The following is a 121896-nucleotide window of genomic DNA, read 5'->3' as shown; positions in this document are numbered from 1 at the left end:
CTCCTAGATTTAAATCTAGGGAAGTTTCATTATACTCCTTGGTGTTCAATTTTTAAATTTTGATCAAAATTAAATAAGCCAATATAATTTATTTATTTATGTTAATAGAAAGTTTTTTATTTAACTTACTTTTTTCTCAAAATCTATATTTTTCCCAATGTCTTAGTTTGACCTTTAAATGCTCTTGAACCAAAAATGATTTACTAGATAGATAGGTTCCTAAAGATATCGAGCATAACAAATAGTTACTCTCATCAATCCTCAAAGAAGTCTTCAAATTTGAGGTTCCCCAATTTTCAATTAATCAACTTTACTTTCCCTCACCACTGATTGGTTGAAGGAAATAAGCAGTAATATTTATTTGGAGATAATAATAACAACAATAGTAATAAGAAAGCATCCAAATTGTGGAATTATTAAGACATGATTAAATGCATTGAGGTTCAAACACTATATCAGAGGTGTTGAAAAAAAATTGAGCATTACTCGTAGAATATATTTTTAGGAATAATGTTTATTAAGTTCAAGATCTTGATAATGATAATGAAATTAAATCAACTAGCTTTAGAAAACATAAATAAAATTACCTGAAACTCCAATTTACTTGATAATGAAAACCATTTATAAGGTATGAAGTATACATATTTATAACACTAATAAAATGTAACAATAATTTTTTTATGGATAAAAGATTGTGTTGTTTCACTTAATGTTAGTTGAGGCTTAAGATGAATCATAAACATCTAAAACTGATAAATGAAGAGTCATTGAAGAGGTTAAAATCATATATTCCCAACTAAGGGGTAAAGGACTAAGAAAATAATGGTGAAAATTGGTTATCCCCTCAATGATTTGACAAAGCACTAGAGGTAACTTAAGAGACCAAAGTTAATGGTTTATTTTATGATAATCATTATTCATTACACGGGCTAATTAGCATTAAAAAATGCATCCTGATCAGTTCGAAAGCCATGCCAGCTCACTTCTAAACAAATTAAAGTATATGAATATTTGATTCATAAATAAGTACAATGATCCCTGTCAAATGCATTACTGTATCATAATATTCAATCCATGATAATAATTGTATGGAGCTCAAATAAAATTATAGATTCTGAATTAGCTGCATGCCATGAAGTGAAGTGCTGAAAGACCAAATTATGGATATTTTGGGCGCTGTTTTAAATCATAATAAAAAAATTATTATGTTTTACCAATAGATAAAAAATATAGGGAAAGTAAGGGTTGATCCACTAGGAGATTTGAAATTTATCTATTGATGTCTTTATTTAGAATAATAAATATAAAATAAAGATTTTAGGGGGGCAATGTCAACCAGGGTGCAAACTGGTGCAGTGTAGCACTAAAAAATAATAAGCGCTAGAACAAATCAGAGGTGCTCACAAAAAAACAAGACTGGAGTGATGGCAGTGGCACACTGGCATGGTGATATACAACGCATGTAAAAAACAGATGTGGGAATTGCCACAGAAGATGAATATGCAATATTATGGGGTAAGTGAGATGTGTCAAGAAGAAGAATGTTGTGAAGTAGGTGGATCAACTGCTGAGCTGGACAGGCCTTGAAATCAAGGTTTACTAAAGGGAAATTAGGGTATATACATAATTTATAGAAGTAAAATTTTCCCTTTATTCCAAACTTAGAAAGACATTATATAAATATTCCATCGGGGATTTCATGGGAACCTCATGAATGAAAAAACCCTCATATTCCTTTATTTAATGGGACGGAACTTCTTGCTTACTGATGTTGATCTAGCCCCTTCTTCAATATTTTGGGGACATTCATATTAGAAAAGATGAATCATATTTTCATTTGTTGATTATGGTAATTGATTGTTCAATCTTTGCTTTTTGAAGACCTACAGGAATGAGAGTACACAAGTATCATCTACATATCTTGACATGGTGCTAGAGAAATATTGGTTTGAATTTCTTTGCTTTCACTTTTTTATTTTCATGTTTTATTGATTTACACAGTTTATCCTGGATCACATGACCAATTTTTGGCTTCAGTGTAAATTCTTGTTGCATGGAATAACTGGCTATAAGTAGTAGTGTTCTTGGAAATATGCAGATCAATAGAAAATAGTTATAACCCTTTGGGTGTTAGAATAACCAAAAAATGTGTTTAGTGTGAAGTATCAAAGCCAAAGCTACTTGAATAATAACTTCCTCAGAGAGTGGTGTTATGCCTAGGAGATCGATAATTTCTAATGAATGAGGAGATAATCAAAATTCAGACAGCCAGAATACTGAAGTGAACATTAGTCCTGATTAAAGTCTTTATTCACTTCCATCATCTCAAAGAGAAGAAAGATAATTTGAAAATATATGCTCTGGTAGCAAAGATGAATACTGAGGATAATTATCTCTCTATCATCCAGTTGACATGTATTTGCTTCAATTTGATGTAAAGAATGAATTTTTACATGGACAACTAGAGGAAGGAATATATCTAGATATGCCACCTGTTTATGATAAAAATCTAGTGATAAACTTTCCAAATTGCAGAAGACAATCTATGATTTGAAACAATTACCAAGAGATTGGTTTGGAAAACTTACTAGATTAATGAAAATAATTAAATTATAAACTGAGTAATTGTGATCATAAAAAATTACTTATATTATTTTTAAACACAATAGGGTGATGAAAGTTACCATCATATTAGTTTATGTAGATGGCATAATTGTGGCTGGTTTTGATAATATAATTAGTTTATGTAGATGACATAATTACAGTCTATCATTTATGTATTCATTAGTGGAAAACTTCTAACTAAAGTAATGAAAATTCACACTACACAAGGATAAAATATAACTATGACATAAAGAAATCTAAATGATATTTTAGAAAATATAATCCCCCTTATTAGACTTAGGTCTCTAGATAAGGGAAATCAACAAATATTTAGATTCTAATGAAATTTTATTCGAAAAAATTACATATATTCAAGAGACAGTTTGATTATATAATTAAAATATGGTACCCATATGTGTTATCCTTCGAAGAAAAGTTTTCTATGTCCCATACCATTAGACGATAATGTAAGTGGTAAACTTTTAGATGCTTGAATGATCCAATAAAACATGTGCATTATGGTTCTATGGAGAAATTATTCATATTGGATACATTTATTTTCACTAAATTAATACAATAACCACAAGTAATCATTTACATATTTATTTCTTGAAAATGTAAAATATGATAAAACCTAACTAATTAAATTAGAAACATAGTAATGGTCAGATGAAAAGAGTCATTGTTTATGCACACACATTGAATACTTTAAAGTAACCTAATATAATACTTAATAGATTTTTTATAATGTGCATTTCTTATTTACCAGAATATAATATAACAGGAAGTGATTTCCTTTTTATTTTATTAAATTTTATTTCATATTTAAAAATTATTTGACCATCCATTTTTTGGATGGTGATTCAGTGAGACTCCATGATTATTTGGTTAACTGCAATGGTTATTTTTAGTATAAAAGATCAATTTAATATGTTTGTGTATTCATCTTTGATCATATAGGGAATATTATATATAAAAATGACACGCTAAGATACCTGATTCATAGGATTAGCCCCTCTTGATTTCTTTGGGCCAAGTGGAAGAATTTTCACATTTTATTTAGTTAATTTGACATACATGACTTATTCTAATTGATTTTTAGTTAATTGATGAAAATTGGAGAAGTGGGAGACTGATGAACTCAAAATTACGGTAAAAATTATTTTTTTGTGAAATTGAGTTTAATCAATAATATTTATAAACCTACACTCGTAAATAATTTATTTAGCTAGTGATGAGTATGGATCGTCTCCAAAGAGAACATATGTTCGGGGAGGAACCTTCTCGATTGGGTGAACTTGAGAAGACGAGAAGAGTTACGTATAGCGTATACCATATCAAATGGGTGGGCAATAGTGGGGAAAATCGAGGTAAGAGGAATTTAAGAATATAGATGAGTATCGTGTTAGTTCTAGTAATGGATTGTTGAGTAAGACAAGATAATTGAGGTGGATGTGAATGGTGGTGTGAGACATGAGGAGAGTGATGATAAGAGGCGGCTAATTAGAGTTTTACAAGTTAGGGTTTATGATAGATATGTCAATGGTGGTTGTAGTGACATGTATGGTAGTGGATGTGGTGATGGAGGAAGTGAGAAGGATGGTAGAAATGAAGAGATGGTGATTCATGTTTTCTTAAAAGGTAAATAGAAAGATAGATGGTGAGATCGTAATGGTGTAGGTGGAGAAGTGAAGTGGCTGATATTGGATGTCAGATAGGGGTGATAATGGATGATGAAGGTTGATGAGGGATGATGATAGGTATAGGTGATGGATGATGATTATGAATGCATTACCTAAGTGTGATGGAGAAGACTTAATGTGAGGTAAGAGGCTAACCTAAGATCCCCATATTCCACCAGATCAAGGCATCTTCCTAATGTAGATCATTATCCCAACTTCTCTGTCAAACCTCTCTAACCACTAGAGACACCAAGAAACACTTGGCGGATCTTAAAAACTTCACTTTCTTTCAATCTGCATCTCTAGAAAGAAGTGAGCTTAAAGATGCTTTTTACAAGTATAGGGGGCTCAATTTATAGATCTAACCGTACGGATAGATTTAAGGCAAAAGAGGAAGTTTCCCTTAAAATTTCAGCTTAATCAGAGATTTGGATTGTTGAATATCAAGCCTGGAGGTTGGACACTTCCTAGACGTTGATTTAATCAAAATATTTCTCTCTCCTCACTCTCGTCAGCATCATCATGTCACTCGGTTAGGATTTTGTCTCCTACTGGCATTTAATGCAATGGTTGGCTGAGGTTCTTCCTTGTCATCCATGATTGATAGCTCTCATCATGCCACGTGTCACCCTACATGCCACAATAGTTGACCAGTTTGAGGAGAGAGAGAGAGCGAGAAAAAAAATATATTTTTAATCATCTATGCCCAGTCCATGGAACACATTTATTGGAAAAAATGCACCTTTTTTTATTGGGCTATGTCACCCTGCGCAATAAAAAGTTAAAAAGCTATTTTGTTATCCATTAAATTCCATTATGGCATCGCTAATCACGATGCCATAATGGTTTAGGAGCCTGATTGGCTGTTGCCAATCATTATCCTAAGTATTTGATGGTTGTGGTTTGGCAAATCAAACAGCGACTCATGGTGTTGTGAAAACAAAGGGATTAAAATATAATTTTAAATTCCTATTTAATAAAATAAAGACTGAAATATATATAAATATATATTTCAACTTAGAAAATAATATCAGTACAAATTTAATGTCGAAAGATTCCAGAAAAATTATATTCTGACTCAAAAAATTACATTCTTTCACAATTTCATGTCAGAAAAATCCCACAAATACACTAAAATGCATAAAATTCAGAGTATGATTCTGAAAATAAAATTAATTATTTTAAGCTTTAAAACATGCATTTATAATTAAGTTAATTCAAATAAACATGTAAATATGATCATATTAAGCTATTAAAAATGCATGGGCTTAAATAGAAGACTTATTTTATTTAAAATTATATTTCCCCTCTTTGTAAAAAAGCTTCAGATCTATGCCCCAAAAGAGGCTGGCTGAGTGGAAACACATTTTTCTTAAGCCCCATTCTTGTTCCCTGAGGCTGTAGTGTAGACATTTCGGAATGTGTAATCAAGGATTTGAAGATGCATCAAATCAGCAGTAATTTGATGCCGGACGTCGTCAGGACGTCGTCCGGTCGGTACCGAAATGATACTCGGATACCTAAATGATGATGTCGGATGTCATCACAGACGTCGTCTGATGGGAAATTCCCTACGGGAATGTAACTTCATAATGATGTGCCCTGCGTGGAAGCACTTGCACCTCCCGACTCGTGCAGGTTCGCCGAACTCTGAGCTCCAAAGTGGGTGACGGGTGACGGCGATGGTGACCTTGTGACCCTCGTCGGAGCGACGACGGCGGCAGCTACGACGCCGAACAGAATAGCTCTGTAGGGGATCACACATAACGGACGGGCTCAACCCGTACCAGTAGAGACACTCAATTTTGTAGTTTTCTCAATAACCTCTCACCTATCTCTAGCCCGAGCGCGGTGGAGTGCAATCTAAAGTATACTGTATAAGATAATGTAACAAGCCAGTGAGAGGACGACGTACCTCATTAGTGAACTTCTTGTCGTCAAGACCTTCATCGATGCAGCAGCCGATGGGGGTCATGAGCAGAGGTGGGCCAGAGAGGGACCAGGCGTAGCTCGACCGATAGTGGGGTGTAGGAGCGGGTTGGCGGAGTTTGGAGACGAAGAGTCAAGAGAGAGAGGGGTACGGCTCAACTGAGCATCCGGGCTTAGCGAGCGCGTCTCTTTCGGTAGAGTGGCGCGAGCAGCGACCGTCAGCGGTGGTGAGCGGTGACAACAGTAGAGAGCTACTGGCCCGGTGGATTGCGTGGATGGCGCTCACTGCCACTAAGCATGATCGAGGATCAACACAGTGGAGCGGTGGAGACGAACGGTAGTAGCGGCACGAGTGCAGCAGCCTTGGTCCCTGACCAGGCACTGGTTGGCGAGTGATGGCACGATCGGCGTCAAACGACGTCTCAGACCCACCCGCTGACAGTTAGATGGGACCCCAATCGGTACTCACGGCGTCCGGGTTTCCAGATCGCACGTATCACCAACCCTGCCCAATGCTGAGGGGCGAGGAGTTTGTGACAAACACCTGACAGTCCACCGCGGTTGGTCAATAGCCGGGGGATGACTTGGCCTATAGGTGCAAGCGTCGGTGGCTTATGTGGGCAAGAGACTGGTCATCGTAGCGGGTGCAGCTAGGGCCCTCGGTCTTGTCCGGCGAGAGATTTTGCAGGACCCGGAATTGAGGACAAGACGTGCTCAAGAGGCACGTACCACCCGATGTTGGGGCGGCTTCAAAGTGACGGACGGTTGTTCATAAACCATGCACTATCTTACCACTATAGAGTCGTGATCCCCTTGACTGTGGCAGGGTACTCTTCCCGCTGATAGCCGACGGTGCAAGTACCTCACGCACGATCGTGTGGGTGGCTTCGGGACGGGCAGCGATGCGGAAAAGGAGGGGAAAGGATCTCGACCCTCGGGCAGTGTCCACGACCCTGATCCCCTATCGTATCCCTTCTTCTCCTCTTTGATCTCCCTCTTTCTTGTTCTCCTTTTCTTCCTCCTTGTTGAGACCAAATTCTGAACAAGAAATACTCAGTACGATGATCTGGTCTGACCAACCTAGGGCGCCTCTTCTCCCCTTATATAGGAAGGTCAAGATGGGCCCGAGGGAGGTTCATTAACGAGGGGGGGGGGGTCCATATACATAGGACCCCCTTATAAAATCAAGGACAAAATATGAGAATTCAAAGAAGCAAAAGAAAGGCACGAAAACAGTCGATAACGCGATGAACAAAACAACGCATGACACACGAACATGACTCGACGATCATGGACACGATGATGACGTGAATGACGCGACATGCGACGATATGAACACGACAGAACGAACACACAAATGGGATAAAACAAAGAATCGAACGAGCATGGACATGCTTTCACTTGGGGTATTTGAACCGGGCGACTTCACGGTCGACTTGGCATGCTGGTAGGTCTGAACGCGAACCGGCGGAGGCGTTGATGATGGTGATGGCATCTCCGAAGACGTCTCCTGGGACTCTGGCTGGTGCGCTCCATCATAATTGGGAGTGGCAATGATGTTGGTGTCTTTTTTATTGATTATGTGTTTTATCCATCATTTTGCTAAGTTTCCACACTGGAATATAGCCAAAATCCAGAGATTTCTAAAATCAACAAAGCACCAAAATTGACATGTGTCATAAGTTACGTGAGATTTAGCCACAGTCTCTGTTGAAGTATTCTCACATTGCCAGCTGCCTCCATCTGTAGAATCTACGCCATGTGTGCCACCCGATTGTGAAACCAACAATGCGTGATCCACATTCTAGGATATTTGACTAATTCTACTCAGCTTTACTGTGGGAACTCGGTCAAAATTATCTCCTCCGCATTCTGGTCCTACCCCACATCACAGTCACGTGCCAGGGTACCTTCCACACTTCCACATGCTCATCTGCATGCGCTACCATCACCATCCATCATTCACCACTATTAAAGAACTAGGAAAAAAAGATAATTAGTTTTAATTTTTAAAGACCTAAAAGAATTCCAAAAATCCTTAAGATTTAGAGAATTCATTTTGAAACCCAAAATATTGTTTTGAATTTTTTTTAAAATGTTTTTAGTTAGGTATCATTTTAACTCACATAATTCCTAATATATAAGTTTAAAATACAATAAAATATATATATTTACCAATAGATTATTTATTCATTACCTGATATCTATCGATAGAATCTTGTCTATTACTATATCGAATTATTTAATTTGATTTTTGTTACATAACATGGAATCAGTCTATTAATGCAACAAATGGGGGTGTATTTGAGGCAGAAATGATATATTACTGAACAAATGACATGATATTATTCCATTGTACTTGTCAAAATTAATTATGTCATGCGAATACGGCTGCTTACATCAAGTGTTTAATCTGAAATATAGGGATGCATTTATTTTGAAAAATTTATTTAATATTTAAGCACTCTACATATTCCCATATATCATATATGTATTACTTTGGCATTGTGCATATAACTAAACTTTTAAGTTCAAAAAATATTCATACGTAAATCAACTACAAGTTAAAATATTGCTCTCATATTTGAAATAAACTAGCATCTTCACCTTGGAAAAAGTCCATGCTGTAATGAGAACGTTGTATTCAACCAATGTATTGTTTGAGGTTGTTTTTTAGGAAATAAACGATTACGCCGTTATGATGCAACTGGTATAAACGATTAAGCCGTTATGATGCTTAAAATTTAAAACTTCAACCATTTGATTAAAATATAATTATAATCTATATATTTATAATTTGTGAAGATTTTATTTGAACAAAACATAATATACTTTATTTAAGTGAACATAACAAAATTAGTATCCTTATGGATTTTTTATGGTTGAAAGAATTCGGTGACACATGACATCAATGGGGTACTTAGAAAATGATCCCGTGGGATAAAATCTTGACAGTACACGTTAGATGAAGATGAATGAGCTGAAGTTATCTCAATGTTCATGGCTACCTTGACCAATGGAATATTCCAATACACGGGTGCCCAAAAGTGGCTTCCAAGGGGAGTTTCAATTGATTAGGTGTAAAGATAAAGTTATTTTGGAGGTCTTTTATAGATTATCGCCTGGGGAACATAAAAAAATAGGGATAACCAAAGAGAAGGGTCGTTCCTCATACCCTTTGGCCATCCAACCTAGGAATGATAAAAGATGAATATTTACTAGAACTTATAGTCTTGTGAAACATCATTGAGGAATTTCTCCTGTGGTGTAGATTTGTTAGGAGTGTTGTTGGGAAAGTGTATTTGTGGCTAAGAGACATTGGAAGAATCATTTGGCTCAAGGATAATTCCTCAAAACCTTGAGCCAGCAGGGACCCAAGTTTTATACGTTCCGTTATTAAATATCACATTATATCTCACCTTAATTTTGATATGACATTTCATATTATTTTTATTTATTATACTTAATAGTTTCTAATATCCATTTTACCTCACCTATTTCATCAAACTTTCACACCACCATCTTTCTCCTCATCTCACCACACCATCAATATCCAATTCGTATATCTATTTCTTCGTGCTGAATATATGTTCTCGTTTCATATCCAACGACGATATCACCTTGCATGTCACCTATGTCTATATATTTATATCGTTCTTTTTGTGTCCTCAACTTCTACCTTATGCTTTCCATTTAATATTATCTTTATCATTCTATTGTCGTACTTTTATGAAATGCTTTCAAAGTAATACTTATTTCCTTGAGGTCACGTCCTTGAATTCCACATACATATTCAGGTGATAAATGTTTTGCATCAATGAGTCAGGTCATAAAACCAATCTTATATAAGTTCCTTATGATGGATCAGGGCACTTGACATTTATCTGCGAGGTTTATGGAGGAATTCACATTTAAACCCATGGATTATTAAAATATCGAGGATAGTACCGGAGTTACTCTCATTCCGAACGATATTTTCGTATGATTTGAAATGTCATATTATAATATTTTATTATGAGCAATATAATACTTCGGGAGAAATGATAACGATATAATGCTTTTCGGGGAGTTCGGATGGGAGAAATGAGAAAAAAGGTGGGAATGAACAAGCGATGATTTATTTAATGTCTTTTTCTCAAGTGTGCTGTTTCTCCCTGGGGTCTCTAAAACCCGTAGATGCGTTTTAGATCTCCCTGAAGAGCTTTACCTATGTATCATTTCTTTTACCCTTTGTGTCAACAGAACTACGGGTAAGAGAGCATAATTGAAGGAAAAAATGAGTTCGGTTGTCAGGCAAAAGAACTGATTCCTTTGGGTCCAGTGTGGTAGGATTGATTGAGAATTTCCCGAGACGAGTGTGCTTCCCTGAACATTCCTTAATCTCAATGACTGTACAGCGTATTCATTTTTCAGTTACCTTTGTTGACCCGCTTTCATTATAGAAAAATGTATAAGAAATTATTCATTTTATTTGAGAATTTGATGTTGGAAAATTTTAGTTTTTTGTGTTGTAGGGCCAAAGACTTGACTTTTGACTAGTCCATTTATGTTTCTATTTTTTTTCGTCAAGGAGATCCTGACATAGTTTCGTGAGTACTAAGCGTTTTATCCTTTATTGTATTCAACAGAGTTCAAGGTTGTCTTTTGGGATCGTCAATCTACGATTTATATCTGAAATAAATCTTTTCAACAGAGTTGAAGGTTGTCTTTTGGGATCTTTCACGCAGATGCTTCCTCCAATATTCCGATTCAAAGGGATCGTCAATCTACGATTTATATCTGAAATAAATATCCTAATTCATATAAATAAATCCATAATTAAAGTTGTAAATCAATCGAAAGATACTTTCTTCCTACTTTCGGTTCGATAAAGGGGATTTTCCCCATCCGTTTTTGAGGGCCAATGATAGTATTTTTCCATGGCCAAGCTACGATACTATTTAGTTCGGCGTCCAACGGTGCTTTAAAAGAAACATTCAGGGGAAGACGAGTACAGGGAAAATAACTCACCCCAACACAATCAAGCGCGTTCACAGCTAAATTTGGAAACGTCATAACGCCTCAATATTAAGCTGTGATCATTACCTTGTGATACAGGCTAGAAAGAGATAGTGGATAACCCGATTCAGAGACTGAACGTGCATCAATTATTTCGATAGACCTCTCGATAAGGAGCGCAGCTTCTCTGCATTTGCAATCTCTACGAGGAGAACTTGTAAGGCCACTCGCCTTCCCAGTTACCAGGGGGGTCATAACTGCAAACAATGATATAGTCCCCAGAATCACACTGGACGCGTCCACAGCCGACCCTCTCGGTGTTCCACCACACCACCTGAGTGTAGTGGCCACACATTTGATCTGGTTGGCACGAGTTACTGTTATAGTCGTAGTACTCTTTCTCATCTACCCACAGCTTTACGGCATCTTCTGCGTTGTAGACTTTGCCAGATCCCCAGAACAAGTTCTCTCCGTATGGCCCCTGGGAGTGCACTAGCTCGCAGTCGCCTGCCCTCTCGTTGGCGTAGTTCTGCGCGTACGCTTCAAGATTGTAGTCCCAAGTCAGTGGCTCAACGCCTACTTCAGCTCGGGCATCGTTGTGCGGGGCGAGATAGTCGTCTGGTGAGTTCTGGGCAAAGGCAAAGTCAGAGAGAAGAGAGAAGGCAAAGGCAGCCATGACCAGAGCCATGGACGTCGGCTTACAGGATGCCATCTTTCACCTCTACCTTCTGTGAAGATCCCTTGTCCTTGATATGGGTTTAATAGAAGTTGATCTACCTACCGTCTCTCTCTCGGCCACAAGTATGCTGATAATGTAGAAATAAACTAGTGTATCGATTAAGTTTCGTAAACTGTTTTAAATAGTTCGGTCATCAATCTGCGTCTTGAATGGCTTTTTCGTGTAGACTAAACTGATCGTCGTCCATATCGGAGTTGTCCTCTTAACAATTTAGCTGGACGAATCTTGACACAACACAGCCTGTTGGTTTTTGTTGACTCGTCTTTCGCCGCCACCAGGCCCACCTTCTTGACTTCTCATTGAATAGTTCTGAAGAGATGTGACATTGGAAACCGTCACCACCATCGTCGCCTTGTAACCTACTAAAGAAGGCACATGCCTTAGAATATGCACCAGACATCTCTTGCGCGCGCATCATGTGGGGTAAGTATCGTTTTGTGGGGTAAATACGTTATTAAACTTTTGGACTTTTATTTCTTCTTCCTTTGAATAATATCAAGTCTAGTAAAATTACTTAAACAGTATTCAATCAAGTGGAACAGGTTGACATAGTCGGAGAAATGCCAAATTTCAATTGGGCTATTTGTTTGCCTGGTCCAGTATAAAGGATATACAACTGTAAGTCCGGGTTAAGTAATTCAACCGTAAGCCTGAGATATTCCAGAAGCAAATTTTTTTTTCTTTTTCTTCAACATCCGATATCTTGATATCGGATTTGATATCTGGTATGGGATCCTCCATGTCCCAAATCCTACGATATCAATTTCGATATCTGATATCGAGCAGATACTTGATATGCGTCCCATATCTGATATCCATTATCTGAAATCGTCTTGATTTCATCTGGATATCAGATGCTGGTTGTCCAATAGTGGATACCAAGTGGATATCGGAGGGCAAATACTAGCTCTGAGGAAAGCCTACGCCCCCCTGCCTATTCTCATTTTTCTGATCTATGGATGCCTCTGTGTTGACAACGATGCTTAGATGGATATACCACATGCAGAAGAAAAGTCAAAAATATTCTGTATCTGAAATTCTAGAATTTTCTCTCTCTATTTTCTAGGTATTTTTTCTTCTTGTTTAGGGGAATGAACAAACTGGTTCTGTTTTTCCAAATGTGCGTGAAAACTCCCGAGCCCTATTTTTCCTCTTCTCCAGCTCCCTTCTCTGTTGCTATTTCTGCTCCAAAATAGGTGATATTGAAGATTCCTGAAGCTAGCGGAATTCTCCAACAATTCTTCTCTAACCAACACTTTCATTGGACCCAACCCAATGGGTAAGAAGCTTCCTAAAAGGGATTTATCTTCGGAACCGTATCCTCAGGTTGCCATGTGGCCTTCTTGATCAACTTCTTTTGCCAAGATGACGACTATTGGTATATGAAGCTAATATATAATAAAAGAGTTGAGGGAGGGTAAAGTGGGGTCTCTAAAATGTTAATTAACTCTAATCTAGTCGACTAAGTGAGCTATGATGTTGCTACTTAACGAAGGAGGTAGATGAAAAGGGTCTAACACTTGTGTTTAACATATGTTGGGGGAGTAACTCAACTCCCTGTCTGCAGTCTCAACGCTGTAAATTTAGGTTTTGTCACGCACCTTTGGTATCTTAAAACGTTAAACAAATTGGTCGATTAACTGTCTCACAGTCCAATCACTCCAACCTTGTTCATGGTTAGGTGATCAGGTACAAGTCTTCACATAGCTGTGGCACTTAATCCTCTAGCCTTCCTAGCTGATATCATTTTCACCACCACTGCTCAAGCTTCCACAGTTGGGGACAAACGTAGGACGACGAACGTAGGATGGTGACCTACAGCAGTCATACCGTAAGGTAAGGTAGTTTTGTGCCTTAACGATAGATAATTCACGTCATATTTCTTAACGGTAGTTATGTGCATTAACGATTGTTATTTGCGTTTATGTCAGCAAAAAATAGCTCTTCATATTTCTTTAAAGATCCAGGTTCCTCTCTCGCTTGTGGGAGTGCAATTTTCTCACAGAGAGAGAAGTGGCAATTAGGGAAAACATATTTATCTTGATGCAGAAAAAGAACGCATCGTTCCAATAATATTAATTAAAAGTAAAGGAGAGAGAAAAATGTAGGAGTAATTTTACCTTAACGTCATGAGTTATAAAATATACAGCCATTGACTACAGTTTAATCAGGACTTAAACATAGAAATATTCATGAGAAAATATGATAAAAATTGATTTAATATATAACTCAAAATATTAAAGGGTTAAACTTTATTCATCTATATAATTCTGAAAATATCTAAGGTAAATAAATCAGCGTGGACTATCATATATGAAATGACGCTTTATCAGCATTATTTTTTTCTCAGACGACCCAGGATCTTTGTTTGTATGTCATCCAAATCACGATTTCTGAAAAATGATTTTAGAAGTTGACTGGATGGGCAAACATAATGAAGATAGTCATCCAATGCATTTGTGACTTATGTGATTTAAATAATATGAGTTGACTTTCTTCATATGCTTGCTTCCTGGTAGTGTTTTCCCATTCTGTACCCAAGCTCATATACCAATATCAGGACATAAGCTGAACCAGATCGGAAAGGGCATTTCTAATATCTGTCTTAACTGATATACAAATACTGGACGATGATATCAGATGTCAGTTTCTGTAATACTGATATCCAATATCATCATCATCCTGATATCCACATGTCTTTGTGCCAGGGGATGAATGACAATTCCAGATATCGATGTTGGATATTGGTTTTTCTGATATCCAACATGATATTGGATAAGATAGTAAGAAATTAAGATACTTTATATCGGATGTTACATATTTTGATAATTTTATATTATCTTTAGATATTTTATTGATATTTTACTTTATGATATAGTATTATAATAATTTGACTTATTTCTTCCCAAGAAGGCATCTGTACAGAGGCAAGCCCACAGCCAAAGTCAACATCAATATGGGGACTCCCATACCGAACGGCAACATTTACTTTAGTCAGATGCTGCTCAAGGCTTCCAACATTTACTTTAACATGTTACTTTATGTTACCACATGATATATACATGTATTTGTTTTCTTCCATATGGAACATCACATTGTTAGAGAAATAAAATGATATCCATGTACCTAAAATTTAAGGATTTCAATATCTGGTACTGGTATCCTCCATGTCATGTGCACTACAATTTGTATCCCTATATCTGATATCTGTCATCCTGATATAATATATTGGTAGTCTTATATCATGAGCAAGCACTACTTGGTGATATGGGCAAGCACTACTTGGTGGTATGGCTGACACATATTATCTGTTGTCAAACCCCTTGATTGACGATTGACGTGATATCTGTTGGGAATTAATTAAATAAATAATTAATGATTTGGATGAATTGAGAAAATATAAAATACTAATCATGTGATGAATAATGAGTCAAATTGATATAAACTCATTTAATATTCATGAATACAAACTTTAAGTAAAATGATGTAACTTGAAAAAAATTCTTTTACATTTTAAAAATGAAACAGAAACATTTTTTTGGAACTTGAAATGGCATTGGAACCCTAAACAAAAATATCTGATCTGATTATATTTCTGTATAAAAATATTTACATAATTATGTTCTTTGACTAATAGTCTATTATTGGTTCTCTTGAATGGCGCTTTCTGAACCAGAGATGAATTATAGGGTACACATTTTGATTTCGCATCATATGTTTGCACCAAAAAATTATTTGTAAGTCCATGTAAAGGGATAAATTTTCTCATAATTCCATGCATATGTTATGAGTTCAAGAATAGAAATACTGAACTTATCAAGCTATCATTTAAATTTATTAAATATTTTTGAATTTCATATAAATATCATTTTATGCATATTTAGGATATTTTTAATGAAACCTAATTTAATACTGTGTCAATAGGTTTTATTAATCATTAATATTTCCTGTTCCATAAGTGTATAATTTTTTCAAATTTTAATGGGATGATTATTAATGGGTGGTAGTGTTTCATGTGATTTATATGGATATTTGGCTTGGCTATCTGGCCACATCAGAGCATTTTTGTTTTGGTCTACAAAGGATAAGTTAGAAGAGTGTGGACAATGCCTGGATCTCTCCATGAATCCATCTTATTTTCATCTTGACGAGAAGCATGAAATTGAATTGATGGAGCTCTCCTCCAATCAGAAAAGAGGAAATAACATAAAGACAAACATGGAAAAATATAATGACATTTTAATAATCATGCCCATTAGAAATGATCAATTCTTCAATCCCTTTTCCTCATTCTCAATGTGCTCTAGCAAGCCTAGCCACCAGGACATGGCTCTACAGTATCCAGGTTGTTCAACATGGTCGATATAAGTATTTTAATTCATTTTTCCTTTCAAATTTTATATTTTTTCTCATTTTGCTGCTGCTACTATTTACCGAAACTGATAGGTGGAATGTAATGTTTTTAGTTTTCATATTTTTTGTTGAATAAATAGATGAAAATACCTAAAAAATATTTTTCATTTCAAATTGTTTTAGTTTACATTTATTGGACAAATATCTCAAATATATAAAATGAAAACACAATATTTTAAAAATCTGTAAACAAATAGTTTTTCTTACATATTGAAGGTTAAATAAAAATAGGAAATTATAAAAATATTTTGAATCATTTTTTTGTGCAAATATACATTAAGGCAAGTCATATAAAACTTTAAAGAATGTTGCAGAATTTTCTTCACCTTTAAATTATTTCTTTTATGTTCGAGATAGGGAAATTTTCAAAAATCGAATTTGGTGTCCTTCTGGATTCACCCGTTTCTCTTTATTATTTATAGTATATTTAAATGGAAAATACTCTAAGCATTTTTTGTATGCTAAATTGAAACGACAATATAAAATTGCTAAACTTTTACAATGTAAGGTTTAGAAGCTCTGTCCTTCCTATTTGTCTGTATGATCTTCTATAATAACAATTTAAGGTCTCTATTACTCCATTAGACCTGTTAATTGAATTAAAGGTGATAAGGGGTAATCATCATATGATGGACACCTTCGCCATCAAATTCTTGAATTGGAAATGATTGAAATGACTAGCTTTAAACCTTCTGATGATGTTCTGCAGAAAATCTTTGTAACACTTTATTGTCATTTGATCTAGTAGGAGTGGCATGCATATATTTAGAAATATAATTAAAGTCCATTAATATATATTTATATGCATCGTTAATACGGAAAGGGCCCATGAAGGTCTTATCCTTAGAGATAAAATACATCTACATCTATGATTGGTTGCACTGGCAGAAAATCTTTCTCGCGCAAATTTACTACAGGAAAGAAATTTAAAGAACATTTTCATAATTCAAAAAACTATATATGAAATGTGTATAATTCTAAAAAAGTTTGCGAGATCCTGCAAGTTTTACATATAGGAGAGAAATAAACCCCATATGGAGAGGAGTGGTGATGCAGAACGACAGGTCGGAATAGAACAACTGTCACAGCGTCAAATGCTCGGGTGAAATCCAAGTGTATGTCTTTGATAATGACACGAGCTAAGTAATGAGAAGTACATACCGACGTCGACAAGCGTTAACGACCAGAAAATCACTGTAAGAGGGATCTGGAATGTGACTAGGCTCCCAATGACCCAATCGTCAGGTTGAAGACTGATGATGTGAGCACGACTACTATTGTTAGTGTGTGCAACCTCGACAAGCCCAACCACGGACATACCGATAGAAATCCTAGCTCTCAGAGCAATATCCCTATCTATCTCTAACCTAACCAGGTGGTGGAGAAGAGTTCAAGAGGCATTAAAGGAAATAACGAATGCGCATATAGGGAGAGGTGCGAGCATACCAGAATTGATGCTACCTGGTCGTTCGTGACAGTGACAACGAGAGCCAGCGTGAGACCTGTCGGTGACACGGATGACAGTGACAACGTGGAGTGACGGCGTGGATGGTGTGCATCAGCACTGTGGGTGACGCAAGCAAAGCTAGCGGCGATGGTGCGGATGATGGTACAGGTATTGGTGCGCACGGTTGCATAGGTGATGGTGTTGGTAGTGGTATGGCCAATGGCTCTTGTGGGAGCTGGATGATGGCTAAGATGATGGTGGAAAGAGTGATGAGTCAGCGGAGTGGGCGGCGGTTATCGCAAGAATGTGGAGATGGTGGAAAGGCACGGTCGGAAGGGGTGGCGACGCAGGAGTTCACACCAGCAGTGCTGTGGTGGCACTGACCAAGCAGCGAGAGGATGCACGACAACGTTTGAGGGAAGTCTGTGATGCCAACAGTGACAACAAGCAACGACGGTGCGTACAGCGTGTGGGTGGACAAGCGCGACCGTTAGGACGACATAGCTGGCATGGGTGGCAACCAAGAACAAGGAACAACAGTAGCATTAGCGGTGGAGGCACGACGATAAGGCGAAACATCGGTTGTGGGGTGGGAGAGGGGAGGCACGTGGGTGGTGCATGGGTGGTGTGGGTGTGCTGTAGGCGCACGGGCAGTGGGCGGGTGCGCGGGCAGCATGCAGGCGTGCGGGTAGGAGTGGGTAGTGACCAAGACCGTAGTGGCAGTCACGATGGTGGTGGTGGTGGATGCGGTGGCAGTGGTGGTGGCTGCGGTGACAATAGCGGTGGTGGTGACGGGTGTAGTGGGAAAGGCATGGCGAGTTGGCAGAACGATGGTCGCTGTGCGCCGGTGTGCTGGTGAGTGCGCATGATGGCTAGGATGGTGTGGCTAGCGTTGACGATGGCAATGGTGGCAGTTGCTGATGACTCTCAATATTTCATCAAATATTAAGAGTTTCTTGAGCATAAAAGCATCAAGTGCATCCATTTAATCCATATTGGTTATCGGTCATATGCATTATTTTTCCAACGTACTAACCCCACTTGATTCTTTGAATCAAGTGGATTAGAGCTCACGTATTTGATTAATAAGTTCAGATATGGATTAAGCATCCAAAGAGAAATGAAGTTGATCAAGAGGAGCTGGCGAAAATCAAGAAGAAGAAAAGCCCTAATTTCTCCATTAAGCATGTTTAAGAGAAACCTATAAATAGCCTCTTAAGGGCTCATTGTAGGTTGTCCAGAATTTCTCTCCAAAGAGGCCAGGGCTTGGAGAAGAAGGTGTTCTGCAAACCCTCCAGGAGCTGATGAGCTTTGGAGTTGGAGAGAAGGAACGAGCTGAAGATTAGCTTGGGATTGAAGACCTCCGCCTCGCCGCAAGGACGTGACACGTGGTTGTAGCGATTTCTCAAGCTTCAGTGGTGTGATTCTCTCCAACTCCAAAGCTCATCAGCTCCTGGAGGGTCTGCAGAACACCTTTGGGGTAGTTTTTACTGGTTATTTACCAGTTAAACCGTGTGAGGATTGAGCTTATGCAACAATACTTATAACCTCACAGCCTTAGGGCAAGTAAGGGTCGATCCTCAGAGAGCAGATAAAACAGCAGAGACAAGCCACCTACCCAAGTCCACACGCAAAGACAAGCCCAAGCACGTAGGCCCACAAAACGAGAAAACATGCCAAAAAAAGTATGAACGAGGATAATGTCAACCTCCTTGGCCCGTTGATTTGGCCGAATACTTGAAGGCTGGGTCTTTCACCTCCGCACTGGCTCCTCGAGCTGGTGGAGCCTGGGTCTTCCATGCCGGATGGTCCCCATCAAGTGGCATTATTCTAAAATCTTACATTATTCTTCAATGGGTGCATATCTCTTGATAAATTATATTTTTAATGCATGCTTGGTGAAGGAAGCCGCTAAGTTGTTTGACATTGGTGTGTGGAGGTAGGCCATTTATCACTTTGATTTTTGCCTTGTTTGTTGGGTTCTAGAGGCCTAGATCTGGATGAACAAATCAAAACGATGCGCAGCGAAAGACTCTTTTTGCGAATCGAATGACATCAACACAAACATTGAAACGAGGTACCTTTGCACGAATCTCATTCGTGATTTCTTTGATCCCGGAGCGAGACGAGTCGAGCTGCTCAAGTGTGCAGCCTCTAGACGTATCCATGCGGTCCTCGGCGCGTCGGATCTCCTCCTTCTCGTTGACCAGCCACGTTCTTTCTCCGTCGGCATCGTTACGTCATCCTGATCATATCAGGGATGGAGAGAGGGTGTGGGGAGAGTGGAGAAGAAGGGGAAAGGCCCCTGAACAATTCTGGCCTGGGTGAATTTCGTTCAGGGCCTTCCCCTATTTATACTAAGTGGGTATTTCTCATAAAAACCCCCAAAACTTAAGCATATCTTCCAACGTCCAAAAGACCATTTGCGTGTGACCCTCTAGGCCCATGTATGAGTCTAGTTAATGACTCTAGTGGCCCAATAACCTTTATTGGCCTTCCAAATTAATTAACTATATCATCATATAGATTAATTAACATCGGATCGATTTAACCCAATCGATAGGTCGAGACTCCGACACGTGGGGCCCCAAGCTACACCTCGTGTCCTAGAAGATACAAAGGAGTGTGTATCGACTCACTCATGGAACCTGTTCATCATCAGTTACCGTGTATGTATAATCCCTCATCCACTTGACGCTCCTTGGATGACTTAGGGTATGGTCAACTGTCAAACCCTAATCGGTCATCCGAGTTAGTACTAATGCATTCGGAAATCATCGGAGAACTCTTCTCTGATATTTCACTGCCTTGGCCAAGGACTTCGTTGCATCGTCTTCCTTGAGCTGTCACCTCTTATACCGAGGGTGGACGATCCCATCTTGATCACTTAATCGTCTTCGTGTACTTCTTGATACACCCGAACTAAGACCGTTTAGAATCCCATGATTAGAGACTCGTTGGCCATAGCCAAAGTACAACCGTCCGTCCATAAGACGTCTTTGGTGTCTCAGGTCTAAGGACCACTTACACAACCGTGACGTGAATCAACCTGATTGACAGTTCGGTATAATACCATTCAGGGATTCGTACGGATCAATTCAGTGAACTCTTTCCACTAAAGAGCACCCACTATCTATCCTTAGTGTCGCCACACTAATGGCTACGGGACCGGCCATACTTATCATATGAGTGAGGCTAGATAGTGCTATTCTATTAGGATACTTCGATGTCCTTCTCGCGTATCCTTTGAATAGGAATGTTTAGACACATGCTTAAAGACTAGTGATCTCCGTATTACGATCTCATCATAATTCACTAAGTCTGATCATGTATTCATGGACTTCATTATAGGCATCACACGTGCACTATAATGAATATGTTCTATTAATGAACATGGAACGAGATGTGGAATGTGTGATTGGCTTGCCGGCCACATATATTTCCATCATTGTTAACCTCCAGCCCACCCTCGAAGACATGATGCTTCAAACTATTCCAAATCTCAACTTTAGAATTATCATTAATATCTTTATGCACATTTACACTAGCTCCATAATATAAAAGAGATATACTAAAAATCATGGCTCTTATTTCACACTTAGCTATAAGAAATCCAGGATTCCTTTTTCCTTGTGGGAATCTAATTAAATAAAATTGAACTCATACACTTAATGGAGTAAACAGTTTTTGTTTCCAAGAAGTTGTACATAGCTCTTTCAAAATTTTGAAGAAGAATATTATTGAATATGATCCACGAAAAGGATAGTAATAATAGATTATTGACAAATTTTCAATGACTCATACTTTTCAGTTTTTTGGATTAGTTCAAGGCACTAGGATAATGGATAAGTTCTGCATCATGCCATTTTTATTTTTTTCATCATTTTCATGGCAGTCATCTTCTGTCCGATTATTTTGTACCTCTGCGTTATTATTTTCTTTTACTTAAGAATTATAGGAATCATGTTAAAATTGAATACTAATTTAATTAAAACTTACACGCATGATTTCAATGTCACAAATATCTTTACTAGAAGGAAAAATCATAAATAGAGTTTTCACTAGTTTAATCATGATTTTACGCAACATTATGCTCTGCTATATGTAAATTTATACGATTAATAACAGGAGGGGTTGATAGTTTATCTGCTTTGTGTTCCTTAGGAACACATCCATTAATCTTAACTTTCACCCTGATGATTCTCTGGTTAGATTGGTGATCTTTTACTTTGACCCTTTTTTTTGGCAAAAAACACGGTGTCGGGTACGGCCAACCTTGCAGTTGTGCCCGTAGACTGATCCAGCCGTGCCCTGGTAGCCACCCAAGGGGATTTTATAGATAAGTGGAGTGTTTTTAAGTGTTTATAGGCGTGGAACGAGTATAAATATCCCAATTACACTCGGATACCACTCGTCCACGCCCATGCTCAGAAAATGAAAAGATACATAATTGATACCTTGTAGGTGCTCAGTGAAGTGCACACATGGATGTCCCACCAGTGCCCCCCGCGATGACAATGATGGAGCGGTGTTGGAGCTGTCCTCGCCGCCGTCATATGGCATCGATGAAGTGCGTGGCGAGGACCTCCTTCGAGGTGGGTGCAGTCCACCCCTTTGGCTTGAGACGTCATCAGTTAGGCGGGAGAGTGAGCGCTCAATCTCCATCCTCTAAATCAACCTCTCAATCTCCATCCTCACGTCTTTCATGTAGCTTTGGTGTTACTCAAGCATCCTATAATAGCCCTAATTTTCTTCATGTAGTTTCTTAGAATGCCAAATCAAGTCATTATCAGTTTTATCTCTAGAAGCAAAAAATCCTAAATAAAATGTTTAGGGAAGAAAACATTATTACAATTCTGGCCTCGATATGAAGCCTTAGTGCTCCAAGGGGTGTGTGCTTCATCCGTCATACCAAAGGCATTTACTAGATCATTTATAGGACAAGAGTCATCAGAATGTTTTTTAATTGAACATAAACAAGTAATTCTAAACAAAATTAATTTATGTAAATTCGAAATTATAACCATAAAGAGATTTTTTAAGTTGTAATACACACACACATATATATATATATATATATCTGTGTGTGTGTGTATTTTCTGGCTTTATATGTCGTATTATATGAATTATAAAGGTGGGTTAGAAATTTGTCATGCCACGTGTCATTGTTCAATTTTTTGAATGGAGACCAGTAGACTATTCCAATTAACAATTAGTGTCAGGCAGTTATTAAGTCTCTTTAATCATAGGCATCCACCAATCATCCAAATGATACTGTTATGACATTGTTATTAGCAATGTCATAATGGAATTTAATGACTAAGAAGCTATTATTATTATTTTTAGTGCAGTGATGATGTGGTCTAATAAAAAAGGAGTGATTTCTTTTGAAATTAATGTGATGTAGAGACTGGGTATATCTAATTTAAAATATTTAGTATTTTATTATTACTCTCTGATGATGTTTGATGAGGCATGTGGTGCATAGTGTACACAATGCATCAAAATGTACATCATTAATTGGAGGTTTATAAAAAGCACACTAATGTGCCCCCACACCACACAACCCCCTTATTTGTTATTATTGTTCTTATATAAGAATACCATTATTCCCTATTTGTCTTTTTATGCACTAACACATGGTGCGATATGAGCCATCCATCGAGGATGACGCAGAAAAATCCGGGCCAATCATTACAATGAATGCAATGCAAAAAAAAACCCCTATAAGCAACATGATGGCGCTGAGAAGGATGATGATAGAAATCCTTGGATTAAATCACGATAAATTGTCCAACTGCAGGTCTTGATATCTTATGATCTAGAAAGTTGATCAAGCTGAAAATTTGAAGGTAGCATCATGTTTGTCTCATCTATCCATCATTATGGTTGTATCTATGAACCAACCCCTAATATTTGTTAAAATATCTTTAAACTCAGTTCCCCCTAGCGAGGCAGATTGAAGGAGAGTGAGGTCTTGAAGGTGCATCAAGGGTTTTCTTGGTGTCTTGAGTGCTTGAAGGTTAATACAGAAGAGGAGAGGCTAATCTGCATCAGTAAATCACGCTGATCCCGGTGAAATACAGGGATCTTAGGTTAGCGTTTTGTGTTGCTTTAGCTTTTATCCATCACATACACTAGTTAGATTCATCATCATATGCATTCATCCATTACCACCCACCTTCATCCATCATCATCTATATTCTAGGTCACACATCATATATGCTGCCTCGATGTCGTGCTCTTCACTCTGCTCCATTTATATCATAAACCCTCAATCAGTCCTCCATCTATGTCCTCACTCCTCTCCTACGACCACCATCTTACCTTTGCATCTTCACCTCTTTTATTCCCTCATCTCCACTTATCATAATCAGTCATTTCACCTACGTCTCTTCTTACGTGTTGTCACATCCTAATATAGAACTTAATACCTCCCCCCTCAACTCATCATTTCCATCATGTTACTACATCTACCGCTACATGTATCCCTTCTCATCCTACTCGAATCACTATCTAAAGATAATTAAATCACTAAGATCCATTCCCTATGGACATGACCCATTCGTACCCACTAGCTCAAATTATTGGTTTATAAATTCTATAATTAAACTCAAATAAAAAAATCCACATTTTAACCCTAAATTTTAGTTTCACAGGAATTTCTCCATATCTATTTAGGGGATTTCATGACCTGGAGAAATATGGTGGACATAGATATTGGGGATGATTTTGTGGAAAATTATGTTCCACAAAATCTTCAAAATTCTCTACTTCTGTCCATCATTGAAAATTTTCCCAAATGATTTTAAACAGTTTTTGACTTTACCTTTCACAGAAAAAGAGAATAGTTTCATCTTCAATACTTCCTTTAAAACTCTTAAATAGATGTATATAGATGAAATATCAGCAAAATCTTCAATATTTGTTTTCATTAAAAAATAAAAGGGGCATAATCAGCATAATATTAGTCTTTGAGAAAAGGGTGTCAAACCTATAATGTTAACTGGACCATCAAATGGGTGAAAATTCTCCCTAATCTTGATTTTTATTCCTTCTTGGTGTTCTGGTTTATTTTGAGGTTGATTTCTGATTTTTATTCATCTTTTCTACAAATAAAAATTTTTATGCCTTTAAATTTTTATGAACACTGTCGTTTGTTTAGAATCTTTGTTATCAACTTTAGCCAAATCGATCACGATGTAAAGGTATCTTATTATTCATAAAAATATTTAGCTGAAGAAAATGGTCAGAAACCCCCTCCTCAAAATATAATATGAGAACATAATTTTAAAGAAAGTTTGGACTTCACATAGTGTGACTTTTCTTTTTTTTTCAGAAATTTTCCTTGACTTTCGTAGTCAGATAAAACATTGAGATTATGAAAAGAAGGAATTCCCAAACCTAAAAATAGAAACTAAAAGTAACCTAGGCCTCCCCATAAATGATTCTATTTGAAGTCCAATTTAGGTTACCATTTTTTATTAATAATTTTTCAAAAATACTTACAAGTGTTTTTATACTTCAGTATTATTTCATGATATAGGATAAGGAGTCTATTAGTTGAGTGGCATCAATCAAACTTCATGCTTGGTCTTTAAGCTAGGAGTGTAAGAAATAAATTTTGTATGTGAAAATTAATTTTTTGAAATTTTTTATGGGTTACCATAGGTCACCAACCTTTTTGACCTTTCTGGTAATGAAGTATGGTCATAGTTCATGGTAGCACCCAATTGAGATTCCTGAATCCCCAGAAAGTCAGGTACAAGATGCAAAAGGTCCAATATTAAATATTAATTTTATAATTTATAATAAACTGAGGATTACGGGTTTTTCACTTTTAGGTAAAACATCTAACTATTCATTTTGATAAATGTTAACTGGACGTTTTCCCATTGATTGAACTCTGTTGAGATAAATATAATTTATGTGTTAGCTTGCGCTCAATACAGATGTACAATAATGATCTATATCCTGGCATCCACGGTCAAATACTAAAATTTATACTCATAATTTATGTGGGTTAATTTAATTCATGCTAAATAGCAATGATGAAATATTCAGATGAATAGAGCTTCATTTAGCTAGTAAAATTTATACTCATAATTTATGCGTGTGCACACCTGATGTTTTTATCTGAATCCATTGTTTTTTAGTGGTAGGTAAATATGGAATAATACATTATTAAGTAATGTCTACTATTGACTTTATCTTTTCAGGTTCTTTGAATAAAAGAGTAACACTGTGAATAATGAAGCCCAAAATTAATTGGGATGCAACTTAAGCACATTGTCTGTAATATTTAATTGATTTGACCATTTGATACTTAATAAACTTTGACTAGTCCCTTTAATTTTTGAAGTTTGTATAGACATATTAACCCCTAAATCTTTTATTTGGTGAACATTGCATTGTAAATAGCAATCAAGAGGTCTTACAATCTGAAGAAATACACAGCGTAATGTTCTAAAAATAGTATTTATCATGTTTGTTGATAAAATCATTAAAAATCCCTAGAATTTGTAACCTTTTTCTTTGATGCACGTTTCATGAATTTACAAAGACAAATTGGTTAGAAAGAATTTCCACCATTAGTGACCATGGCCTAATGATCATCATTTGAAATTTTTTAAACATATTTATTGAGAAAATGTTTTTGTAACGCCCATACAAATCCATATCATCTAGAAGACAGTAGTGTAATTTGTGTGGTGGAAGCAATTTTGGCATGATGTGCGGTTCGATTTTTATTTTAAATGACACATGAAATACCCCCACAGGAACTTTAGCTCATATCGCACAGAGCCCAGTATTTTTTATAAAAAAAGGACAGGCTTCTGGCATTCAGACTGAGTTCGTGAGATTCTTGTAGGACTTCTGGCATCCCTGTGGTAGAGAAGCAGAACTTCCGCTCAGCTGAATCCAGGTTCCAAAGACATGTGCTTCTGGTATTCTGAGAGGCTTCCCTAGCTTCAGGCATAATTACAAACCCTTAGAGCTTCCGGCCTTTTATTTGCCAATTACTTGATTACCAATATTGAACAGAACCCTTCAGAATTCCCAGGTCTAATCTAACGGTTGTCTATCAATATTCTTGAGTTTTATTATCTCACACAAGTCAAAGTACATTCTTCCATGTGTATCTTTATAGCCTTCTGGTTTTCTTCAGATTTTTCCATCACTTCTTGTAGTTTGTAGATACGACGGAAGAAAATGAATAATTTTTCCAAAAAAAATCAATTATACCAGCATCACTTGAAATGGCTGAGTTTAAAATTTTGGGATCATATGTCCATATCCTGGCCTTTATGGTCTCATGCCATCAAGTCGAACCAAAGTCTACTCTTCCGTGAAGCATCTTGGTAGATTTGTCATTTCATAAATTCATAGAATGTATGATCAAGGTTCAGACCAAGCTCCCATTGACTTGGCCTGATAGAAGGTCAACCCTTAAAGAACTGGAACAAGAAGAATTCAGCTTTTATATTTTTTCTATAAAAAAGGTCACCGACGTCAGCCAGCTATGTTTTGTCATAAATCTGCAGAATATAAAACATTTACAATGATTTAAGGATTTATAATGCAAACCCGTTTCTGTGATTTTGATGTAAAATATCTCTCTTTCTCTCAGTCCTGTCAAAGCGCTGTCCCCTTATCTACTCGTCTTCTTTCTTTCTTTTTAGATTAATCTCTCTATACATACGTATCCATTTATCTTGTCTCAGTTTGACCCCTTCTCTATGCAATACTAATCCTCTCTCTCTCTCTCTCTCTTTATATATATATACACGCATATATATATATATATGTATATACATATATGCATATATGGATCTATCTTGTCTCTCATTGATCCCTTTTGGGTTCATATTATTTATCTCTCTATACATACGTATCCATTTATCTTGTCTCAGTTTGACCCCTTCTCTATTCAATACTAATACTCTCTCTCTCTCTATATCTATATACACACACACACACACACATATATATATATATATATATGTATATACATATATACATATATGGATCTATCTTGTCTCTCATTGATCCCTTTTGGGTTCATATTATTTATCTCTTTCTAACATTATATATCTTTATATATATAAATACATATTTTTCTATCTCGTCTCAGTTCGACCCCTTATAAACCTAATACTTGTCTTCTATCTGTTTGTTTGTCTATCATGTCTTCATGTCTTCCATTGACCACTTTTGTACTCATATTGTTTTATCTCTTTTTAGCATTCTCTCTCTCTCTCTCTCTCTCTCTCTCTTGCTCTACCTATCTACATATTGATATATCTTGTCTTAGTTTGACCCCGTATCTACTCAATATTCATTTCATCAAACTAAAAATTGTTCGGATGGAACACATCACATCTTCACATGGACTGGATTTTGTAGAAATATCTATGGAAGATGAATCAAATGATAATTTCGCAAATATCAAACAGAAAAAAACTTGCCTTAGTACATGCGTTAGGGTACTATACATTCATTGGACAACAAAAAGTTCAAGACAGACAAGAAATTCGGAAGAAACATTTTAAACCATGCTTTGATAAATGGTGACACTATGTGCATGTAATAAATTCTGCATAAACGATATGACCTCATCCTGATAGTCACAGTCAACTAACCATAGCTTCATGGAGATATACTTGTTCATCTTTGTCTGCATCACACAATAAACATTGTAGATAGATGTCTGATGTTGTGTAGATATGACACGATTGAATTGAAACATGGCCCTATCCTTAATACCTCACATGAGAATATCCAAATTTCTTGTCATTTTTCTGATGATAACAATCCTTCAATTGCCCTTGGCACCTTTGATTGGCAAGTGAGGGTGGTAAGCATCGTGAGAGGTAGCAGCATATCTGCAAAGTTAATACTCATTTCCATTCCGCATTGACCAATGATGATTTCTTTAGAACATTCAATGTCATTATGTCATTATGTCTTTATATCAAGATGTCACTCTTCTCAACAATGGCTACCAGCATACAATTCAGAGAATTCCACCTAGTTGGGCAGGCTAAGAAAGCCATTTTTCCTTTTTGGTAGGCCAAACTTGCTTGCATCATGCAATGATTTGAGCCACAATATGTTATCATCCAAGGTAGATACATTAAAGTCATCAAATGCATTATGTTGTTCCTATTCATTTTGAGAATATCATTCTTATCAATAATGACTATTCAAATGGTGCTTCAAATATACGTTGAGTGCTCAACATGGCTTGAGCTACAAGGTTGATGATGTGTGAAATACAAAGCACATTTTCTATTGCACTAAGTAGAAGTTTCGCTGACTTAAATTTGTCTTCCATAATAATCATCATTTATTGTTATTAATGAAGAAAAAGCCTATGATTCCTATTGAAGTCACAGAGATCTTCAAGTTCAACTCAAACTCTGCCAGAATGTGATAGATACTCATGCTTAAGGTTTCCCTAGTGTAGAGGTTTTTAAAAAGATGTATGCTGAGAAATCACTCAATTAGTTTCCATTGTGTGTCTACCCGATGTATTGGGTTTTGAGGCCTTGACATGGATGAAGAAATCAAAAAGATCTACAATGAAAGACTTAAGCGAAATCGTATGGTATCCATAAAGCAATGAAACGAAGTACCTTTGCACGGATCGCATCTGTGATTTCTTGGATCCAGGAGCAAGAAGAGTCGAGCTGCTAAAGTGTGCAGCCTCTAGATGTATCCACGTGGTCCTGGGCAAGTCAGATCTCCTCCTTCTCGTTGACGAGCCCCGTTCAACCTCCGTCGTCGTCGATACGCTGTGATGATCACATTGAGAGTGGAGAGAAGTTATGTGGAGAGGAGAGAAGAAGGAGAAGGCCCGTGAACAATTCTGGCCTAGGTGAATTTTGTTCGAGGCCCTCCCCTATTTATATTAAGTGAGTATTTTTCATAAAAACCCTTAAAACAAGTATATCTTCCAACGTCTGAAAGACCATTTATGTGTTACCCTCTAGGCCCATGTATTAGTCTAGCTAATAACTCGAGTAGCCAAATAACCTTTATTGGCCTTCAAAATTAATTAAATATATCAATATATTGATTAATTAACGCCGAATAGATTTAACCCAATCAATAGGTTGAGTTTCCAACACGTGGGGTGCCAAGATACACCTCGTACTCTAGAAGATACAAAGGAGTGTGTATCGACTCACTCGCAGAACCTGTTCGTCATCAGTTATCGTGTACGTATAGTTCCTCATCCAATTGACACTCCTAGAATGACTTAGGGTATTGTCAACTGTCAACACTAATCGATCATCCAAGTAGGTATTGATGCATTTGGAAATCATCAGAGAACTCTTCTCCAATATTTCACTGCCTTGGCAAGGACTTCATTGCATCGTCTTCCTTAAGCTATCACCTCTTATACCGAGGGTGGACGATCCCATCTTAACCGCTCAATCATATTCGTGGACTTCTTAATGCACCCAAACTAAGACTTTTTAGAATCTCATGATTAGAGACTCGTTGGCCATAGTCAAAGTACTAACGTCTGTCCACAAGACATCTTTGGTAACTTAGGTTTAAGGACCACTTACACAACTGGAACTTGAATCAACTTGATTGACAGTTTGGTATAATACTATTCAGGGATTCATACGGATGTATTCAGTAAACACTTTCCAATAAAAATCACCCACTATCTATCCTTAGTGTCTCCACACTCATGGCTACGGGACCGGCCATACTCATCATATGAAAGAGGCTAGATAGTACTATTCTATCCGAATACTTTGATGTCCTTCTCGTGTATCCTTCAAATAGGAATGCTTATAACACATGCTTAAAGAATAGTGATCTTCGTATTACGATCTCATCATAATTCACTAAGTCTGATCATGTATTCATGGACTTCATTATAAATATCACATGTGCACTATAACGAATATGTTCTATTAATGAACATGGAACGAGATGTGCAATGTGTGATTGGCTTACCTGCCACATATATTTCCATCACAATGCATAGTTGCCCCTAAGGAGGCAGTGTTGTTATCCAAAGTCAAGACATCAAGTGTTAATAACAATCAGGTAGTGTCATCCAATATTCTTTGTATACTCTTCTTCATATCTTGATTTAATAATTACCCTCTTGCCTTGATAGCCCTCAATGATGGGGTAGAGATCTCTTCTTCTGTAATATAATTGAGAAGTTTTATGAATTTGTTCTTTGTACGATAACCATGAGGAATTAGAAAGATGTATGAAACATACCAGTTCTCCTAGCCTTTATAATAACATAAAAACATGCATGAATTTTTTTGTCACCTCACATCTCCTTATTGTTACAAAGAAATTGTATTTCTCATTCTGTGAATGGTCCACACAACATAAAATAATCTTCATGACCTTGGATTTGACTGACATCATTTTCATCGACCTTACCATGGTCACGTCCCAGTCCATCAGGCTATTTCCTTAAATGCAACATTAATTTCCTTAATAAATATTTCCATCATGCTCTTCCATTATCATAATTTATTCTCGTCACAAGTAGGAGGCTTATAATCACTTTCCTTGGCTGTTGGATCTGCTCTTGGATATCATTTATGCATGTAAGTCTAGATAGGATATGATTTTGCCTGTTAGGTTAAGTTAGGATCCAAGAGAGGGATGAATTAGCATTGTTAAATTTTATTTACTTTCATATAGAAAAACTATGTGACATATGGTCTATGTATCTAGGGAAAAACTATTTAAAACTTTTATTTCTACAGGTTAGGCTAGTCATGAATGATATTCAGGGAATCTTGCTAATAGTGATAATCAGACCTATTTAAATTTCTGTCATCCTCCAATCAGAGTCAATAATGCCCCCACAGGAAAACAACTTCAAAATAAGGCATAATAAGGACGCAAAGTAAAAAATGTCCTCTACCCCATGGTCTTCCACAGAACAATGATTCTTGACCTCCTTCACCCCAGCCCTCGAAATCTTCTTCAGTTCACCCTGAAATTCTTCACCTAGTTGTCTTTCAAAGCCTAATAGAATCCCATTAAAGTTTGGTTATTTATGTAATCATAAACAGTCACAGATGTTCAGATAATTTTATATAGTTAGATATTTAAGAATATTCCTTGTGAAAATTTCACATAAAAATATTATGTGTCCCTCGATGGTTCAATATACCTTCTTTTTACCTATATCCAGATTTCTACATGTTTGTTCTTCCCTTATTTTTATCTCTGTCATCTTCTACGCCGATGCAGATTTAATTCTTTTCACAATCAAAGCCACCACCAGTTCAGCCACGTACAAGTCAAGGTTCCTCAACTAAAATCTCTTCAAAGAGACATTAGATGTTTCCTCATCTTTCTTTTAACCTTTTAAAATAATGCACTCGTAAATGTGAATAAGGTATCTCTAGACTCAAGATAACTTGAAGAATAAGAATGAGTTGACCTTGATGATATATCATTGAATAAATACTTTGGAAACTCTCCTTCTGGTTTGTTCTTTCTTTTTTTTCGTATTTTTTTACTGCTCACCTTTTTTGCACTGTAACTTCTTAAATCTTGGGACAAATGGCACTAATCTAGATTATAAAAAGGCATGCAGCGTGGTGCAAATTTTGGCACCACATGTGCAAAAAATTAGTTTCACCAAACCCTCAGTGTGAAGTGCACTGCAAATTTCTACATAAATTCCCGTTGCATATCGCAAACAAATCCCAAATGATTCAAAAGTTGATCGTTAAATTTGATATTTTAAAATAAAAATGAAATAATACAAAATATATTTAAACAATATAAACTAAATAATATTTTACCATCATCAGATCTCACATGAACATTTATTTTTAGTAAAATCTTTACAAGTTTGGAATTAACTTTATAATTATTCCCATTCACCACTATGCAGATAATGTAATTATATTACGTATACTGATTAATTTTTCTAACTACAAATTATTACGTTGGCATGTAGTATTTTATAATAACATTATAAGTTTGAAATTAACATTATTATTGATATCCAATGCTATGTGGATAATAACTATTCTATTCTATAAACATAGAAGCATTCTAAGTAACATTGTACAACCTTTTCACGTATCCATCTAGTAATATAAAATACTAATAAAATAGATACAATATTAATAAAATATTCAGAATATTAAATAAATACACAAATTAAGATGAATATATATATATATATTTCTAGAATGAAAGATGATTTTTTTCGGCATGTCTCTCATCATAACAAAAACAAGTGTGTAAATAGTTCATCAACTCTTAGAAAAAAAAGTACAACCTAATCAACCATGGGTCCTCACCTCCATCTTTTCTATTCTGCTTGGTATCATTGTTGACATTTTTTTCTGCTCCCCACCAATACTTCAATGTCCTGAGTAGCTCAATTCTCTTTGCAGTTAGCATGGATTGCTTGTCATCAATGACGACACGATCGACATAGAAGAATTTATTTGAAGCCATACTCATTGCCAATACCAACATGAATTCCTTAGTGTTCACTTGTTATCCTCCACCAGTGCAATGAGTCTATTCCCTTGATAGGAGGTGAGCTAATTTACACATCTAGCTGGTGCCCCATAGCAATGGGGGGGCGTCTGCTCCTTGTGTGGCAACAACTCGTTCGAAACTTCACTAAAACATGTGGTTGCTGTTACAGTAGTATATACTTGGTCCAGTGCATGTGCTTTAATGTCTCAGCCCAACAAGAGAGACATCTATTTGCCATATATAACCCCTCTTATTTTTTAACAGCTATTATTTTTTTCTAGTTTTAAGATGTAGGACTGATAGGTATGTTTTCAGGATAATAGATTGTGGGCTGATATACAGGATAGAAGGTCAGACTGTGAGATGATGGAGAATATTTGAGGTGTAGGGTGCTCAGAAGGTGTGTGGGAAAATTAAAGGAAATGTGACCAACTCAAATGCCCACACATGCCATGGCCCCTTTTCTCAGCAGATTGTGTTCCGTCAGGTCATACACAAGGCTAGGCCTGAGTGCTAAGGACCCAATGTGGTATGTGTTGACTAATAACTCACGAACTCATAACCATGTCCATCCAATCTTCATCAGGTTCCATGTGTTTCAGATTGTATGAAGAATCTATCTTGGTACAGAATGTGATGTGGGAATCATCGAAAAGCTGGTATCTAGACACTTCTGCTCAGATTAAAATAGTACAAATTGAGGGCTGATTCAAGTAGAAAGAGATGCCTGAAACAAGGATGCATTGACCAGTGTAAAAAGTTAAGCCATTTTTGCTTTTGTGAACAACCTTGTTAGTTTTATGTTTCCATAAATCATTAATAAAGAGCTAGTCACATTGATTGTTATTTCATTCTTCTGTTATCTCAGGCTTGCAGCAATTCAAATACCTTCAATTTCCTATTCAAACCTGATGTATAGGTTTTGTTATGTTCATAAGACCTAAATAAACATTACCTAGCCCAAATGCAATTTTTTTTTTTGAAATTTAGGGGAAGTTATTGGACTTTTACCTCCAAGAACTGGAGACTTGAATTGGCAATGAATTTTCAGAGGGAATTGGCAATGAATTGGCAATGAATTTCAACAATTAGTGAGAAAACTTGATTTGTTTAGTTTCTAAAATAAATGCTATACACATTTGATCCCCTTCACAAAAAAATGGGCTTAAATTGTTATTATTTGGTTGAAGTTGAAAATCAAAACACAAGTGTTTGACTTGTGTTTCTAACAACCCAATTGTCAAAAAGACAATTTTTAATAGTTGAATTTTAATTATTAATCAAGAATCTTTTAGAAGTAAAATAATTTAACGACTTAAAAAGGATTCTCCAAATACTTGGCAGAATATTGTACTAAAATCATTAAAATTTGAATTCAACATTAAATTTATGGAATTTTTTTAGAGATAGTTCTGAAACAAAATTCATACAAAAAAAATGAAGGGCACTCTTAAATTCAAACAAAATGGATTTGTAGGTTAGAATCTATCAATATGAATTAATTTCCATTTATTTTAAGAATTGTGGTAAACCCAATCTGAACACCCAATGTTTCATGGAAGCAAGATAATTGGTAGAGGAGCAGGTCAAGGGAGCAGAAAATTGAAGTTTAATCCGATGGATCAGCCAGGTTAATTCAGTTTGGAGTGAGTTAACCCAGACTTGAAGCCATCAAGGTACATCCATGTTTTCGGTTATTGCACAAGAGCATGTAAGACCTGGACGATTCAGTAATGAACAAACAAAATATTTTTTCCCCTAAATAAGGTCACCCCGTCCCAGATTTCTTATCATTTCGTGGACCGCCAATTTAAGTAGATATGCCCTGAGGAGAATCTATCCTTCAGTCTGCTATACAAGTTCGAGAACATAAAGAGATCTTAATCAGACAATCAGATATTAATCCAATCGCATATGAATGCAAGAGGGGCCATCCTTTACTCCTAACCTTACTTCTAAGCATATGAATCCAACGAAAAAACTAAAATCATGTGGACTCGGTTCCAATCCCCAAATCTTAGGGTCAAAATGAGTCCATAATGAAGGCAAGAAAATCACCAAAGAAAGCTCCATATTATAGCCCAGACTGAATTTTCTCAGAATTTCAGTATTATTCCGATTTTATTGTGGAGATATCTTGCATTTGGGCGTTGAGTGAGGTCAACTGTTCAATAAGAGATAAACCTGGGTGTATCAGTAAACCCGCGCTTTGGGCGGGAAGGACTCGATTTCATCATCCAATGTGTTCATGTGGACTGGCCTATAGTCCAGTCGGACCTTCTCATTTTCCCAGTACCTGCAACATCCAAAACTTGTTCATAAGGGCATTTTACTGTAAAGAGTACTCGGCAGGGGCAAATGATCACTGGTTAAAATTTAAGTTGTCCAGAAATAACGTTCAGATTATTAAAGCCTAAGAAAATTGCTCCCAGTAAAGTCTTAAAGAGCTGTACACTTACCCCAGAGAGTGCTTCATCCATTTTTCATCATCCCTTTTCTGTGAGGCAGACAATATGGGTGAGTTAAGTTATATTTAGTTCAGAAAAAAGGTTTTTTTTTTCTCACTGTGAAATCTTCACGGGCATGAGCTCCTCTGCTCTCCTTCCTTGCCTCCGCAGAGTGCATAGTGATAGCCGCATTGATCAGAAGGTTTTCCAATTCCAGAGTTTCAATCAGGTCGGAATTCCTGTGTCAACATAAATTATAAATACTCTTTAAAAAAGTATCCAGTTAAAAAAACCTTACCATATGAGACTACGATCACGGATTTGGACATCGTGGAAACCCTGCCACGTCTGATCAATTAACTGACAACCTTTAAGAAAAAATACAGGAAACATTTAATCAGACAGCGACAGGAGAACATGATAGTAGACTTCCATGTATGTTACCTTCTTCTAGGGTCTCCTGACTGCGGAAAACTGCAGCGTTATTTTGCATCACTCGTTGCATGTTAAGCCTAATTTTTGAAGTAGGTAGAGAGCCATTCGCATTCCTCAGCTTATCCAGCCAAGCAATGGTTTTCTGTCCAGCATTCTTTTCAAGAGGGGCCAGCTTCTCCCCTATGTAATTCAATAAATTATAAATTAAATATCTGTTAGTGATGAGGTACAAAAGTCAATAACTTGCCTGGCTTGGAAATCTCCGCAACTCTGTTGGCACAGGCTCGACCAAAGACGACAATATCCAACAAAGAGTTAGCACCCAGTCGATTGGCGCCATGAACAGATGCACAAGCCGCCTCGCCTGCTGCCATTAGGCCAGGCACAATGGCGTCTGTGTCATCTCCTTTGATGTGAACAACCTAAATAATGAAAAAAGATATCAATTTACGAATAATAAACAAAAATGTTTGAATAGGAAAGAACTTCTGGTTTACCTCCCCATGATGATTTGTAGGTATACCGCCCATATTGTAGTGTACGGTTGGTAGAACAGGGATGGGCTCCTTGGTGACATCAACTCCTGCGAATATGGCGGCGGTTTCTGATATGCCGGGTAGCCTCTCCTTCAGTACTTCTGGGGGCAAGTGATTGAGATGAAGGTATATATGATCTTTCAGAGGTCCTGAACAAAACAGAGAATTTATAAAGTACATCAGACTAATAAGAAAAAGAGTTGATAAAAGAATTACATAATCAATGAGGTATGTTCAATTTTCATTTGAAAAATATGAATTCCATGAGCTGCACAGCGACATACCTACGCCACGGCCTTCTCTTATTTCCATGGTCATGGATCTCGAAACCACATCTCTTGACGCTAGATCTTTTGCTGTAGGTGCATACCTTTCCATAAAACGCTCACCTTCGCTATTTCTAAGAATGCCACCCTCACCACGAGATCCTAAAGATTGCATTGGTCCAAGCGTGAATTAAAAAAAATTCATAAAATAAGATAACTAATAAATAAGGTCGTAGCCAATATAAATACTTCTAGACAATAAAAGAACATAAAAATCACGGAAGATTACCTTCGGTAATCAGGCATCCTGCTCCATATATACCTGTCGGGTGGAATTGAACAAACTCAAGATCCTGCAAAGTGCGTTGTATTCAGTGGTCGATTGATCCAAGCAAAAGGTACTCTAACAAAGGGCATTGTGAAACCTGAAGCGGCAGACCAGCACGTGCAACCATGGCATTGCCATCCCCAGTGCACGTGTGAGCAGAAGTTGCAGAGAAATAGGCTCTCCCGTAGCCCTGAAATTATATAAAAAATATCATAAGTTTGTAAAGCTACAGAAACTCCGAAGATACAGGAGAGAATTTTTACACGTCATACCCCAGTGGCTAGGATGGTATTGGCAGCACGGAACCTATGAAGGGTCCCATCTTCCATGTTGAGAGCAATCACGCCAACACACGTTCCTGAGAATTATAAAATTAAACTGATCAGAAATTTAACACATCTTTCAGAAATTTATGAAGAAGAAAGGTACAAGTTCCATAGGGGCTTCGCAGGGCACCCATAAGAGAAGGGAAAAATCGTAATACGGAGAATCGGGGTAAACCTTCTTGATAAACCGAGAAGTCTTAAAAGAAAATTCATGGAAAGGTAGATGAAGAGATTGTCCAGTACACTGTTAAGATACCTTGGATTATGTATAAAAGAAAGAAGAAAGGAGGTGGACAGAGAGACGATAATGTGAATGAATCTGCACGTGGGACCGCACTTGGGTCCCTACATGTGGAGTCAATTTAGTCCAAGATTGTGACTGCCCGGTTAGGAGCAAGGACTTCTTGCTTCTATAAAAAGAAGCCTCCTCTGGAAAGGAGGGAATTGGTTATTTAGGGAAGATCTTGGAGATCAGGAGGCACTGCTGAGCTCAAGCTGCATCCAGCTGGAGAGTTCCGGACGCAGTACTGATCTGAAGATTTTCCTCTGTCTGAAGAATTGTCATTTCTGCAACTCTCATTGTGAGTAAATTCTTTCTTCTTCAAAAATTCGTTTCTTGAGTTAGTTGGAACTCTATCATACACCAGACCAAAGGTATCACACACAAACTCTGTTATCCAGGATATGGAAAAAATATACTCCGTCGATTAGAGGTCGAAAAAAACCAGTTGAAGAAGCTAAGATTTACTAGCATAAGATAATATTTTCGAGGGCAAGATCAATACAGCTTTCCACAAATGAAATACATGGGATAATTATTTTTGAGAACAACAGAGCCTCAAGATCCAATACAATCTCTCATTTCAATTGTCCAGCCAAACTATATGAGGAACATGCATACATGAAGAATAAATAGCCTAGTAGGTTTATATCATGTGAACCATAGTTATTCTTGTCTACGTAGTCATTACAAACTAATCTTTAATGGTTAAAATAGAAAATTTCTCAACCACAGATTTCTGAGAACACCGGGCTATAGCTTCCTCAGATTTTCCTAGAATATAGTAAGATCCCCTTTCATATCTAAGAGTAGATAGGTCATGTCAGTCACCGCTGGATATAAGTCGTTTCCTTAAAAGGGATTTAGTCTCAGCCCTCGAGGTTCCCTTCTTTAGATTGTGTCTAGGTCTCCGGATCTCCAGGCATCCTATCCCAGTTGCAGATCCAAACATTAATGTTTGCCTCAGTTATCACTCATCATCAGTGTTTCCGGAAAACTCGGGAAGAAATCTGACAACCACCAATCACTGAATAGTAAAGTTTGGACTCGAGCTTTTAAGTCACACAAAATTAAATGTTTGGGTCCAACTCTAATGTTGAGGAAAAAGAAAGACAATATCTATCCAAACCAGTTTGAACGCGGAACGAGAAAGAAAGAGAGTATCCCCAAGAGAAAAGGACACTATATGAAAAAAGCAAATTCAACGTCTGTGTCTAAAGTTGAAGTTGGACACGCACTAGTTCCCAGGGTCAATCGGCCAGAATAAAGCAGTAAGTCCATAAATAAGGTAAAACACAGAATTCTTCAGAAAAAATGTATAAAAAAAGAAAGCAAAAAGGCAGAGCACAAACGTCCTCCCGTCTGGCATACCATCATTGTCCATTAGAAGATCCAGCGCAAAATATTCTACGAAAAATTGGGTGTTGTGCTTCATTGCTTGTCCATAAAGTGTGTGCAAAAGAGCATGCCCGGTTCGATCAGCAGCACATGCACAACGATATGCCTGCCCACCTATAAGAATTGACATTATCAGGCACTTTTAATAGAAAGTTACAAATAAAAACACTTAACTTATACAGAAATACAATTGAAGATAGCACCTTTTCCGAAGTTTAGACTTTGACCACCAAATGCACGCTGATAGATTCTCCCATCATCTGTTCGAGAAAATGGCAAGCCATAGTGTTCTAACTCAATCACAGCCTTTGGCGCCTCTCTGCACATATACTGGATGGCATCTTGATCGCCTAAAACAATCCAATGGACGGGTCAAAAAGGAAAAGACTACAAACAGAGAAATGTATTCATGAGTGGAAAATGAAGTAGGATAGTTATATTAAAGGTTCTTAACGCAACGCAGACCCAATCAAAGCTTCAGACCTATCAGCCAACAGCATTTCCTCAGAGCTCTGACGCAGCAAATATAGAAAAATAGGTACGCGGGAACAAAAAGAGTGATGCAAAATCCATGGAAACAGCCAGTGCTGAGAAGTTACCAAGCCAATCACTTCCTTTGACAGTATCGTACATATGCCACCTCCAGTCATCTTCTGTCATATTGCCCAAAGCTGCATTTATGCCACCCTGCATAGAACCTACCAAACTTAGCAAGATTATGAATGAAACGAATTATAAAACTTCAACGAGATCAACGAAGATCTACAGAGGACAATGAACTTTTTTTTCATTTTACATCATTCATGAAAGCCTTTAAAAAAAAATTGAATTTTTCCTTTCACATGGTCTACCCCACTGCAGTCATTGATTTTCTAGCTTTACTGTGAAGGAATCTGCACGACATAAATATTGCTAATATCTGCATAAATCTCTTCCTCCAAATTGTCATAAATAAATATTATTTTATATCCAACGACCTCCTCTAAATAGCAGCTAGGGAGATAAAGTCCTCATTTTGCTGCTGGGGCAAAAGTCAGAGCTTTTTTTTTGCATCTAGTCTAGCTTTTTATACATCTCAGTAGAGTCACTAGATTCTGTTTCATTGTATACGTTCTTACGCTGAGTGTTTTTCTTTGAATCTTGGGATCAGTTCCCAAGTCTCTGTTTTGGCGAATTCTGTAATTTCCTCTGGCATTGCCAGATCCCGTACCCTGATGGCTAGGGCTGTTTTAAGTGTATAGGAGCAGAAGTTAATACCTTGTTTACCTTCTTACGATTAGTTTTTTTCCTTTGTATCTTTCAAGTAACTAATTTCCCACCTGGGAATGAGTTAATTGAAAAATGAACAGATCCCTGATATGGCAACATACATTGGGTACAAGAGGGGATGCAAACAAGGGGTCAACAATGATCAAGGATCAAAACAGCTAAACAAAATACATCAAGTCACAGGAAAATGCACAGATGTCTGATATGGACATACAGAGATTGGGTATCAGAGGAGACATAAACAAGGTGTTCAACAGTGTCTAAGGTTCAAAGCAGCTAAATTTAACGAGTGCCAAAAGGGGTTCAAACGATGGATGGTCCCAGCTTGAAGATTTAGAGAAGGGAAGAAGAACCATCATTTGTGGTTTGACAGTCCCGGTTCGGTCTGGATTTTTAGCAAAGACATAAACCTTACCAAAAGTTTGGTTCAGTTCCAGTCTTTCATGTTCGGTCCCAGTACGGACCAGTCCAGTCCTGGTCTGGTCAGGTTGAAAATTTAGACCAGCATAATGAAGCTTTAGAACTACCGGTAATGAATGCCCCATCGTTTCTTCCCTTCTAAATTTAAAAATACATATTCAATAAATATTTAATAATTTACTTCCGGTTTCAGTCTGGTTTGACCCTTCACTGCTTATGCTCATTGTACACTCGGCGGAGGCTTTTGGAGTCATGTCTTCCTGACAGCCCTCATCAATAGTCTTCTTTCACAGAGTAGCCAACAGAAAAACCTCATCTTAAGGAGGATTTTTTGTTTCGTATGATGAAAAAATCACAGATGATCCTTGATTCTTCCCCTGACTCTGTGGCTGAGCCTTGCGTAAGCATCTCCGACAGAGAAGGATGTGCCTACCAACGTCCTGTGTCCCTCCCAATAGACATCGGTGGATCAGGGTCTGCTGCATCCTCATATTTTCCTCCACTCTTCGGTTGGATAGGGTGTTGACCAAGCATGGAATCCACAGGCCATCACAGCTCTCCCGAACTGTGGCATGAGGGGTCCATGTGTTAGATAGGACAAGAAGCTCCAGCCAGGGGCGGAGCCTTAGAGAGGACAAGGAAAACAGAGACTTCATAAGCCTTTGCGGCTAGGGTTGTTTGGCGCCCTTTAAAGGGCCCCTACATATTGCTCCCACGTGTGAGCTACTTAAGAAGGCTCTCACGTGGGAGGTTCATAAGAGGGTGGGTCCCACGTGTGACCATTAAGAGGGAGATCACACGTGGGAATCGCGATGTTGGAAGCGCCTTCATGAAGATATCAGCTTTCTGGTCGATCGATGGCACAAACACGGGTTGAATAACCCCTCTGTCGATGTTCTCAGCCAGGTAGTGCCGATTCAAGGCCATATGCTTCGTCCTGTCGTGCTGAACCGGATTCTTGACGATTGCCAACGCCGATTGGTTGTCACAATACAGCCGGATGCTCTGATCTCCATAGAGACACAAATCTTCAAGTAAGTGCTTCAACCACCGACACTCTGACACACCTCTCTTCAAGGCACGGAGCTCTGCCTCAGCACTGGACAGTGACACTTCTTTCTGTTTCTTGCTCCGCCACGTAATCAGACTTCCACCCAAGAACGTGCAGTAGCCTGATGTTGATCTCCGGTCAACTATGGATCCTGCCCAATCTGAGTCGGTATATGCTTCTAGTGCGAGTCCCCCTTCCCGAGTAAAGAGAAGGCCCTGTCCAACAGTATACTTTAGGTAAGCCAAGATTCGGAAGGCCACCTGTAGATGGATTTCATGTGGAGTGCTCATGAACTGGCTGAGTAGAGACACAGCAAACGCAATATCAGGTCTTGTACGGTTTAGGTAGATCAACTTCCCAACCAGTCTCTGATAGAAACTCTTGTCCACCGCAGCTCTATCATCCCCTGTCCCAATTTTGACGTTCGGGTCGAGTGGAGTTGCGGCGGGCTTGCACCCCAACTGTCCAGTTTCCTTCAATAGGTCCAGCGTATACTTGTGTTGGCTCAGTGAAATGCCATCCCGGGAATGGGCAACTTCGATGCCCAAAAAATACTTCAACAGGCCCAACTTCTTTAGGTCAAATTGTCTTGCTAGAGCTTCACTCAGCTGCTGTGCTGCAACTACATCGCTGCCGGTGATGAGAATGTCGTCTACATAGACGATAAGTAGGGAGACTGTCCCATCTTTTCCGTGTTTGATAAACAATGTGTGGTCTCCTCTTGCTTGATGATAGCCTAAGTTCAGCATTGTCTTTGTGAATCTCCCAAACCATGCTCTAGGGAACTGCTTGAGTCCATAGAGCGCCTTTTTCAATTTACATACGAGATGCCCCGAACCCGGTGGTTGGTATCCCGGTGGATATTGCATGTAAACTTCCTCTTCCAGTTCCCCATGGAGGAACGCATTCTTGACGTCCAATTGAAGAATTTCCCAGTCACTCTACGCAGCTATAGCAATCAGTACTCGTACTGTATTGAACTTCGCGACAGGAGCAAATGTCTCGCCATAGTCAATACCTTGCATCTGAGTATATCCCTTCGCCACAAGTCGGGCCTTCAACCTCTCAAGTGCCCCGCTGCAGTGAAACTTTGGGGTAAATACCCACTTGTAGCCCACTGTTCACTTCCCATTGGGAAGTGGAACAATGTCCTATGTGTCATTTCTTTCTAGGGCAGACATCTCTTCGTCCATTGCAGCTCTCCAGCCCGGATGTCGGAGAGCCTCCTCGACCCGGGTGGGAATGACGATATCTCCTAGAGCTGTTAAGAAACTCTTATAACTTTCTCCCAGTTTTTCATACCGCACGTACTGGCCTATAGGATACTTGACAGTTGATCGGCAGGATCGTACACCCTTCCTTTACGCAATCGGCCATCCCAAATCATCCTGGACCAGTTCAGGTGGTTGACTAACCTCCACTGGTTCCGACGGGACTTCTTCAACATTTTCCTCAGGTGGACTCGAGGTCTGAATTTCATCATCAGCCTGCTCTTCTATCACAATCTCAGGTTCCTCGGTTCCACAATACTCTTCATTCAGTTCACTGGGACTGGCACTCTCGTCTGACTGTTCACCACTGGCCAATACATCGGATCTCACTGCTGGGATGGACAGAAACTCCAGTCCACTTGCATCAACTTCTGCCACTTCTGCCATGGATCTGGGCGGCTCTGCAGACGCATAGAACGGTTCAGATTCATGAAAAACCACATCTGCAGAAACGAAGAACTTCCGGGATGTGGGGTGATAACATCGATATCCTTTTTGAGTACCCGAGTATCCCACGAAGACACACTTCAGTGCCCGGGGATGAAGTTTTCCCCCACTTTGATGCACGTACACAGTGCATCCAAAAATGCGCGCAGGCAACCCGGAGAACAATTTCAGACGGGGGAACTCAGCACTTAGCAGGCCCAGAGGTGACTGATATCCCAATACTCTCATCGGTGTCCGATTAATCAAATAAGTAGACGTAAGGACTGCCTCACCCCAGTAGTGCTTCGGCAGATTAGTTTGGAACAGTAACGAGCGAGTCATAGCCAGAGTGTACCCGAGGCGACGTTCTGCAAAACCATTCTGTTGAGGAGTATTGATACACGAGGATTCATGCAGAATTCCCCGGTCTGAGAGGTAGGTCTTAGTAGTCCCGTTAAAAAATTCAGAGCCGTTGTCTGTTCTGAACTTCTTCACAGTCCTTCCAAACTGTGTGGAAATCAACTCGCAGGATTGAATCATAACCTGCGGAACCTCTGCCTTCGACCTAAGCAGATATGTCCACATTGTCCTTGTACAATCATCAATGAACACCACAAAATACCGGCACCCTGTAAGGCTCATCGTGGGACAAGGTCACCATTCATCACTATGGATGCACTCAAACGGTGTGAGACAGCGTTCATCAACCGATTTAAACCTTGACCGACGATGTTTGGCCAAGTGACAGGCCTCACAAAACAACTTATCATCCAAAACACCACAAAATAGAGTAGGATAACAGTTTTTCATCAAGTCAAAAGGTGGGTGCCCCATTTGCCGATGTAGGTGTATCGCCCGCTCCTCCCCGGTCTGATTTCGCTGCGTCACCAAGCACTGTTGCAGAGGCAGATCGAGGAGGAGAAGTCTGCCTTCACGTCTAAAGGATGAAATCTTCTTCCCGGAGACCTTGTCACAGAGAAAGCAGCTGTCACTGTCGAGAATAAACCGCCATCCATAATCATCTACTATTCTTTGAATAGAAATTAGATTGGCCCTGAGATCTTGGACGTGTAATACCCTCTTGAGAATCCCAAGGTTGTCTACTGAGATGTCCCCCACTCCCTTGACCAACAAGGAACCTCCACCCGCAGTCTGAACTTTGTGAGGGGTCCCAGCTTGAACATAGGTTTGAAACAACGACCCCTCTGGGAACATATGATCTGTTGCCCCGGTATCAGCTACCCATTCAGGAGGAGAAGAATTACATGACTTCACAAGGGCTGTGGAGCTCAGGCGTTCCTGGACTTCATCGACTTCTGGGCTTGGGACAGCAGCACTTGAGTTTTGCGGCTGTGACGCCACCACCATAGCTTTCTTCTCCGAGGTGGAGTTCTGGTTCTTCCAAGCCAACTTCCAGCAGTTCTCCTTGGTGTGACGGCGCTTCTTGCAATAATTGCAGAAAAGTGCATCACGGCCGTCCTCTCTTTCGCCACTAGCTGCTGGGATTGGTTGTGTCTGTCGTGCTGTCCAGTTCCCCGTTGGGTTCGCCTGACTCTCAGGTTTCCTGGTGAGCAGCGCAGCGGAATTTTGTCCCTGAGAGTCGGGTGTCACCCCAAATCTGCTCTCGGCCTGCAGTACAGCACTTATAGCTTCCTCCAGGGTAGGTAGTTTTTCCCGGTGGAGGAGCTGGCTCCTCACTGACTCATATACTTGGTTAAGTCCCATTAAGAAGGTAAAGATCCGCTGCTTCAGAATATACTGGCGCTCCACGGACAGCGGATTTTGTGTAGGCCATAGGTGATCAATCTCCCTCCAGATTGCCTTCAGACGTGAAGAGTATTGACGTATATTCTCTGCCCCTTGACGAGCCGTGGACTCCTGCACTTTCAATTCGTAAATGCGCCAGTCGTGGGACTGTTCTGCAGTGTATCGCTGGATCTCGTCCCACAACTCCTTGACAGTATCGCAGTAAAGAAAGTCTCGGCGCATCTCTGGCGTCATTGACCTCAACATCCAGCTCAGGATGAGAGATTCTTCTGCCTTCCACTTCTTAAAGTCTGAATCTGCCGCAGTCCTAGGCAGATCAGTCAAATGGTCTCCCAGCAAACATCCATAGACGGTTAGGGTAACCATCTTGGACCATTCAAACATGTTTCCCCCATCAAACTTCACTTCTGAAGGGGGAAACACCACAGCTGGTCTCCCTAGCTCCTGTACTTGGGTCGAAGAGCTACTCTGGACAGCACTTTCATCTTCAAGAGCCACATTGTCATCTCCTCGACTTGCCATTGTATAAGTAGACACCACAAGTGCCTAAACCGCAGCTGGGAGCTAACTGAAATGAAGATTCAGATCCCTGAGAAAGGTTTGAAGACAGAGAGACCTTGATAAGGAAGATCCAAAGGTCTCACTGAGAGAGTAATCAGAGGATCAGAGCTCTGATACCATGTTAGATAGGACAAGAAGCTCCAGCCAGGGGCAGAGCCTTAGAGAGGACAAGGAAAACAGAGACTTCATAAGCCTTTGCGGCTAGGGTTGTTTGGCGCCATTTTGGCTTTTTACATATTGCTCCCACGTGTGAGCTACTTAAGAAGGCTCTCACGTGGGAGGTTCATAAGAGGGTGGGTCCCACGTGTGACCATTAAGAGGGAGATCACACGTGGGAACCCTGTAAGTGACGATTTTTAGAATATCAGAGGCTCCCATGTGGGCCACTTATAAGGTGTGACCCACTCACAATGGAGTTCCAAGGATAAGAGAGAGAGAGAGAGAGAGAGAGAGAGAGAGAGAGATTTGGTAGTTCCAGTTCAACACCATGCAAGGGCGAACAGGTGTGACAATTCTGACTTGAGATTGCCCAGAGCCAACCATGCATCTAGCCAAAATCGGAGTGCTGTGTTGTCCCCCAGCTTAGCCTTGACGAATTCCTGACTTGATGAAATACTTGCCTCAGCCCGAGCCATAACGCAGAGGATGCGCAGACTGGAGTTTCATTACTCTCTCTGTCGAAGCTAGATCCATAGATGCCCTTCAAGACCCATGTAGTCATATCTGTATCTGGTCCCATAAGTCTGCTCGCCCATTTAGCCAATAATGCTATGTTCAAATCTCGCATTTTCAATACTCCTAGCCCCCCAAAACAGACTGGTTCACACACTCTGTCCCACAATACAAGAGTCATACCCCACCCCTCCTTCGACCCTGAGCTTTTCCATAGGAATCTTCTCAACATACCTTCAATGTGCTTGTCAAACCCACCGGCAATTTCCACTCTGAGAGGTAGGAGATGGGTATTGCTGAGCACGTGTGTCACAGCAACAGCCATTGTCCCCCCTCAACAGCACTCTTGCCATCTCTCTAACTTCCACTCTACCTTCTCCAATACTGGCCGCCAATCTATGTTCTTGATTTACAGCTAAAGGTTTTTTTTTTATTTCAAAAAAAAAATCTATGTTCTTGATACAACGCCCCATCAATAGCATACCCAAATATTTCAAGAGTAGCATACCACTCCGTGTCCCCACGGCTTTGGAACATAGGGAAGTATTTTTCTCTCTTTTTGGATGTAGACCAATTTCTTCCCCATACAACAACATCGGAAGGTTGCTTACAAAGCCATTCTGGTTTAGGAGACCAAGCGCACGAGGCTTAACAATTACAATGCGAATTAATCCATCGAAAGAACCAACTCAATTATCATCTAGCAATGCCAATGATTCATTTGCCCCTGAGGTAGAAAAAAACCTTTTTGACCTTTTTAGAAAAAAAGCCAAAATATGGGAGTCAATATGCGTGAATTTTTGTCAACCTATAAACTCAAGAGAACTTCGCAAAACCAGGAGTCTTGTTTAGATCAGTCCCACAAGTCATACCTCTAGGTGATTCAAAAGTATTTTGATGTTATAATAAGAGTGTTGGTCCCCAAACTTTCAATTTCTTATTGGTACTCAAAAACTGATCCCTCCTGCTGGTGACGGAATAAGATCTAGCAGTAAGCAACCCTGGTGGCTATATTGGCAAGAATTCAGCGATCTTGTTGGGTTTTCCGGTATTTTTGAAGAATGTTTAAGATTCAGCAGTTTGCCGAATCTATCTTAGGAGTCTGCAAATATTGTCTAATTAGCCAATTTTCCTCTCTTTCTCTCGAGCTGTTAGAGTCAACATGTGTATGTCTTGCATGCTCCCTCCTTGGGTATTCTCATGGTAGGTTTGTACCATAGACTAAAACGTAATGAGTGGAGTTGGAAATTCTCGAATATTAATCAACGCAAATGTCAGAAAGGGCTTAAATCTTGATAGACAAAAGAGAAGTATAAGGACCAAAAAAATCTCAGAATAGGGAAGTGACACATGTAAAATAAAATAGAAGTTTAACCATCCCGGCCAGGCAGTAAATTTGACAGTTCGAAGCGCAGATTCAAAATTTTGAGAATTCTGGAAGGATCCATGAACACAAAGAGTATATGATCCTTAAATTTATTGCGGTTATCATTTGGTTGCCTACATCCAAGTTGCCTCTACAAAGCGATCCAGAATATGTCTCCTTTTTTTACATTTCATCGAAAAAGAGAGATATCATATTCACATAAATGGAGCGACATTATTCTAAAGGGATCATGAACTAGACTATATTATAAAATCCGTATAAATTCAAACGAATGGAAGGTAAACAGGACAGGTCATCAAAGTCCTTTAATTGATGTAAACATGAAACGCCAGCTTCTAACTACAACGGCTGGTGGAATACAGCCTTCTTCATTTCCACGGAAATAATGTCCTGTATGTGTCAATTTACATTTTTCTTTCATCCAAAGAAAATAAAGATACTGATATTTTTTTCAGAAATGGAAATGATAGTAATTACCCCAATGTTCCGAGAGGCAAAAATACAAATATTTTTTAAAATGAAGATATTTTTTTGAAAGATGAAATAAAGATATAGATAGTTTTAATATCACGAAGAGCCAAAAACCCTAAAGTTGTATCTGATACCTGAGCTGCGACAGTGTGGGAGCGGGTGGGGAATAGCTTGGTAATGCACGCGGTGTTGAAACCATGTTCCGAGAGCCCAATCGCAGCTCTGAGCCCAGCCCCGCCAGCTCCTACCACCACTGCATCATAAGTATGATCCACAACGGTGTAGGTCCCGATCTGCAACATAAGTCATCCCGGAAAAAGATTATAGTCATTTCTCCAATGATGCACTCATCCAAAGAGGTCTCTGGCGCAAAGGAAAACCATTTAAAGAAATTACCGACAAATCCAGAAAAGAGGAGACAATCAATCGCCGAAATATAAAACATGAGACCGCTTCTGCGGGTCGAATTCTCGCTTCGGAGAGCCCAAATCCTAGCTATTTCAGACACACAACTAGGCATAATGTCCAGAAAATCCATTCCATGATCATACCGAATCTGACGATAGAAATCTCTGGAAAAGCGGTTTGGGAGATCCGCCGTCCGAGATCGAGCGGCGCTGCCTGGAGGCTAGTCGAAGGCCTCGAGATACGCACCGCCACATCTCTCTAGACCTTCAAGAACACCTTCAGAGCGATGATCGAGATGCCGAGGAAGGTGATGGTCGAGACCGAAACAGGCTTCCACGGAACTATCGGATTTCGTATCTGTCCGACGATTTATGAAAGTATCGTGGGGGCCACGAGGAGACACGTGTCTTTTCTTTGCCCGTAGAACTTGAAATCGACGGGGATAAACATAGCCACGTCGGCAGATGGATGGACGGTCAGAATTACCAGCGATATTGGGCTTGTTTTCATTTCCGGCTGTTCACATGGCTCATTTGACTAATGGATAGCCCAAAATAAGGCGTCTTGTAGTACAACAAATACAATTAAAAGCTTCGCTGGACCCCTCGTACGTGCCCAATTCGGGGCATATCCACCTCAGAATTGTCGCTTCCTTCGGCGGTTGCATGAGCTTCTCTCTCTCTCTCTCTCTCTCGCTCCGTGCCTACCTTTTTCTCCCTATGTCTCTTTCTCCCTCTCTCCGTGTCTACCTCTTTCTCCCCCCCCCCCTCTCTCTCTCTCCCTCTCTCTCTCTCTCTCTCTCTCTCTCTCTCTCTCTCTCTCTCTCTCTCTCTCTCTCTCTCTCCGTGTCTACCTCTTTCTCCCTAGGTCTCTCTCTAACTCTCTTTGCAGATATCTCTCCCCTATGTCTCTCTCTAGTTCACTTTGTATATTTCTCTCCCTCTATGTCTCTCTCTAATTCACTTTATATATCTCTCTCGTAATACGACTCTCTAAATCTCTTTGTATTTATCTCTCCCGCTCTGTCTCCCTCTAACCCTGTTTGTATAATTGTATACATGTCTCCCTCAACGTGACTCTCTTACTACATATATATATATCCTCTATGTCTCTCTCTAACGCCCTTTACATATATCTCTCCCTCTATGTCTCTCTCTAACTCTCTTTGTATATATCTCTCCCTCAATGTGGCTCTCTAGCTCTCTTTGTATATATGTCTCCCTCAGTGTGACTCTCTAACTCTCTTTGTATATCTCTCCCAAAATGTCTCTCTCTAACTCTCTTTGTAAATATGCCTCCCTCTATGTGTCTCTAACTTTCTTCGTATATCTCACCCTCTATGTGTCTCTCTCGAACTCTCTTTGTATCTATCTCCTATGTCTCTATATCTAACTCTCTTAGTATACCTCTCCCGCTGTCTCTCAATCTAACTCTTTTTGTATATATGTCTCCCTCTATGTCTCTGTATTACTCTCGTTTTATATATCTCTACCTCTATGTCCTTCTATCTAACTCTCTTTTTATATATATCTCCCTGTATGTCTCTCTCTTTAACTCTATTTTTATATATCTCTCCCTCTATATCTCTCTATTTAACTCTCTCTGCATCCCGCTATCATTATGTCTCTTTCTTTGTATATATATCACTCAATGTCTCTCTATATAACTCTATGCATCCGCTCTCCCTCGATGTCTCTCTCTTTATATCTGTCTATCTATAACTCCCAGTCTATCTCTCTCCCTGTGTCTCTCGCTGTCTCTGACTCTATCTGCACATCCTATCCCCCTACATTTCTCTAATTCTACATTTCTATCCCTGTATGACTGTATCTCTCCTCTCTCAACGTTCAATTAGCGTTCTCTCTCTCTCTCCCTCAACTCGTCGATATACCCACTCCATCATTCTCTCTCCTTCTCTCTCTCTCTCTCCCTCTAAAATTCTTTCCCTCTCTGACGCACGTCTTACGTATTACATATTACGTTTTACGGTTCCACCGCGTCACAGAAGGTTACTCCGAGTGGTGTAAAATTGTAAATGATGAGATGTAAAGAGAGAAAAAGAGAGTCGGATTTACTGGAGACAAGCCTTCTTCGGCTACCCGCAACGGACTAAGGAAAGAGATTCTATCTTTCTACTCTTTCTTCTGCCAGCGATGCTTCCCCGAGATACCGAAAGGGAAAAATCAAGCTACTTCGAATCAGGAAATCTTGTATACCCGAATGGGGAGCCCTTTGGGAAAATCAACAAAGGGGAAGACGAGAGGCTGGTCCTTCTCTGCTATCTCCCAGCTGTAATTAAGCACCAAATGATGAAGAAACACCGCCATCTCAACCTTCGCCAGCTCGTACCCCGCGCACATTCGCGAACCTCCCCCGAAAGGCATGAAGTTCATCCCGCCCGCTAAATTGCCGCTCTCCTGCCCAAATTTAATCCGTTAATCGTAGAAAATTAACGATCAATTAAACCATCTACGATAGCCTTCTACTCTAGCACTGCGAGAGCTCGTGCCGGAGGAGTCACGGCACTCACCTACCAGGAAAAGAGAGGACGGGGAGGATTCCAAACGGGGTGGAGGACAATTATAATTAAAATAATAGCGGCAACAGAGAGGGGGACCCGACGATCGAAACGTCGTTTTCCGGTCAAAGCTCGATGGAGTTGACGGACAGAGAAGACTGGCCCCCCTTCAATGGGAAAATCGGCATAAACTTGGAAATTCTGGACTGTGTTACGTGGGTCGCGGGGATTCTGAGGCAGAGTTATTTTAAATCGGAATTTGGATCGTACCACATTTTCTGTCTTTATACGAGAAGGAATCAAGGAACGAGAGGCGGGATCCACACCTGCCATCTCCAAGGATTGAACTTCTGCGGATCGGCGTAAAGGGAGGGGTCGAGGTGGACGGCGTCGAACACGGGCAGGACCTTCCATCCGGCTGGTATATCGTACCCTGTTGGATGACGTGTTGGTTCACTTCCGACGACGAGATGACGACGAAGAAGTAAGAGAAAGACGATAGTTTTCACCTTTATACTTCACGTCGCAGAGCGCCTTTCTATGGACGAAGCGGACGACATTGCCCAGACGAAGAGTCTCGTGAATGACCTTCAATGAAGGAAGCAGACTCAGCCAATCGCGTAAATGAGGAGTCTATGATGTGGTGGTAGACTTACGCATCGTGTGAAGTGCATTTGCTTGTAATCCTCCCAATTCAGCCGGGAATCTTCTCCTCTGCCTGCTTTATCTTGGACGAGCCGCCGGTGTTCGGACTGAGGAGAGATGGGTTCAGAGAGAGTTGAGATCTCAGAAGAAATAGGAGCGTCGTACCTTCAGTTCTTCGACTACGTCGGGGCAAGCTTCTAGGAAATAAATGGCAAGAGCAATTGCCACGGACGTGGTCTCATGGCCGGCGAATAGCATGCTCAAGATCAGATCAAGAATTTGTTCCAGTGACAGGTCGGAGTGCTTCAAGACCCAGGACAGGAGATCGTCCTTCTCTTCTGTAATCTTACTAAGCCGCTCTTCCATCTTCCCCTTGATAAATCTGAGAATACTCGCCCTCGACTGAAGACGAAGAATAAGACGTTTATGCTGATTTCGACACGATATCGAGAAGGGCGAAAAAGGGGTACTTAGTCATTACCTTCTTTGCCCTCCAGTACGCAGTCCCGGGGAAATTGAGCGGAGCGGAGACCACTCCCTTCATGAAGGTGACATACTCTCTCTTCAAGCTCTCCGTCTCGGGCTCGCCGGGGGCCATGCTCAGAATATGCTTTCCTATGAGATTGAACGTGAACTGGACGCCGAAAACCAAAACCCAAGTCAATAAAAACCTCGTAAGAAGCGCCAAAATAGGGACGCGGCGGGCTAAACCTACTCTCTTCGCTTCGTCCAGGGCCAGGAAGCTCGAGCCGTCCCGCCATGACTGCAAGATGAACAACGCGTGCTGCTCGATATCGGGTAAAAGCCTCGCGCGCAGCTGAGCGCTGCTCATGAAGTTCAAAGCTATGCTCCTCATGTTCTTGTGCATGTCCCCGAGCAAAACGAGCATCGACCATTTTCCAAGTATTTCCTCTATATTCCTCGGATAACAACACTCGAAGAGGCGGCCTTCGTTCTGCAGGATGAACCGGTTCAACCCGGGGTCGGCCGACACGATCGCCGGTCCGCCGAAGACATTGGACCGGAAGACCTTCCCGAACCTGTGAATCAGCTCTTCTAAGGCAAGGAAGAGTGATAACGATAACGATAACGACAGCGAAGGAAGATGTACCGGGATATGCGGTTCTCCATGAACTCTCCCATAGAGGTAGCCGGATGGGGCTTGAGATAGGCTATAGTCTCGCCGATGAGTGGGTAGCCGCTGAGCCCCGGCGGAAGCCCGCTGTATTTTCTCCTCCTCTGCCCCCATTTTAATAACAATGCCACCGCCACTGCGACGGCGAAAAGAACGGCGAGGAAGAGGAGAAGTTTCTCTTCTGCCACCTCTTCCATTGCCGCAACTTTACGCCAGAATCAGCTTCCGGTGAGGGAAGCAGAGCAGAGGAGAAACGATCCCTGCCGATGGAAGGAGAGGATGGGAGAGCGGGGGATTCCCAGACTTATATGCAGCGTGGAGAGAGAGAAGGGGGGGGGGGGGGGTTGCCTTGTCTTCGCCTTTAAGCGGAGTTATGGGCCGGAGCTGAAATATAACTCATCCAACACATGGGCGTTTTATTCCTGTATCTTCTCCGTTCCTGATGATGTTGGTACACAGAAAATTTCAGAATACGAGCACGTTGCACGCGCATTGCGAGAGGACGCTGACGCCGGGCGAGAGATTTTGGGGGCTGTTCAAGATCCGTTCTGGCTCGATAACACGCCCCTACTGACTACGTCTTCGCGTTATTACCCATTTAAGAGAATTACGAGTAGCTGTTCAAGATCTGCGTCCGACGAACTGACGTTTCATTTCTTGTGCCACAGTTAAAGTGGGGGAGTCACACGTGTGCGTGGATCGTGACCGCGGTCTTCGTCTGACGCACATCACAGTCGCGGAAATGGCAGCTTTCGATCCGCGATGCGTCGAAGGGGGGGAAGCGACAGAGATGCCACGCGGCGGATTCTGATTGGGGAACAAGCGCTGCGGGCTTGATTCCGATAATCCCTGAGCGGACAATTGGCATGGTGAACTCCGACGGCGGCGCGCCCGTGCGGGTCGCCGGAACCCGTTGCTACGTGGACGTTTTTCATTTGCTGGTTGGCGCTCTCGGCCGGAGCTTTGATTGCAATTGAAGCGGCCTGCCGACGGGCTTTGCGGCCAAAGATGGAATTTTTTTCTGGGGAAAGAGAAGCGACCTTCTGAAAAGACGCCAACGTTCGCTTGAAGAAACGCTCGTGGGGCGACCGATCGGGCTTCAGAAGGGTACGGCGGCCCGGACGGGGCGCGTCGTCCGGCGCCGAGGGCGCAGGTTGATAGGGGACCGGGCTGTTGGGTTAAGAGAAAGAACGATAGAGCGACAGCGAGAGAGAGATATCGGAAGAGATAGCGAGAAAGATTTCAAGAGAGCGACAGCGACAATTAGCAAGAGGGCGAGGGAGATAGATGGGGAAAGAATGGGAGAGAGAGGGAGAGAGTGCTAGATAAAGAGGAAGAGAGAGAAACGAGAGAGAGCGATAGAGAGAGATAGCGAGAGAACGCTCGAGAGTATGTCATTTGAAGAACGTTGCAGTGCTTGATTTACCAGCGAGGAGTTAAAGCCGGGGGGGCCTTCAGGACAACGCTCCTAAGGCGTCACCGGGGCCGCGTCATCCCCGCCCCACGATCCGGTAGCTCTCCGTAAAACACGGATCAATCAGCGCAATTCTAGGAAAATATAATGGCGTAAGTTTACAGATATAGAAAGAACGGAATTCCAGACTTCCTGAAAAGTTTTCTTCCCCACCCCGTAATCCTTCTGAACTGGTGAACTCGCCGGACCAGGATAGCCAGAGATCAAGATTCCTGCTCCCTGAGATCGCCCTGCAATTTATTTTTAGCCGGTATGATACGTTTGGATTTGTCTGGAAGAATTGAGGGCAGACTGATCGGTGGCTAAACTAATATAATATATAAGAGAGAGATAGCCCAGGATATCCTGTTATGTTGCAGGACCACGTCGCGTTATTGGGGTTGCAGAGCTGCACGATACAAATCAAGTTGTAACCATTAAATATTTGATTATTTTGTCTTGCCTTTCCTCGTTGTTCACTAAAATAGTTATTCATTGAGGCGTGTATTCTGTAGAGAGATGCACACTTGCGGAAGCGAGTTTGGACTTATATGAATCCAGAAAATATTTAGAATCACGGCCAGTGAGGAGAACACCCCGGGGCAGTGGACCACCTCCACTGCCTCTCCATGTCCCTTCTCACATGCTCAGCACTCAGCAGCATGAGCAAAATCTGATCCGATATCCACTCGCTGGGTAATGTAGGAGAGTAGATCGTCCGGCGGCAGAGACGGCTTACCAGTTGACATAGTACGGATGTTGCTTACCAGGAGGCAGCTTACCTTCAGGTAACGCATGCCTTATCAATAGGTAAGGCACGTCCTGTCCCACTTTATTGTATTTTCTCTTTTTTCTTCTTCCTTGAGTGGGTTAAATACATGTCCCTAAGGAAAGAAGAATAGTTTTTGGTAAAATCAGAATATTATTCTCTTTCACTCTGGATCTGCCTCCTTTTTTCTCTACCCACTTGCGATCCAACTTTCCTCTTCCTCCCTCGATCTCTCTCTCTCTCCCTCCCCAGCCGATGTCTGCCTCTTAATCATCCGCAGCCTGTGGTGGATCCCAACCGAGCAGCACCGCTCACAAAGAGGTTGCTTCCTTTGACTACGGATTCTTCTTTGATTACGTGGAGTTAGCTTGCCCCCCCCCCCAAGTTTTTTCTTGACTTAGTCCCCGTTTATCCAATGTGAGTTCATGTCCCAATTATTCACTCCGTGTTGAAAATGTTTAACCCCCCAGCCCTAAGTTTCAGGATTGTGGGGTTAACTTCGTACATCCTAATTTTTAGGGGGCATTTAGGCAATGGGTTGTGCCTATAAAAGGCCCCACATTTCTCTTGTTTTTAACACCGCCCAAAAATGCTTCATCCTTGAACCCTCTACACCACTTAACCTTTGATGTATTATCTTTTCTCCGTTTGAGTTAACTGGAGTTTCTTGAAAGTTCATTTGAACTAGAAGTCTCTCTCTCTCTCTCTCTCTCTCTCTCTCTCTCTCTCTCTCTCTCTCTCTCTCTCTCTCTCTCTCTCTCTCTCTCTCTCTCTCTCTCTCTCTCTCTCTCTCTCTCTCTCTCTCTCTCTCTCTCTCTCTCTCTCTCTCTCTCTCTCTCTCTCTCCCTCTCTCTCTCTCCCTCTCTCTCTCTCCCTATCTCTCTCTCCCTCTCTCTCTTTCTCTCCCTCTCTCTCTCCTGGAGTTGGTGCTCTCATGATAGTGATAACGCGAGGATGTGACCAGACTAACGACTATGCCTTGGCATTTCTCCTTGTATCATCTTGGGATCATCCTTGCCATCTTCTGTAGTTGTTCACGCCCAAGTACGCTTCCATGAGTATTTGTGCCCAACACTTTGTCTATGGATCATCTACATCGATATTCAAACTATCACACTTAGGCACTCACCATACGTCACTTCGTATCATATCCCAGGATTCTCTTCAAGATGATGCCATCTCAAAAGTCTAATGAGATACATGGCATCTTGTTGCTAACTCTTAGATAAGGTAGGTCATACCTGTCGATAGAGTCAGGTAACAATCCTGATGGAGGACCATTCAACAGAGAGTATCCAAACTCATCATCAACTACGTTGGGGAGCCCGAGCCAAAGTGAAGAACCCGAGTTTTTGCTATCAGGTTTGACGACATCAGAGTTTTTGCGTTTTCACGTTCTCGCGTCATTCTGGTTATTTCGGTCTTATGAAGGACCATATGAGTTTTCGCATCATTTTAGTTTTATCTTGTTCATTACCTTGGACTATAGGGAGGCCCCCTCATGCGCCTGCCATAGCCATCGATAGTCCATACGCTGTGAGCGCTTGGCCGAAGGCCGCAGGTTACAACATCCCCCTCCGTCTTTACAGTATTATTACATCTTTCAATGCCGATCTTCGACTGCTCCATCGCCCCGAGAGAATTTATACGTGTTATAGGACTAGCCACCATTACATGGGAGGTCTTTTCTCTCCATGGTGTCAGACCCAATCCGCTCATGACTATCGTCGGGACGCTCACGGTGGTGATCATCCCTCACTTCATCGGCCTTTGAGCCCTCCATCTGGGTCATTGGGAGTGCATCCGTGACACAATACCTTGTGTCGACTTTCTGCTCCATCACCCCGGATCTGTCAATTTCCATCGTGCTTCTCACTAGACTTACAACTTTTGCATCACTTATTTCGTTGCATCTCACATTCTCGCCCAATTCCATGTGGTGTAACATGAGCTGCACGATCCCGGCACACGTTGTGTTACATCAGATCCAATGATGGTACCTCTTGAGGAAGCTCTATCCATTTGGAACGATGTCCATTCAGGAAGTTATGACTAGATTATGCCACGTGGAATATTTGTTGGATGTTGACCTGGTTGGCAAGCCCCATGTTAGGGTATTATCTTCTTTTCCATGGGAGATGATTATACATTAGGGTTAAACCTGTTAAGGGGATTATGGTTTGTCCCTACAAAAGGAGAACACATTAGGGCTACCATCATCTTGTCATCCTGTTTTCGAGCTGCTTACCTGGCTTCCAAGTCCCTGAACTATAGAGGGAGTCACATGCTTCTTGGAGCAATTCCATTGCCACTAGAGAAGATCCAAGGAGCTAAGGTGACCATATTCAGCTGTCATGGCACCTATAGTTATGCTCCTATGTTCGATTAATGGCATCAAGGCTAGGTTGATCTGGTGGCATTTTTGATAATTCATACAGGCTGTCATTGTCGATCCCACGACTAAATTCTAGTTTTAATATTTCCTCGAACACCTATAGGGTTCACACTCGAGCATAGCCCATTAAGGCTACCTCTTGAGCTTGGCCTGCTAATAGAACGCCAGAGCTTTGGTGGCCCAGCTAGGTCCCCCTTGGTGTGACCCCTAAGCTTAAATTTTTATCTATTGAAAGGCCATGTTGTCTCAACATCAAACCGGGGACAATTTGGGCAATCACCCACGTGGCACCAGATGAGAGTGGTTATTTGTTGAGTTACATAAGTTGATTTTAATTTATTTCAGTGGATTTCAACATTGTGTAGTAATAATTGAGATTAATATGCACTCACCTACTTGGGATTATGATGCTCATTTTAAGATGGCTGAAATGTTGAGCATGTGCATTAAATATAAAGTATTAAGTACCCTACAATACCATGCTTTATAATTTCTTGTGCATGATTCAATAGGTCTATATTAAGTTTAACAATTAGTTATTACTTTTATGCACCTACGTGGAACTGCAATTTATCATATTGAACTTTTTTTCTTATTGCTCACTTTATTCATAGCACATCTGTATTTGAGTTCCCCTGTTGAGTGCAGCCAATTTACCCAAGTGGAAGAGAGTATTGTTCTTCCAGCTAGGGTACATGGACTTTTTTTTGTACTGATGTTGCAATGAAACCAAGCCAAGAGATCCGACTAAGGCGTGCGTTGTAGACTCATGGCACATCATACCAAATGAGACAAGTCCAACGAATTTTCTCTATCTTATATGTTTTAACATGTTCCAAAGGGTATTTAGGGCCATGTTTCTAATGATTTTCTAGCTTCTACATATCTAGACACTATTGAACAACAATTTGTTTGAATAAATGATAAATCTATGGTTGAAGCCCTGATTCAAAGGTTCAGCGACACTCTATACTGAGGTTTGGGAATTGTTCATGAGTACATCATGCAAATGTGTGACATTCTTGATCAAGTGGTTAAGCTTGGTAGACACATGTTGGAGAAATATATGGTTCACTACATCTTACAATACTAACAACAGCACTTGACATTTTCAAGGTCGCTGACAATGCAATCAAGGAGCTATGGTCACATTAAGTGTTAAATACTTCCAAGAGGATGAGCGTCAGGCAAGTAGTATGCTTAAGTCTAAGAGGAACAACGTGAACTTATCAATTAAGAATGATAGGAACCAGTAGTCCAGAAATTTTAAGACAAAGAACCATGCATTAAAGTGACACACCAAGGTCATGAAGTCGGCCCATAAAATGAAATGTCACTTCTATAGAAAGGTCTGTCACACAAAGGACTATAGTAAGAGGAAGGCATGGTTGGCCAAGTTTTAGTGAGGTAATATTACCTATGTAAGGACACATGAATTAAATCTAGTATTTCTTCCTCAATCGAGTTGGTGGATTGACTCTGGCTCCACCATGCCCATTTCAACCACCTTTTAGAGATTCAGACGAGGTGACCTCCAACTGAAAATGAATCACTCATCGTTTGTGGGAATAGGATGTAGTCGCTCATCAAATTTGTGGGAGACTATTGCCTCGTCTTGGACACTAGAGAAGTGTTGATTTTGAAGGATTATTATTTATTTCATCTTTTCATAGAAACTTAATCTATGTAACCAAACTGATTAAATATATCTATAAACTATCTTCTGATTAATCTGGAATGTCTTCAATAAGGGGAAATACTTCAATTTTTATAATTAAAATAGATGGATTATTCAAACTTAGCATTGATTCAATCAAATCATCCACTTCTCTGGTTAGCTTAATTAATAGGACAAGAGTTGCTTATGATTTAGGTTTTATATGGCATAGAAAGCTAGGACATATATTCCAAGGAAGAGTGGAAAGACCAGTCAAGCAGGGGCTATTGGGTTTCCTAAACTTCAACAACTTCCACAATTGTATTAATTGTATCAATGTCTTCGAGAAATATGCTAAGAAGCTACATAATCTACTATATTTGATTCACATTGATGTGTACCGACCCTCTAACCCTTGCTTCATCAGCCAAAATCACTTTGTTACCTTCATAGATGATTACTCCAGATATATGTATGTTTACCTCATCTGTGAGAAATCTGAAATCGCTGAAATGTTAAAGGATTTCAAATTGAAGGTAGAAAAATAATTAGGTAAATGAATCAAATCATTTTTCTCAGATATAAGAGGTGAGCACTATGGTTTATACACTAATAAGGGACTAATGCCCGGAGCTTTTGGTATAGTTCCACAATACACCACGCCAAGCAGGGCCAACATGAATGGGGTAACTAGATGCAGAAAAAGTACACTTAAGAAAATGTTTAGAGCTATGATAAGTCACACGACCCTACTTGTCTGATTGTGGGTGAAGCGTTGAAAACAGTCACGTGTATACTAAATAAGATTCCTACTAAGTCTTTAGGGTAAATTTCTTATGAGTTATGGACGAGTAAAAGACATTTTGGTTACACGCATATATGAGTTGTATGGCTGAAGTCAAGCTTTACAATCCAAATGTGATGTCAATGATAGTCAATGCTTTCTTTATTGACTATGTAGAGATGTCAAGGGGCTACAAGTTCTATTGTCATACTAATACCACTAGAGTTATTGAGTTTTGTTAGGTTAAGTGGCTAAGGAATAACCTAAGAGGGAGGGGGAATTAGGTTCTCTAACTAAATTAGTTTTATTTTATAATTTACTTAGGAATTTTCTACCTAGGAAAAGAGGCAGAGGAAATGGGAGACAGAATTATGTTTTTAGACAATTTAAGCTAATCCTTAATGTTGATCAGGGGTATTCCTTCCGGTGTGATGATGTGCCCTAACCGTGTTTCTGTGAATGCCCCACAGCAAATCAATAATAAATAGGCCTGAACAAGGATAGCAAAAATATAATCATTCAATTAAGCTCTATCAAACTCAACCCCGAAGTCTTCCATGGAATGACTTCGCTTGAACTACTTCTACTTGACGCCTAGAGCCTTCTTCTTATGCCCCCCAAAGCCTTAACCTGACTAACCACAAAGATCTAATCTGAACAATATCTTATCCTCAAAAACACTTAGTATAACAACCCATTAAGTAGTATTCAACTCAAGGCATAATCTCATGTATTTCAACATGAACATTTTTAGATCAGAAATTTATTACTTCCGACAAAAAAAGTTACATATATAATTATGACTTCACTGGTTGTGGTCGTCTATTCCTCCTCCTCCTCCTCCACGTTTGCCTTTGGATGAAATTCTTTGATTCATGTTTGAATGTGGTTCTTAAAGCTAAAATACATTTTTCATTCCTACACAAAATAAGATGACTTTACATGGAATGGTTTCATACAAAAATCACAAAAATATTATCTCAGACAAAATATTCAAAATAAAATCAAATAAATCTCTAGAGATCAATCTTTTCACGTCTTCCTTGTCCAAAAGATGCAATTCTATTTTCTACAGATTTGTATGGATGTTAGAAAATATTCATTAGTTTTACAACATATCAAAATCAATATGAAAGTTATGTTAAATATGTGAAATTTATCACAAGGTCGATAATATGTGAAAACCATGATTCCAAGTTCTATAGACATAGACTGATATAAGGAAAAAATGTTATTTGAATGAATGCTGAAAAACTGGTAGAAAATTGCTTTAGGGATTGAAAGATGTCTTTAGCTTTTGGACTACAATTTTTAAAGGGAAAAGAGAAGGCAAGTTTTAAATTACAGCTCACAACTTTATATACAGATATATAAATTTGAAAGTGCATATTGATAATTTGTGAAAAGTCTAATAGTCATATGTATTGATCATGCTTAGACAATATGAATTATCAATCTTCTTAATTTTTAATATTTATGTTTACCATTATGCCATAAGTTCAAAATACCTCCCTTGTGTTATGAGTGTAAACTAGTCGTTATGCCAACGATTTCACCTTTAAAATAATGTAAAAACTTTCAGATATGTGAAAGACACATTTTACTCAAGATATTCCCATTGGATAGTAATATCTTCATGTAATTAATATTCAGTAAATCATCTATAATTCAGACTTAAATATCCAAAGGTAGTAAGTAAGAATTTGACTAAGTTATAAGCTTAATCAAATAAGGTAAAATTTAGAAAACTATTAGAAAATTTTAAGAAAGTATGTTTATCTTCATGTCATAGAAAATACAAGTCCTAATTCAGTTATTTGACTAGTTCATCAAGTTGTCAAACTAAGTAGCATTTTTGCATAACTATGGATGGCTATTTGATCTTCACTTACAATCAGTCAGCTATTTTAATGATGAACTATTGAGCTTGATCACAAACCCTATTAGGGCATGCATTACTTTGAACATTATTCAAAACACATATTAAATAATTTTACTAAAATGTGCGTAAAGCTTAATCTTCAAGTTTGATCGAACCATCTCCTTAGAGGAAGGTTGTGTTAGTGGGAGTAATTGAGAAACTTTGTTTTTAAGGAGTCAATTGAAGATACAATGACAATCATCAGAATAAAGAGGATATTTATTGCTTCTCTACTCAAGTGACTTGCACATACTTACCAATTATTGTTCTAGCAACGGATGATACTGTACGGGTGAGCATGTCAATCAAAGAACAACCTCAAACACAGACATCAGAGGAACCGCAAGTGGACGAAAATCTACAGTAAAGTCAAGAGGTTATCCTAAGAATGTCTCCTAGAAAAAGAAGGCCAGAAATTCCATCAGATTAGGCGGCATACTTGTTAGGTGAAGATATGGGTCAAAGGAAAAATGGCCCTAGTACATTTCCACAAGCCATGACATCTGCAAAATCTAGTCATTGGGTTCAAGCAGTGGAGGAACTGGAATCAGTGGACTATAATCAAGTATGGTAAATTGTAGACTTATGATTAGGGAAGAAACTAATTGGTTGTAAGTGAGTCTACAAGAGTGAGCCTAATCCTCATGGAACTGTTAAGCAGTACAAGGCTAGACTTGTTGTGAAAGGGTGTAGATAGATGAAAGGCATTGATAATTACAAGATATTTTCTCCTATATCATCAAAAGACTCATTCCTAACTGTAATGGCCTTATTAGGTCAATTAAATTTAGAGCTATATCAAATGGACGTGAAAATGGCTTTCCTAAACGTCGAGTTAAAGGTGGAAGTGTGCATGTAGCAACGTCAAGATTTTGAGGTCAGTGAAAAAGAAGGTATGGTTTGAAAGATGAATAGATCTATATACGGACTAAAGCAATATTCCAAACAATGTTAGTTCAAATTTCATGAAGTCAAAACCACTTTTCGGCTTATGGAAAAATTATTGAGCAAGACCAAAATGTGGGATTTGATGGATTTTGATGAAGCTCTATGTTGATGACACACTGCTTGCTATTTAAAGTTTTGATTTGTTGGAGGATACCAAAGATTTCCTATCCTACCATTTTAATGTAAAAGACATAGGAGAAGTCCACTTTGTTAATGGAATTGAGATACATCGAGATAGAACCCAAACACTCTAGGATTATCACAAAGATCCTATATATCCTATGTGTTGTAGAGGTTTTCGATAGACAATTATTCTTTGAGAAAGGCCCCTCTTGATAAGAGCGATGAACTAAGAAAACTAGAACGTCCTCATGCTGATTAGGAATGACTTGATATAAAGAGAAAACCATATGCTCAATTGTTGGGTATCTCAACTATGCACAAATGTGTACACAATCTGACCCTGCTTTTATCACCAGATCTCTTAGTAGATACCAAAGTGACCCATAATCATGCACTGATGCCAAGTATATTCTATGTCATTTTCAAGGAACAAAAGATTTGATGCTTACATGCAAGGGAACAGATCATTTCAAAATGATAGGATTCTCGGACTCAAACTTTGTCGGATGCTCAGGTATGAGAAGATCTAGACCTAATTATATTTTGGTCTTGCTCAAGGAGCTGTCGCATGGTCTAATACCAAATATAAGATGATCATGACATCTATAATGGAAGCTCAGTATGTGGCTTGTTTCTATGCATCTTTACAAGCCATATAGTTACAGATTCTCATGGCAAATGTTGGAGCTGTTTGCTCTATAAAGAACCCCATATGAATATATTGTGACAATGAATTTTTTTAAAGTTCTCCAATAACAACAAGAGCAAAAGTGCTTGTATACACATGCAGGTAAAGTAAAGGATCAAAGATCGATCAGTCTCTATAGAGCACATAGGGATTAGTTTAAGGGGTTGCCACTTGGTAGATATTGTGGACATGTCCTATGTATGCGTCTTACCAATTTCCCTTGACTTGTGCAGTGAGAGTTCTCACTCAAGATACTCATGTATTCCCATGGTATATTTTTGTATAATTGGTTAATTCTATGTGAATTGTGATTTGGTTTTGACAAATTGTTGGAATGAAACTCGAACCACTGCCGTGACTACATGAGTTTTTTCTAATATCTTGCATATTCATATTTAATGTCCTACGTAAGTACTTGGTGCATAGTTGGGAATTAAACCTTGAACGCATATTACAGCTATGATTGGTATTTACAAGAGCTCTTATGATCATATGATGTGTGCACTAATGATCCCTGAATTTTGATTGCAATATCCAATACAGCGGCACATCAAACAGTTCAAATGGGAGATTGTTGGCTGTTGATCTGGTTGACTAGCGATTATCATCTTTTACATGGGAAACGATTACACATTAGGGTTAAATGTGTTACGGGGCATTATCATCCCTATAAATGTAGAGCACATTAGGGCTACTAGCACCCTGTTTTAGAGCTGCTTACCTGGGCTTCTAGGACCCTGAACCATTGAGGGAGGCACAACACTGTCGGAGACATTCCATTGCCATGAGAGAAGATCCAAGGAGCTAAGGAAACCCTATTTTGCTGTCGTGGTACCTACAGGTATGCTCCTTTTTTCCATTAAGATTGACTTCAAGCTTTGGAGGACAACCATCTTGGATATCCTATATATTCAGATTAGGATGAAAATCAGGATACCATGCATCTAACACGACCCCCTCCTTTTTAGAATTGTAGCCATCGACCACTAACAGGTTGAGAAGACCGATAGGATGGTAGTGGAATAGATTATTGAAGTGTTTATTTCATTTTATTTAATTTTTATAATTAAGGCACACTAATGTGTTTTTCTTGCATTCATCAATCCAAAAAAATTCAGCACATAGAGGCACATTATAAGCTGTGACTGTGATCAATCTTAAGAATGAGAATATAATAATATTTATGAAATAATCTAAATATAATCTAATGTGCACAACTATAGAGTTCTTTGAGTTAGTAAAAGCTCCACTTTTATTGCATATAATATACAATAAATAATAAGTTAGAATAAGAGTATAGCTTTGATTTAATATCATTTAATAAACTATAAAGCATGGTCACCTGCTCATATGCTACATGCACATGTCATGTAGATAATGTGTGACACACAAATGTAAACAAGCGTATAATATATTCACACATGGGGCATGTGCATATGACCATGTGTGTGGATGTGAGCGATACCTTGACTCCAGATTGAGGCTCTCGATAAAATACATCAATAAATGTCATCATGAGTTCCCTTAATGTGAATTTTTTAATAATTTCCTTCAATAACATAAAGTAGAACAAATTAAAGATACAGATTAAAAAATTGGCCATCCTCAAGCCTCTATGTGACATTTGAGTCATGGGGGATGGTTAAATCAGGTGGTCAAATGAACTAGGACTGTGTTCCATAGCCAGAAAATTCAAGAGGCCTCTAGTAAATGATGGAGGACCATCGAGAAGCTCCTATTCAAGCTCGACATCAACCGTGACGTGACTCCCGAGCTGATGCGAAGAACGCTACCTTCAAGTACACGGCTTGACGACTAATTGGGTAAATTACACAGCTTATTTCAAGTACTTCCTTATGTGTAAGGACTTTCAAAGGGGGCCACCTGTTTAGGCCTATTTTTTATTCTGATGTAATTTTCTTTGATTGGTCCATTAGGGGAAGGTCTCTCACTTGGACCTTTCCCCTAATGGCCCATTAAGGCATGCACCTATTTAAAGAGGGGAATGACGTAATGGAGGGCAGATTGGCATTTGGAAAAATCAAAGATCGTGTTGTTGTGTTTTTTTTTGTTCTTTTACCTTTTCTATCAAGTGGGTCCCACCATAGATCTGGCCCAAAACAGAGCGGTTACAGCCAAAGTTTGACGGTAAAAATTTGCCTGCACCAAAGCTCCCCGGTGGATTGATCGACCTTGAAATTCTATCCCCGGTGGATTGTTCGAAGCATTGGGAGCCTCATTGATGAATCTACGTTGAAATCTCCCGATCGCGCATCCAAAGAGAGCCATCACGCACGTTCTTTCTTCCTGGAACTGTCACAAGAAAGAAGGAGAGTTTCGATTTGTGACCACCTGTGTTGTCGCGTGGATCAATCTCACGATCAACAGCCAGTGGTTCAGTCCAATATGTAAAGGATGAAGGATGAAGCCGGAGGAGTCAGCGAAGCAAACTCGGCGACCGTTAGGACTTAAATGACATTAGATAGTAAAATGAAATATTATACTCGTTAGAGGATAGCCGTTAGGATCAAATATAAGTTTCAAGATAGATTAGGATTCAATATAGACGGCTAGGATTAAACAGAAGATAGTTATAAGGGCTAGGATTAAATCATAGAGATATCCGTTATAAGAGAGGACCACGGTAACCGATCGACGGTCACGATCGGTGTACCCGTCGAATTATAACGGACTGGATCAAATGTTGGGGTAGACGTTATAACAAGGGGTATACCACACCGATCAACGGTCACGATCGGTGCACCCAGCTTGTTATAACGGATCAGATTAAACATACACTTTGAACTGATATATCCGTTGTAATCAGTTACAACGGATATATTCTCCAACGGAAACTTACTTCTATTAAACTATCTACGTATACTATAAATACTCAACCAATGTCATCCCTTTAATTTGCGGAATAACAACGATCTTCTCATACGTCTTCTTCTCCTCTTTCTCACTCTCTCTCTATCTCTCTCTCTCTCTCTCTCTCTCTCTTTCTCTCTCGTCTCCCTCCACTCCTCGAGTTCTTGGGTTTCCGAGAGGCAAATCTCAACACAATACTCACTGAAGGTAACACTGATCTTTCTCAACATTCACGGTCTCCCGGTGTTCTGTCCGCTCATCTGTTGAACATCAAAAGATTAATCGTCATCGTGCGGGGTGCACACGACTGCAAATCGTCCACTGGACATTGACCGAACTGACCGTGATTTATTTGTAACTGCATATTGTATTTTCTTCTACACGATCGGTGTTTGCAGCTCCTCACCGTTGACACCAGCGCCGGAAATCCTGATTTGCTAACCGTTCACAGAGAAGGGAAAGAAAAGTAGAGCATCCCTCCTGATTAATCTTCGAATCTGTTGTCCTTTCTTTCTGTATATTCCCTTTGTCCCTGTGACAAACGGAAGCTTTTGACCAGGTCTGTCTTTCTTTCCCGTCACCCATTTATTTTTCAGCTTAATTACCTGTTTTAGTGCTGATGACAATGTACCTCTGCCTGAGAGAGTGAATATATATAGGATTAGCCCCTATTATTTGTGCGATAGGAATCTTCTTTCTAAGGTGTTGATTTAGACTCGTCAACGATGGAGGTTGGGACGCCTCAGAGCAGTGATTACTAGAGCTGGAGGACGGAAGACGATGATCACGGTCCGATGACCTAGGACAGACTGTACTACCCTTGGCATCACTATTGGAACATGGTGCTCACCATGCTCCAACACGAGTGGACGATTTCGTCCAGCAACCTGGTAAAGTGCCAGCCAGGGATAGCTCGAAGTCCTAGCCGCCTCCCAACGTGCCGCCTCAACCATACGAGCCACCGACGCGCCGCTTTCCACTACAACTAACGCCATGGTGACAGCAACAACAACGACAACCTTCGACCGATCGATGTCATCCTTTGCGACACAATAAAGACCGATACTACTATCAGGAACTGCCACAAATCTACCAGAACTGGGATTCCCGCCCCGATAGGATTCATCTGCCGCGATTGGATATCGGATATGATTAGTACCGCCATGTCATGATTTGTAGGGCCGACCTTACGAGCCAGCCCCGGCTTAGTACCAGTTGCACGATGACTATGTACCGCCGTACATGCATGACCACCCACCGGCAAAAAAGGAGCCATATTATCCGATGGTGCCACAAGCAGACCTGAAACCATATGATGTAGGATGACTAGATGTGACGGAGCTAGGTGATGACGGGAAGTGGATCCTAGGACGACTAGGGGTGATGGGACAAAACAGACCACAAATCACACGGTCGAGTTTGAAAATTAAGTCTGGCAAAAATACTGATAGTGCAGCCCCTTTCCTCGTCGAGGGCGGGAGAACTGTCTTACAACCATCGTGGTGATGCAAAAGCACCAAAATCAATAACTTCAAATGGGCGATTCACTAAGAAGACTCAAAATTCAAATCTAATCCGACTACGATGGATGAACACTCGAAGAAGAACACATCACCAAACAGTGTACGAGTACCTCGGCACTTAATAGTGCGTGAAGAGGTTGCGGGGAATTCTTGATGCGTCCTTGGTGAGACGATTGACATGTGGTTCGACAGGGTGTCGTGGATCCAATTGCGCGGTCAGTTTGGCGGGGGGTCAAGGGGTAGTCGCCCGCTTGTAGGGTGTGGGGCAGTGCCCGACACCTAAACGGTATGCACGACGACTAGTGGCTGCGAGGGCGTCCGGGGGCACGGCGGGCGCACGCTGGCAGCCAGGGACGCTGTGGGCACAAGCGGACAGGGCGCGGCGAGCGCGGGCGGCCGGGCGCGCGGCGCGTGCGGGTGGCCTGCGCAGGGCGGGCGCTTGCACGGGCCAAGTGCCTGTGCAGGCTGGCGCCTAGGGCACAAGACAGCCAGAATGCAGGGCAGTGGCCAAGGAACAGGGAGAGGGCGGCCAGGGCACTAGGCGCAGGCGGCGGGGGTGTAGGGTGGTGGCCAAGGGTGCAGCGCGCGGCGGCGATCAGCGGCGGTGGTGATCGGTGGCGCCTACGACCGGAACGGGATGGGGAAGATAAGGCGAACCTTTCAAGGAGGGAAAAACTCAACTCTTGAAATAAACTCGTTAAGTGTTCTTTTGCAACATGGGCCTACATATAGGCCTTGGAGGAAAGAGAAAATAAGAAATAAAATAACCGTCAAGGACGAGGTGACGTGTCAACTCGTCACGTCACCAATGGTTCTGTATTTGTCATTGGGCGACGTGTCGTGGCGTGGGATATGTCCTGCGTAAGTGGAGGCACGTTTGTCGTCGGTGCGTTGATGTGGTCGTCATCATGGTGGTTCTTCAGTTGACGTTGATGATGGGTTAGGATGCGAGGCATCTCAGATGACAGTGGCAGTGCGTTTGAAGATGGTGCGTTGACGTCGTCACCACCACCATATGGTCAGGCACCAACTCATCCACCTCCATACGGTGCCTAGGGCTATTACAAGGAAACTAGTGTGCCCACGGCAAGGATACAACCGACTTATGCCCTGGCGTCGACCTACGTGCCAGCACCGACCTACGCACTAGTGCCAACCTACGCGTCGACGCCGACCTACGCGCCACTGCCAACCTATGCACCGCATGAGCCCTATCCTACTCCAACACCATCCACTGCACCGCCCGCTGCTCCTGCAACCTACGTACCATACGCGGCTCCCACCCTGCATGGCCAATATACGCAGAAGGTGCCACTGTCCCCCGGGACCGTTGACGTGCCACCAGGACCTCCTACACAACAGGTTTATCGTCTGGCCTATCATGTTCCCAGCTCTCGTCCTCATGTTAGAACCCTTAGATCTGTACGGACCACAAGACGTTTGTGGACATCAGCCAGCCTGTCACCAATACGACGATGATGATAGAGACCACAAACGAGAGGCCCATCGAGCCATGATTGAAAAGAGTATCCAAATCAAAGTTCCCGTCTACGAGGGCATGCAGCATCCGAAGGATTATACGGACTGGGAGTCCGATTTAGAGAGTTACTTCTAGGGGTACAACATGGACGACAACCTTTTCTTCGCATTTGCCGAGGCCAAGCTTGGTGGCCAGGCCAAGATATTTTAGAAGATTGAGAAGGATGCCGTGAGGCGACAAGGAGATCCACCCATCACTTGGGAAGTCATGTTGAGAAAGCTTTAGGATAAATATAATCCTAAGCTCTACATTACACGTCTCCTCCTAAAGTAGATGGATCTCAAGCACGGCAGGCACAAGGTTAGTGATTACATTGAGGACTTTGAGGAGTACCATATGCGCTGCCGCTTCGTTGATAGCCCTCATGTCCATATTGCACTCTTCCTGCACAGACTTCGTCTAGAGCTAGGAGCTAAGGTGGTGGAACATAATCAAACATCAGTAGATCAAGCATATAGTACCATGGAGATCAAGGAGTTCTCCATCATGGATACATCTTTGGCGGCGGCCCCGACGACCCCATACTCTGTCTGCCACCACAACTCCAACTACTAGGTCATCCTTGGCCACTGGAATACCGAGAGGGGTCCCACTCCCCACTATGAGCACTGCTCCTCTACCGACGATGGTTACCACAATCCCAACTACCTCATCCGTCATCTCGACCGCTTGCGCCTCGATAGCAGATCGAGAGAAACTATAGTGTTTTAAGTGCAAGGGATTTGGACACCGATGGTCCGACTGTCCATCCCTACTTTTCAAGGACATTAGTGGAAACCCTATCGACCCATCGCCCGAAGATGGGTCGATAGAGGTAGATGTCTATCCAGGCAAGTTCCCCGAAGATGAGGCCCATGAGTAACTGTTAGAGTACATCCAAATTATTGCCACAGTTCTAGCACCCATTTCATCGGTAGTGAACTCCAGAATTCCGCAGACTACTGCATATCGAGATGTCTCTAGAGCAACGAGACCTGCTTCTGTTGCATCCCTAGCACCGCCAGTTAGGACTTCGTCGATGTCAGCATCGACACCCCCATTGCTCCATGCTCGACCACTGTCAGTTGCAGCCCAGCGTTACACCAACATAAACTTTTAATCCGGCGGTCATTTGACCACCCCCCTGGCCACAATCATCGTCTAACTATGACGAACTTGTGCAGCGCATGTCGGTCTTTTACATCTACGTAAAGAGCAATGGGCGTACATGCAAGTTGATTAGCGATAGTGGGAGTTGCATCAGTGCAGTCTCTGAAGATATCGCGGCCTTACTTTGACGCCACTCCCTGTTCCTTATAACGTATCATGGATAAACGCCTCAATCCTTCTTGTACAATCACAGTGCCACATACCGTTGAAGATGAGCACCTATGATGAATAGGTGCTATGCGACATCCTACTTATGAAGGTCAGGAATATTGTATTCAGACGTCCCGGGTTGTTTGACAATGACGTCCAACTGTCAGGCCGAGTGAACACATGTTCATTTATGTATGGTGGACGTAGATTGATATCGTACCTAGTAGTACGTACACCTACTCAGCTAGTGCCAACCGTACCGACACCAGCTCCCCAACCGAAGACGCCACTGATCACCAACGGATGTATATCTGACGAGAGCTTGAACAGGAACGAGAAGACTTACCCATATGTTTCGCTCTTGCGCGAGATGTTTCTTTAGAGAAACCATCACACATGCCCGACGTACCAAAGGTGCCTGAGTTGACTGAGCTCATGGCTGATTTTGGGGATGTTTTTTCCAGAAGAACTCCCCAACAAGCTCCCACCTATGCGTAGCATACAATACACCATTGATCTCGTTCATGGAGCTTCGCCCCCGAACTTAGCGCATTATCGAATGGACTGGATAAAATATGAGGAATTGTATCGCCAAGTAAAGGAACTCCTAACTAAGGGCCTAATACGAGAGAGCCTTAGTCCATGCATCGTCCCTGCACTACTCGCATCGACAAAAGATAGGATGTGGCGTATGTGTTGTGATTCCCGTGCCATCAACAAGATAATGGTGAAATACTGTTTTCCCATTCCCAAGGTGGATGATCTATTCAATCAGATGGCCAGAGCGACCATCTTTTTGAAAATTGACTTACTTAGTGGATACCACCAGGTCCCCGTCCGACCAGGAGATGAGTGGAAGATGACCTTCAAGATTAAAGATGGCCTATTTGAGTGGAACGTTATGCCATTCGGGCTCCCCAACGCCCAGAGCATGTTCCAATGTTTGATGAACTAGGTCTTACGCCCCTTCATTGGTAGGTTTTTCGTCGTATATATTGATGATATACTGATTTTTAGTGGGACCTGTAAAGACCATCTAGGACACCTTCGAGAGGTGTGTGTCGCGCTTTAGAGAGAGAAGCTCTACACCCACCCGAAGAAATGTAGTTTCTTCATACCCGAGGTTTCCTTAGCTTCATCATAGCAGCTCACGGAGTTTTCACAGACCCAGCCATGATCGAGGCAATTATGACATGGCCCAAGCCCAAGGACGTTCATGACATACGTAGTTTCATGGGCTTAGCAACTTTCTACCAATGATTTGTTCCAGGATTTAGCGGGGTTACCGCCCCTATCACCGATCTTGTCAGACTCGATAAGTTTGAATGGAAGAAGACGATCGACAAGGCCTTTGAAGAGATCAAGCGTAGCATGACCAAGGCACCCGTCCTACAACTCCCTGACTTCAACAAAGTGTTTGAAGTCGCTTGAGACACTTCAGGTGTGGGTATTGGTGGTGTCCTTAGCCAGGACGGACATCCAATTGAAGACTTTAGCAAGAAATGGAACGATACAAGCCATGATATGATAACTACGATCGGGAATTTCACGCCCTAGTTTACTCGCTTCGACATTGGTGACATTATTTACTAAGAAAAGAATTTGTGCTCTACTTAGACCATAGTGCCCTCCGACACTTGCATGACTAGAAGAAAGTCAGCGATTGGCACACCCGTTGGATCACTTACTTGCAGGACTACATGTTCGTGATACTGCACAAGAAAGGGAAGGATAATGCCGCTGATACTCTCAGCTAAAGACCTGCCATCCTACACGTGATAAAGACCCGAGTTTTGGGATTTGATCAAATCCCACAAGACTACGATGATTGTGCTGACTTGGGGAAAATTAGACATGTCATTAGTGATGGCGCTAAGTTGGAATACTGAGATCATTATATCTCCGACGGTTACCTCTTCCATAGGAAGAGGTTATGCATACCTTGTACATCGCTACAAGATCTCCTTATTTTGGAAACACACGCTGGTGGTCTGAGCGGACACTTCGGTGTCAACGAGACCATACGCTCGTTAGAATATCAGTTCTACTAGCCGTCGCTGAAGAGGGATGTCGGGAATATTGTCTCCCATTGTTTGATTTTCTTGAAGGCCAAGATGACGAAGCAGAACGCTGGGCTCTATACGCCCTTACCTGTACGGACGCGTGCCTGGGATGACGTTAGTATTGACTTTGTTCTCATCCTATCGAAGACAGCCTGACGACACGACTCTATTATGGTGGTAGTCGATCGATTCTCTAAAATGACCCACTTTATACCATGCTCAAAGGCCGCCAATGCATTGTGTGTAGCGTTCTTATTTTTTGACCAGATCGTCCGCTTGCACGGAGTACCACAATCGATCGTGTCGGATCATAATGTGCAATTCACTAGCTATTTCTAGAAGACCCTATGGGTCTTGATGGGGACGAAGCTTAAATTTTCCACTACCTATTACTCGTAGATGGATGGGTAGATGGAGCTAGTGAACTGTAGTCTAGGAAACTTACTTCATACGATTGTGGGGGACAACCTCTCCATCGAGGATCATCTCCTATCCCATGCTGAATTTGCATTTAATTCTTCGGTGAACCGTACGACCGATCGCACTCCATTTGAGATCATTTATGGCCAGATATCTCGTAAGCCTTTAGACCATACCCCTATAGATGAGCATTCTAGAGCTTCCGAGGATGACATTGCACTTGCACAACATATTATGGGCATGCATCATGACATTCATGCACTCATTGCATCGCAGAACGAAAAGTACAAAGTTACCACCAATATAGGACGTAGGCCAGTCAGATACACCAAGGGAAATCTAGTAATGGTCAGGTTAAGGCGTGAGTGGTACTCTCAGGGGTCACTATGAAGCTCCATGCTTGTAGTGCCGGGGCTTTCCCGATTGCCCGTGTGATCGGTGAGAATACCTACGCCGTGGGTATTCCCTCTGAATGGGAGATCTGTTCCACCATCAATGTTAGCGATCTAGTTTGATACCAACCTATGCCAACTATCATCGAGCCTCACAGCCGCTCGAGCCTTGGTAGTAAAGAGAGTGAGGGACACAACCCATATGCTCGTATCTTGACCCCTTTGAGGCATGAGCATATCGAGTCGGTACTGGAGGAGGTAATTAATGCTACAAGGGAGTGGTGGGACCACAAGTTCCTGGTTTAATGGCAAAACGACCATTGTCAAACAACACGTGGATTTCAAAAGCAGATCTTCAGCTAGTAAAACCAAATATCATCCAACCTTTGGACGATATCCTCGGATCCAACTCGTCGGAGTCGAGTTCCATCCACTCCGGGAGGATGATGGAGGGCCATCGAGAAGCTCCTATTCAAGCTCGACATCAACCGTGACGTGACTCCCGAGCTGATGCGAAGAACGCTACCTTCAAGTACACGGCTAGACGACTAATTGGGTAAATTACACAGCTTATTTCAAGTACTTCCTTATGTGTAAGGACTTTCAAAGGGGGCCACCTGTTTAGGCCTTTGTTTTTATTCTGATGTAATTTTCTTTGATTGGTCCATTAGGGGAAGGTCTCTCACTTGGACCTTTCCCCTAATGGCCCATTAAGGCATGCACCTATTTAAAGAGGGGAATGCCGTAATGGAGGGCAGATTGGCATTTGGAAAAATCAAAGATCGTGTTGTTGTGTTTTTTTTTGTTCTTTTACCTCTTCTATTGGGTGGATCCCGCCATAGTTTCAAGCTTTGTTTTCATCCATTTATTGCGGTGTAAACCAATTTGATGACACTTTCGTATTGTTTTACATCAGTAAATTTCTTAGAATATGTTCCTTATAGTATCTATAGTTTTATTAACTAATTTAGAATTGTTGGACTCCATTTCCGAAGATGGTTTCTAAAGTAAATGGCCAGAAGGCTTTGAGATTTATTAATGAAAGAAGAGAAATAAAATTATGTGGCTGACAAGACAATTACATGCATCATGTATTTTTAACATTTATTAATACAATGTATTGAATAAAGTGCAATATGAGGCGTATATGGAAGCCCATGAATACTTGGTCTAAATTAATGAATACTATTGAGATCATAATACATAGACCATGACGTTTTTAACCATGTGATATAAGTATTCATATTCAAAGGACATTGAAGTTCCAAGTAGAATAGCACCATCTAGTTCCACTCAAATTATTAGGATGGTAGATCTTGTATCCTTAGTAGTGTGATGTTAAAGATATATAGTGGATGCTCTTTAGTGGAGAGGGCTCAGAAAATTGATCTATATGAATCTCAAAATGATAAATACCAAGGTTTCAATTAGATTCATTCACTTCATAATTTGTGTAAGTTATCAATAGACTTCACACCAAAGATGTCTTATGGAGGGTTGACTAATTTGATTGTGACGTATGAGCTCCTGTTCTTGGAAAAATGATATTTTTATGAATATCTAGGGCTCCTATACAAATAGCCTTAAGTCAGTTACAGGCCTCCACCTCCACCATCCCCCCCACCTTGCTCCCCACCATCCTCTCCACTGCGCTCCCTTCCACCTCGCTCATCCTCTCCTTCTCCCCTTGCGTCACCCACCCCTCGCTCACCACCCCTCCCCATCCCTAGCCTACTGCCCCACCCTAGCCACACTCCCCCCCCATCTGATATACTCACCTCTCTTCCTGACCTCCATCCATCACATATTCCTTTTGAGCAAGAGGACTGCTTGACTAATTGTCAAGCCCCCCTTACTCGCCCTGAGGATATATGTGGGGATACTAGCGGTCACACTCACACAAAAGAAGAGGACGATGATGCTTCCATCTCCGAGGAGTCAGACTTGGACACCCCCCCCTGCTCCAGGACACCACTCGGACACTCAGCATACACGTCGCATCTATAACACCCGAGCGAGGGTGTGCCACATGAGTCTATAACTTTATGATTCCAAGTCTTGTTTGGAATTGTACAGGGATTGACAACCGTCTAACCCAATCACACCTCCTCTCCCTAATCAATAAGTACAAACTAGGAATAGGAATAGTGAGCCGATGACTACATCGGATCACTCCCATTCCATTGCGAGGAAACTCGCAATGGATCATGTTTATTGCCATCCATCGAATAAGCTCTGGCTTTTTTGGAAGCAAGATTATTCGCTGGAATTGGTGGTCGAAGGGACCTAGTACGCCACTTTTGATGTGTTGTACTCCCCGAAGCCTGACATGCTTACCATAGTCTACGCCTCACATAGACACATCATGCGGGAGTCCCTCTGGGAGGAACTCGCCTTACACATCCATTCTCACTCACAACTTGTTGATCTCCCTTAGTTTCTAGCTGGGGACTTCAACTGCATACAGGCAGGCAGAGAACGCTAGGGAGGTCGTTCCCCTAGGTCGCAATCTATGCAAGCATTCAATGACTTTATTCACGAGACATCACTTGTGGAGCCTCCTACCATCAGAGAGAAGTGGACTTGGTGTAATGAACGTCAAGCAAATGCGCGTATGTACGAACGGATCGATCGTTATTTCACAAATAGCACTGCACTGATGCATTGCAACATCATGATTGCGATCCTACTGAGATATTACTCGGACCACTCACCGATCCTCCTTCTCCAAGACTCGAGTAATCGAGTCCGCTGTCCTCCATTACGCTTCCAAGCCATGTCCGCAGCCACTAGCATGGAACAATATTGACATCACCTATGGAAAATTTCAGTTATCGACTGAGGAATCTCAAGTTCCACCTGAAATGGTGGAATCGACATGTCTTTGGAGACATACACACGCCGGTCGAAGCAATCAAGATAGAACTAGCTACTGTCGAGCGCTAGTTGCAAGATGTTTGGACGGACGAAGTGGGAGAGCGGCAGCTTCGGTTTAGGGAGCAGCTTGAGGATGCTATGCGGCGTTAGGAGATTTTTTATCTCCAAAAATCACATGTCCAATGACTGCGAGAAGCTGATATAAACACATGTTTCTTTCACGCCTCAATTCGTCACAGGGCCCTCCCTAATTATACGACCCTATTAGAGACATATGGCCAGGACCCTGCCTAGCTCGCAAGTGCAGGAGTGGAGTTCTATCGTTCCCTCCTCTCCTCACAACCCACTGTTTGAGCAAGGACCTTCTCGCCTCTATCCCTCACTTGGTGACCAACCAAGAAAGCGCCCTCCTCATAACCCTTCCTACTCGAGTAGAGATTAAGGATGTTGCATTTTCGTTGGCTATGAACAAGGCTCCGGGCCCGGATGGATTCTCAGCAGAATTCTATACCGCGCGTTGGGATATCGTAGGCACAGATTTGGTGCTTGCTATCAAGGAGGTGTTCACGCGCAAAGTCTTCCCTCGAAATTGGAAATCCATATTTTTGGCGCTCATTCCAAAAGTGGACACTCCAACTACCTTCAGAGACTTTTGCCCAATTAGTCTTTGTAATGTATGCTACAAAGTTGCATCCAAAATCATTACAAATAGACTAGGCAACTTCCTTGATCGACTTATCTTGCTTGAACAGTGTGGTTTTGTCAAGGGTTGACAGATCTATGACAATATCATGCTTGTTCACGAGCTAGCCCAGTCCATAGACGCTCATATTTGGGGCTCAAATGTCATCATCAAACTGGATATGAAGAAGGCCTTTGATCGGGTCGAGTGGAATTTCCTCACCCAAGTGTTGAGTCGCTCTGGGTTCACTAGTGGGTTCATCGACTTCGTCAATGCTTGCATCAGAGATAATCATTTCTCTCTCCAGATGGATGGAAACTCCACTGGATTCTTCACGGCCATGAGAGGTCTACGGCAAGGTGATCCTATCTCACCTACCCTTTTTATACTGATGGAGGAGGTCTTTAGCCGTTCGCTCACACGTGCGATCGACCATGGCCTCATCTAACCGTATTTTATGAAAAGGGGCTGCCCCATCCTCTCGCATTCTCTATTTGCCGATGATCCCATCATCTTCCTCAATTTATCCAAAAAATCCATTATGGAATTTATGAGCGTCCTCACAGCATATGAGCAAGCCTCGGGCCAGCTCGTCAATGCCTCAAAGAGCAGCTTCATAGTTGGTTCTTCCACCATTATAAAGCTCTCTGACATACTCCAGCACTATACCTGCTACTCACGAGGCTGCCTTCCGTTCGACTATCTTGGATGCCCTATCTTTCTAGGACCCGCTAAGCATCATTACTTTGATGCTTTGTTGGGCAAACTTAGGAAGAAACCAGAGGGATGGAAACTTTGTTTCCTATCCCCTGGGGACGTATCCAACTTATTCGGCATGTCCTCATGAGTATCCCACTACACACCCTCGCGGTCCACTCACTATCTCTTACAGTCCTACGCTCGGTGGAACGATAATGCGCATGTTTCCTATGGTCTGATCACCTTGAGGGAGAGAGCCGCCATCATTGGGTCTCTTGGCCAAAGCATGTAGGGGGGTCTAGGGATCAGATGCCTCACGGACATCTAGGACATGCTACAAAAGAAGCTCGTATGGTGCATGCGCACCACACAATCCCCATTGGGAAGTTTTATCTCCGCCAAATATGGCGAGTGTTCTCGACGAGAGATGGATATCCGAGGCCATCAGAGATGGCAAACATGGCAGCGACACTGGCTTGAGATGGCCACAGTCACACGCTGACATATTAGCCATGGTGAGATCAGTGCCTGGTTTGATACTTGGCACGCTAATGCGCTGTTCGCCAGCCATCCCCTCTTCATACCACATAGAGTGCGATTCACAGTGGCCCAACTGCTTATGGACAACACGCAGCACCTATGGGAGCAGCATTGCCTCCCCTTTCACACGTTATTCTAGATCTTGAGTACTCCAATAGGGTCCAATCACGATCATGCCATTTGGACACTTACACTCGATGGAGCGTACTCAAGCAGTTCTTCCTGGGAGCATTTTCGTGAGAAAGCCCCCAACCAGCACTAGGGACGCCGCATCTGGCACCCGACGATCCTAACTCGTGTCTCCTTTTTCATTTGGAGACTTTTACATCGTGGCCTCTCGACGGATGAATGACTGATCCTTCTTGGTCATTCTATCAGTTCCTGCTGCCATCGTTGTCCAGCATCCCCCCATATTGAAACTATGGAACATCTGTTCTTCCATAGTGAGATAGCCTTAGACTGTTGGCGCCAAATTACACACCTTTGGCAGCCACTCTCTCATAGTCCACTAACTCCGTTATAGTATTTTGGCAAGCTCTTCCTCTCGCCAACATGCTCCAAACGGAGCCTCATCCTACACATCACTATATCTTACTTACAAGGGGAGATATGGAAGGGGCAAAATTCTTCTCTTTTTGCAGGTACACCCATGCAAGCTGTGGATATCATGCGCCGAGTCAAGATGTGGCTTAGACGCACCCATCATCTCACCCGCCCTAGCGTGTGCAGCTCACCACTTGCACGAGACCTCCTCTGCTCCTGGGGCATTTTGGTGGCCCTTGCTTCCATCCGTACCCAACTACGGGTTATCTATTGGCTCCCACCGCCAATCGGCATCCTTAAACTGAATGTGGATGGTGTGTCCAATGGGAACTCGGGTCCAGCAGGGGGAGGGGTTATGCTCCGCGATCATACAGGGAGTATTCTTTTCGCTTTCTCCTCTTTCTATGGTGTACAAACTAACACAGTAGCCGAAGCTACGATGATACGGGATGGTTTACTCCTCTGTGAGGAACGTAACCTTCACAATATCGTCATAGAATCGGACTCACAAGTGTTAGTTGACATGCTACGTGCAGGTACATGCTCCTAGTGGAGACTACACCGTGTTTGGTAGGATATCGTGCAGTGCCGACCTCGCACAACCAGCGTTCGTCATCAGCTGCGAGAAGGCAGCCAGACAGCAGATGCCCTCGCCAACCACGAGGTACACACACAAACCCCTTCTTCTCTTTTTCTTTCTTGGCAGGCGCTCCCTCCGACAGCTAGGGCTGCTATCACCTCGACCGTCTTGGCTTGCTGACAATCCGCACGCATTGCATACTCTCGTTGGCAGGCCCGTGGGATTAGCGGATTGCGCGGAGCACTCGAGGTGTAAGCGCTCACCCTTCCGCCTAATTCGAAGCCGCATCATCTCAAGCTAGCGGGGTGGACTACGCCTACCTCTAATGGAGCCTTGCCACGTGCTTCATAGGGGCCATGTACTCCATCGGAGGCGAGGATAACTCCAACACTACTTCACCATCGTCACTAGGGGGCTTCGGCGAGATGTCAACGCAAGCACTTCTCCGAGCACCTGCCAGATATCACTTATGTATCTTTTCCTTTTCTGCACATGGGCGTGGACGAGTGGGATCCGAGTGTAGTTGGGATATTTAAACTCGCTCCACACCTATAAACATTGATAAACACTTCACTTTATAATAAAATCCCCCTAGGTGGCATCCAGAGCACAGATGGATTGGTCTACGAGCACAACCCCAGGGTTGGCCGTACCCGCACCGTGTATTTTGCTTAAAAAAAAGTCAATTACAGAAAGAAGTTTACAAAGGTGGGATCGATCACCCTTGATATGAGAAGACGATAAATTGATGATACATTATCTGATGGGATATCAAATAAGAGTTATCTGATGATTTCTAAATGCATCAGTGCTAACTTGGATGATAAATAAGCACTTGATAATTGATGATACCCTAAGTTTTCCTAGAAGGATCCAGCAGAAGAGTAATTATGTACATTATAACCTATGACAAAAAGATCCATGAGTGAGTCTGTACAATCATGTGTATTCTCTAGAGCACGAGGTGTAGTGATGCGAAACGCCGACGGCCGGGATCGAGCGGCGCGTTTCGCGTCACAGGAATAATGATGATATGATGCAAACACAATGAGATTTTATGATCGAGCAGTTAAGACACAAGGAGATAACGCGATGGACGGTGACGATCACCAAATAGATTGATCCGAAAGTCAGACTCCCAATGACCCTCAAGACCACTAGACGTCTAGACGAGAGGGGCGTCTAACGGCCTTGATAAGTTCGGAATTTAAAGATCAAGTGACAGACCGTTTACCTCAAGAAAGTCCTGCTCCCACAACAGTGGCTGTTCTTAATCCATCGTCGAGTGATGAGTGGCGGTAGAGGATGCAATAGCGGAGGACGGCACTGGAACATGTAATAATACTGGTTAAGGAGGGAGAGGAGACGAGCTGACCTTAAAATATGTAGTCCACGGCGTATCGAAGACGGGCGTAGAGATAGCATTCCGGGGACGGATTCGTCTTGTCGTAGGCCGGAATGCCGGGAGGGATCAACGTGGCTTGGCGCAAGTGACGGGGCGGCACCGGTCGCAACTGGCAGTGGCGGTGGCGCAAAGCCATGGTATAGGGCAGAACGCCGGCGCAGGGGGGTTGATGATGCGGGGTGAAGCCTCGGCGCGGCGTGGAGCCACAAAGTGCGGCAGAACCGTGGCGATTGGCGGACCCGCGGCGGGGCGCGAACTCGCGGCGCACGGTCGGATCACGGCTGGGCGCGAGTCCGCGGCACTGGCAAAGCCGCGGCGCGGCGCGGGAGTCGCGGCGCAGAATGGGTCCACGGCGCGGCGTGGGATCTCGGCACAGAGCGGGTTCCCGTCGCGGGCGGTGATGCGGGGTGGTCGGGAATCGGGGTTCGGGGTGGGGCGGCAATGGGAGAAGTGGCGGTCGAATCAAGAAAGGGGGGGGGGAAGCCAAAGGGTGATGCAAGAATGGGGTGGTTATGGTCAAGAACGATGGAAGATGGTGGGGAATGGTCAAGAACGATGAGGGTGAAGAGGAAGATTCAAGAAACGATGGAAAGTGGTGGAAGATGGTCAAGAACGATGAGGGTGAAGAGGAAGATTCAAGAAACGATGGAAAGTGGTGGAAGATGGTCAAGAACGATGAGGGTGAAGAGGAAGATTCAAGAAACGATGGAAAGTGGTGGAAGATGGTCAAGAACGATGAGGGTGAAGAGGAAGATTCAAGAAACGATGGGGAAAGGTGGGTGGGCGATCAAGAAAGGCAAGAGGAGGCGGTTGGGAATCAAGAAACGATGGGGAAAAGAGGGTGGGCGATCAAGAGATGCAAGAGGAGGCGGTTGGGAATCAAGAAACGAAGGGGAAAGGAGGGTGGGCGATCAAGAAAGGCAGGGGTAGGGGGAGGGCGATCAAGAAAGGCAAGAAGAGGTGGTTGGGCGATCAAGAAGGGCAGGGGAAGGGGAAAGGGCAATCAAGAAAGGGTAGGGGAAGCGGTTGGGCGATCAAGAATTTCAAGAAAATGGGGGATGAGAATGGGTGGCGTTCAAGAATCGGCGGGAAAGATCAAGAAATGGGGTTAGATGATCAAGAAGCGAGGGTGAAGGGGTGGCGTCCAAGGAAATGTGGGCGAGATGGGCTGGATGAAGGAGAAGGGGGGGGGGTGGATGGGTAGAGCCAAGAACCTGGCGTGGTGAGTTCTTGGTGGGTCGCGGGTGGTTCTCCACGTTGGAGATGATTTCCCGAATGCAGCGCGGCGCCGTAGTTGTCGCGAACCTTCGAGGATGCCCAGAGTGATCTCGATGGGTGCTCTCTCGATTCTTGATTTCAACAGCTTCTTGAAAATCTTTAACGTACCGGAGTGATCTCGACGGTACGGTTGAACACGTCACGCCCGGAGTGATCTCGACGGACAGGATGTGGGCTCTACTCCTCGGAGTGGTCTCGACGAAGAGGTGGGGCTAGCCAAACCCCCTACGCTACAACTACGATAGGGGGAAGATTCTTGAAACAATTTCAATTCAAAAACTTCCAAGTAGTCCCTTGGGCATGCCCTCCCCTTATATAGGGAGGAGGGGTGCCAAGGAGACGTGGGGAGAGGTTGAACCGTCATGAGACTCGGTTCGACCTCTCCTTACAAAATCAAAATACAATCTTAAAATGAAAATAAAGACGAGGATGGGCCCTACGATACTGGCCCAATCCATAATTCGAAATCCAAAGAAAATACACATAGAAAAAACATAAATTGTTCAAACCTACCCGGAGTACTTAAACCCCGGGTTGCGGACGTCGGCACGAGCTGTCTGACGTGGCTGCTGGCGAGTCGTCGTCGGTCGTCCGGCTGATGTCGTCGTCGTCATCAGGTCGTCGTCGGCACGATGGTCCTCCATCATGTAGCTTGGTACATGATAGGCTGAAAACTGAACCTATTTGTTGGGTTATAACAATGTGTAATTAATTAATCTGTATGCTGATATAAATAAATAATAAGGAAGCAAATAGGGTTTATTGGTGCACTAGAGATATCAACTAGACAGATATATGGGCCTAGAGAGTCACAAGCAACTGTTATTTTGGAAGGTAATGAAAAAAAATCACCTTAGATAGAGTCGTATTGTGCCCCACCCTTATTCTCTTTTCTCCCTTACCACCCCATGATGAAGCAAGATTAAGTGTATAGATTTGTCATTGTAATTGACTTGACTCCAAAAAATAATATTTATAAAATTTGAATTTCACTCAAGGACGTAGAACAAAGAGTGAGATTGTATCCTCATGGATTGGAATAAACATATATAATAAATTAAAAATTTGTAAGATATATTATGACAATAATACTAGCAAGGTTAGATAGATAGATAGATTGATAGATAGATAGAAAGAATGTCGTGAGGTACTTAGAGAAAGGAAAAATTGTTAGGAAAGAGAGAACAAAGTGAAAATTAAAGTAAATTAGGAGGGAACTACATGCGTTTGGAAACACTAAAATGAGATAAAATGTTTCTATAATATTCTTAATAAATACATAAATAAATTTAATTTTACAACCAGACAACTGGTACAATGAGAGAATTCAAAAATTCAACAATTTATATAAATTTTATTCATTTTTATGGAATTACAAATCTGGAGACAAATCCAAGAAAATGAATTTAAAAAGGGATACTTGCAAAGTGTTCGCTAAATTCTGAAAGAGAGAAAATATTTTTATGTGATTTATGTTAATAAGTTTAGGTATTATGGTTATCTATTCCTGAAAGTATGACCTACATGAATGTTATTAATGACAATTACCAGATTTGACCACCATGTGGGGTTGCCATCAGTGTTGATCTCTATAGCTGGCAACATCCTCCTTCAAGTTTGTCTTTACATCTCCTCATTCTCATATACATTCCACGCCCTTTACTCATGAATAAGGGCTGTCACCCCCTAATTCTGAAAGGATTGAAATGATCTCATTTCATCTTCAGTCTATATGGAGTCATTCCTAGCTTGATTCTGATTGTGTGTTGGAGAAAGTTTCTATGTTTCATTGCTGGAACAAAACATCCTTGTGATGGGGATGAAGACTAGGGCAGAAACAAATGGCTTTGCATCTAGACATTTCATTTCCTTTACAAAGGGTTTGAGGCGCTAAATCCATCTCAGATCCTGTGGACCCTGATTTCATTGTCAGCATTCTGATATCATCTGTTTCTGTCAACTGCCTTTATCATGTATATGATTTAGAGCCTACCATTGCTAATCACTGTTTGAAAGCAAAAAGCTGAGTTAGAAGAGGCAGTAATAAATCTTGATTGATCCATCATCTTAAAGAAGATTGAGGGTCAATATTAAAAATTTTCAATTGAAAGAAAACCCATTTTGATACCAGCTTCAGATCGGGTTAGGTCAAAGATCAAAAATTAGTTTCTTCATTTATGTCATTCACATAGTAGCTCAAGGGCCTTAAATTCTTTTATACACTTTTGGCCCAGCCCAGAATTGGGTCGAAAGTTCCAAGGCATCACTACCATATCGAGATGTTTGAAAAAAAGCACTATATAAATTTCAAAATTATTCAATATTGGAATATTAGATGACAACCTCGCCTATACATACACCCACTATAATCTAAGCATTTTTTACCTTTGGGGTAGTGGCTTGTGGATGGAGTTAGCACGTGTGCCTGTGTCCTATGGGTGCCTTAGTACCACTACTACTCTTGTGGCTTGTCGATGCACATATCAACCATGACTCCTCTTGTGGCTTGTCGATGCACATAGCACCCACAACTACTCTTGTGGCTTGCAGATGCACATAACACCCACAGCTACTCGTGTGGCTTGCCAATGCACATAGCACCCCCGACTGAAGGCTACATATATGCTTAGTTGTGGTTTGTGGCTACCCCTAGCCCTTGAGGCTGAAGCCGTGGCCTGTCGATGCAGTGCTCATGGTTACTGATGTTGCCTCAAAAAAACACCTCTATTTCTTTTTGTGAATGTTTCTTTCTAGAAACTTGAGTAATGACAACCATATTACATGAACCAACATTATAGTTTGTTTTTAAGTGTTTAGGTTATATTGGTGATCCTGTTCATACATAAATCATGTAAATAAAAAATGAAATATTGTATCAGATGTGAATTAATGCATGTAATGGAGTTATTGATCAAACACAAAGACATGCATCATAATTAAATGGTTTAGACATTATATACCCTTTAAAATCTTAAAATGCATACTTGAATTTGGATATGTCACCTCTGCACACTAATGCTAGAAGAGCAGTGTGCTAACGTGAAGTATGATATTCAACATTCAAGGGATTACAATAACATCCTGCTCGAGGAACTAAGAAATCATGTGACTGATTTAAGGAACCATGATTTGGTTATCAAGTTTGGAATGCCACTGGGATCACGTTCACAATCATCTATTTCATGAATTAGTTAAGTTTCATCTCAATGTCCCCACTTTCCAACAAAATATTGGGTTTGACAATATTGCATGATAATCTAGTCATTGTGAAACCTCAAGAGTTCCGGTGAACGAGGACCATGATCCATTATCTTACATGCTAGGATGGTTGGTGACCTAGCAAAGATCACACCATAAAGTAAGTTTCATTTTAAGAAGGAAAACTAGTGGCTTTCTTGGAATAGTTTTACAATGGTACTTCAGATAATTGTTTAGTTAATTTAGAAATTATGTGTCCCATTTGGATTGGGGTTTCCTAAACACAACAACATGATGTCTTTATACAATTCTAAATCCCAGGCAGTGGAGCAAGCGATAAATGCACTGAAGGAAACAGCTATACTCAAAGGGGTTAGAGAGGTGTGAGCTGCAGGCCAAGGCCCAAGAGAGCGCAGAGCGACATGGGCTCTTGTCCATAGATGGAGTCGTTGAGGCCTGATTGGTCATGGTGGTGTGCGTGCGGTGAGTCAATGACTTATCCATGGGATACTCGTGACGTCCATGGCAGCTGTAGGTGGTAGTAACAAAGCATGCAAAGTGCGCCATCTAAGTCCTGTGCAGGTGTCGAACAGTCGTGACGAACGGTAGGGCATAGTAGCTTGGAGGGTCGCAGACAACTAGACAAGTGCGAGCCTAACGACTGTAAACTGGAAAGGAAAATGAGAGAGGGCAGCGGCCGAGATCTGATGCAGTCGCTGACGACGGTACGTTTGAATGGCGGCTGTGAACAGGTGGAGGTTACGACGGTGGGTGACTGCGGTAGAAAGGGTTAATGGTGATCGTGGGCAGCAATAGATGGCAGATGCTGCGGCGGTAGTGGCGGTCGTCTGGATGAAGGCGACTAGATGAGATAGACTGCACTATTGTTGCAGAAGGATAGAGGTCAGCAGTGAGCATCATCATTTTTCTTCCTATAGTGGCAACTACTTCAGTGGTGGTGAACGGGCTGGCAGTGAGTCTTTTGATGACCGTCTTCCTTGTAAGTACTCTCAAAAGTGATAAGATGGTTCTTCCTGGAAATGGAGAAGGGTGGGAACCCCAAAGGAGAACAGAGGTTTCTAAACTCAAATTTTCATGTATGGAATTCCTTATATTAGGTAGGTTGCCCTAATGGGCAAAACTAGGGGAAATATCCAAAGTGGCAAGAACATACCCCTAATAGGCCAAATCCATAAAATAAAACACGTAACCATAGGGAGCCCAAAACATGGGGGTCCCTCCCTAAATCCATAAAACACACTCACAAAAAAGAAAACAAGCCATCGAGGCCCGCTTTCAAGTTTAATACTTTAAATCTGGTTATTGATGTCGGCTTGGGCTTCACGATGTGGTTGTTCATGAACTTGGGCTTGGGCTTCGAGATAGTTCCCCATCATCCTCCTAGGGTGGAAGGAACTCAACTCCGAGGAGTTAGAGCAAATGATATCATTCAAGGGCTTGATCAGCTCCAGACATAATCACCAAAGATCTGCCTCAGGGATCCACGTGTCGTCTGATGATGGTCAACCCTGCCAACATGCAAGAAACTTGCGGTCCACCTGCTCCCCTACAACGTTAATAACTTCCTCCAGTACAGACTTGACATGCTTATGCCTCAATGATGATAAAACTAGTGGGGTTGGGTGGGGTCCTTTAATCATCTCACTACTATGGCTCGAGGGGTTCTGAGGCTCAACAATCGACAACATAGGTCAGTAGAGGACTAGTTCCTTAACGTTGAAGGTGGAACATATCCTCGAGTCTAATGGCATACCCACAATGTTGGCATTCTCACTAATCACACAGACTAGGGGGAAAAGCCTGACATTACGAGCATGAAGCTCCCTAGCAACCCCAAGAGAAGGACCTCTTGAGCCTCAACCTGACCATAACTAGATCACCCTCGGTGTAGCTAATATTAGGATGTCCTACATCAGCTGAAACCTTGTACTTTTTATTTTTCAAAACAATGCAACCATTAATGTCATGATGTATGTCCCTAATGTGTTGTGCAAATGCAAGGCCGTCCTTGAAAGTCTTAGTATGCGGGTCTATGAGTACGAGATCTAAAGGCCTACGAGGTATCTTACCATAAATGATTTCAAACCCCGTACAACTGGTGGTACAGTTTTCTGATGAGTTAAATGCAAACTCTGTCCGTGGGATCACAAGACATCAAAGTCCATAGGGTCTTTCAGAAGTAACTAGTGAATTGTACATCACATTCTGATACGATTGATTGAGGCCCTATGTGCAAATGAACGATCTTGTTGAAGAACATATGCTTTACTCGTGATGCATCGGCCATCTTTTAACATTGCACGAAGTGGGCCATCTTTAAGAATCTATCGACAACGACCATTATAGAGTCTTGTCGTTGGGAGGTCTTAGGGAGATTGAGGCCAAAGTCGACGCAAACGTCGTCCCAAGGGCGCGTTTGTACCAGAAGGGGAATGTAAAGACCAGCGTTATGATTTGTCTTCTTGGCCTTAGACCAGGTCAATCAGCGGTGATAACATGATAAATGCATGGGTATTTACACATATTTTAGATGATTTTGGTACTATCAATTCAGACTTTATAATGTTATTATTGAAATTTACTAAGTATTTATGCATTAACTATAAATTCCAATTTTCCACATTATGGCTATTTTTAACTAACCTCCATGATTTCCCTAAGGTCAAGAAGTTTGATTGATGATGAGTATTTTATACTTTGACATTTGCAGAAATTTACAGGAATGAGAAGATAAGATTCTTAAGGAGTTAGATACTTTTTGGGAGTTTAGTCATTCTCAAAAGGGGCTTGAAAGGAACCAATAGTGTTTTGAACTTTCAAGAGAGAAATCAGATGGAAATGGGTCATGACCTGACCTGCCCATTGGGCTCTCAAAAGCCATACAACGGAATAAGATGAAGAGTACGAAGGGAAGCTCTCAACCCATGGAGAAAAGGAGGCTAAATGGAAAGAAAATAGAATATAAAATGCTGCAGAGGTGTTTTAGTAGTTCTTCCTATGTAAAATACTCTTTTTCTCCCTCATTTCTCCTCATTTTGGACATGCTCCAGCAAGTGGCTGGCCAGCAGGATGTGGCATTTTTAGAATCCAGGTTGTTCAACCTGCTTGATGTAAGTTTGTTGAAGTTTTCATTCAATATCTTCTCTTGTTTGCATTGAAAAATGCCTGATCCTGGAAAAATATAATGATTCAGACTTGGAAGGAAGCAGTGAGGGCTCATCAGACTTGCATTAAGGTTTTAGGAACCCAGATTTCTATTTTTCCATCATATCTATCCATTCCCCCTTTACATCCATCACTTTCCCACTCTATACATTTTTTTTCCCGCTTCCTCTCCCCAGAATCAACTCTTTCTCTCTCTATAACTTCATCCACATCCCTAGTTTATTCCCTAAAAATTTCATAAAAAATCTCCTCGATATGCACCTTTAATCCATCGCAAACTCCCTCTACACCATCTCTTTAGTTTCTCTCTTTATCTCCTCATTTTGAAATTTTCTCTCTCTAGAAAATGTTATTTCTCTCTCTAACTTATGTCAATATCTCCCTCTCTATATTCTCCATCATCTTAAATTTGGAATTCCAAAAAAATCACTCTGAGATTTCATCTATTAGGGCAAAAAAAGTTGGATTTTTGCACTTGCACATTTGCTATGTGTTGTTGTGCGTTGTCATGTGGCGCGTGTGCAGCAGGTGTGCTCTTCCACCCGCTGGTCATTGGGCTGACAGCTCCCCTGTCTGGAAGGGAAGAAGGCACCCTCTCTCATGTCTTAACCAAAATTGGCCAAGTCATGACCGACAAATCTGGCTAGCCTACAACGGCCCTAATTTAGGCAGCCGACCTAAAGGCCCAAAACGAAGTCGCTGCCGTCAGCGTCACGGATCACTGAAAAAGGTAATTTTTATATTTGTAGCAATTAAAAATTGCAGAAAAATTTGAAAAACCACCTAAAAAATATTTTTCTGCTTTTAAAATTTGTAAAAATTTAGAAACAATTCATTAAATTAATCTAATCAACTTCTTCTCATTTTAACGTTTAAAAAAAGTTTAAAAAAAGTTTAAAAATTTATAACTCTTGTTTTCATTATTTCAAGTGGTTTTAACTGTGAATTTAATTCCATAAAAATCTAAAAACAATTATGAATAATTTTTGGTGTTAATTAAAATTCAGACAATTAGTATTAAATATTCAATTTAAAGCATAAGAAATTATATAAATAAATTAAAAATTAAAAAAAATCATAGAAATTATATCTCTCATCTTTAAACTTATTTCCTTGATTTTAAGCTTTAGAGAAATCCTGAAATTAAGTTTCTGCCTCTCTGTGGATTGATCCCTTGCCCTAAATTTATCGTAGACTATTTAGGTGGAAAATTTCCATGTATATTGTTGGTTAAGTCAAAATTTAAAAAATGACATAAAACCCCTAAATTTGGAATTATCAAGCGAGAAAAAATCTTCCCGATATCCATATTTAGAGCTGTTGGAGGTAAACGCATGATGATCATGAACGAGCGAAAGGGGACTGAATGAACTTCTGTTAAGTTAACCTTCTAGGGCATTTTGGTTTTTCCGATTCTTCATTCATCCGGGTTTTTTCATGTCACAAGTTTGTCATCTGTCCCATTCCATTATCCATCTGTTACAAGAAAATAGAATGGGTAACAGACGAATGGATGATGACGTACAATAAGAGGGCAGAGAGAGAGAGGGACAGATTGAGAGAAAAAGAAAGGGAGAGAGGCAAAGGGAGTGATCGAGAGATAGAGAGTGATGTCAGACGTTGTCACTTACGTTGTCTGGTTGGATATCGAGATGGTACTCTTGTACCAATATGATGTTGGACGTCATTGATGATGTCGTCTAGTCGGGTATCAAGACGATGCTCTGATACCAATATGATGTTCCACATCATCAATGACGTCATTCGACGGATAAATTCCCTAAGGGGAATGGACCTACGTGATGTGATGAATCCTAGGTGGATGTATCTGCAGGCTGTGACTCATGGGGTTCGCCGAGCTCCAAGCTCCGAGCTTCGAGGTGGATGACCGATGGCGATGACCAGTATAGGGTACGGCGTTAGCGACGCAGACTCCTTGTGGTAACACTAGCGAGGATCGATGACAGATGCACCTTACATGGCACGACGTTCAATGGTCCTCGGGCGGTTGACCATTACACCACAGGAGCGAGGCTCTGGATCTGGATCGCTGGTGGCACTTGCACCACGTACACGTTGGTCGGTCTGAAGCGTGGGCACGAGCCACATTGGATGCACGAAGTATGTGGCCTTGAAGTAGAGGTCGTAGCAACCTGGGATGGTGCACTGTCTTGCGGCGCTCAGCCGACCAGCTCATAGCCAGACGGTCAGCATAGCACGTACAAGCGCTTGGTTGCCACTCTTTGGTGCAGGGGCATGGGTCGCGACACCATTCAGAACACAATGTCATGGGCTACTTTTTTTTACCGAAGTTCATAACTAGGAGTTGGCTTCTCTTTGAACGAAGTCTGCCGCCATGTAAACGAGGTGTTGACGGCCTGCCAAGTCATCCTGCATCGTAAGACGTGATCGTGTGGCAATCAACAGGTCAATTGCGAGTTGTTTAGGGCACGCAATGGAGGTCGTGCGCGATAGTGCAAGAAGGCGGGTCACGGGATCCTGCTTGAGCACAACGGGTCATCTAGTGGAGATCCACTAGCCAATCGGGTTATGATGATGCAAAATGACACCACAAGCAAGGACACAAACATGAACATGACACAATGGATACAGACACGACATGAACACAAACGTGAGAAACACAAACACGTGAACGTGATAAAATGACAAGGGTGATGTGAAATAAAAAATATATGGACGTGCTTTCACCCGAGATATTTGAACCAGGGTGTCCTCACGGATACCTTGGCGTGCCGGTGGGACTGGACGAGAACTGACATGGTTGTCAGTAATGATCTAGTGTCTCTAAAAATGTCTCTAGGGAACGACACGTCTGGGACGTGACGAGATAGATGACGGGTTGTGATAGATAGTGACGTGACGAAATGTTCATCACATCACCATCACATCACTCGTCCGAGGATTTTCCAAAAATCTATCACGTACTCGTCACTCATCCTCGCATCCTCGTTTCGTCACGCCACCATCACGGTGACGGCATCACCGTTACTAGTGACGGGAATTTTTTTTATTTTTATATCTTATGTATATGTATTTGTTATTGTTTTATGTCACCGTCCCTCTCCCTCTCTCTCAACTCCTCCCCTTACGATCGCTCCCTCTCCTTCTCCCCTTACGATCTCTTTCCCTCTCTCTGTCTCTCTCTGGATCGCTCCCTCTTTCTCTTATCTCTAGATCGCTCCATCTCCTTCTCCATATATATATATATCTCTGTCTCTCTCCCGATCCCTCCCTTTCCTTCTCCTTCTCGTTCTCCCTTTCTAGATCACTCCCTCTTCCTTATTTCGTTCGTTCCCACTCCTTCTCCCTCTCTATCTATAATAGAAGTTGATTTTTCTTCTCCCAAGCGGTTTGGGATTTCCACGTAGTCGTAGATTATTCCTATACATCTGGTTTTGATCTTAACAGGAAGAATTCAACTGAAAATTTCATCATATCGTGACATTCAATTGATCTTTCATTTGGACATTTCGTTTGACCATTTTGTCGACCACCTAAAGTGTTCGATAAATACATGTGATTTGCCTAAGTTCCACCTTATGAAAAAATACGAATAACCAATTATCGAATCTCTTTCAGGCATTCTGTCGAACACCCTACGGTCGTTCGACAGATGTACCCCTCTTTTTTTATACTAAAACAAAAACACAAAAAAATCAACTAGTTGATAATTACCACCTATTTAATAATAAATTATAATTGTATTAAAATTCTGTCACGAACGTCATCTGTGATGGATTATTCATCACGCCACTCGTTCGGACCACCCCATCACCGTCACGGACCCTCTGATTCGTCACCGTCAACGTCACATCATCCGTCACGTGACCGTCACGGTGACGCATGACGTGACGAATGACGGTTGCCGATCCCTAGACGTCTCTGGTGGAGTGGATGGGCCGCTCCATTAATCCTCTTGGGGTCAGGAAAATGCGCCTCTAACGAGTTGGGAGTAGTGAAGGACAGTGCTTGAAGAAGATCTGACTGCAGGCGCAGTAACTCATCCATGCCACCGCACCAAGAGCCTTCGCGATACCTCGTTTGCTGCATAGTTAATTACCTAATGTAGTATATAATTGACTGACTCATGCCAATCAAGTAAAATCATCAAGTGAGTGGTCGCGACAAACTTACTCACACTAAAGAGGTCTAGAAGGCATGGGTTAGAGGAGAGAGACAGGGCTCGGTACGCAGCCAAGTCCACAATGTAAAAAATGGAGCTGATCCCCCATGAAGGAGGAATTTTGATGATGTAGGCGTTATCGCCTGCTCATTGGAGGATTGATAATGGGCCAGCCCTACAAACATCTAGCGGTTTAGCCAACCTAGGAGAATATTTCTTCGGTCTAAGTGTCGTCTAAGTGTCACCATTATACGGTCTCCCACGTCGAACACTCGGGATAGGCAATGCAAGTTGCTAGCCTGCTTGTACAATGCATTAAGCCTCATGGATCTAGCATGGCGATGCTGATGCAAGGACGTAACATGCTGGGCGAATACAAGACGATGGCGATCTATAGGTGCTAACGCGCGGGGTTGAGAAGGAATGTGGACATAGCCAATCTCAAAAGGACTCGACTCGACGATGCAATTCACTTGGAGTTACGCGCATGCTCCACGCATGGATTGGGACAAAGGTGCTTGACCATTGTCCCATGGGTGGCACGGTGATCTCATTGCATGCGCGTCGTGCCATCCCTTTCTAGGGCAAAGAGTGGGGGATCATAATGGGGTCTAAAGCTCACCTAGATGAAGCATGCCGGCGTGAGTGGCGATGGCAGTGCTGTGAGCAGCTTGACGTGTGACGCAGGTGGCCTAACAGATGGTGATAACATGATAACTTAATGGATATTTAGATACATTTTAAATGATTATGGTATTATTCATTCAGAGTTTATCATGATATTTTTTGAATCAACTAAATATTTATGCATAAGCTATAAACTCTATTTTTTCACATTATGGTTATTTTTGACTAAAACCCTTGATTTCTTTGAAGTCAAGCAGTTTTAGAACTGATGAGTATTCTATAATTTCACATGTGCAGAAATTCACAGGAATGAGACGACATAATTCTTCAAGAGTTGGAGAATTTTTTAGAGTTTAGTGATTCTCAAAAGGGGGCTTAAAAGGAGAAAAAGTGTGCTTGGGACCGTCAAATGAGAAATCAGAATAAGATGGGCCACTACCTGACCTGTCCATTGGGCTCTCAAAAGCCTTCTAAAGAAATAAGTTGAAGATTACAAGGGGAAACTATCAACCCATGGAGAAAAAGAGGAAAAATGGCAAGAAAAGAAAATAGAAAATACCCAAAGGGGTATTTTAATAATTCCTCCAATCTATAAATACTCTTTTCTCCTTCATTTCCCCTCTTTATGGACATGCTCTAGCAAGTGGCTGGCCAGTAGGACAAGGCATATTTCAGGATTGAGGTTGTTCAACCTGCTTAATGTAAGTTTGTTGAAGTTTTCATTCAATCTCATCTTTTGTTTGCATTCAAAAACACATGATCCTAGCAAAATATAAGGATACAAACTTGAGAGGAAGCATTCAGGACTCACCAGGCTTGGATTGAGGTTTTAGGAACTTAGGTTTCCATTTTCACATCATCATCCATCATTTACCCTTAAAATCCATCATTTTCTCACTCTAAACATTCAACTTTCCCTAATTTCTCTCTCTAGAATTGTTTCATTTTCTCTATAGATCTTGATACGCATCTCTAGTTCATCCTCTCAAAATTTTATCATAAGTATCTTTCATTTTCACCTTCGAATTCCATCTAAAACTTCTTCTACACTGTCTCTTCATTTTCCCTCTCTATCTCATCATTTCAGTCATTTTCTCTCTAAATCCATTTTTTCTCTCTCTAAAATCCATTCCAGTCTCTCTCTAGATCATCCTTCAATCTTCCTTTCAAAATTTTAAAATAAATTTGTATTTGAATTCCATCATTTAGGGCAAAAAAACTGGAGAGTGGAGGACTTAGTGAAATGGACTAAGTCCTAACCATATTGGGTCAAGCCCATTAGGGCTAAGCCCATTTGGCAAAGTCTTGACTTAGCCAAATTGGGCTGAACCTTAGTGGGTCAGCCCACTAAGGCCAGTCCTATAAGAGCAACACAAGGACCACTGACTCATCCACTCCTCCGCCGCTGCCATTGCTCCGCCACCACCAATAGCCGAAAAGGTATTTTCTTATTTTATATATTTAAAAATAAAAAAATCAGAAAAATTGCCTAAAATTAATATAATCAATATTCAATATTTTTAAGATTAAAAAATTCAAAAAAATATTTTTAGTGTTTTTCTTTGTAATTATGATTTAATTTTTATCATAGGAATTTATATAAATTGACTAAATGACCATAAAAATTTCAAAAATTATATTTCACTTTTAAACTCATTTCCTTCATTCCAAGCTTGAGAAAAATTCTGAAATTAAATTTCTGCCTCTTTGTGGATCGACCCATTACTTGCCCTATATTAATTATTAAGTATTTAAGTGGATAATTTTCATAATTTTTTTTGTTTAAGTCTAAATCAAAACAACGACATAAAACCCCTAACTTTGGATTGATCAATGGCGCATGCGGCCAGGCGGACAGTGCAGTCTGCTGATCGTAACGGCACATCTCTGATATCGTGTCCCAACTTTTGGTGTGCATGGGGCGACTAACCACCACTAATCCAATCGGGTTGGTCAGCGCACTCTTCTTTGCCGACTTTATGGTATAAGGGACTATGTAACCCATCATCATCGATACAGGAACAAACACTTGTTCATCCTGCCAGCTATGGTGACACCATGGTCATAGATCCAAGGACGACCTAAGATTATACTTCCTAGCTTCATAGGAAGGACGTCACAAAGGACGGTCTCATCATATGTGCTCACCATTAATGGGACGTGGCGCGGACGGTTCATTGACAATGATGAAGCATCAATCTACGTCACATCATAGGGAGTCGGATGAGGTATGCCGGCCAATGCTTGTCTGGCAACCATCGTGTTAGAGATGGCGTTGATAGAACTTCCGCTGTCCACGATCAACTTACACACTTTGTCGTTGATCTTGACACAAGTATAGAAGATTGAGGACCAGATGGCCATTAGGTCTGTCCTCTATGGGACATGTGTAGGGTTAACTTGTAGGGTCTCTCATGGTGGGACTGGTGTCCCACTAGTGCTGGGGCAGTCAACCGTTGTGCTGGAGAGTCGTCTGCAAATAGGGCGTGGAATGGGTGCTGGGGTCATTCGAGCGTCCATGATCTGAATATACCCAACTCAGGTGTCGGGTGATTCCTACTTGTTCGCAAACTCCTCGTCTACATGGTAGTCATCATTGTGTAGAGACTCCATCTCTCCTATCTGGTCATGCTCTGTATCTTCTATATCCATCAAGAGCCAAAGACAGACACTAACTAGCTTGGTGCCCTTTCCCGTGGCACTTGAAACATGTAATCTGTGGTTGGTTCATGATCATGCTGCGGGGCGTGGTGTTAGTAGTGGTGGCCCAAGCTGGTGGGGCCGAGCCCACTGAAGTGGCCAAGGCGTTCACTTGCCCTCCGGTGATGTGTGAGGTCCATGCAGTCACGGATGGGGTAGTTTGAGCGGGTGTAGCTCAAGGGGTAGTTGAAGTAGTGTGAACAATGACCTCCTCGCTTGGATGCTTCATGTGCTACACTATGTGGTAGGCTTCGTCGACCTTGGCAAGATTGCATTTAAGCACCTCACTGTGCAAGGTCAGTTGATGCCCGTGGGCAAACAAGCCGATGATGATCCGCGGGTCCTCAACGAACCGGTATCGCATCTGGCATTCCTCGAAGGCCTTGATGTATTCCGTCATGGACTTTCGGCCTTGTCGAAGGTCGAGCTACGTCAGGAATAGTGTCATCTGGTACTACCGAGGCATGTATTCGCTCCTCAGTTTCTGAATTGTCTCAGTCCATGATGTGATGGGCCATCCTCGTCGCTCTGGTGCAACTTGCTCGTTCTCCCAAAAAATCTTGTCCTATCCACCAAGTCTCATCTCTGCATATTTGACGCACAAGTCATCGTTCATGCGATACCATTAGAAATAGGAGTTCATGTTTGAGACCTAGTCGATGAATTTCTTCAGCTTCCTCGACCAAATTTGTGGGGTTTCCTAAGCTCTAAGCTCTAAGGTGGACGATCGATGACGGTGACGATGACCTTCTGACCTTCGTTAGAGCAACAATGGTGACTACGACATCAAATAGAATGATTCCATGAATCCTTGCGCGTAACGGACCGGCTCGACCCGTATCTAAGAATTCACTCATTTTGTAGTTTTCAAGATATATACTCTCACCTAATCTAACCCGAGCACGGTGGAACACAACCATCAATATACTGAAGATGGTAATATAACTCACGAGCAAAGGGAGCAACGTACCTCGTTGGTGTTGTGGTTCATTGTTAGTGTATGTGTTGGTGCAACAACCAGTGTGAGCAGACTTGGCGGAGGCGTGTGTAAGGTGGGCAGGGCATCACTCGACAGGTGGCGAAGGCACGACATTAGAGCATGATGCGGAGGCCAAAGGCGAGGACCACAAGAGGGGGCGACGGGTGCCACAAGCAAGTGACCAGGCTTGGCGAGCGCGACCGTAATAGTAGGTCGACACTGGAGGAGCACATTAGAGGCATCACCTGTATAGGGGACGATGTTAGTGACGCAGACCCCTCGTGGTACCACGTGCAAGGATTGATGGTGGATGGACCGTCCACGACGTTCAACAGCCTTGGGGCGGTCGGCCATTACACTTGACAAGCGAGACTTTGGATCTGAATCGTGGGTGGCACTTGCACCATGTACTCGTTGGTTAGTCCAAAGTGTAGGCAGGAGCGGCGCTGGATGTGTGAAGTCTATGGCCTTGACGCAGAGGTTGTAGTAACCAGGGATGTTGCTTGGTATCTTGTGGCACTCGACCGACCAGCTCACAACCAGACAGTCAGCGAAGGCGCGTAGAAGTTCTTGGTCGCCGCTCATTGGTGCAGGGGTATGGGTTGCGACACCATTCATAACAAAGTGTCACGGGCTGCTTTTTTTTTACTGGAGTTCACAATGACCAGGACTTGGCTTCTCCGATCGGGCAAAGTCCATGGCCTCGTAAACGCGATTGTTCGGGGTTCAACCAGTCAATTGGGCATTGATTAGGGTTTAAGTATTTGAAAAGGAGATATACTAGAACAACATTTTAAAGGCCATGTTTGGAAAGGTTCATGTAGTTATCTCTCTATTTGTAAAATTGAATGTGAGAAGAATATATTTCAGGTCTCCATAGTTTATTTCTTTAGCAATAGACTATGATTGTTATTTTAAATAATATAAAATGCATTTTATCTCTATAATTGAGAAGATTCTTATCCTAATGACCTTTTTATTGAGGACAGTCAAAAAACATTGATCAGATACTAAAAAGCCTAAAATTGATATGTAAATACGTCGTTGATTGGTCGTTTAGACTTATACAATAAAATTTAGAAATACCCTTAATCACTAAATATAGTGTATAAAGAAAGCAAGGGGTCGAACCACAGGGGGGCAGCGAGCAAGAATTTTTATCCAATTTTTAATAAAATTAATTCAAGAATGAATTAACTTTGCAATTAATAAACCTTAATTATTCTTAATGATGCTTTTAGTTATTCAAAATTAAGTAAAAAATTAATTTTGATATTAAATATTTTCGGTCAAAAAGCTCAAGATAGGATAATTTTAATTATTAGATCAGATTAATTTGAATTATTAATTTCCCAATCATTATACAATTTTAAGACAATTTTTATGAATTAAAACTGGGAATTTAATAATCAAAAAAGGGGTTTTGAAATTAGACTTCAAGATGGACGAATTTTTGGATGAAATTTTATATTTAGATCTTTTTTATATTGAATTAAATTTCAAAAGAATGAATTTGGAAATCTAGAGTGATAAAATTGACAAATTAACGTAGAGAGAGAAAGTGAAGAATTTTGGGAAAAGGTGAAATCCGACCCTACTTTAAAACTCTAAAAATGCATTATTATTCCAAATCCATTTAAAACTAAAGATTAAAAATCAGATCTCAAATTAGACGGAAACTGCAATGCTAATTTCATTCCAAATATTTTCTAAGGCATGTACATTTCGCCCATGCCAAGGCATTTTAGAATCTCTCAAGAAGAAGCTCAAAATACAAATCAGAAACTTACAACTTTGAATGCAGAAACAAGATATGTTGACTTCCAAAGCAACTTCTATGTCCTTCCTGGCCAAATCCTTGGGGAGAGCTTCAAAAAGTGAATTTTGCCTTTTTCCAGACCTCTATTTAAACATCCAACTATAGGGATTGTAGAGGGGAAAAAGGTTAACATGCCCTTGAAATTTCAGCCCGATCAGACGGCTAGAGCTCAAGATATCGTCGTTTTACTGAGGATTAATCCTAGCCATTGGATTAATTTATCTCTCCTCCAAAAAGCTAGAAAATGGGATTTCCTGATTGGTTGCCATATTTTTTCTCATTTTCCCCCTTCTCGGATCGCGTTCTGACACGTCGTTGTCCGCGTCCGTAGTGCGCAATCATTGGATAATGATCGCTATGTTTAAATGGCCAGAAACGCTCCACGTCACCCCATTAGCGCTACAATTTAAAAAAATAAAAAAAAATCAAACGCTTTTCATTAATCATTAGTGCATGTTTTGGCCGCGGCCTACATTAAATGCACGCGGTGAATCGATTGCGCATGCCAAATAAAAGCATTTTAAAATTGTACATGTTGGTAGCCGCGTGCGTTTAGTGCACGGGGCTTACCATCTCAGATATGAGGTAGATAACCATTTAATAAATGCACGTGGAGTTCAATTCTCTGCATGCATTTATTGTACAAAAAGTAACTAAAAAAGCATTGAATCTTACCTTTACCTTGCCTTCCGCGCAATGTAGTTCCACAATATCTAATGATTTGCTCATTATGGCATCACGATTTGCTATGCCATAATGAGACAATAACTCTCTCTATCTCTCTATCATTATTATTTGAATAATATGCATCCACTTATTCGCCCAAAATTTTGGGCAAATGACGTGGATGCCACTTGATATATATATATATATATTAAAAATGTTTTCTAAAATGCGAAATAAATAAAATATGTGTTATTTAAATATGAAAAGATCATTTCTTGGCTATAGAATGGTCAGAAAATTATATAAAAATATGGTAAAATTTCAAGAAAAATAGGAAAACCATGACCAACCTCTGGCCAAGTTTTTAATGCCCTGTAAAAATTACTTCTTCAATGAAATGAGGTTAAATACCATATAAAAAATATTCTAACTTTAGAAATAGCAGTAAAATCAAAATTTATATCATTTATCTCCATTTATATATGATAACATGCAACTATGGTCATTAAAACACATGAATATAATGTAAAATTTATCAATTAATCATATTAATTTGCAAGTTATCATACCCCCCACTTAAATCATTGCTAGTCCCTTAGCAATGTACCATTATTACTTTAGATGTCTTCCTCATCCATCAATCCTAATTCATCTGCATGAAGTGTTACAATTATCAATAACATGCTCAAATTAAACTCCCCTCGACAATTTGGATTCCACCTTGTTGATAAACTCAATTTTTTACTGGTTGTTTAGCAGTTAATACGTGTGAGGATTGAGCTTATACAACAAAATTTATAACCTCACAGCTTAGGGTGAGTGAGGGTCGATCCACAGGGAGACGACAAAAAACAGCAGAAGAATTCTTTCTATCAAATCAGTTCTTTTGGATCTCAATACTCAAGTATAAACTCTGGTAAACGATCTTCGGTACAAACGACAGAGCTTTCTTTCAAAGTCTCGGTGCAGCAAATCTTCAGTAAGGCTTTCCTTACGAGGATTTGCCTTTTGCCTTGGGGCAATTTCACAAACACCAGCGGTGTTTGTGCCTGAGCGCAGCGCGCAGCGAGCCTGCTCGCGGCGCTGCCGCGCATGGCGACCCTGCTCCCGGCGCTGCGCGCGCTGGCAACCCTGCTCCCGGCGCTGCCGTGCGCGGCGACCCTACTCGCGGCGCTGCCGCGCTGGCGACCCTGCTCGCGGCGCTGCCGCTGGCGACCCTGCTCGCGCTGCGCGCGCAGCGAAGCTTGCTGCACGCAGCGCTGCTGCGTGCGGCGTTGTTCCCCGCGGCTTGGATTGCTGGCAACCTAGGCTGTTGCCTGGGTTGCTAGCAGTTGGGAAGTTCTGCAGGGATGGATTTCACGATCTGATGCGAGAACAATGGAATTTTTGCTAGAACGGAATGGGAAACGATTCAATCAACTATGAAATTCGAAATCAGGCATAACCAAAAGAACAACAGAAATTGGAAATGCTGAAGACACAGCTTGTGATCTTCAACCCAACTCTGATTGTCTTAGAAGGGAGAAGAAGATTGTACTGAAACTGAAACGCTCACGCCTCCTTGTGTCACTCCTTCCGGGCAAGGCGACGATCATCGTGCTCCAGCTACTCCTCAGCTTGCTTCTCTCCCAGCTCCAATGCTCATCAGCCTTGGAGGGTCTACAGAAATCCTTTCTCTCCAAGCCCTAGCTTCCTTGAGAGAAATTCTGGACAACCTAAAATCAACTCTCAAGAGGGTATTTATAGGTTTCTCTTAAGTCATGCCCAGGGGCATTTTCATAATTTTTGCGTCTTTGAATTTTCGCCCTCTCCTCTTGATCCTCGTCTCTTTCCTTGATCTTCTTAACCTGTCTCTGAATGTTTACTAACCATAAAATGTCAAATATATTCCACTTGATTCAAAGGATCAAGTGGGGTTAGTAATTTCATAAAATGATGCATATGCATGATATTAGCATGAATTAACATTATAATTTTGACGAATGAAAGCTAAAAAGTTTAAATATTTGATGACATATTTGAGAGTCATCACTTGTCAGGAATATGGGTGCCATCTCTCTTGGTTTTAGGTAGAGCTAATGAAATGTGATAGAAATATGTACTTCTCTCCAGATATTACACTATGATCTAAAAGGTTCCTCACTGCACTCTTCAAGTGGTGGACCTCCCTTCTCATATGAAGGTCACTCTCATCCGGGTAGCAGCTACTTTATGTTAAAATTCTCCTCTAAGTTTTCTCCTACTATAAGATAAAAGCTAGACATTTTCCGCCTCCTAGTTAGCACAGAATATCAAATATTGTGATGGCATTGGTAAGAGAATAAGAACGAACGAAAGATAGAATGCTCAAAAGGGGAAGAGATGGATTTGGAATGAAATGTTTCATCAAGGATATATCACTTCAGCTTTCCTTCTCCCAAGACTTAGACGAATGAGAAAGAAATAGAAAGAAAAGAAATCATGTGTGACGCCCTCACTAGATTCAATAAGTTGTATCAAGATTGATGTACTAAAAATGCCTACAACAATACAATCCCCCTTGTTTTTTTTTGCATTCCTCATATTTTTCTTGAAGTTGAGGACTTTTCTTCTTCTTTTTTTTAATGGGGTAAAGAACATACTAAAACATTTTGAAAGAAAAAAGAGAATAGAATTATCATTGACTCTAATGAGGGCATTATTGAAAATCATTGAAGAAAAGAAGAGGTAATAAGAAATTAAAGAGCGAAATTAGACACAAATGGTGATAGATGGATATAGGTGATCCCAGGGAAAGGGAGATAGAATGGCTTGGGAGATAGAATGGCTACCATCCATGAAAAGCATTTAGTTAGAGAAAGGTTCAAAGAAATGAAAAGGTATATGGCATACGGTATAACAAGTGGAAATGAAAATGGAATGACATCGTGGAATGGCAAAGTAGATGGAGAATCAAGAAAAGGAAATTCTGTGCTTAAAGACTTGGAGAAATGCCTATCTTTCACCCTAAAGTAATATTGACTAAATGAAAGAATAAAAACGTTCAAGTAGGATCGACTCAGTGAATGGTGGCGCGGTGGGGGTCCTCAATTCACTTAGCTCTCTACCTTTTTGAGCCATAGTGCTTCAATCCTATCCCCTACACACCCACTAGATACCCTGGCCATTTGGAAATTGACTCCCACATTATCCAAAATCAAGGTTTGTTTTATTTTTGCATGATCATGATCCGCTATATAAAGCCAAAATTCCCTACACATGTAATTTGAATTCATGGATGAAGAAGGTCTTTTAAAGGTTGGTTTTCAATTATAAATGCAATTTATATGACAAAAACCAAATAAAAGATTGCAATTCTAAGCACATGAAATGTTCTCTTCTCCCCCCCCTTCCCCCCCCACTAAATTATGCAATGTCCTCAATGCATGGAAATGAATCATAAATATAATTCAGAAGTTCAGAATTGTAAACCTGCTTAGGAGTGATCTTTGAATTTCTTTGAAGAACTTACTAATGATGAGCCAACATCTCGTTGTGTGTACGAATTGTACTTCTTCTTCTTCTTTATTCTTGGAAAAACTAACAACTAAAAACAAAACAAACAAAAATGAAAGCTAGGGGATTATGTTAATTCCCATTATTTGCAAAATGAAAATGCAACAAAGAGAGAAAAAATATAGAATCCAAATCCTAAGTTGGTGCTTCTTGTTCGGTGTGTGCAATCGGGTTTACCAATATTGTTGTTGTGGGTTGTGGTATATTTTCTGCTTCCAAATATGGTTTAATCGCATGCCATGTATTGTGAACTCCTTTCTTGTTTTAGGATAAAAAATCAAAACTGCTCCATTATCATATATGTCAGTAATTATAAATGGTCCATCCCATCTTGATTTTAACTTCCCCGGAAAAAGTTTCAACTTTGAATTATATGGCCATACCTTTTGATGTTTCTGAAAATTTTTGCGGTTAATGTTCTTGTCATGAAAATGCTTCATCGTGGCTTTATAAATTCTTGATTTTTCATTAGCTTCATTCCTCAGCTCCTAGAATTTGTGCATCTGCAATAAACGCTATTTTCCTGCTGCATCTAAAGAGTGATTAAGTTTTTGATAGCCCAATAAGCTATATGTTTTATTTCCACCGGAAGATGACATGCCTTACTCAAAACAACCCTATAAGGAGACATCCATTAGGGTGTTTTGTAGCAGTTCTATATGCACGAAGAGCATCATATAACCTACTTGACCAATCTTTCCCATCAGGTCGAATAATCTTTTTAATAATTTTCTTTATCACTCTATTTGAATTCTTAATCTGACCATTGGCTTGTGGATGATATGGGGTAGTGATTGTATGTTTAACCCCTTATTTCTTTAACATGGTCCTGAATTGAGAATTATTGAAATGACTTCCTCCATCGCTAATAATTGCTCTAGGACAACCAAACCTGCAAAATATATGTTGTTGAATGAATTTAAGGACTACTTTATGATCATTTGACCTAGTGGGGATTGCTTCAACCCATCTGGAGAGATAATCTACTCCCATCAAGATGTACTCATGTCCATCTGAATTTGGGAATGGTCACATAAAATCAATCCCCCATAGGTCAAAGATTTCCACTTCAATTATGGGCTGTAGTGGCATTCTATCTTTCTTTTTGATATTTACAACAGCCTGACACTTTAAACAACTAGAGAAAAACTTAAAAGCATCTGAAAATAAGCTTGGCCAAAAGAATCCACAATTTAAAACTTTAAATGCAGTTAATTTTGGAGCATAATGTCCACCACATAAAGAAGAATGACAAGGATCTAATATGCTCCATTGTTCTTCCTCGGGTACACATCTTCTAAACACATGGTGAACACCTAATTTAAAAAGTTCAGATTCATCATAGTAATAATGATTAATATCTTTATAAAACTTCTTTCTATCATTAATATCCCAATCATTAGGTAATAATCTTGTGACAAGAAAATTTACAATATGAGCATACCATGGAAGCTTTTTACTTTGAATTTCTAAAATATATTCATCAGGAAAATCATCGTAGATAGGCATAGATAATTCTGTAGACAATCTAGAACGATGATCTACAACTGTATTATCTATTCCACGTTTGTCCTTGATTTCTAAATCAAACACTTGTAAAAGTAAAATCCACCGTATTAATCTAGGCTTGGTTTCTTTTTCATTTGATAAAAACTTTAAAGCTGTATGATCTGAAAACACAATTATTTTACTACCTAACTGATAAGAACAAAATTTTTATAAGGCAATAATAATAGGAAGCAATTCTTTTTCAGTTGTTGAGTAGTTTACCTGTGCTCCTCCTAAAGTTTTGCTTGCGTAGTAGACGACAACTGGCTTCATGTCAATTCTTTGTCCTAAAATAGCTCCCACTACATTGTCTGAGGCATCGCACATGATTTCAAAAGGTTTACTCCAATCTGGAGCTTGTAAGATTGGTGCTTGATTTAAAGCCTCTTTAATCTGCAAGAAGGATGCTTTAGCATTTTCATTAAAAACAAACAATGTATCTTTAGAAAGTAAATTAGATAAAGGTTTAGAGATTTTAGCAAAATTTTTATAAGCCAGCATGCCCTAGAAATCCCGTAAGTTGTTTTAGGGTGGTGGGCAGGGGGAGGTTCTTGATGACCTAGACCTTGGCCCTGTCCACCCTTAGTCCATCCTTGCTGATATGGTGCCCTAGGACAATTCCCTCCTCCACCATGAAGTGAGACTTCTCCCAACTTAGCACTAGATCGTTCTGTACACATATCTGTAACACCTTGGTTAAATTAGATAAACAACTATCAAATGATGAACCAAAGACTTAAAAATCATCCATAAAAATTTCTAAGCAATCCCCCACTAAATCATAAAAATAGCAGTCATACATCTTTGAAAAGTAGCTGGTGCATTGCATAACTCAAAAGGCATCCTTTTAAATGAAAAAGAACCTACTGGACATGTAAACATTGTTTTTTTCCTGATCACTTTTGTTAATTTCAATTTGGTTATACCCTGAATATCCATCTAGAAAACAATAAAAGTTTTCACCTGAAAATCTTTCAAGAATCTGATCAATGAATGGTAATGGATAATGATCTTTCTTTGTTACCGAGTCAAGCTTCCTGTAATCTATGCATACTCTCCAACTAGAAGCCACTCTAGTTTGAACTTCATTTCCATTTTCATCCTTCGTCACTGTTATTCCTGTTTTCTTAGGTACTACATGTATAGGACTTACTGATGGCGACGTGCAGCGCGACCCCCCAAAAAATGTCTTCGGAGATGTCACCATCGCCATCGACATCGCCGCTGGTTTGTGTTCAGCCCACTCGGCAAGCCAAGGCGAGGGTACGCACGCCCCGATTCAAGTATTCTGGGTAATGGGCACTCTATCTTCATTTTACTTTGTCGTTTCTTTTTTTGTCGCTTTCATTTTAACTCGTCGTTTGTCATTTTGATTCCCCTACGATCACGTTATAACAAGGGGAGCTCCAATCTATAAGGATCTTCCCCTCCACTTTCCATGGATGAACCTTCCCTTCCCCCCCCCCCCCCTATTTGTGTTGACTTTGTTTTTAAGGGGTTCATCCATGCTCCCCTATAAAAGGGAACGAGGGATGCCCTAAGAAGGCACCCTTTGTTTTTGTTGAAGAAGAATTTTCTCATGAGAGAAGAAGGGTCACACTCCAAGGAGGAAGGAGGAGGAGGAAGGAAAGGAAGGAGAAAAAGGAAGAAGGAGGAGGGCGCTGCCCGCCACTGCCACCCGAGCTACCAGCCAGTCGCGCCGCCCAAGGCTGTAGTCACCCGCGCTGCCCCTGGATGCCATCGTCGCGCCCCGTGAATCACCAGCGCGCCTAGCCGTCTGAGGCGCTGGTCGCCACTCGCGGCCACCGCTTGCCGCTCCACGCACCCTCGCCTTTGCCCGCGGACGCCCGGGCTGCCTGAGCCACCCGCAGCCATCAGCGATCGCCGTCCCGCGCCTCCGCGCTCCACCTATCGTGCTCGCGACCGCAGCCCTCGTCTGCGCGTCTGTTCGTAGGCCGTGCTGTGCATAGAGTTGTGGCGCTCGTTAGTGGCTGCCGCCCGCCGCCGGCTCCCGTGTATTGTGCAGCTACGACCGCCCGCGTACGCGCCTGTGACGCTGTCTGCCGTTGGTGCCCACTTGGCGTGATCGATGCCACCCAGTGTGCCTACCCGCACATTGGCCCGCCATCCTCACGCCACCGCCCCTCGTCGCTGACGACGCTGCACGAGGCCAACGCACGACACTGAGACGACCATCCTCAGACGTTGATCAGGTACGTCGTTTCGTCCCTATCTCTTATCTTTTTCAGTGCACTATTGATCTGCCTCCACCGTGCTCGGGTTAGACGTAGGTGAGCAAGATAGGTTGAGTGAATTACAACAAAAACAAGAGCGTCTTACCTTTTTGGTATGAGTCGGGTTTGCCCATCCCGTGATAGCAACGCCCGATAGGGTTACCCCATTTGGCACCGTAGCCATCTTCACCCTTTTCGACGAGGTTTGAAGGGTCCACCCTACCTCACCGGGCGACTCCGTCGACTTCCCAGACGTCGAACATCACCGCGAGTCGGCACTTGCACGTACCACAGTTTATTGCTTTTACATTCCATCATTTTTTGCTCGTTCGCATACACCGTCGGACGACGTCCGCCGTGGTCCGACTATTCCCATCTATTATCGGCATTGATTCTTCGCATTCGGTGTCGATCGGACGACGTCCCGACGACGTCCAGCATCACTTACCCATGGGCTATCTGAAATGGCATATATGAAATCAGCTTTTAGCCATTTCATGATTTCTTTCTTAACAACCTCTAACATGTGCGGATTGAGTCGCGTTTGAGGTTGTCTTGTTGCTTTAGAATTTTCTTCTAAGAAAATTCTATGCTCACAAGTGTTTGGACTAATGCCCTTAATATCATCTATTGTCCATCCTATAGCAGACTTGTGAGTAGATAAAACATCTAATAGCATTAATTCTTGTTCAGAGGATAACAATGATGATATAATTACGGGAAAATAATAACATCGTCCTAAATAAGCATACTTCAATGACGAAGGTAAAGGTTTAAGCTCAATTTCAGAATGCAATGAAAAATTTGCAGGCATAGATGATTTTTCATTTAAATACTCATTAGATTCACATGAAAACAAATCATAAGAGCACGGATCAAAATCAAAATTGTCATCTTCTAACAACCCTACAAAACAAACATCCTCATTAGTGTTTTTTGGATATTTCATTAATTTTGAGATGGATAGTTCAATTTTTTCAGCTCCTACTTTGAGTTCCACAGTACCCTTATCCCAATCCGTTGTGGCTTTCGCCGTAACTAGAAATGGTCTACCTAAAATAATAGGTGCATGACTAAGATTTCCTGTTATTTTCATATCTGTAACTATGAAATAAACATGAAATTTACCGTTCTCTAATTTTCCACAAGGTTGCCAAATTGATCCATCGGCTAATTGTAATTCAAGAAAAATAGGTTCAAGTTCACCAAATTTAAATTTGTCATATAAAGCTTTAGGCATTATGTTAACACTAGTACCTGAATCAAGAAGTGATTTGTCAAAAACCATTCCTCATATTTCACATTTAATTAGCAGAGCCCCTGGATCTCTTCTTTTTCTAGGAATATCATTCAATAGAATTGAACTAATATTTTCAGAAAGTTGTACTCTTTTCTGTTTCCTAGAAGGGATGCACAATTCCTTAACATATTTTGCATAAGAAGGAATGTTTTGTATTGCCTCAGTAAGGGGAATAGTTATGGTTGTATTTTTAAATATTTCAAGCAAATGAGAATTTCTGGTTTTTGCTTGGTCAAATTTAATGCTCTAGGAAATGGAATGGATGGTCTATAATCAACTGGATTAGGGTCTACCCTTTTTGGATGTCTTTCTTCATCCTGGAAACCCTCATTTTTTATCATTTTCCATCTCTCCATTTTCTTTCTCTTTAGCTTCATGCATTTCTACACCTTTTTCATGAGGATCTGGTAGAATTTTTCCACTTCTAAGTTTTGAAATTGCATGCACTTGCTCATCATCATTTTTTTTATTCACATCTTCTTCACAATTACACAAAAAATTATTCATAAAACTAGTGCATGATGCAACATTATTATTTTCACTAATGCAAAATTCATTTATATTTTCAGAAGATACAAAACATGATGATTCTAAATTCCTATCTGCACACAACATGATACTCTTCGGATTAATATTAGGCTGAGTATGGAGTTGACCTGGATGGCCTTCTCTTAGAAGGATTTCTTCCAATTTACCTTTCATTCTGAGGGCAGGTTGTTGTGCTTGAGCGCCTTGTCCTCACTTGAGCATTTCAATCTCTCTCTTGTGCTCTTCTAAGGTCTGCATCAACATCTTCCTTTCTTCATGCATGCTCTTTCTCTCTTCCTGCATTTCCCTGATAAAATCCATTAAAGTTGAGTTAGGGTTTTCATTATTTTTGTTAGGATGAGAGTAAAAAGGCTTAGAGAAATGTTGAAAATTTTGCGGATATTGCTGTGGAGCAAACTGCTTTGATGCAAAGTGATTGTTTCCTCTGCTCCAATTCTGATTGGCAAAATTGGGTCTTGCATTCAATTGAGCATGTCCTGCATCTTGTCTCCCAAATGCATTAACCTGTTCAACCATAGGACAAGATTCATCAGAATATTCTTCACTAGAACAAAAATAACAAGGGGTGTTAGAAGATTTGTTGCCAACATATGCATTCGCCTTTCCCTTAGTTTCCCGTAAAAAAGATTTAAAATTATTATTCATATCTTTCATTTTTTTACCAATCTTTCTCATGTCTCTTTCCAATTTATCCATTCTGATTTCTGGTTCAAGTGCTTTGACGTCAATGATTCCTCCATGCTTTGAACCTACATTTCGGTTAGTGTACGAAAACGTTTGTCGATATGTCCAATCTTCCACTAACGTTTCCATAAGTTTCATGGATTCATTTGCATGAGTGTCAAGGAACATTCCTCCACTAGATATATCTACTAGGTGTTGTTCCTGATCATTCAATCCCCAATAAAAAATTTGAACTAATTCACCAGATGGAATTCCATGATGTGGGCACTTCCTAGTAAGTGACATGAATCTTTCCCATGCTTCTCTTAGGGTGTCAGTTCCTTGATAGACATCTCTTATAGCATTCCTAATTGACCTACTCCTTTAAACCACTCTTTGGCCCTATCTTTCAAATTTAATTGAAATAGCCTAAGTTTGAGAATTTCCAGAGGCACACCTGCATAGCTATAAGCAGAACATATCTGGTTATACTCTTCTAAAAACTTATAAGGCTCCTCATTGAATCGTCCATAAAATGTATGTAGTTTATTGATCATATTTGGGCCCATTCTAAAGTTAACATTTTTAGGTAAAGGACCAAAAATTTTAGTGTAAGTTTCACTCTCTACAGTATTAAAATACTCTCTCAATCTCATTCTTCTCATTCCTTGTTCACTCTACAATTCTGGTTATCCTCCATTCTCTCACAAATTTGTTGATTTTCCCCTTTGGAGCTCTCAAAAATATTATCAAGGCTAGGACTTCTACTGATCGTCTCAAGGTTCACTAAATAGGGATTTATGGATCTCCTACCATTCATGTAATGTCAATCACACAAATAATAAGACAATCAAATTAGATGAACAAGAAAAATCAAATATAAGTTAGAGAGAGATGACAATTTTGCAATTTCACTATGCAATTACAATTCCTAAAATAAATGCAAAATTAAATTCAATTCAAGAATGTATAAAGCTGGTTTATCACTCTAGCACAGAATATTCCTGATGAATAATTTAAATTCTAACCGTGCCTCCCCAGCAATGGCGCCAATTGATAAGCCTAAAATTGATGTGTAAATACGTCGTTGATTGGTCATTTAGACTTATACAATAAAATTTATAAATTCCCTTAATCAGTAAATACAATGTATAAAGAAAGAAAGGGGTCGAACCATAGGGATGCAGGAAGCAAGAATTTTTATCCAATTTTTAATAAAATTAATTCAAGAATGAATTTGATGCAAGACAGCTAGGGAAGAAAAGGGGCGACTGAGGAGGTGGATAAGATAACGACGGTAGAAGGGTACTGACGGGTTTGGTAGGGTGGATAAAACAGACCACAAAAATCCACACTATCGAATTCGGAGCTTAAAAACCCATGAAATGCTGGTGGTGCAGCCTCGTTCCTCGTCGAGGGCCAGAGTACTGTCTTCAACCACTACGACGATGCCGAAGCACCCATAATCAATACTCGAATTCACGTCATGAGGAAACTCACGAAAGAGAGAGATTTTGGGAATTCCAAATCAAATCAAATCTGTTAGGGGTGGAGAATTCTCGCGGAATACTGGACAGAGAACACATCGACCCTAAGGAGTTCAGGCATACCTCGGCACTGTAGTGCGTGAAGAGGCTGCGGGGAATTCTGATCATGACAAGACTGGGTGGATCCAGGCGTTGAATGGCCCACTAGACGAGAGAGTCTAGGCATTATGGGCATTTTATGGCCATGGCAGAGAGCGCGACGAACGAGTAATTACAGATAGGGCAGGTGTGCGTAGGCACTAGTGCGGATGGCGGCCTTGGGCGGCCCTGGGGCGGTAGCCTTGGGTGGCCAAGGGTTGGCTGCCCTATGCGGCCTGGGGTGGCTGCCCTGGGAGGCGTGTGGTGGCGCCTTGGGTGGGCTAGGGCGGCGGCCTTGGGCGGCTTGGGGTGGCTGCCCTAGGCTGCTTGGGTGGTGGCCTTGGGCGGCCTAGGGCGGGCTGCCCTAGGCGGCGTGGGGCGTAGCCTTGGATAGCCTGGGGTGGCTGCCCTGGGTGGCCTGGGCGGCCTAGGGCGGGCTGCCCTGGGCGGCCTTGATCGCCGTCCTTGGGCGGCCTGGGGTGGCTACTTTGGGCGGCCTGGGGTGGCCGCCTTGGGTGGCCAAGGCGAGGGAAGAGAAGGGGAGGGAGAAGAGAGAGAGAAGAGGGAAGGAGAGAAAGAGAGGAATGGAGAGGGGGAAAGAGGATGGGGAGGAGGATGACCAGCGACGGGAGGCGACGGCAGCGGCGGCAGCGGGTTGGAGAAGGGATAGGGGAGGATGGGCATTTCTCTAAGAATAGTTAAAAATAAACTCAATTCTTGAATAATGACTGCCTAACTGTTTCTTGAAACAATGGCCTATACATATAGGCCTTAGAGGAAAGAGAAAATACAACTTAACGACGAGAAATTAAAGATGAGAAATTAAAGGCAAGAGACGTGATTCATGTCACGTCAAGGGGCAGTTGTTGATGTGCCATTGGCGACGTGTCATGATGTGTCAAGGAGCGTGCGTGCGTGGAGACGTGCGTGATGCCGGTGTGTTGACTTTGTCCGATGACGGTGGTGGCATGTCTGTAGCGGCGGCATTAACATCGGTTGACGGTGGTAGAGTGTTTGTAGTGGTGGCGTTGACTTTGGTTGACGGTGGTGATGCTTCCAATGTCGATGCGTTGGCGTCCTCGCCATCAGAATTAATTTTGTAATTAATAAACCTTAATTATTCTTATGATGTTTTTAATTAATCAAAATTAAATAAAAAATTAATTTTGATTTTAAATATTTTCTGTCAAACCACTCAAAATAGGATAATTTCAATTATAAGATCAGATTCATTCGAATTATTAATTTCCCAATTATTATAAAATTTTAAGACAATTGTTATGAATTAAAATTGCGAATTTAATAATCAGGAGAGGGATTTTGAAATTGGACTTCAAGATGGACGAATTTATATATTAACTTAAATTTCCAAACACTCAATTTTGAAATCTTGAGAGAGAAACTAGACGAATTAACCTAGAGAGAGAAAGTGAAGAGTTTCGGTAAAAGGTAAAATCTGACCCTAATTTAAAACTCTAAAAATGCAGAATTGTTCCAGACATATTTAAAACTAAAGATTAAAAATCAGATCTCGAATCAGACTCAAAATGAAATGCTAATTTCATTCAAAACAACTTCTATGGCATGTACATTTCGCCCATGCCAAGGAGTTTTAGAATCGCTCAAGAAAAAGTTTAAACTACAAATCAGAAACTTACAACTTTGAATCCAGGATCAAGATCTGTCGACTTCCAAAGCAACTCCTGTGTCCTTTCTGGCCAAATCCTTGGAGAGAGCATCAAAAAGTGAATTTCGCCTTTTTCCAAACCTCTATTTAAAGATCCAACCGTGTGGATTGTAGAGGGAGAAAAGATAAACATGCCCTCAAATTTTCAGCCCAATCGAACGTCTAGATCTCAAGATATCAAGGTTTTACTGAGGATTAATCATGGCCATTGGATCGTTTATCTCTCTTCAAAATATCTCAAAAAATGCCCTTTTCTGATTGATTGCCGCCTTTGTTTTCATTTTTCCCCCTTCTCGGATCACGTTATGACATGTGTTGTTCGCTTCCACATGCAAAACATGATTGAAGAATAATTCCTGTGTTTAAATGGCTAAAAAAATGCCATGTCACCCGTCAGCGCCACTAAAAAATAAAATAAAAAAAGAACACAGTCAGCTTACCGCATTTTTAATGCAAGCAGCTTTGATTACCGCGTGCATTATATGCACACGGTGAATTGACGACTGCGTGCGTTAAATATTACGCATGTGGTGTCAGTTGCCGCGTGCATTAAATGCACACGGCTAACTGAATGAACGCATTAGGGATCTTTTTATTTTTTCTTTAATGCACCCGGTGTCGGTGGCTGCGTGCAATCAATGCATGTGGCGAATCGACACGACACAAATCATTGGTGCCAATGATTTGTTCATTTTGCGCTTCCAATCATTTGCTCGAATTTTCGGGCAAATGACGTGGACGCCATAATTAAATAAAAAAACATATTTTAAATACTATATAAATAAAATATATTCTTTAAATTCGTAAAAATCATTTCTTGGCTATAGAATGGTCAGAAAATTATATAAAAATATGGAAAAAATTCAAGAAAAATTAGGAAAACCCTTACCAACCTTTAGCCAAGTATTTTAAGCACTGTAAAAAATATTTCCTCAATGAAATGAGGTTAAATACCATGTAAAAAAATAATAAAAATTAGAAATAATAATAAAATCAAAGTGTATGTCATTTATCTTCATTTTTATATGATAACATGCAAATATGATCATTAAAAAACATAAATATAATGTAAAATTCATAAATTAATCATATTTATTTGCAAGTTATCATAGTACTGACACGTTCTCCGCCAAAAGTCGCAAAAATTTATAGGTGAAAATTCCACGTCCAACGGAGAAGAAGCATTCAGCTGGTGCACTGGACTCGCAAATAGGAAGAAACTATCGTGCCAAAACAGAGAACCTAGGGAATTGCTTGCAACCATCGCCTTGCCTCCATGGGAGAGAATTAGTCGACAAATGAGACATCTTTAGGTAACTCTGTAACTCGTCGTCCAAAAGTGGAGTGACATATTCTTGTCATGGGAACACGTGCCAGCCTCATCTTGATGGACAGTATGTAGCTATCATTTGTCCTAGCTTCCTCATCATAATTCATGCACTGCTGTCAACTCACTCCAACGCCTCCAATGTTGTCGTCATCCCTCAAATTGAGACTTCCTCATCACTAACGTCATTAAGAAGTCTTTGCCTATATGCCACCAAGTTGTCACGGTCTTTTGGAGCAATGGAGTCTAACTTAATATGTGGGTGTAGAACTGATGCAACTGAGAAGGCAGTATTTTTTGAGCGCAAGCCTCATACTTAGACAGTTTTGCTCTCATGGTTCTACACATGATTTGGATGGAGGCACGTTGTTCCACCATGAGGACAACACCATTTGGGAAAAGGTGTCCTTGGTCTATGGGATCAATATGTTCATTAAGATGTTTGTCAAGGAATTGGAGCAATGATAAAACTGTTGCCCCCATCACACATTTAGAGCTGCAAACAATTTCTGATGCTTCACGGAAAGGCTTTAAAATTCGAGCAATGTGTGCCACCATTTGCCACTCATGGTCATCTATCACAAAGTTTTTTCCCCGCTGTGATCTCTAGCTCAAAAATTGCCATCTTGTACAACACTTTTCTCTTTTGATGTGCAACTTGCAAGATTTCATGCATGGAGTTCCACCTAGTCTTCACATCCAACACCAATTTTCTACTATTAGGCATCTTTAATTGCGTATGCCATTGGACAAAACTCCCCGTCCACTAGCACCGTTGCCTCGTCAGCTGTAAGTGGAGGTGGAATTACCAATGCCTTCAACCCATCCTACTCTGCAAGGTTTATGACATGCGCAATACAAGGCATGTGTCAGCTTCAATCAATGTTGGGGTTCACTCTTTGTACTGCATTAGTCAATGATGTAATCATCGATCTATTGTTACTTGTGTTGTTCGAGTAATAGCAATTACTTTCCTCCCAAAGCCAAAGTCAACCGAAACCTCTAGGAGAAGTTGGGCGAGGTAACTCCTGCTATGTGGACCATCAATTTTCTTTACTACTAAAACACATTCTTTAAGTCTCTATTTTTTTGTGACCAAATGAACAGCGATTGCCAATAAGGGAATCATATTTTCACTTGTCCACGCATCTACTATTAGGAAAACACATCTAACATGTGATAGTGAGTGTACCAGCTTTTGCTTCTCCGGCCTTCGCGTATTCACGAATGGTCTTCAAGTATGGTATTCTAATCTTATGTTGTGCACAATAAAGCAATACCTCTCGGAAAATGATGGACCACACTTGGTCAGTGACACATAAATCTTGTGAGCATCTCCTTTGTTCTCTCAAATGTGGTACCCAGTAAGAAGGTGTTCTGCCCTATTGGCAATCCCAACATTCCAACAATAGATCATTGACCTCTTGAAGTTGGCTCCTCCTCTAACCTTGGGACTTGTTTACCTTTCAGTCAATCATGGAGCTCCGTATGGCTCTTCTCTAAGTGCCTCCAAAACATAGTTGTGGTCTTGTCTTTGGTTCTCTCAATAGTTAAAATTCTTGGAGGGTTGTTCTCCTAGCACACAATACATAAATACTGGTTTGGGCCAAACTCTTCAAAATATTGTGTAGCCTCTGATTCTCGTCTACGACGCTTTCTTTGTGAGGTTACCGGAGTAGTTGTGCATGGTTCTCATTTGTGGATACAATCTTGTGCTATTTCAACATTTACATCCATCTAATTTGAATTTTTACCCATCTGAGCTTCGTCAACGTTCGTAGAGGAAAAGCTTTTCCTAAACGTCTCCTTTAAGAATAAAGAACAACGCAATTGTTCATGTATTGCATCACTTCTCATTATCATTATGCAACTGGTCATAGACACATACATTGATATAAATAGGCGTATAGATAAGCAATTTAAGATATGACCACCCGTTACATGCACACAACTCAAGGATCAAACATGTAGATGTTTCTGCATGTGACCATTTGTTACAGCGTACCAATCAATAAATCAGTGTATCATTTGGAATATGCACTAGAATCAGAAAAAAAAATAGCAACACAAAGAAATACATAAATCATAAAGTAAATTAGAATCAAACCATGTCCACAATCAAGTACCTTATTGTGGTTAGTCGAAGGAGGATGTCTTGCGTAAGGGTGTGAATGTAGACCAGAAGCTGTCGATAGGGGCTTGCCGGACGCAAGAGAAAGAGAATGAGAGAATGAGAGGGATGAGTTGGAGATGTTGGATGGAGGGGGAGAAGGAAGCTGGAGGGAAAAGGGACATGGGGTCTGATGGCCTGGGGGTGGGAGAAAAGGAGAATGGAGAGGGATGAGTTGGGGACTATGTAGAGAAGGGAGAGAAGGGAGCTGGAGGGAGAGGGAGAAGGGGCAGGCAGAGGTCTGACAAGGGAGAAGGGAGGAAAGGAAAGGGATGAGTTGGGAATGATGGAGAGAAGGGAGCTGGAAGGAGAAGGGAGCCGCTAAAGAGGGAGCTGTGGAGAAAAGACTGCCGTCTGTCAAAGAGTGAGCTGCCAGATTGGTGGGAGGGGTGGGGAAAATGGACAATCTTCGGGAGAGGGGGGACAGAACATGGCGAGATGCATTGGGAAGCTAACATGTTCCCAAACAGTTCTCCTGTTTGTGAACCATTCGTGAACATGTTGGTGTTCAATTTTTTACATTTGCCTTTGTGTTCAGGTTCGTTCGTTCGCATGTTCGGGAATGAATGAAATTTTTTTTCCCACCTTTATCCGGTCAAAGCTCCCAACGGTGGTGGGAGTGCGGTGCAAACTCTCCATATCCATCTTCTCTTGCCCCTTCTCCTTCCTCTTCTTCCCCTTCTCTTTCTCTCCAAGAGACCAGCCAAAACATGATAAAAAAAACTTACAAATAATAACTGGTCTGTCTTTCTAGGGCACCATCGTGCCCCCTTTATAGGATCACGATGGACCTTACTAAGGGCAGGGGAGCCCATAGTATGGAAACAAGTGCCCTTAGAAAGAGGGGGGGGGTGTTCTTTACATAGGACCCCGCGGTAACACAAAATTAAATATACATTCAACCGATGTTTGATGATGCAAAATGACACTACATGCAACGACACAAACATAAACATGATGCGATGGATACGGACATGACATAATGAACAGGAATGCGAGAAACGCGACCACATGAATGTGATAGAACAATGAAATAAAAATACGAGACAGATACGGACTCGCTTTCACCTGGGATATTTGAACCCCGGTGGCTTCACTGGCGCCTTGGCATGTCGTTCATGCTGGATGTGAACTGACGGGGCTGTTGATGACAACGATGGTGGCTTCGAAGACATCTCCGGTGGAGAGGGCTGGCGCGCTCCATCAGAGAGGGAGAAGGAGAGGGAGTGATCAAAAGAGAGAGAAGAGAGAAGAGAGAAAGAGAGAGAGAGAGAGAGAGAGAGAGCGAGAGAGATAGAGAGAAAGAGGGAGTGATTGAGAGAGAGAGAGAGTTTAGAAGGAGAGACAGTGATCGAGAGAGAGGAAGAGGGAGTGATTGAGAGAGAGAGAGAGTTTAGAAGGAGAGACAGTGATCAAGAGAGAGGAAGAGGGAGTGATCGAGAGAGAGAGAGCAATAGAAAGAGAGGGAGAAGGATAGGGAGTGATCAAGAGAGAGTAAGAGGGAGTGATCGAGAGAGTGGAAGAGGGAGTGATTGAGAGAGAGAGAGAGTGAGAGAGAGAGGGAGAAGGAGAGGGAGAAATCGAGAGAGAGAAAGAGAGGACCAGGGAGTGATCGAGAGAAAGAGAATGAGGGAATAATTGATAGAGAGAGAGACAGGATGAGGGAGTGATCAATTGAGAGAGAGGGAGAGGGAGCGATTAGAGAGAGAGTGAGAGAGAGAGGGAGAAGGAGAGGGAGAAATCGAGAGAGAGAAAGAGAGGACCAGGGAGTGATCGAGAGAAAGAGAATGAGGGAATAATTGATAGAGAGAGAGACAGGATGAGGGAGTGATCAATTGAGAGAGAGGGAGAGGGAGCGATTAGAGAGAGAGAGAGGGAGAGGGAGCAATCAAGAGAAAAATAAAGAGAGAGGGGAAGAGGGAGCAATTGAGAGAGAGAGAGAGAGAGGACAAGGGAATAAACGAGAGAGAGGGAGAAGGAAAGGGAGCAATTGAGAGAGAGAGGGAGGGAGGAGTGATCGAGAGAAAGAGAGAGAGGGAGAGGGAGTGATAGAGAGAGAGAGAGGGAGAGGAAGCAAGTGAGAGAGAGAAATATTTCCATCACCACCCAACGTTATCTGTCCGTTCTGTCATCCATTCGGCATTTTCATCATCTATCACCCATCACAGATGACGGATACTAATGACGGATGACTAAAAGCTCTCTGTTCAGTCATCCTTTCAACGCTCTAGATGTTGATGGATGACTTTTTTTGACGGACAGATGACTTTCGACATCCATCCTCCAGATCTATTACTATTCATGGAGGACAAATAGAACTGGTACTCTATCACTTGGACAGTCTTATTCACAGCGAAGTGTCCATTCAGACCACCTACATGCATCTTCCAAATTAGAGAAGTTGTCTACAACTTCTTTGGCAAGCTATCTACAAGTTGTAATGTAGGACGTCACACTTAGCCCTTTAGTGAAGAAATACACAAGTTGACCATAGAGGCCACATATGATGTGGAAATAAGTTCTGTGATAATAGGGTGACGAATCACATGATAGTCAATTTTGATATGCTCAGTACGCATGGAAAAGGCTTTGTTGTTGGCAATGAACATGGCCGCTTGGTTGTCGCACATCATTGGCATAGACTCTTTAACTAGAAAGCCAAGTTCAAATAAGAAGTTATGTACCCACAACATCTTGGAGGATGTCTATGCCATTGCTTGATATTCTGTCTCGGCACTTGATACCGATGGGATAGATTACTTGTGACTTTGCCAAATGACAAGATTGCCACCCACGTACGTGTAGCAGCCAGCCATAGATTTGCGGTCCTGACGATTGTTGGAAAATCCTACATCAGAGTACCCAACGACCTGTAGGTGACCAAGACGTCGGAAGATGAGTCCTCGTTCTGAGGCATATTTAAAATATGCAAGCAGACATTGAGTAGCCTCCCAATGAACCACTTGAGGAGCATGCAGAAGCTGATGGCGACCACGACAACGCACCAGTATCGGACGTGCCTCCACCTTCTCACGAGATGTCCCACGTAATGACACGTCGCCAACGCCAACTTCAGAACTGTCTGTTGGCGTGACACGTTGGCACGTCACGAACATAATTTAATATTAGGTTTTTTAAAAGAAATTATGGTTATCTTATTTTCTCTTCCCTCCAAGGCCTATACATATGCCAATGTTGTAACAAAAACTTGGTGAATTTCTTTTGGAATTGAAGTTTCTTCTTCTAAAAGGAAGTTGCCCTAGCCGTCTCCAGTCTGAGCCACCGCCGCTGCCTCTAGTCGCCGCCATCGAGTGAAGGACACCTGTCCTCCTACGCCAACGCACACTACTGAGTGCCCGCGCCTATCGCGTGCATGTCCACCCACGCCGGCCGCACGCACAGCCGCCAGCCCGCGCCGGCCGCAAGCACAGTCACCCATCCATGCGATTGCCTGCCTACATAACTGCCACGCGCAGTCACCCACCCACACTGCCGCCGTACGCTCACCCATGAAATCGCTGCACGCAGCCACCCACCCATGTGACCCCTGCATTCAGCATCTAGGGCTTCAGATCCTATGTCCTGCAATAGGGTGCCTCATTTACCGTTTAGGTTTCGAGGTGCTGCCCCAAATCTGTGACACCCTGTCGAAGCGCACGTCACTCGCCCCCGCTAACAACGCGTCAAGCATTTCCCGCACCGCCACAACGCACTACTCTAGTGCCGAGGTATATTCTATCCTCTTTGGTGTCCGCGTTCTTCATCCTGTGTTCCTCGACTGTTTTTCCACCATCTTCGGATTATCTGATTTGGATATTGAATCTTCTACCGATTAGTTGATTAGGCCTTTGAATCTTCTAGCGATCAACCTTTCGATTTCTTGAAATTGTTGCTTTGTTTTCACCATGGTGGTGGAAGATAGTACTCCTGCCCTCGATCAAAGAAAGGGACTGCATCATCAGTATTTTCACCGGATTTAAATCTTAGAATTTGATCGTGTGATTTGTGGTATGTTTTATCCATCCCTACTTGAGTTAGTATATCCTACTCGTGTCAGCCCTAGTCATCCTACATCAGAAACTGGCTTAGAACATCTATGGTGATGGCAATGTTTCCCAACCAGGCGTCGATACTGTTTAGGATCTGTATAAAGTGGAGACGTAGTACTCCAAAGCTGAAGCTTGCTATCTATCGGAGATGCATATGGCTTGCATCTAGAGATACCAGCTTCTTGCAAAATATGCAGTTGGTTGAGGAGAAGAGCCCTTGGTCGAGATGCAAATTTGATGCCTAAGAAATACTTAGGTTCCCCTATGTCGCGAATGTCAAGATGTCGATGTAGAGAGATCTTGACGTGTTGGATGCCCACACGATCACTTCCCGTGATGATCATGTAACCCACATAGATGCCTAGAATGATAAAACCAGCCAAAGTAGTATTGCAGAATACGGTGGGCTCCACGTCACAAGCCACCAGTCCACAAGTCGAGATGAGTTCACCAAACTTCTCAAACCACGCCCGTGGGCTCTATTTGAGGCCATAAAGAGTGCAACAAAGAAGGCATAGCTTATCATTTTCCCTCTCAACCGAATAGCCAGGAGGTTGCTCCATGTAAACACACTTAGAAAGATCTCCATATAGAAAGGCGTTGGAGACATCAAGTCGGTGCAATTGCTAGTCAAGGTTGAGTGCCATGGAAAGATGTATGTGGATGGAGTTAAGTTAAACCATCGAAGAGAAGTATTCCTCATAGTCGATGCCATGAACCTGCGAGAAACCCTGAGTGACCAACCAAGCTTTGTAACGATGAATGGTGCCATTAGGATTATATTTGGGGGCGAACACCTAGCGACAACTGACGACATTAGTATTAGCCGATCAATTGACGAGCTCTCATGTACATGGATGAACATGAGCAGAATATTCTACATCCATAGTGGCTTTCTAGTGAGGAATCAATAATGCAGTCTCACGAGAGTGAGGAATCAATAATACAGCCAATGGCACAACAGAGGCATGATAAGTTGTAGATAGCATGTTGTACAATACCATATTAGAGTAGGGATGAAGAGTGCAGGAGTGTGTACCTTTCTGAAGCGCGATCGTAAGATGAAGATCATCTGATGGCGGACTTGAGGAGGATGCAGATTGGG

The 121896-nt window shown here is 41.3% G+C and overlaps 3 protein-coding genes and 1 long non-coding RNA gene across 4 annotated transcripts; 1 reads left to right on the top strand and 3 right to left on the bottom strand.

Annotated features, from left to right (window-relative positions):
* Positions 1–11154: 11154 nt before the first annotated feature.
* On the bottom strand, positions 11155–11972 carry LOC144702307 (pathogenesis-related protein 1A-like). Its single transcript, XM_078574310.1, has one exon. It carries the CDS (start codon positions 11923–11925, stop codon positions 11416–11418), a length of 510 nt encoding a protein of 169 aa, XP_078430436.1. The 5' UTR covers positions 11926–11972; the 3' UTR covers positions 11155–11415.
* Positions 11973–12218: 246 nt separating this feature from the next.
* Positions 12219–14964, top strand: LOC144702308 (uncharacterized). The gene is made up of 4 exons (XR_013581229.1): positions 12219–12375; positions 12495–12570; positions 13634–13788; positions 14866–14964. It is a non-coding gene; the product is annotated as an uncharacterized LOC144702308 (long non-coding RNA).
* A 20409-nt stretch (positions 14965–35373) lies between these two features.
* On the bottom strand, positions 35374–49392 carry SDH1-1 (succinate dehydrogenase 1-1). The gene is made up of 16 exons (XM_078574309.1): positions 49182–49392; positions 48765–48923; positions 39935–40022; positions 39539–39685; positions 39309–39449; positions 37604–37689; positions 37429–37521; positions 37293–37356; positions 37022–37165; positions 36699–36886; positions 36449–36623; positions 36211–36381; positions 36065–36134; positions 35885–36005; positions 35779–35816; positions 35374–35615 (listed from the first exon to the last, which is right to left on the bottom strand). The coding sequence occupies exons 1-16, from the start codon at positions 49290–49292 to the stop codon at positions 35513–35515; spliced, it is 1899 nt and encodes a 632-aa protein (XP_078430435.1). The 5' UTR covers positions 49293–49392; the 3' UTR covers positions 35374–35512.
* A 1655-nt stretch (positions 49393–51047) lies between these two features.
* Positions 51048–55206, bottom strand: DWF4 (Cytochrome P450 superfamily protein). Its single transcript, XM_078574308.1, has 9 exons — positions 54964–55206; positions 53313–54884; positions 52917–53241; positions 52683–52835; positions 52367–52603; positions 52213–52308; positions 52066–52144; positions 51883–51989; positions 51048–51455 (listed from the first exon to the last, which is right to left on the bottom strand). The coding sequence occupies exons 2-9, from the start codon at positions 53531–53533 to the stop codon at positions 51237–51239; spliced, it is 1437 nt and encodes a 478-aa protein (XP_078430434.1). The 5' UTR covers positions 53534–54884; positions 54964–55206; the 3' UTR covers positions 51048–51236.
* Positions 55207–121896: the final 66690 nt, after the last annotated feature.

Source organism: Wolffia australiana, chromosome 4 (assembly GCF_029677425.1).
Source record: "Wolffia australiana isolate 7733 chromosome 4, ASM2967742v1".
In the NCBI taxonomy this organism is placed as follows: Eukaryota; Viridiplantae; Streptophyta; class Magnoliopsida; order Alismatales; family Araceae; genus Wolffia; species Wolffia australiana.
The sequence above is the reverse complement of the archived record's forward strand: the minus strand, read 5'-3'. Positions and strand labels throughout refer to the sequence as shown.

Excerpts from the sequence above, each read along its gene's own strand:
- SDH1-1 (XM_078574309.1), bottom strand. The coding sequence starts at position 49,292 with ATGTGGCGGTGCGTATCTCGAGGCCTTCGACTAGCCTCCAGGCAGCGC. Across the intron at positions 48,924-49,181 it reads GATTTCTATCGTCAGATTCG|ATCGGGACCTACACCGTTGT; the intron begins GTATGATCATGG and ends CTTATGTTGCAG. Across the intron at positions 37,690-39,308 it reads TCTTCTAATGGACAATGATG|GAACGTGTGTTGGCGTGATT; the intron begins GTATGCCAGACG and ends TATAATTCTCAG.
- LOC144702307 (XM_078574310.1), bottom strand. The coding sequence starts at position 11,925 with ATGGCATCCTGTAAGCCGACGTCCATGGCTCTGGTCATGGCTGCCTTT.
- DWF4 (XM_078574308.1), bottom strand. The coding sequence starts at position 53,533 with ATGGAAGAGGTGGCAGAAGAGAAACTTCTCCTCTTCCTCGCCGTTCTT. Across the intron at positions 53,242-53,312 it reads ATGGAGAACCGCATATCCCG|GTTCGGGAAGGTCTTCCGGT; the intron begins GTACATCTTCCT and ends GCTGATTCACAG. Across the intron at positions 51,456-51,882 it reads TCAATCCTTGGAGATGGCAG|GAGAGCGGCAATTTAGCGGG; the intron begins GTGTGGATCCCG and ends AAATTTGGGCAG.